We start from the raw sequence: 144,179 nt of genomic DNA, 5'->3' as shown, positions 1-144,179 counted from the left end.
GCAGAACAGTCCACCCCAGACCCTGACCACTTCGACATCACAGCGGGACAGACAAGTGAAGAACCCCAAGCCCAAGGGATCTCACTCGCTCTGAGCACCCCCCTGTCAGCCACCCTGATAGCCCGCCTGACAACCCCCCCACACCCACTGAGGACATACACAAGACACAGATTGTACTCCTTATGGACTCAAATAGGAAAAATATTCAAGAAAATAAACTTATTCCCAAACATAGTGTGTCTAAACTCTGGTGTCCAAACACCCAGCGTGCCCTAGAACTTCTGTCTAAAGACCAACTAGGTTCACCCAGCCACATAATAATACACACAGGCACAAACAACCTGAGAGCAAAGCAGGAAAGGGTGGCCACAGCACTCAAGGGAGTGACTGAAAATGCTTCTTCTACTTTCCCCAATGCACAAGTGGTTATATCCACCCTGCTACCATACATTGGGTAAACGCAAGTATTTCCCGTGACTGTGCCTCAAAACCAAATGTTTACCTGGCCCACCACTCCGCCCTGAACTTGAACACCCTTTATGACCAGATCCACCTATACAAGGCAGCAGTGCCCACCTTCGCCCAGACCCTAAAGGACATCGCTCTCAAACACAGCCCCAACAATTCACACAGGAGCAACAGATCAATAGACATCCCACCCAGACCAGCAAGACACTCTCCCAGACCTGCGGGACCCCCCCCGACCTATACATAGAGGACCCACACCAAGAAGACCTACATCCAGACCACAACACCACCAGCCACATACACACCCCCATCCCAATCAATCAACACTCCTCCAAGTCAACCATGCCCACACCCCATTTCGGCCCCCTCAGATCAGACCTATGCCCCTCCTGCCCACCCCATGCACCCCACCCCCACAAAGAGGGCATAAACATGGAAGTCACACATGCGCCCAGGCCGTGAGCATGCAAACAGGCCCAACCCTCACTCTTTCTAGCCCAAGCCAATGGCATGTACCAGATGCTCAGCAGGCTCTGCTCACACTTACTGGCCTGAGGCCAAACCACACAACCAACAACATTGGACACTTTATGGAACACAAAGCCTTCACTATCTCATCCTGGAATATCCCAGGCCTGAGGTCATCTGCCTTTGGCCTAAAGAGCAGGAACCTGGACTTCATCAAATAAATTGTAAGTTGAGACATTGTCATCCTACAAGAAACATGGTATAGAGGAGACGGACCCACTGGTTGCCCTCTAGGTTTCAGAGAGCTGGTTGTCCCATCCACCAAACTACCAGGTGTGAAAAAGGGAAGAGACTCAGGGGGTATGCTAATTGGGTATAGAGCAGACCTAACTCACTCCATTAAATTAATCAAAATAAGAACATTTTACATTTGGCTAGAAATTCTAAAGGAAATGATTTAACAGAGAAAAATGTCCTCCTGTGTGCTCCCTACATCCCCCCACTAGAATCCCCATACTTTAATGAAGACAGCTTCTCCTTCCTGGAGGGGGAAATCAATCATTTCCAGGGCCAGGGACAGGTACTAGTCTGTGGCGACCTAAATGCCAGAACGGGACAAGAACCCTCAGCACACAGGGGGACAAACACCTGCCTGGAGGTGACAGCATTTCCTCCCCCATATGCCTCCCTAGACACAACTATGCCAATATAACCAACAAAAACGGGTCACAACTCCTGCAGCTCTGTCACACGCAGGGTATGTACATAGTCAATGATAGGCTTCGAGTGGACTCCTATGGCAGGTACACCTATAGCTCATCTCTTGGCAGTAGTACTGTAGACTACTTTATCACTGCCCTCAATCCAGAGTCTCTCCTATCAGACCACAGCAAAATCACAGTCTACTTGAACAGAGCAATAATCAATCATGAGGCATCAAAGCCAAAGGAACTGAGTAATATTAAGAAATGCTATAGATGAAAGGAATATAGTGAGGAAACCTAGCAAAAAAACAATTAGGCAACAACAAATTCAATCCCTTCGAGACAACTTCCTGGACAAAGAATTCCACTGTAATAGTGAAGGTGTAAATTTGGCAGTAGAAAAACTTAACAGTATACTTGACCTCTCAGCTTCTCTATCTAATCTAAAAATGTCGAGCAGACAACCAAAGAAAATGAACAACAATGACAAATGGTTCTACGATTAAAGCAAAAACCTAAGAAAGAAATTGAGAAACCTGTCCAACCAAAAACATAGAGACCCAGAAAACCTGAGTCTACGCCTTCACTATGGTGGATCACTAAAACAATACAGAAATACACTACGGAAAAAGAAGGAACAGCACATCAGAAATCAGCTCAATGTAATTGAAGAATCCATAGACTCTAACCACTTCTGGGAAAATTGGAAAACACTAAACAAACAACAACACAAAGAATTATCTATCCAAAATGGAGATGTATGAGTAAACCACTTCTCCAATCTTTTTGGCTCTATAACAAAGAACAAACAGCAAAAACATATACATGATCAAATACAAATCTTAAAGACTACCAGAACACACTGGATTCTCAAATCACCTTGAATTAACTACAGGACAAAATAAAAACCCTCCAACCCAAAAAGGCCTGTGGTGTTGATGGTATCCTACATGAAATGATAAAATATACAGACAACAAATTCCAATTGGTGTTACAAAAACTCTTTAACATTATCCTTAGCTCTGGCATCTTCCCCAATATTTGGAACCAAGGACTGATCGCCCCAATCCACAAAAGTGGAGACAAATTTGACCCCAATAACTACTGTTGGATACACGTCAACAGCAACCTTGGGAAAATCCTCTGCATTATCATTAACAGCAGGCTCAGACATTTCCTCAGAGAAAACTGAGCAAATGTCTTAATTGGCTTTTTACCAAATTATCATACGACAGACCACGTATTCACCCTGCACACCCTAATTGACAAACAAACAAACCAAAACAAAGGCAAAGTGTTCTCATGATTTGTTGATTTAAAAAAAAGCCTTTGACTCAATTTGGCATGAGGGTCTGCTAGCTGCTATACAAATTGATGGAAAGTGGTGTTGGGGGAAAAACATGACATTATAAAATCCATGTACACAAATAACAAGTGTGCGGTTAAAATAGGGAAAAAACACACGTTTTTTCACACAGGGCCGTGGGATGAGACAAGGATGCAGCTTAAGCCCCACCCTCTTCAACATATATATCAACGAATTGGTGAGGGCACTAGAACAGTCTGCAGCACCCAGACTAACCCTACTAGAAGCTGAAGTCAAATGTCTACTGTTTGCTGATGATTGATGGAAAGTGTCTGGTGATCTGATCTGGTTCTTCTGTCCCCAACCAAGGAGGGCCTACAGTAGCACCTAGATCTCCTGCATAGATTCTGCCAGACCTGGGACCAAAATAATGGTGTTACAAAAAAGGTCCAGTCGCTAGGACCACAAATACAAATTCTATCTTAACATCAGCGCCACAGGTAACTTCCACAAAGCTGTGAACAATCTGAGAGACAAGGCATGAAGGGCCTTCCATGCCATCAAAAGGAACATAAAATTTGACATTTCAATTTGGATCTGGCTAAAAATACTTCAATCAGTTATAGAACCCATTTTTTTCACCTTTATTTAACCAGGTAGGCCAGTTGCGAACAAGTTCTCAGTTACAACTGCGACCTGGCCAAGATAAAGCAAAGCAGTGCGACAAAAACAATACACAGAGTTAGATAAAGATACGTACAGTCAATAACCTAATAGAAAATCTGTATATAGTGTGTGCAAATGAAGTAAGAAGGTAAGGCAATAAACATTTAACATTAACATTTACATTTACATTTACGTCATTTAGCAGACGCTCTTATCCAGAGCGACTTACAAATTGGTGCATTCACCTTATGATATCCAGTGGAACAACCACTTTACAATAGTACATCTATATCTTTTTGGGGGGGAGGGTGGGGGGGGTTGGGGTTAGAAGGATTACTTAATCCTATCCCAGGTATTCCTTAAAGATATGGGGTTTCAGGTGTAACACTGGAGGTGTAACACTGGAGTGATAGATGTGCAGATGAGGATGTGCAAGTAGAAATACTGGAGTGCAAAAGAGCAGAAAAAGACAAAAACAAATATGGGGATGAGGGTGGGTGGTTGGTTGGATGGGCTATTTACATATGGGCTGTGTACAGCTGCAGCGATCGGTAAGCTGCTCTAACAGCCGATGCTTGAAGTCAGTGAGGGAGATATAAGTCTCCAACTTCAGTGATTTTTGCAATTCGCTCCAGTCATTGGCAGCCAAAGCAGGTGTTAGCTTTGGGGATGACCAGTGAAATATACCTTCTGGAGCGTGTGCTACGGGTGGGTGTTGCTATGGTGACCAGTGAGCTGAGATAAGGCGGAGCTTTACCTAGCAAAGACTTACACATAACCTGGAGCCAGTGGGTTTGGCGATGAATATATAGTGAGGACCAGCCAACGAGAGCATACAGGTCGCAATGTTGGGTAGTATATGGGGCTTTGGTGACAAAACGAATGGCACTGTGATAGAATGCATCCAATTTACTGAGTAGAGTGTTGGAGGCTATTTTGTAAATGACATCGCCGAAGTCAAGGATCGGCATTTCCCTTTATGGTTGTGAGGTCTGGGTTCATCTCACCAATCAAGAATTCACAAAATGAGACAAACACCAAATTGAGACTCTGCATGCAGAATTCTGCAAAAATATCCTCAGTGTACAATGTAAAACACCAAACAATGCTTGCAGAGCAGAATTAGGCCGATACCAGCTAATTATCAAAATCCAGAAAAGAGACGTTCAATTCTAGAACCACCTAAAAGGAAGCAATTCCCAAACCTTCCTTAACAAAGCCATCACCTACAGAGATATGAGCCTGGAGAAGTGTCCCCTTAGCAAGCTGGTCCTGGGGCTCAGTTCACAAACACAAACAGACCCCACAGAGCCCCAAGACAGCAACACAATTAGACCAAACCAAATCATGAGAAAGCAAAAAGATAATTACTTGACACATTGGAAAGAATTCACAAAAAAAACAGAGCAAACTAGAATGCTATTTGGCCCTTAATAGAGAGTACCCAGTGACAGAATACCTGACCACTGTGACTGACCCAAAATTAAGGAAAGCTTTGATTATGTACAGACTCAGTGAGCATAGCCTTGCTATTGAGAAAGGCCGCCATAGGCAGACCTGGCTCTCAAGAGAAGACAGGCTATGTGCACACTGCCCACAAAATGAGGTGGAAACTGAGCTGCACTTCCTAACCTCCTGCCAAATGTATGACTGTATTAGAGACACATCTTTCCCTCAGATTACACAGATCCACAAAGAATTCGAAAACAAAAGCGATTTGATAAACTCCCATATCTACTGGGTGAAATACCACAGTGTGCCATCACAGCAGCAAGATTTGTGACCTGTTGCCACAAGAAAAGGGCAATCAGTGAAGAACAAACACCATTGTAAATACAACCCATATTTATGTTTATTTATTTTCCCTTTTGTACTTTAACCATTTGCACATTGTTACAACACTGTATATATACGTAATATGACATTTGTAATGTCTTTATTCTTTTGGAACTTCTGTGCGTAATGTTTACTGTTCATTTTATTGTTTAACCTCTATGGGCTAGGTGGGACGCTAGCGTGCCACCCGTGGTGCACTCCATCAACAGCAGGTGCATTTCAAGAGCGGCAAATTTGAATCCAAATAAATGTCAAAATTCAAATTTTTCAAAGATACAACTATTTTACACCCTTTGAAAGATAAACATCTCCTTAATCTAACCACGTTTTACGATTTCAAAAAGGTTTTACGGCGAAAGCATAAATTTAGAGTATGTTAGGACAGTACATTTACAAGAGTTGTGTGTAATGTTTTGTCAATTCAAAGACAGGGTCACCAAAACCATAAAACCAGCTAAAATGATGCACTAACCTTTTACAATCTCCATCAGATGACACTCCTAGGACATTATGTTAGACAATGCATGCATTTTTAGTTCTATCAAGTTCATATTTATATCCAAAAACAGCGTTTTACTATGGCATTGATGTTGAGGAAATCGTTTCCCTCCAATAACCGGCAGTCAAGTCAGCGTCACAAATTAAATAATTAAAATTAGAAAACATTGGTAAAATATTATATTGTCATTTAAAGAATTATAGATTTACATCTCTTGAACGCAATCAACTTGCCAGATTTAAAAATAACCTTACTGGGAAATCACACTTTGCAATAATCTGAGCACTGCGCCCAGAAAAATACGCGTTGCGATACAGACTAGACGTCATGTTGGGGAGATCTAAAATCGAAAATACTATGTAAATAATCCATTACCTTTGATTCTCTTCATCAGATGTCACTTCCAGGTATCACAGGTCCATAACGAATGTAGTTTTGTTCAAAAAAGCTCATCATTTATGTCCAAAAATCTCTGTCTTGTTAGCACATGATCTAAGCCAGCCGGACTTCTCGTCATGAAAGAGGGGAAAAAATATATTTACGTTCGTTCAAACATGTCAAACGTTGTATAGCATAAATCATTAGGGCCTTTTTAACCAGAACATGAATAATATTCAAGGTGGACGAATGCATACTCTTTTATAACGTATTGGAACGAGGGTACCCAACATGAACTCGCGCGCCAGGTGTCTAATGGGACATCATCGTTCCATGGCTCTTGTTCGGTCAGATCTCCCTCCAGAAGACTCAAAACACTTTGTAAAGGCTGGTGACATCTAGTGGAAGCAATAGGAAGTGCCAAAATATTCCTCAGCCCCTGTGTTTTTCAATGGGATAGGTTTAAAGGCAATACAACACATCAGGTATCCACTTCCTGTCAGAAAATGTCTCAGGGTTTTGCCTGCCAAATGAGTTCTGTTATACTCACAGACACCATTCAAACAGTTTTAGAAAATTTAGGGTGTTTTCTATCCATATGTTATAAGTATATGCATATTCTAGTTACTGGGTAGGAGTGGTAACCAGATTAAATCGGGTATGTTTTTTTATCCAGCCGTGTCAATACTGCCCCCTAGCCCTAACAGGTTAATTCACTTTTGTATATTTTCTACTTCACTTGCTTTAGCAATGTTAACATATGTTTCCCATGCCAATAAAGGCCCTTGAATTGAATTGAAACTGAATTGAGAGAGAGAGAGAGAGAGAGAGAGAGAGAGAAGGCTGGCTAGAGAGAGAGAGATGACTGGGTAGAGAGAGAGAGACAGATGGCTGGCTAGAGAGAGAGAGAGAGAGAGAGAGAGAGAGAGAGAGAGAGAGAGAGAGAGAGAGAGAGAGAGAGAGATGGCTGACTATAGAGAGAGCGAGAAAGAGAGAGAGAGAGAGAGATGGCTGGGTAGAGAGAGAGAGAGAGATGGCTGGCTAGAAAGAGAGAGATTGCTGGCTAGAGAGTGAGAGAGACATGGCTGGCTAGAGAGAGACATGGCTGGCTAGAGAGATGGCTTGCGAGAGAGAGAGATGGCAGGCTAGAGAGAGAGCAGGATGGCTGGCTAGAGAGAGAGAGAGATTTCTGGCTAGAGAGAGAGAGCAGGATGGCTGGCAAGAGAGAGAGAGAGAGAGAGATGGCTGGCTACAGAGAGAGAGACTGACTGACTAGAGAGAGAGAGAGAGAGAGAGAGATAGCTACCTGGAGTGAGAGAGATGGCTGGCTAGAGAGACATCATCTGACTGACCTTTCTGACTCACACTGGACCACAGTGGACCGACCGTGACCACACCATGAACTGACCATCAATGGAACCACTTGGTTGTTGCCTTGTTTTAGGGTCAAACTGTGAGTCAACCAGATCAGGTTGCTAGGCACACTAACATTAGATGGATCCATACACAACCTTATGAGGTCCTCAAAGCACAGAGGAGAATGATGAAATAGTTTAAACAGAGATGACTGGAGGACAGCACACTACTCATGTATGGCTGGCTAGAGAGATGGCTAGAGAGAGACATGGCTGGCTAGAGAGATGGCTAGTGAGATAGAGAGAGATGGCTAGTTGGATGGCTAGTTGGAGAGAGAGATGGCTAGCGAGAGAGAGATGGCTAGAGAGGGAGATGGCTTGCAAGAGAGATGGCTGGAGAGAGGGAGAGATGGCTAGAGAGAGAGAGATGGCGAGAGAGAGATGGCTAGAGACAGATGGCTAGAGAGAGCGAAAGAGAGAGATGGCTAGAGAGAGAGATGGCTAGAGATATATAGAGAGATTGCTAGAGAGAGCTATAAAGAGATAGCGAGTAATATATAGAGATGGCGAGAGATATATGTAGAGAGAGAGAGATGGCTTGCAAGAGAGATGGCTAGAGAGAGGGAGAGATGGCTAGAGAGAGCAAGAGAGAGAGATGGTTAGAGAGAGAGATGGCTAGAGATATATAGAGAGATTGCTAGAGAGAGATATAGAGAGATAGCGAGTAATATATAGAGATGGCGAGAGATATATGTAGAGAGAGAGAGAGATGGCTAGATATATATAGTGATCAAAAAAATAAAGGGAACACTTAAACAACACATCCTAGATCTGAATGAAAGAAATAATCGTATTAAATACTTTTTTCTTTACATAGTTGAATGTGCTGACAACAAAATCACACAAAAAGACAACAAAATCACACAAAAATAATCAATGGAAATCCAATTTATCAACCCATGGAGGTCTGGATTTGGAGTCACACTCAAAATTAAAGTGGAAAACCACACTACAGGCTGATCCAACTTTGATGTAATGTCCTTAAAACAAGTCAAAAGGAGGCTCAGTAGTGTGTGTGGCCTCCACGTGCCTGTATGACCTCCCTACAACGCCTGGGCATGCTCCTGATGAGGTGGCGGATGGTCTCCTGAGGGATCTCCTCCCAGACCTGGACTAAAGCATCCGCCAACTCCTGGACAGTCTGTGGTGCAACGTGGCGTTGGTGGATGGAGCGAGACATGATGTCCCAGATGTGCTCAATTGGATTCAGGTCTGGGGAACGGGCGGGCCAGTCCATAGCATCAATTCCTTCCTCTTGCAGGAACTGCTGACACACTCCAGCCACATGAGGTCCAGCATTGTCTTGCATTAGGAGGAACCCAGGGCCAACCACACCAGCATATGGTCTCACAAGGGGTCTGAGGATCTCATCTCGGTACCTAATGGCAGTCAGGCTACCTCTGGCGAGCACATGGAGGGCTGTGCGGCCCCACTAAGAAATGCCACCCCACACCATGACTGACCCACCGCCAAACCCTTCATGCTGGAGGATGTTGCAGGCAGCAGAACGTTCTCCACGGCGTATCCAGACTCTGTCACGTCTGTCACGTGCTCAGTGTGAACCTGCTTTCATCTGTGAAGAGCACAGGGCGCCAGTGGCGAATTTTCCAATCATGGTGTTCTCTGGCAAATGCCAAATGTCCTGCATGGTGTTGGGCTGTAAGCACAACCCCCACCTGTGGGCGTCGGGCCCTCATACCACCCTCATGGAGTCTGTTTCTGACCGTTTGAGCAGACACATGCACATTTGTGGCCTGCTGGAGGTCATTTTGCAGGGCTCTGGCAGTGCTTCTCCTGCTCCTCCTTGCACAAAGGCGGAGGTAGCGGTCCTGCTGCTGGGTTGTTGTCCTCCTACGGCCTCCTCCATGTCTCCTGATGTACTGGCCTATCTCCTGGTAGCGCCTCCATGCTCTGGACAGTACGCTGACAGACACAGCAAACCTTCTTGCCACAGCTCGCATTGATGTGCCATCCTGGATGAGCTGCACTACCTGAGCCACTTGTGTGGGTTGTAGACTCCGTCTCATGCTACCACTAGAGTGAAAGCACCGCCAGCATTCAAATGTGACCAACACATCAGCCAGGAAGCATAGGAACTGAGAAGTGGTCTGTGGTCCCCACCTGCAGAACCACTCCTTTATTGGGGGTGTCTTGCTAATTGCCTATAATTTCCACCTGTTGTCTATTCCATTTGCACAACAGCATGTGAAATGTATTGTCAATCAGTGTTGCTTCCTAAGTGGACAGTTTGATTTCACAGAAGTGTGATTGACTTGGAGTTACATTGTGTTGTTTAAGTGTTCCCTTTATTTTTTTGAGCAGTGTATATATATATATATATTTTATTTATTTATTTATTTATTTCACCTTTATTTAACCAGGTAGGCAAGTTGAGAACAAGTTCTCATTTACAATTGCGACCTGGCCAAGATAAAGCAAAGCAGTTCGACAACATACAAAAACACAGAGTTACACATGGAGTAAAACAACATACAATCAATGATGCAGTAGAATAAAAAAAATAATAAAAAAAAAATAAGACTATATACAATGTGAGCAAATGATGTGAGATAAGGGAGGTAAAGGCAAAAAAATGCCATGGTAGCAAAGTAAATAAAGTATAGCAAGAAAAACACTGGAATGGTAGATTTGTAGTTTGAAGAAAGTTCAAAGATAAAATATAAATAATATGGTGCAAAGGAGCAAAATAAATAAAATAAATAAATACAGTAGGGGAAGAGGTAGTAGTTTGGGCTAAATTATAGATGGGCTATGTACAGGTGCAGTGATCTGTGAGCTGCTCTGACAGCTGGTGCTTAAAGCTAGTGAGGGAGATAAGTGTTTCCAGTTTCAGAGATTTTTGTAGTTCGTTCCAGTCATTGGCAGCAGAGAACTGGAATATACACAGACGTGCTCAAGTTTGTTGGTACACCTCCACAAAAAAACTAAGAATGCACAATTTTCTCTGAAATTACTTGAAACTGACTAAATTAATTGGCATCCACAATTGTTTATTCCATATTTATTATAAATCAGACTTTGCTTTTGCTTTTTTATTCAACATAATACTGTAAATAATAAAACAAATGAAAATGGCATGGAGAAAAATAATGAGATTAACGTAATATTTTGTTGCTCAACCTATATAGGCAATCACTGCAATCAAACGTTTTCTGTAGCTCTCCATGAGACTTCTGCACCTGTTAATAGGTAGTTTGGCCCACTCTTCCTGAGAAAACTGCTCCATCTGTCTCAGGTTTGATGGGTGCCTTCTCCAGACTGCAAGTTTCAGCTCTTTCCATAGATGTTCGATAGGATTCAGATCAGGACTCATAGTAGGCCAGTTCAGAATAGTCCAATGTTTTGTTCTTATCCATTCTTGGGTGCTTTTAGCTGTGTGTTTTGGTTCATTATTGGAGGACCCGTAACCTGCGACTGAGACAGAGCTTTCTGACACTGGGCAGTACATTTCGCTCCAGAATGCCTTGATAGTTTTGAGATTTCATTGTGCCCTGCACAAGTTCAAAGCACCCTGTGCCAGGTGCAGCATAGCAGCCCCAAAACATAACCGAGCTTCCTCCATGTTTCACTGTAGGTATGATGTTCTTTTCTTTGAAGGCTTCATTTTTTAGTCTGTGAACATAGAGCGGATGTGACTTGCCAAAAAGCTCCAGTTTTGACTCATCTGTCCAAAGGACATTCTCCCAGGAATATTGTGGCTTGTCAATATGCATTTTAGCAAATTCCGGTCTGGCTTTTGATGTTTTTCTTCCAAAAGTGGAGTCCTCCTGGATTTTCTTGCATGGAGCCCACTTTCACTCAAACAATTGACGGATGGTGCGATCAGAAACTGACGTTCCTTCAGCTTGGAGTTCAGCTTGTATCTCTTTGGCAGTTATCCTTGGTTCTTTTTCTACCATTCACACTATCCTTCTGGTCAATCTGGGGTCGATTTTCCTCTTACAGTCGCGCTAAGGGAGGTTGGCTACAGTTCCATGGACCTTAAACTTCTTAATAATATTTGCAACTGTTGTCACAGGAACATCAATCTGCTTGGAGATTGTCTTGTAGCCTTTACTTTTACCATGCTTGTCTATTATTTTCTTTCTGATCTCCTCAGACAAATCTCTCCTTTGCTCTCTCTGGTCCGTGTTCAGTGTGGTGCACACAATGATACCAAACTGCACAGTAACAGCACTACCTTTCTCCATTTAAATAGGCTGAATGACTGATGACAAGATTGGAGACGTGTGATACTAATTAAAGAAACGAATTAGTTTGAAATATCACTATAATCCAATTATTTATTATTGTTTCTAAGGGGTACCAACAAAAGTGTACAGGCCATTTTAGAATATTTTTGTAGAATAAGCAATAATTAATCTCTTTTCACAGCTTCTTTGCTTTATTCTATGACATACCAAAGTATACATGATAAAATAGCTTTTAATTTCATCACTTTTCAGGAGGAATGAAGCATTATTTCAATGAGCTGTAAGGGTAACAATACATTTCAGCACGTCTGTATATAGAGATGGCTAGAGAAAGAGTGAGATTGAGATGGAGCGAATGAGGGAGGAATGTAGAGAGAGAGTGTGGTAATTAAAAGGTACGGCTGACTGAAAAGTCTGAACAGTCTTAAACCCTCTCCTGTAGTTAGTGTGTGTGTGTGTGTGTGTGTGTGTGTGTGTGTGTGTGTGTGTGTGTGTGTGTGTGTGTGTGTGTGTGTGTGTGTGTGTGTGTGTGTGTGTGTATGTGTACTCTAACATTCTCTCCTATAAATCCAGGGTATTATGAGTCCCTTGAAGCAGCACATTTCAAACCCAAGTGCTGCTAGGGTACACAGTAAAGCCCAATGTGCTGTCATTACTCAAAACCTTTGAGGAATCCCATTGATAGATAGATGGATAGATTTGTGTATTGTTAGTTTAACAGCACAGGGTCGCAGACGTTATCGCAGGGTAGAGTGAAATGATTATGCTCCAAGCTCCAACAGTGAAGGTCCAAAAAAAGATTGAATGAGATAATAATACAAATAAAAAACACTATAATAATAATGATAATAATATAATACAACATAAATATACACATTATACCCAAACTATATGTATTAAGATACAAAAACACAGTCATGAGAAGCGCAAATAAATCAGCACAAATCACCCAGAAGAACAGTTACATTCCTCCACAAATAAGTCCTTAATCAATACTTTAAATCGCCAGAACAGCACCAGAACATCAATATGAAATGTATTCTGAATTTTGTTCCAGCAATACGGTACATTAAATCTAAAAGCAGATTTACCTAGCTCGGTGGAGACCGGTTAGGCAACTCAGGTGTCTATACTTCAATAACAAAGTTAGATAAGATGGAAGTTTATGAAGTAGGGCCTTGTAAACAAAAATGTAGTAATGTAGAGATCCAGGGTCTTTAGTGAAGTCCAGCCAACCTTTTGATACAGGATGCAGTGATGAGTATCAAAACTGTCACTTGTAATACAACGAAGGGCACTATGGTAGATGGCAAAGGTTTAAGATTAATAGCAGCTGCACTTTGATGAATAACATCACCATAATCAAGAACAGATAAAAAAAGGTTGACTGAATAATTTGCTTCCTGCTGCTTAGAGAAAGGCACTATCTGTTTCTGTAGAAATAGCCAACTTTAAGTCTTAGCTTCTCGTTTTTTAAACGTCAAATCCATATCAATCCAAATGCCTAAGTATTTATATGCGGGAACACGTTTGATTGGAGAACCATCTAATAAGTGAACACATAGTTCATCTGAAACATTCTTACGAGAAATTGAAAGCAACATGTATTTTGTTTTGCCTGTATTAAGCACAAGTTCTAAATCAGCATGGGATTCCTGCATAGCAATAAAATCTGACTGTAGTTTTGACACAGTTGTTAAATGTTAATTGGGAGGGAAAAATCAATATATTGTTGATCATTAAAGACTGTTAAAACACCAGAAAAACAGCCTGACTAACCGGTGTGTGTATGTAGCCTCACTACTTTTATAGCCTCGCTACTGTATATAGCCTGTCTTTTTACTGTTGTTTTATTTCTTTACCTACCTATTGTTCACCTAATACCTTTTTTGCACTATTGGTTAGAGCCTGTAAGTAAGCATTTCACTGTGAGGTCTACACCTGTTGTATTCGGCGCACGTGACAAATAAACTTTTGATTTGATCCAAGTGATTTTAATTTTGGAAATCTGTTCCAAAGTATTCCCACACATATAGAGAGATATGTGGTCGTATTCAAATGTAAGCAAGGTTTGAAATTATGTTTCTGTCAAATATTATACCCGTTTGGGCTTCTTGTGGTCAATTTGCAATCTACAAATTACTTGTAATTATGTTCCAGCCCCCGACCATCCGCTCAAGAAGAAAACGGTCCGCGGCTGATTCTAGCTGATGATCCCTGAGGGTTACAGTGACGCTCTCAGTTTGAGAATACATGTTTTTTAGTGACAGAGACATGGTGCTTGAATTCGGCAATTTTCTGTTCTGTTGCTTTCACCAAGTGAGTTCCTAGGGCGAATGCTATCATTATAATTACTCATTGTGACATTACATTACATATCTAATAAGGCCTTATTTTAAGGCCGAGCTTTACCCTAACACAGTGGCCTGAAACTCATGGTTTACCGGCCACATCAGGCCTACAAGTAGGGTTGTACATTTCCAGAAACTTTCCCAAAAGTCCCATATTTAAAAAAAAAAATCCTGGTTGAAGGATTTCCAGGAATCTTCCAACCAGGACTTCTGGAAAACCTAGGATATTTACCAGAATTTTGCAACCCTACCTGCAATTCACATTTTTCTGGCTTGCAAAGTGATGTGTAATTCCTATTGGAATCCAACAGTTGATATGTTTATTCACCCGCAACCTGCATTCATAATGACTGCCAGAGTCAGAATTAAGGTTTTTATATGTACTCTCAATGTATATGCAAAAACACAGATATTAAAAACAATTCCAAAATATTAACCTGCAGTAGAGCATGCTGGGAAAAAAGTGAATTTGTTATCCTAAGTTAAAAAAAATTGAGTTGATGTGACTTCTCATTTAGTTTTGAGTCTGTACCACATAAATATTTAAAGTAAAAATGACTTTTCATTGACTGAGTTCAATTTACTAGAATTTTGGGGGGTTTACAGTGTATCGTATGCCACGTACACCCACCGGTGTTGTGTACTAGAGCCTACCTGTGTGTATGTGTGATACTAGAGACTTCAGCTCAACAAACCCCCATCACGCCAACGCATGCGCACACACACACACACACACACACACACACACACACACACACACACACACACACACACACACACACACACAAAAATGTTGATTCTCAATTATACCCCAGCTACAGCTAGAATTCTGGAATCTCACAGTACTGTTAAGACTTGGTTCTTCCAACTCCAGGGAGCGTCGATCATTACATGAAGTGTGAAGAATATGCAATACCAGTCAAAAGTTTGGACACACCTACTCATTCCAGGATTTTTCTTGATTTTTACAATTTTCTACATTGTAGAATAATAGTTAAGACATCAACACCATGAAATAACACACATGGAATCATGTAGTAACCAAAAAAGTGTTAAACTAGTCAAAATTATATTTCTATTTGAGATTCTTCAAAGTAACCACCCTTTACCTTGATGACAGCTTTGCACACTCTTGGCATTCTCTCAGCCAGCTTTACGAGGTAGTCACCTGGAATGCATTTCAATTAACTGGGGTTAATTTGTTTAAAGTTCATTTGTGGAATTTCTTTCCTCCTTATTGCATTTGAGTTAATCAGTTGTGTTGTGAAAATGTAGGGGGAAATATACAGAAAATAGCCCTATTCGGTAAAATATCATGTCCATTTAATGGCATGAACAGCTCAAAAAAGCAAAAAGAATTGACAGTCCATTATTACTTTAAGATATGAAGGTCAGTCAGTTCGGAAAATTTCAAGAACTATTGAAAGTTTTTTTTCAAGTTCAGTCGCAAAAACCATTAAGCACTATGATGAAACTGGCTCTCATGAGGACCGCCACAGGAAAGGAAGACCCAGAGTTACCTCTGCTGCAGAGGATAAGTTCATTACAGTTAACTGCACTTCAGATTGCAGCCCAAATAAATACTTCACAGAGTTCAATTAACAGACACAGCTCAAAATCAACTGTTCAGAGGAGACTGCATGAATCAGGCCTACATGGCCTAATTGCTGCAAAGAAACCACTACTAAAGGACACCAATAAGAAGAAGAGACTTGCTTGGGCCAAGAAATACGAGAAATGGACATGAGACCGGTGGAAATCTGTAATTTGGTTTGATGAGTCCAAAATTGAGATTTTTGATCCAACCGCCGTGTCTTTGTGAGACGCAGAGTTGGTGAACGGATTATCTCCCCATGTGTAGTTCCCACCATGAAGCATGGAAGAGGAGGTGTGATGTTGTGGGGTGCTTTGCTGGTGACATTGTCTGTGATTTATTTAGAATTCAAGGCACACTTATACCTCTTAAGGATCTGACCCTTTTTTTAAATTTTTGCCTAAAATGACATACCCAAATCTGACTGCCTGTAGCTCAGAACCTGAAGCAAGGATATGCATATTCTTGATACCATTTGAAAGGAAACACCTTGTAGTTTGTGGAAATGTGGAAGGAATATAGGAGAATATAACACATTAGCTCTGGTAAAAGATAATACAAAGAAAAAAACAAGTGTTTTTTTTCAACAACAAAAAATTCTCCATCATCTTTGAAATGCAAGAGAAAGGCCATAATATATTATTCCAGGTAAAAAAATATAAAAAAATAAAAATAAAGAAAAACCCTGGAATGAGTAGGTGTGTTCAAACTTTTGACTGTTACTGTGGTACTGGTCACTGTGGGGACGATGTCGTCGATGCGCTTATTGATGAAACCGATGACTGAGGTGGTATACTCCTCAATGCCATTGGATGAATCCCGGAACATATTCCAGTCTTTGCTAGCAAAACAGTCCTGTAGTTTAGCATCCGTGTCATCTGACCACTTCCGTATTGAGTGACTCACTGGTACTTCCTGCTTTAGTTTTTGCTTGTAAGCAGGAATCGGGAGAATATAATTATGGTCCAATTTTCCAAAGTGAGGGCGAGAGTAAAGGTGTTGTACAGTTTTTTTCTTCCTCTGGTTGCACGTGACATGCTGGTAGAAATTAAGTAAAACGGATTTAAGTTTGCCTGCATTAAAGTACCCGGCCTCTAGGAGCGGCGCTTCTGGATGAGCATTTTCTTGTTTGCTTTCCACTGGTATTCTCTGCCTCTACCCCTATTACGGGGGCTGAGTCACTGGCTTACTGGTGTTCTTCCATGCCGTCCCTGGGAGGGGTGCGTCACTTGAGTGGGTTGAGTCACTGACGTGGTCTTCCTGTCTGGGTTGGCGCCCCCCCTTGGGCTGTGCCGTGGCGGAGATCTTTGTGGGCTATACTCGGCCTTATCCCGGGATGGTATGTTGGTGGTTGGAGATATCCCTCCAGTGGTGTGGAGGCTGTGCTTTGGCAAAGTGGGTGGGGTTATATCCTACCTGTTTGGCCCTGTCCCGGGGTTTCATCGGATGGGGCCACAGTGTGTCCTGACCCCTCCTGTCTCAGCCTCCAGTATTTATGCTGCAGTAGTTTATGTGTCGGAGGGCTAGGGTCAGTCTGTCACATCTGGAGTATTTCTCTTGTCTTTTCCGGTGTCCTGTGTGAATTTAAATATGCTCTCTCTAATTCTCTCTTTCTCTCTTTCTTTCTTTCTCTCTCTCGGAGGACCTGGGCCCTAGGACCATGCCTCAGGACTACCTGGCTTGATGACTCCTTGCTGTCCCCAGTTCACCTGGCCGTGCTGCTGCTCCAGTTCCAACTGTTCTGCCTGCAGCTATGGAACCCTGACCTGTTCACCGGACGTGCTACCTGTCCCAGACCTGCTGTCCCAGACCTGCTGGAACCCTGACCTATTCACCGGACGTGCTACCTGTCCCAGACCTGCTGTTTTCAACTCTCTAGAGACAGCAGGAGCGGTAGAGATACTCTCAAAGATCGGCTATGAAAAAGCCAACTGACACTTACTCTTGTGTTACTGACTTGTTGCACCCTCGACAACTACTATGATTATTATTATTTGACCATGCTGGTCATTTATGAACATTTGAACATCTAGGCCATGTGCTGTTATAATCTCCACCCGGCACAGCCAGAAGAGGACTGGCCACCCCTCATAGCCTGGTTCCTCTCTAGGTTTATTCCTATGTTTTGGCCTTTCTAGGGAGTTTTTCCTAGCCACCGTGCTTCTACACCTGCATTGCTTGCTGTTTGGGGTTTTAGGCTGGGTTTCTGTACAGCACTTTGAGATATCAGCTGATGTAAGAAGGGCTATTTAAATACATTTGATTTGATTTTGATTTGATTTATGGCCTTATACAGATCGATGAGTGCGGTCTTAGTGTCAGCATCGGTTTGTGGTGGTAAATAGAAGGCTACGAATAATATAGATGAGAACTCTTTTGGTAGATAGTGTGGTCTACAGCTTATCATAAGGTACTCTACCTCAGGCACGAAATACACCAGGCGCAAATAGACACACACTCCCGCCCCTCGTCTTACCAGAAGTAGCTGGTCTGTCCTGCCGATGCATGGAAAACCCAGCCAACTCTATATTATCCATGTCGTTGTTCAGCCACGTCTTGGTGAAACATAAGATATTACAGTTTTTAATGTCCCGTTGGTTGGATAGACTTGGCCAATAATACGGAGGGTAATGGTGGTTTACCTACTGGCCAGCGAATTCTCACAGGGCACCCTGCCCTCCTCCCACTTTTTCTCCATCTTTTCTTCACGCGGATGACGTGGATTTTAGGCCTGGTCTCAACAAAGTAGTATATCCTTCGCGCCTGACTCATTAAAGAAAAATCTTCGACCAGTTCAAGGTAAGTAATCGCTGTTCTGATATCCAGAAGCTCTTTTCGGTCATAAGAGATGGAAGCAGCAACATTATGTACAAAATGCAAAAAAATGAACAAAATAGCACAGTTGGTTAGAAGCCCGTAAAACGTAAGCCATCCCCTCTGGCACCATTATATCACTCTACAGTCTGAAGCAGTGTGCATATAGCCCCCATGTAAAACAAATAACAAAATACAGTCTTATTCATGACAGGAACCTAATTTCACATAAGTCAATCGAGGACTGCCTGAGGGGGGAAATGCAACTTTTCCCATTGAGTAAGTAACTTAGTGGCCGATATGACTGTATTTAGTAAATACTAACATTATTGTGAGTGCTTATCCAGGGATATTTAGATCTCAAGCTGACAGTATTTTCTGTTTGTTCTGTTATTACAGGAGCAGGCCTGAGACTCTGGATAGGCTACATACATTCAGACACAGACATTGCCTTTTTTTATTTAAATGATTGTTTTATGTAGGATGCTACATTTTTGGCCAGCTGCAATTGTAAGTAGGCCTAATAAAAAAAGTCCCATGTCTATTAGGCCATATATTTTTGTATTGTGAAAGATGCTTTTAAGCCTCATAGCCTACCTCAGCCAGTTAACTTATTTTATATAGGCCTAGGCTCAGATGAAATAGACTCTCCTCATGAATGAAGTTAAAATGTAACTTTTGAATTATTTAAGTAGAGTAACTTCCTTCTTGTGACATTGCATCTCAGACCCAAGATGCTTCTTTAAATAGTATCTGCAAAACACCAGTCTCAACATCAACAGTGAAGAGGCAACTCTGGGATGCTGGCCTTCTAGGCAGAGTTGCAAAGAAAAAGCCATATCTCAGACTGGCCAATAAAAATAAAAGATTAAGATGGGCAAAATAACACACACACTGGACAGAGGAACTCTGCCTAGAAGGCCATCATCCTGGAGTCGCCTCTTCATTGTTGACGTTGAGACCAGTGATTTGTGTGTACTATTTAATGAAGCTGCCAGTTGAGGACTTGTGAGGTGTCTGTTTCTCAAACTAAACACTCTAATGTACTTGTCCTCTTGCTCAGTTGGGCACCGGGGCCTCCCACTCTTTCTATTCTGGTTCGGGCCAGTTGGCGCTGTTCTGTGAAGGGAGTAGTACACAGCATTGTACCAGATCTTCAGTTTCTTGGCAGTTTCTTGCATAGAATAGCCTTAATTTCTCAGAACAAGAATAGACTGACGAGTTTCAGAAGAAAGTGCTTTGTTTCTGGCCATTTTGAACCTGTAATCGAAACCACAAATGCTGATGCTCCAGATATTCAACTAATCTAAAGAAGGCCAGTTTTATTGCTTCTTTAATCAGGACAACAGTTTTCAGCTGTGCTAACATAATTTCAAAAGGGTTTTCTAATTGATCTTTTAAAATTATAAACTTGTATTAGCTAACACAACGTGCCATTGGAACACAGGGGTGATGGTTGCTGATAATGGGCCTCTGTACACCTATGTAGATATTCCATAAAAAAATCTGCCGTTTCCAGCTACAATAGTCATTTACAACATTAACACTGTATTTCTGATCAATTTGATGTTATTTAATGGACAAAGATTTTGGTTTTCTTTCAAAAACAATGACATCTCCAAGTGACCAAAACTTTTGAACGGTAGTGTGTATATATATATATTTTTATTTATTTATTTAACCTATATTTAACTAGGCAAGTCAGTGTAATCCATAGCAGGGTTTTGCAACCTCTTACCCTGACAATTTGACTGTTAATCTTATGGGTACACTAGCAGTGGATGCCAGTCCTGACTTGAATTGGAATTGCCATCTATTGATTATATTTATATGGTTGGATGCTGCTGTCGGTTTGCCTATTGCAGATCTTTAAATACAATTACGGAAAAAACGTACAGTTTGGAAACCAAATGCCTACTGCTGAAAAGAGAAGACTAATCTGTCTGTAGAACCAATATCAAAAAAATTATTCTCAACAACGCCCAATTTGTCCATAACAGCAGCACTGTTTTTCAAAGTAGCTCATGGTGAGATAGGCTATTGTCATGACAAGAGCATCGGCCATCACCGTGAGCAGCCTATGGCTTCATCTTCATCATTAGGTGAGTCAATGTGCCACCGGAAATTGTATTTAGTAGCCTTTTTTATTTTATTATATTTAACAGTTATTTTACCAGGTAAGTTGACTGAGAACACGTTCTCATTTACAGCAACAACCTGGGGAATAGTTACAGGGGAGAGGAGGGGGATGAATGAGCCAATTGTAAGCTGGGGATGATTAGGTGACCATGATGGTATGAGGGACAGCTTGGGAATTTAGCCAGGACACCCGGGGTTAACACCCATACTTTTACAATAAGTGACATTGGCTCTTTAATGACCTCAGAGAGTCAGGACACCTGTTTAACATCCCAGCCAAAAGACAGCACCCTACACAGGGCAATGTCCCCAATCACTGCCCTGGGGCATTGGGATATTTTTTTTAGACCAGAGGAAAGAGTGCCTTCTGCTGGCCCTCCAAAACCACTTCCAGCAGCATGTGGTCTCCCATCCAGGGACTGACCAGGACCAACCTTGCTTAGCTTCAGAAGCAAGCCAGCAGTGGGATGCAGGGTGGTATGCTGCTGGCTTAGTAGCCTAATGTAGCCTACGAGATTATTGATACTGTATATACTGTATATATATTACCTCCTAATATTGTACAATCTGTGTCGCTTTTTTTATTTCACCTTTATTTAACCAGGTAGGGCAGTTGAGAACAAGTTCTCATTAACAACTGCGACCTGGCCAAGATAAAGCAAAGCAGTGTGACAAAAACAACAACACAGAGTTACACATGGGATAAACAAACGTACAGTCAATAACACCATAGAAAAATCTGTATACAGTGTGTGCAAATGAAGTAAGGCAATAAATAGGCCATAGTGGCGAAGTAATTACAATTTAGCAATTAACACTGGAGTGATACATGTGCAGATGAGGAAGTGCAAGTATAAATACTGGTGTGCAAAAGAGGGGAAAAACAAAAACAAATATGAGGATGAAATAGGTAGTTGGATGGACTATTTACAGATGGGCTGTGTACATTTGCAGTGATGGGTAAGCTGCTCTGACAGCCGATGCTTGAAGTTAGTGAGGGAGATATAAGTCTCCAACTTCAGTGATTTTTGCAATTCGTTCCAGTCATTGGCTGCAGAGAACTGGAAGGAAAGGCGGCCAAAGGGGGTGTTGGCTTTGGGGATGACCAATGAAATATACCTGCTGGAGCGCGTGGTACATGTGGGTGTTGCTATGGTGACCAGTGAGCTGAGATAAGGCGGAGCTTTACGTAGCTTCATTGGCTTGGGCTACTGTTTGTTTGAATTCAAGTCCAGATTGATCTCAGTTTGTCAGAGTAGCCAGTCATTCTTGTTATTTGAGGGCAGAGCTATAATTTAAAAAACAAGCCCGGGCCCTATGTTTTTATTTGATTTATTTTTTAATTCAAGAGCACATAAAGAACATGTACCATTCATACACAACATATCATTGCTGTATTTACAAAGTAGGTCATTACATTCACATGTTAAGGGTACATTTTGGCTGTATAGTGCAAGTATTTCAAGAGTCTGAATAAGAATACAATTTGGATGAAGCCACAGAAAAACAACAGAAACAAAAAAAAATGAAATGACAGAATAAGATCAGTACGATATGTCAGGAACTCTGACCAGACACCTTCACAACTATACTGTCTATGTTGCAAGATTGATGTACAGTACCAGTCAAAAGTTTAGACAACATACTGCAATGAGTAGCTGTGTCCAAACTTTTGACTGGTAGAAATAGGGTCTGCTATAAAGAGAAGACAATGTAAAGGCATATCACAATATTGACTCTCAATTTCAAGCCATGACAAATCCTTCGGTTGTTGAATCCATGAGGCTATGTGATTAAGTTGCGCCACCCAGCATTATGATTTAATACGGTTTGGGAGGCCAAGCCCACCCAATTCTTTGAACAGCTGTAGTTTTTTATAACTAATACAAGTCCTATTTTGCCATAAAAATTGGCCTATTGCTGCATTTAGGCGAGTAAAGGATTTGGCAGGGATTTTAACAGGAAGCATTGAAAACAGATAAAGCAGTCTTGGTAATGCATTCATTTTCACTGAAGCAACCAGACCTGCTAGAGATATAGGGAGGGGCATCCAACGGTCTAGTTCTTCAGTGATTTTACTAGTCACTGGAGTAGTTCAAAGCATATAGTTTCCCATAGTCTGACAAAATATGAACACCCAAGTAACGCATGCTTGTATCAGTCCACTAATGCGTAGTTGCCTTTGATACTTGAGGGTGCATCACCAAATGTCATCATTGCAATAGTTTTACCAACGCTAATTTTATAGCCTTATTTAGCACCATATTCACCTATTCATTTGAATATATTTGGAATCATTGTCGCTGCCTCTTTTATGTACAGGATGACATCGTCTGCATATAGAGATATCTTGTGTTCATTTTGCCCCACCTGCAGACCATGAATGTTTATGGCACTTCTAATAGCTTCCGCCAGAGGTTCTATACTAAAGGCAAATAACAGTGGTGAGAGACAACCTCCTTGACGATTTCCTTGTTGTAGTGAAAAGGAATGCAACATATTCCCATTCGTTCTAACAGATGATTTTGGACTTGAATATATCAACTCTATCCATTTCAAAAAGTGCTCCTCAAAACCAAACTTCTTTAATGTTGTGATGGGTTCTGACTTAAAATCTTGAAATATCTTTAATCAAGTCACTAAGGGAGAGAGGGGAATGCAGAACATTTACATTCTTTCAGAACATATTATTGTTAGACATCAGGCAACCTATGGAAAGGAGAAGGGCCACAGTCTGGTACAAGTCAACAGGACAGCCGTGAATTGGGGAGGAGTGAGGAATTTGTGCTGAGGTCAGGTCAGATGAAGTTAGAAGAACATGCATCACTAAAGTGCTGTCTAGCAACAGAGATATATTGGCTGTCCAGATGTGTAAGGAGGAGACTCAGTATAGGAGAAAGGTTTAAATACCAGTGCTTGTGTAAATATGTTTTTGTCTGTTCAGCTGTCTGACCCATTGGGTGAATAAACTTGGTTTGAGCTTTTCTTAGTTGTCCGTTGGGTTCTAAATAAACAGAGTAAAAACTAACAGTTGCTAAAAGAAAGACACAGTCGACGCGGTAAAATGCCTTTTCAGCATCGAGAGAGAGTAAAACTGTTTGTTTGAGTTGGGTCTTAGAGTAATTGATAATATTCAGAACTTGTCTTATATTCAATGTTGAGTGACATCCTTTAATTAAACCAGTTTGATCTGAATTTATGCATTTTGTTACTACCTCGTCAAATATTTTTGTTAAAATCTTAGAAAGGATTTTAGAGTCACAATTTAATAAACTTATTGGTCTAGTGGGTCCTTAATTGGCTTCTTTAACAGGGTGACGGTTGCTTCACACCAAGTATCTGGGTATTTATTGCACTCTATAACCTCATGAAGAACACCTCAGATCAGCAGTATTAATTATTTACTGAAAGTTTTATAGAACTCACATGGGAACCCATCAGGACTCAGACACTTGCCATTTTGCATGCTTCTGATGGCTGCTTCTATCTTTGAGTCATCTATCATTTCCTTATCTTCACGTGATAGCTCTGGCAGTTTCAAATGTGTGAGAAAGTCCTCCAGAGAGGAAACATCTTTAGGTTTCTTATATAGGGTCTCGTAGTACCCAGCACATTTTTATTTAACTAGGCCAGTCAGTTAATAACAAATTCTTATTTTCAATGACGGCCTAGGAACAGTGGGTTAACTGCCTGTTCAGGGGCAGAATGACAGATTTGTACCTTGTCAGCTCGGGGATTTGAAATTGCAACCTTTCGGTTACTAGTCCAACGCTCTAACCACTAGGTTACCCTGCCGCCCCAATGTTTAATTTATTTCTTTGGGACTTTTCCCTGCACAGATCTGATATTTGGAATACATCGTTCAGCTGCATCCTTTTAAGTTGCAATGCAAGAAGTGCCCCTATCCCCTTGTTTCTTATGTCTTTCCTTTAATTGGGAGATTTCTCTCTCAATCTTCTCTTGTTTTTGTATACATACTTTTTTGAGCAGAGATGAATAGGCTATGATTTGACCCCTAAGATGAGCCTTAGCACTCTCCCATAAAAGGGTTGGGATGATACCTTCAGTTAAATTGCAAAAACGTAAGTTCAGATTGAATAATCAATCAATCAAAAGTATTTATAAAGCCCTTTTTACATTCTCCGATGTCACAAAGTGCTGTACAGAAACCCAGCCTAAAACCCCAAACAGCAAGCAATGCAGGTGTAGAAGCACGTTGGCTAGGAAAACCTCCCTAGAAAGGCCAGAACCTATGAAGAAACCTAGAAAGGAACCAGGCTATGGTGGCCAGTCCTCTTCTGGCTGTGCCGGGTGGAGATTATAACAGCACATGGCCAAGATGTTCAAATGTTCATAGATGATCAGCGGGTTCAAATAATAATAATCACAGTGGTTGTCGAGGGTGCAACAGGTCAGCACCTCAGGAGTAAATGTCAGTTGGCTTTTCATAGCCGATCATTCAGAGTATCTCTACCGCTCCTGCTGTTGCTAGAGAGTTGAAAACAGCAGGTCTGGGACAGGTAGGACGTCCGGTGAACAGGTCAGGGTTCCATAGCAGTAGGCAGAACAGATGAAACTGGAGCAGCAGCATGACCAGGTGGACTGGGGACAGCAAGGAGTCATCAGGCAAGGTAGTCCTGAGGCATGGTCCTAGGGCTCAGGTCCTCCGAGAGATAGAAAGAGAGAAAAATAGAGAATTAGAGAGAGCATACTTAAATTCACATAGGACACTGGATAAGACAGGAGAAATACTCCAGATATAACAGACTGACCCTAGCCCCCTGACACATAAGCTACTGCAGCATAAATACTGGAGGCTGAGACAGAAGGGATCAGGAGACACTGTGGCCCCGTCCAATGATACCCCGGACAGGGCCAAACAGGCAGCATATAACCCCACCCACTTTGCCAAAGCACAGCCCCCACACCACTGTAACCACCTTACTATCCTGAGACAAGGCCGAGTATAGCCCATAAAGATCTCCCCGACGACACGAACCTAAAGGGGGGGCACCAACCCGGAAAGGAAGATCACGTCGGTGACTCAACCCACTCAAGTGGCGTACCCCTCCTAGGGACGTCATGGAAGAGCACCAGTAAGCCTGTGACTCGGCCCCTGTAATAGGGTTTGAGGCAGAGAATCCCAGTGGAGAGAGGGGAACCGGCCAGGCAGAGACAGCAAGGGAGGTTCGTTGCTCCAGTGCCATTCTGTTCACCTTCACACTCCTGGGCTAGACTACACTCAATCATAGGACCTACTGAAGAGATGAGTCTTCAATAAAGACTTAAAGGTCGAGACCAAGTCTGCGTCTCTCACATGGATAGGCAGACCATTCCATAAAAATTGAGCTCTACAGGAGAAAGCCCTGCCTCCAGCTGTTTGCTTAGAAATTCTAGGGAGAGTAAGGAGGCCTGCGTCTTGTGAACGTAACGTACGTGCAGGTTTTTACAGCAGGACCAAATCGGAAAGACAGGTAGGAGTCAAGCCCATGTAATGCTTAGCAGGTTAGCAGTAAAACCTTGAAATCAGCCCTAGCCTTAACAGGAAGCCAGTGTAGAGAGGCTAGCACTGGAGGAATATGATCACATTTTTTGGTTCTAGTCAAGATTCTAGCAGCCGTGTTTAGCACTAACTGAAGTTTATTTAGTGCTTTACCGGGTAGCCGGAAAGTAGAGCATTGCAGTAGTCAAATCTAGAAGTGACAAAAGCATGGATTATCTTTTCTGCATCATTTTTGGAAAGAAAGATTCAGATTTTGGCAATGTTACATGGATGGAAGAAATCTGCTCTTGAAACAGTCTTGATATGTTCATCAAATGAGAGATCAGGGTCCAGAGTAACGCCGAGGTCCTTCACAGTTTTATTTGAGACGACTGTACAACCAAGATTAATTGTCAGATTCAAGAGAAGATCTATTTGTTTCATGGGACCTAGAACTAGCATCTCTGTTTTGTCCGAGTTTAAAAGTAGAACATTCATCGCCATCCACTTCCTTATGTCTGAAACACATGCTTCCAGGAAGGGCAATTTGTGAATACCAAACCAAAAATGTGAATATTATCTGCCACGACTACAAGGTCTGATAGGAATTCAGGGAACTCAGTGAGGAACGCTGTATATGGCTCAGGAGGCCTGTGAACAGTAGCTATAAAAAGTGATTGAGTAGGCTGCATACATTTCATGACTAGAAGCTCAAAAGATGAAAAAGCGGTCTTTTTTTTGGTCGATTGAAATTTGCTATCGTGAATGTTAGTAACACCTCAGCCTTTGCGGGATGCGCAGGGGATATGGTCACTAGTGTAACCAGGGGGTGAGGCCTCATTTAACACAGTAAATTCATCAGGCCAATCACATCAAGATTATGATCAGTGATTGGTTAATTGACTATAACTGCCTTGGAAGTGAGGGATCTAACATTAAGTAGCCCTGTTTTGAGATGTGACATATCATAATCTCTTTCAATAATGACAGGAATGGAGGAGGTCTTTATTCCAGTGAGATTGCTAAGGTGAACACCGCCATGTAAAGTTTTTCCCAACGTAGATCGAGGCACAGACACGGTCTCAATGGGGATAGCTGAACTGACTACACTGACTGTGCTAGTGGCAGACTCCACTAAGCTGGCAGGCTGGCTAACAGCCTGATTCCTGGCCTGCACCCTATCTCAATGTGGAGCTAGGGGAGTTAGAGCCCTGTCTATGCTCGTAGATGAGATGAGAGCACCCCTCCAGCTAGGATGGAGTCACTCCTCGTCACTCCTCAGCAGGCCAGGCTTTGTCCTGTTTGTGGGTGAGTCCCAGAAAGAGGGCCGATTATCTACAAATTCCATCTTTTGGGAGGGGCAGAAAACAGTTTTCAACCAGCGATTGAGTTGTGAGACTCTGCTGTAGAGCTCATCACTCCCCCTAACTAGGACGTGGCCAGAGACAATTACTCGATGCCGACACATCTTTCTAGCTGATTTACATGCTGAAGCTGTTGCGCTTGGTGACCTCTGACTGTTTCATCCTAACATCGTTGGTGCTGACATGTATAACAATATCCCTACACGCTCTACACTCGTCAGTTTTAGCCTTAGCCAGCACCATCTTCAGATTAGCTTTAATGTCGGTAGCCCTACTCTCTGTAATATCACTACTCTTTGTAATATCACTAGTCTCTGTAATATCACCAGTCTCTGTAATATCACCAGTCTCTGTAATATCACTAGTCTCTGTAATATCACTAGTCTCTGTAACCACTCCTCCCCACTGTCTATCCCTGTGTGTTGCTGGTCAGCACTAGACACACACACACACACACACACACACACTGAAAGTCCTTCCATTTCCAGCATCCCAGACAGAGGCCGGTATTCAGCACTTTATCCTTGAGGCCGAAATACACAGCGTTTACCATGAATGCGATTTCCATTAATATCTGAGAGGATGCCTTTTTAAAAGGCACATTATCATCAATCTAGAATACTGCTCTATAGCCTAGTGGAGAGTAGAGGAGAGTAGTGGAGTGGTGGAGGGTGGTGTTGTAGTGGAGGGTAGTAGTGTAGTCTAGGGTTGTAGAGGGTAGTGGTGTAATGGTGTAGTAGAGGGTGGTGGTGTAGTGAAGGGTGGTGTTGTAGGGGAGTGGAGGGTAGTGGTGTGGTGGAGGGTAGGAGTGTGGAGGGTAGTGGTGTTATGGAGGGTAGTAGTGTGGAGGGTAGTAATGGATGGTAGCGGTGTAGTGGAGGGTAGAGGTGTAGTGGAGGGTAGAGGTGTAGTGGAGAGTAGGGTAGCGGTGTAGTGGAGGGTAGAGGTGTAGTGGAGGGTAGAGGTGTAGTGGAGGGTAGTAGTGTGGAGGGTAGTGGTGTTGTGGAGGGTAGTAGTGGAGGGTAGTAGTGGAGGGTAGTCTACAGTAAGGGGATGAGGTAGATAGATGGGCTGTTTACATATGGGCTATGTATAGGTGCAGTGATCTGTGAGCTGCTCTGACAGCTGGTGCTTAAAGCTAGTGAGGGAGATATGAGTCTCCAGCTAAAGTGATTTTTGCAGTTCATTCCAGTCATTGGCAGCAGAGAATAAATAAATGTATATATAAATAAATGTGATTTGATTAGTGGAGTAGTGGATTGGTGGAGGGTTGTGGTGTCGTGGAGGGCTGTGGTGTAGTGGAGGGTAGTGGTGAAGTGGAGTGTAGTGGTGTAGTGGAGGGCAGTGGTGGAGGGCAGTGGTGTAGTGGAGGGCAGTGGTGTAGTGGAGGGCAGTGATATAGTGTGGGGGGGTAGTGATGTAGTGGAGGGCAGTGGTGTAGTGGAGGGCAGTGGTGTAGTGGAGGGCAGTGATATAATGTGGGGGTAGTGATGTAGTAGTGTGGAGGGCCGTGGTGTAGGGTAGTGGAGGGTAGGGGTGTTAGAGGGTAGTGGCGTAGTGGAGGGCTGGTGGAGGGTAGTAGTGTGGAGGGCAGTGGAGGGTAGTTGAGGGTAGTATAGTGTAGTAGAGTGGAGGGAAGTGGCATAGTGGAGGGTAGTGGAAACTAGTGGAGGGAAGTGGAGGGTAGTAGTGTGTAGTTAGTGATATAGTGGACGGTAGTGGAGGGTAGTAGTGTGGAGGGAAGTGGTGTAGTGGAGGCTAGTGGAGGGTAATAGTTTGGAGGGTAGTGGTGTAGTGGACGGTAGTGGAGGGTAGTGGTGTAGTGGACGGTAGTGGAGGGTAGTGGTGTAGTGGACGGTAGTGGAGGGTGGTGGTGTAGTGGAGGTTAGTGGTGTAGTGGAGGTTAGCGGTGTAGTGGAGGGTGGCGGTGTAGTGGAGGGTGGCGGTGTAGTGGAGGGTGGCGGTGTAGTGGAGGGTAGCGGTGTAGTGGAGGGTAGCGGTGTAGTGGAGTAGTGGAAGGTAGCGGTGTAGTGGAGTAGTGGAGGGCAGCGGTGTAGTGGAGTAGTGGAGGGTGGTTGTGTAGTGGAGTAGTGGAGGGTAGTGGTGTAGTGGAGGGTAGTAGTATGGAGGGTGGCGGTGTAGTGGAGGGTGGCAGTGTAGTGGAGGGTAGCGGTGTAGTGGAGGGTAGCAGTGTAGTGGAGGGTAGCGGTGTAGTGGAGGGTAGCAGTGTAGTGGAGTAGTGGAGGGTAGCGGTGTAGTGGAGGGTGGCGGTGTAGTGGAGGGTGGCGGTGTAGTGGAGGGTGGCAGTGTAGTGGAGGGTGGCGGTGTAGTGGAGGGTAGCTGTGTAGTGGAGTAGTGGAAGGTAGCGGTGTAGTGGAGTAGTGGAGGGTGGTTGTGTAGTGGAGTAGTGGAGGGTAGTGGTGTAGTGGAGGGTAGTAGTATGGAGGGTGGTGGTGTAGTGGAGGGTGGCAGTGTAGTGGAGGGTAGCGGTGTAGTGGAGGGTAGCAGTGTAGTGGAGGGTAGCGGTGTAGTGGAGGGTAGCGGTGTAGTGGAGGGTAGCGGTGTAGTGGAGGGTAGCAGTGTAGTGGAGTAGTGGAGGGTAGCGGTGTAGTGGAGGGTAGCGGTGTAGTGGAGTAGTGGAGGGTAGTGGTGTAGTGGAGGGTAGTAGTATGGAGGGTGGTGGTGTAGTGGAGGGTGGCGGTGTAGTGGAGGGTAGCGGTGTAGTGGAGTAGTGGAAGGTAGCGGTGTAGTGGAGTAGTGGAGGGCAGCGGTGTAGTGGAGGGTGGTTGTGTAGTGGAGTAGTGGAGGGTAGTGGTGTAGTGGAGGGTAGTAGTATGGAGGGTGGTGGTGTAGTGGAGGGTGGCAGTGTAGTGGAGGGTAGCGGTGTAGTGGAGGGTAGCAGTGTAGTGGAGGGTAGCGGTGTAGTGGAGGGTAGCGGTGTAGTGGAGGGTAGCGGTGTAGTGGAGTAGTGGAGGGTAGCGGTGTAGTGGAGGGTAGCGGTGTAGTGGAGGGTAGCAGTGTAGTGGAGTAGTGGAGGGTAGCGGTGTAGTGGTGTAGTGGAGGGTAGTAGTATGGAGGGTAGCAGTGTAGTGGAGGGTAGCGGTGTAGTGGAGTAGTGGAGGGTAGCGGTGTAGTGGTGTAGTGGAGGGTAGTAGTATGGAGGGTGGCGGTGTAGTGGATGGTGGCAGTGTAGTGGAGTAGTGGAGGGTAGTGGAGGGTAGTGGTGTAGTGGAGGGTAGTGGTGTAGTGGAGGGTAGTGGAGGGTAGTGGTGTAGTGGAGGGTAGTGGTGTAGTGGAGGGTAGTGGAGGGTAGTGGTGTAGTGGAGTAGTGGAGGGTAGTGGTGTAGTGGAGGGTGGTTGTGTAGTGGAGTAGTGGAGGGTAGTGGTGTAGTGGAGAGTAGTGGAGTATTGGAGGGTAGTGGAGTGTTGGAGGGTAGTGGGGGGTAGTGGTGTAGTGGAGTGTAGTGGTGTGGTAGAGGGTACTGGTGTAGTGGAGGGTTGTGGTATAGTGGATTGTAGTGGTAGTGGAGGGTAGTGGTGGAGGGTAGTGGTGTAGTTGTGTTGTGGTAGTTAGCAGAGAGTAGTGGAGGGTAGTGGTGTTGTGGAGGGTAGTGGTGTTGTGGAGGGTAGTGTTGTAGTGTATTGGAGCGTTGTGTAGTAGTGGAGTACTGTATGTGACTGTTTGGTCAACATTATATCACTGGAATCACATTTTAAGAGTGACCGGGTTAGGCCTATATCGAAGGCAAGGAAATGGTTTTATTCTCACTGGGCAACTTTGGATGCTCAATATTATCTTGACACAATATGTCTGCCAGCTCAGTCAACACTGCTGCTGTTGATTGGTTTGCGTGTTTTAAATTTAAACAGCGACAGAATACCCAGATGTTTTTCTTTCATCCCGTGTGCCTCTTCCTCCCTCTTCCCAATTCAACTCCAGCAATAATCTGTCATCCAGCATCATCAGAGTTCATTTCCCTTGGTGACACTTCATCTTAAAGTATCTGTGACTGTCAGACAGACGTGTCTTAGGGAGAAGGGAGGAAACATTAATTTGTGTTCTCAATAGTTTTGCTATCGTGTCTACAGGGATCGTTATTGTGGTGGGGGAAAACACGACAGTACATCAGCTTGTCTGTCTCACACTTCAATGGAGATCCAAATATAGGGCTCTGGTCTGTCTCCCAACAAACTGACTGACATTGCATCTCTGTAAAACAGAGACACATTGCTATTGTGAAGAATCAGGAGATCACCGTACAGCAGAGTAAAATCAGCAGCTGAATTATTTTCCATGTACTGACACAGTTTAATCCTCACTAAGACAATTACAACACACACACACACACACACACACACACACACACACACACACACACACACACACACACACACACACACACACACACACACACACACACACACACACACACACACACACACACACACACACGAGTGCATACAGGGTGTTAAGTGAGCAGCTGAATTATTGTTTAGCTACACATACAGCGCCATGCAAAAGTATTCATCCCCCTTGGCATTTTTCCTATTTTGTTGCATTACAACCTGTAATTTAAATTGATTTTTATTAGGATTTCATGTAATGGACATAAACAAAATAGTCCAAATTGATGAACTGAAATTATAAAAAATTACTTTAAAATAAGTATTCTAAAAAATAAAAACTGGAAAAGTGGTGCGTGCATATGTATTCATCAACTTTGCTATGAGGCCCCTAAATAAGATCTTGTCATGAAGTTGGCCTGTTGGGGGAGGTTTATGACCCCCATAAATACCTTTCCCCCTTTCTCTCTGTCTCTACTTTATAGAGTTGACTCCTGTAAAGCCTTTGTAACATAGAGAGTCTGGTAACATCAAAAGGTGGAAAACGGAACCATATTTCGGTAATCCAACCAATTAAAAATATGCGTTGGTACTTATTGAATATGATCTCAGATCAGTTGTTGTCTGAGACATTACTACTAATGATAGTATGACATAAACTGTATCTTGGAAAGTCTACACATTCTAGTTATCAGATTTACATGGGATTGGTCTTCGCCAAAAGGCATGTGGGAGACTCCCCAAACATATGGTAGAAGGCACTCTGGTCAGATGAGACTAAAATTTAGCTTTTTGGCCATCAAGGAAAACGCTACGTCTGGCACAAACAACACCTCTCATCACCCCAAAGACAACATGTTTTTCATCAGCAGGGACTGGGAAACTGGTCAGAATTGAAGGAATGATGGATGGCGCTAAATACAGGGAGATATAAGGGAAACCTGTTTCAGTCTTCCAGAGATTTGAAACTGGGACAGAGGTTCACCTTCCAGCAGGACAATGACCCTCAGCATAATGCTAAAGCAACCCATGAGTGGTTTAAGGGGAAACATTTAAATGTCTTGGAATGGCCTAATAAAAGCCCAGACCTCAATCCAATTGAGAATCTGTGGTATGACTTAAAGATTGTTGTACACCAGCGGAACCCATCCAACTTGACGGAGATGGAGCCGTTTTGCCTTGAAGAATGGGAAAAAATCCCAGTGGCTAGATGTGCCAAGCTTATGGAGACATACCCCAAGAGACTTGCAGCTGTAATTGCTGCAAAAGGTGGCTCTACAAAGTATTTACTTTGGGGGGTGAATAGTTATGCACGCTCAAGTTCTGTTTTTTGTCTTATTTCTTGTTTGTTTCAAAATAAAAAATATTTTATATCTAAGTGGTAGGCATGTTGTGCTAATTACATGATACAACCACCCCAAAAATCTATTTTAATTCCAGGTTCTAACGCAACAAAATAGGAAAAATGCCAAGGGGGGTGAATACTTTCACAAGCCACTTTATAGCTACAACAAACACAATTACACTGCAGGACCACACCATTACACCCCCCCCCCACACACACACACACACACACAAAAAACAAATATAAAATCCACTTTACTTTTGATAGGATTTTCATGTCACTTGTTAATAATATCTAAACAAATGTATTTATAAAGCCTTTTCACATCAGCAGATGTCACAAAGTGCTTATACAGAAACAAAGTCTACAACACCAAACAGCAAGCAATGCAGATGCTTGCAGGAACTAGGGTTCAATGATGGGATACTGAGATATACCGGGATTTACCGCCCAAAACCACTCCCTTTTCCCAGGATAAATAACTGCGAGAAACCGGTATATTATAATACATTATATGAACAGCATGGCGTGAAATGGACCTGTTAAATGATATGTGATGTCTAAATCTGGCTTTTCTACGGCCTCTGCATGATGAATCTACCCTCAGCGTGGGCACAGACAGCCCGTCACAGTATGGAACGCAGTTCACCATGCATGTAGATCTACATATCATCTCATCATGGGAACTTTTTGTCTTGTGACAGGTAGGCCTACGTTTGCTGCAGCATAGCCTATGCTACTGTAATATAAAGACAAACAAACTTAAAACCGCTTTACTTAATTTCTACCAGCATGTCACATGTGCAACCAGATGAAAAAAACTCCACACCACCTTTACTCCACACACAGAGACGTGTACAAACCTCTCCCTCGCCCTCCATTTGACAAATCTGACCATAATAATATGCGGATTCCTACTTAAAATGAAAAACTAAAGTATGAAGTACCAGTGACTCGCTCAATACGGAAGTGGTCAGATGCCATGCTACAGGACTGTTTTGCTAGGACAGACTGGAATATGTTCCGGGATTCATTCATCCAATGCCATTGAGGAGTATACCACATCAGTCATCGGCTTCATCAATAAATGCATTGATGACATTGTCCCCACATTGACCGTACGTACATATCCCAACTAGAAGCCATGGATTACAGGCAACATCCGCACCGAGCTAAAGGCTAGAGCTGCCGCTTTCAAGGAGAGGAGACGCTAATCTGGAATTTATAAGAAATCCCGCTGTGCTCTCAGACGAACCATCAAACAGGCAAAGCGTCAATACAGGACTAAGATTGAATCCTACTACGCCGGCTGTGACGCTCGTCGGATGTGGCAGGGCTTGCAAACTATTACAGACAACAAAGGGAAACCCAGCTGCGAGCTGCCCAGTGATGCGAACCTACCAGACAGGCTAAATGCCTTTTTTTCTCGCTTTGAGGTAAGCAACACTGAAGCATGCATGAGAACACCAGCTGTTCGGTAAGACTGTGGGATCACGCTCTCCGTAGCCGATTTGAGCAAGACCTTTTAAACAGGTCAACATTCACAAGGCCGCGTGGCCAGACAGATTACCAGGACGTGTACTCAGAGCATGCGCGGACCAACATAACATCTTATCATGGTAACTTTTTTTCTTGTGACAGGTAGGCCTACATTTGCTGCAGCATAGCCTATGCTACAGTAATAAAAAGACAGGCAAACTGAAATCCATTTTACCTCATTTCTACCAAATCAAATCAAATTTATTTTTATATAGCCCTTCGTACATCAGCTGATATCTCAAAGTGCTGTACAGAAACCCAGCCTAAAACCCCAAACAGCAAGCAAAGCATGTGAAAGAAGCACGGTGGCTAGGAAAAACTCCCTAGGAAAAACTCCCTAGAAAGGCCAAAAACCTAGGAAGAAACCTAGAGAGGAACCAGGCTATGAGGGGTGGCCAGTCCTCTTCTGGCTGTGCAGGGTGGATATTATAACAGAACATGGTCAAGATGTTAAAATGTTAAAATGTTCATAAATGACCAGCATGGTCAAATAATAATAATCATAGTAGTTGTCGAGGGTGCAACAAGCACGTCCGGTGAACAGGTCAGGGTTCCATAGCCGCAGGCAGAACAGTTGAAACTGGAGCAGCAGCACGGCCAGGTGGACTGGGGACAGCAAGGAGTCATCATACCAGGTAGTCCTGAGGCATGGTCCTAGGGCTCAGGGCCTCCGAGAGAAAGACAGAAAGAGAGAAAGAGAGAATTAGAGAGAGCATATTTAAATTCACACAGGACACCGATAAGACAAGAGAAATACTCCAGATGTAACAGACTGACCCTAGCCCCCCGACACATAAACTACTGCAGCATAAATACTGGAGGCTGAGACAGGAGGGATCAGAAGACACTGTGGCCCCATCCGATGATACCCCCGGACAGGGCCAAACAGGCAGGATATAACCCCACCCACTTTGCCAAAGCACAGCCCCCACACCACTAGATGGATGTCTCCAACCACCAACTTACCGTCCTAAGACAAGGCCGAGTATAGCCCACAACGATCTCCGCCAAGGCACAACCCAAGGGGGGGCGCCAACCCAGACAGGAAGACCACGTCAGTGACTCAACCCACTCAAGTGACGCACACCTCCCATGGACGGCATGGAAGAACACCAGTAAGCCAGTGACTCAGCCCCTGTAAAAGGGTTAGAGGCAGAGAATCCCAGTGGAAAGAGGGGAACCGGCAAGGCAGAGACAGCAAGGGCGGTTCGTTGCTCCAGCCTTTCCGTTCACCTTCACACTCCTGGGCCAGACTATACTTAATCATAGGACCTACTGAAGAGATAAGTCTTCAGTAAAGACTTAAAGGTTGAGACTGAGTCTGCGTCTCTCACATTGGTAGGCAGTCCATTCCATAAAAATGGAGCTCTATAGGAGAAAGCCCTACCTCCAGCCGTTTGCTTAGAAATTCCAGCATGTCACACTGCACAACGCCTCTCCCCTATTTGACCTAGATAGTTTGTGTGTATGCATTGATATGTAGGCTACGTGTGCCTACCTCAACTGGTTGCACATGTGACATGCTGGTAGAAATGAGGTAAAATGGATTTCAGTTTGCCTGTCTTTTTATTACTGTAGCATAGGCTATGCTGCAGCAAATGTAGGCCTACCTGTCACAAGAAAAAAATTATATTCCACCTTTACTCCACACACAGAGACGCGTACAAACCTCAGCCTAATACCCCTGTGCTCAAATAAACAGCAAACCTGGTTTAAAAAACAGTTAAAGCAACATGTCACTGCACAACGCCTCTCCCCTATTTGACCTAGATAGTTTGTGTGTATGCATTGATATGTAGGCTACGTGTGCCTTACATTTTTTTTATGTAGTTCAGTCCATGAGCTGTTCTTGTCAATTAGATGTTCTGTTTTGTGTCATGTTTCATGTTTTGTGTGGACCCCAGGAAGAGTAGCTGCTGCTTTTGCAACAGCTAATGGGGATCGTAATAAAATACCAAATACCAAAACTGGCGAGTGTCTTCACTGACATTTTCAACCTCTCCCTGACCGAGTCTGTAATACCTACATGTTTCAAGCAGACCACCATAGTCCATGTGCCCAAGAAAGCAAAGGTAACCTGCCTAAATGACTACCGCCCCGTAGCACTCACGTCGGTAGCCATGAAGTGCTTTGAAAGGCTGGCCATGGTTCACATCAACAACATCATCCAGGAAACCCTAGACCCACTCCAATTCGCATCCCGCCCAATCAGATTCCCAGATGATGCAATCTCAACAAACTCTCCCTCAATGTGAGCATGACAAAGGAGATGATGGTGGACTACAGGAAAGGATGGCCGAACATGCCCCCATTCACATCGACAGGGCTGTAGTGGAGCAGGTCGAGAGTTTCAAGTTCCTTGGCGCCCACATCACCAACGAACTATCATGTACCAAACATACACGACAAAACATTTTCCCCCTCAGGAGACTGAAAAGATTTGGCATAGGTCCCCAGATCCTCAAAAAGTTCTACAGCGGCACCATCGAGAGCATCCTGATCAGTTGCATCACCGCCTGGTATGGTAACTGCTCGGCATCTGACCATAAGGCGCTACAGAGGGTAGTGCGTACGGCTCAGTACATCAATGGGGCCAAGCTTCCTGTCATCCAGGACCTATACTAGGCGGTTTCAGAGGAATCCCCCCCAAATTGTCAAAGACTCCTAGCACCCAAGTCATAGACTGTTCTCTCTGCTACCGCACGGCAAGCGGTACCGGAATGCCAAGTCTAGGTCCAAAAGGCTCCTTAACAGCTTCTACCCCCAAGTCATAAGACTGCTGAACAAGTAATCAAACTGCCACCTGGACCATTTACATTGGATTTATGATGCTTTCAATACAACTGGGAACTTTCCCAGTTCTGAGTTTCCAGTTGATTTGAGCACGGCAGAAGTCATGCTGGATTGACAGCATGACCAATGTTGAATGTTTATCGTTTTAAACTTGGGAAAGAGACCCTTAAGCCCAGACTTGGACCTCACATCCACTCCACTGAATAGCAGGGTAGGGATTGTTTTGCAATGCTTGCAGTTAGCCGCTGATTCCTTCCAAACCACTCATTGTTGAGTTTGCGATTTTCAACTTGTTGTGTAATGTTTGTGTCCAATCGGCGATGAGCACCGATACATTTTATCTATAATTTCTCTTCATATCACAAGTTTTGAAAAGGATTTGCCAGTAGATTGTCGACTTGATTCATGATGATGACTGCTAGCTTGCTAGCTAAGATTTTGAAAGTATAATGTTGACATGATCAGGCCAATCAAAGTTACTGTAGCTATACCGTGAATTGACATAATTTTATCTGTGGCCAATGACCTTGAGCCTTCTTGGATGGGAAATTTTAATGTAAATCTATAGCAGCACCTAAGGGGCTTACATTTTTTAGCTCTACCCATAGATTTTGTGGTGACGTAGTGCCCCCATGAGTGACAGAACTCTGAGCTACTGGTACTGTTCACTAGAGAACATTACCAACCCCTACGCTCCGTATTTTCAGCTGGCTGCCCCGCGACCACAGAAAGCACTGAGCTAGGCTTCCTTACTCAAGAAAGGAAGAAAGAGGCCAAGTTTGTATGCGGCTTTATCAACTCAATGAATTATTAATATTTTTTACATTGTTTGCAAACTGATATGTCACACGTATTAATGCCCAAATAACATGCAAAACAGGTGGGGCTCAAAACCCCCACCTGCCCTGAATGATGAGTCGACACTGGTTATGCATAATAAGCTTCTAACTTGTAGCCTCTGTCTCTTGCTCAATATGCAAGCACCTGTGCTCCGCTGGCCTCTCTCCTTAAAAATGCGTCTTAGCTCTTGGTGTCCCATGCTGGAAAAGCTACACTAGAATAATTTGCTGGTCATACATTTTTTTGGAATATCTTATACCAATTGACTATTTGAAGAGGGACACAAGATAATTTTTGCTGAACGTTAAATGTAGCAGCCAATAGAACTCAGGTAGTTAGACAGAAAAGCGAACGCGTGATGTAGGCTATTAGCAGTTATTTATTCAGGCCCATAACTAACCATTCAGTCTTTGTGAAGAAAAGTGAAAGCCTTCTGCATCTAATTTTAATAATATATTATTCAAGGATGTCATTAGAATGATGAAGATAAGGAACGTATTTCATTTAACTGTTGAAAGCAAGGAAGGAATGAAGCAACAATAGAGAGAGGAGGAAGGCTAATAACATTAGGTTAAATATAATGAAATCTGTGAAGGGATGTGTCAGCCTACTAATTATACATATTGGCCCTATTATATTTCAAAATTAAAATCAAATTCGCTAGCCTATACTTGTAACTTTGTAGGCCGATGTGCTGCACCAGAATCGCATGTTCTCTCCTGCTTTATTATGTCTAGAATGGTGTGTGTAATTCCAGTCCATATAATACAGTATAATACTAAGACAATACAGTACCGTAATACAGTTCACACTCAAAAGGATTGGCCTACCAAAGCTAGTTTTATGTATTTACGCAAGAGTGCGTACAGCTAGCTACAGCTATGGGCTTTTATGCTTTATAATGCTTTTGCATGATACTTCCGGTTTTGGCGGGAAATACTGGGTTATCCGGGAGAAAAGTGATTTATTCTCAGGATGGAACATTTGTAAAATACTAAGAAAATATTTAACTCCAGCAGGAACCTGGCTGTGCAGGGTGGAGATTATAAGAGTACCTGGCCATTAAGTCCAGATTGTTCGTCAAGATGTTCAAACATTCACAGATGACCAGCAGGGTCAAATAATAATCACAGTGGTTGTAGAGGGTGCAACAGGTCAGCACCTCAGGAGTAAATGTCAGTTGGCTTTTCATAGCCCAGCATTCAGAGGTCGAGGGAAAGAGAGAGAGAGCGAGGAAGAGGGAGAGAGGCTCAACAACAGCAGGTCCGGAAAAGGTAGCATGTCCGGTGAACAGGTCAGGGTTCCATAGCCACAGGCAGAACAGCAGAAACTGGATACGCAGAACAACCAGGTGGACTGGGGACGGGGACAGCCAGGAGTCATCAGGTAGTCCTGAGACATGGTCCGACCTGGACAGGGCCAACCAGGCAGGATATAACCCCACCCACTTTGCCAAAGCACAGCCACCACACCACTAGAGGGATATCAACAGACCACCAACTTACTACCCTGAGACAAGGCTGAGTATAGCCCACAAAGATCTCCTCCACCACATGAGCCCGAGGGGATGTAAAACTGGACAGGAAGATCACGTCAGTGACTCAATTCACTCAAGTTGAGTATAGCGAAAAAAAAGCCTGGCACAACCTGATGCACCCCTCCTAGGGACAGCATGGAAGAGCACTAGTAAGCCAGTGACTCAGCCCCCGTAGTAGGGTCAGAGGCAGAAAATCCCAGTGGAGAGAGGGGAGCCGGCCAGGCAGAGACAGCAAGGGTGGTTCGTTGCTCCAGTGCCTTGCTGTTCACCTTCGCACCCCTGGGCCAGACTACACTCAATCATAGGACCTACTGAAAAGATGAGTCTTCAATAAAGACTTAAAAGGTTGAGACCGAGTCTGCGTCTCTCAGATCGATAGGCAGACCATTCCAAAAAAATTTAGCACAATTGGAGAAAACCCTGCCTCCAGCTGTTTGCTTAGAAATTCTAGGGACAATAAGGGGCCTGTGTCTTGTGACCGTAGCATACGTGTAGTTATGTACAGCAGAACCAAATACAATTAACTATCACTTAATCAAACTGCTCAAAACTGATAACTACTTAGCGGTCCCACCCGCAGTACACACTATTCAACAGCCAGTGAAATAGCAGGGCGGCAAATTCAAAACAACAAAAATCTCATAATTCAAATTTCTCAAGCATACAACTATTATATCCCATTTTAAAGATAATCTTCTCATTAATCCAACCACATTGTCCGATTTCAAAAAGGCTTCACGGCGAAAGCATAACATTAGATTATGTTAGGACAGCGCCTAAACAAGAAAAAACACACAGCCATTTTCCAAGCAAGGAGAGGCGTCACAAAAAACAGAAATACAACTAAAATGAATCCCTAACCTTTGATGATCTTCATCAGATGACACTCCCAGGACTCAATGTTACACAATACATGTATGTTTTGTTCGATAAAGTTATTATTTATATCCATAAACCCCATTTTACATTGGCGCGTGAAGTTCAGAGAATGTATTGCCTCCAAAACGTCCGGTGAATGAGCACATAAATTTACAAAAATACTCATCATAAACATTGATAAAATTTACAACAGTTATTGAAAGAATTCTAGATACACTTCTCCTTAATGCAACCGCTATGTCAGATTTCAAAATAGCTTTACGGCGAAAGCACATTGTTCAATATTCTGAGTACAGAGCTCAGCCATCAAAGCAAGCTATACAGTTACCCGCCAAGTTCTGGAGTCAACTAAACTCAGAAATAGTATTATAAATCTTCACTTACCTTTGCTGATCTTCATCGGAATGCACTCCCAGGACTCCCACTTCCACAAGAAATGTTCGTTTTGTTCGATAAACTCCATATTTATGTCCAAATACCTACGTTTTGTTTGCGCGTTCAGATCACTAATCCAAAGGAATAATGCATGAGCGCAAAACCCGAGATGAAAAGTCAAATAGTTCCATTACCGCTCGTAGAAACATGCCAAATGATGTTTACACTCAATCCTTAGGTTCTTTTTAACATAAATCTTCGATAATATTCCAACTGGACAATAGCGTATTCATTACAGAGGAAAAAGAAGGAGCGGCGCACCTGCGTGAGCCCGCAGTAAACAACTCACTGGTCCCAGGCTTGAGACAGCTCTTATTCTCTGCCCAGTAACAGTAGAAGCATGAAACAAGGTTTTAAAGAATGTTGACATCTAGTGGAAGCCTTAGGAAGTGCAAAATGACCCCACAGACACTAGTTTGGAAAGGCAATAAGTTGAAAAACTACAACCCACTTCCTGGTTGGATTGTTTCTCAGGTTTTTGCCTGCCATATGAGTTCTGTTATACTCACAGACATCATTCAAACACTTTTAGAAACTTCAGAGTGTTCCTGAGTTCCTCTGTGGAGATTGGAGAATCTTCCAGAAGGACAACCATCTCTGCAGCACTCCACCAATCAGGCCTTTATGGTAGAGTGGCCAGGCTGAAGCCAATCTTCAATAAAAGGCACAAGACAGCCCACTTGGAGTTTCCCAAAAGGCACCTAAAGACTCTCTGACCATGAGAAACATGATTCTCTGGTCTGATGCAATCAAGATTGAACTCTTTGGCCTGAATGCCAAGCATCACGTCTGGAGGAAATCTCGCACCATCCCTACGGTAAAGCAAGGTGGTGGCGGTTAAAGCGATAGTTCCCTAAAATGACAAACACACGATATCCTATGGATAACTAGTAACATTGCTAAAGCTTAGCTCTGGTTGAGTAAACTGATATATTTTTCTGGTCAACTACTTGCTAGTAATCGATACAATTGTCAGTATACTCCCTCTCCAGCCTCTGCTGATTATCCCGCACACCTGTCACCATCGTCTCGCTCACCTGCGCCTCATAACACTCACCTGGACTCCATCACCTCCTTGAATATCTTCCCTATATCTGTCACTCCCCTTGGTTCTTTCCTCAGGTGTTATTGACTCTGTTTTCATGTCTGTGCGTTGTTTGTGCTTTGTGTTCATTGTTTGTGTTTCGTGTTCATTGTTTGTGTTTCGTGTTCATTGTTTCTTTTATTTATTAAAACACTCATTCCCTGAACTTGCTTCCCGACTCTCAGCGCACTCGTTACAAAAATGGGGTGTGTTTGTAATTGTAGTGAAATAGCCATTCTATGGAGGATTTGTATTGATATAGAGTAAGACAAAAAAACGACTGAATTTATTTGTTTTTACCATCAAGAGCCATTCTTCTGAAAAAAGTATGGGGAAAAATCTAGGTAATTGAAAAAGAGGACAGAACCTATGATATGAATAATCAAGGACTTGGAACTATAAGGTTCCATGTGCAAAATATGTAGTTTTGAGATGATTAGCATTTTTCAAGTTTCAGATCTCAGAACTGTTGTGTGATGTCTTCCTCTTTCAGGTACAAGGTATATCACCTTATATATAATTATAGCACCAAATTGATAGGCGTTTGCACAGGTACAACTTTCAGATTTGTTATTTTCATCGTAAATTAACTTTTTACAAAATCTGACATACCTCACATGTAAAGAGCAACTTTATGTGAGTAACTCACTATGACGAAAATGCCAGATAAACTTAGTCCCAAAGCCACAAACTACAGTGATCTCCTCTTACCTGTAGTAGCACTTCTCCAAATCTCTACCTGAATTTTACAAACAATGAGGGGATCAGAATTATTTTCAAAGTCAATCATAAGCATTGATAATGATTGAAATGTCTATAGTTTACTATAATTGTGGACCTTTGCATTTACACTGAGTGGACAAAACATTAAGAACTCTTTCCATGACATAGACCGACCAGGTGAATCCAGGTGAAAGCTATGATCCTTTATTGAATCCACTTCAGTTAGTGTAGATTAAGGGGAGGAGATAATCTTTCTTTAACCTTTAAACCTTGAAACAATTGAAATATGGATTGTGTATGTGCTATTCAGAGGGTGAAGATTTAAGTGCCTTTGAACGGGGTATGGTAGTAGGTGCCAGGCACACTGGTTTGTGTCAAGAACTGCAATGCTGCTGCGTTTTTCATGCTCAACATTTAACGATGTGTATCAAGAATGGTCCACCCAAAGGACATCCAGTCAACTTGACATTGGAGTTAAGATGGGCCAGCACCCCTGTGGAAAGCTTTCGACACCTTGTAGAATCCATTCCTTGACGAATTGAGGTTGTTCTGGGGGCAAAAGGGGTTCAACTCAATATTATTAAGGTGTTCCTAATGTTTTGTACACTCAGTGTATGAAGCTTTGGACACAGTATATCAATAGTATTTCAGTCACCTGTGCTATGGCTTGTGCTTCATGCAGACACACACTCAATGCATGCACATGCCTCTGTATGTCTTTGTGTGTGTGAATGTGTCTGTGTCTGTGTGTGGATAAACAATGTTGCATTGTTGAGAGGTGATACTGCAGTCAACATTAATTGTACTGTGTACCACGTGTTTCTTGTCCATATGATAAACACAGGGACTCCGTGTGTGTGTGTGTGTGTGTGTGTGTGTGTGTGTGTGTGTGTGTGTGTGTGTGTGTGTGTGTGTGTGTGTGTGTGTGTGTGTGTGTGTGTGTGTGTGTGTGTGTGTGTGTATTCGAATGTGCATGCATGCATGTTCCTATGTCAGATCAACGTCTAGTTATGATTTACATTTGGTTGACTTGTCAACTAACATGAATTCAAAGTGAAATCAACAAAAAAGGTTACCACGTCATTGGATTTAGGTTAAAAGTTTGAATTTTTTCAATTCCAATCAGTTTTCCACATTGATTCAACATCATCACATTGAATGGTCTGATACTGTATGTTAATTCTCATCATTCTCAACATTATACACTCTAGTAAAAAGAGGGCATTTCCGTCATGCTGATACGCTCTCTGAGCTCCCTCGGGCATGGCTACTTACTGGGCAAAGTATCATCAACACTATGATCTCGTAACAAAACTAAAATCACATTCCTATCTTAACACAAATATTCTCTTCATCCTTGATATTTCCTACACAACGTAAAGGATGTAAACCTGACATACATAGTGTGAAAGCTCTTCACATTACAATATTTTCGTTATATCACTTTTATTTAAAAAATTATGACATCACAAAATAGACAGAGTATTTACCCAATTAAATTACTGGGAGATTACACATGGAGTGTGCAACTTTCTTTATTTTGATAGTTTATAGTTTATTCGCCATTAGTCAGCACCTCCACACAAACTAGTATTATGGGTGTGCACCAGCTCATGTTTTTTTGAATCACAAAATAGATATTCATTTCCCATATTCCATCTCTCATCATTCCCCACATTCGGATGTTAAAAATATTGTCCCAATGTTCACTTTTGGGCGGCAAAACATCTCTGTAACAAAGAGATTAGAATCACCACTACTGAAGACCAAAAAGCGTCCTCTGCTGCATACAATTTACGATTGGCATGAGTTGTCATAAAACCCCCACATCAATCCCTCCTTCCCTCTGCGGGTGAGAGGGGTCTGGTAGATGTTGATCCATTGTAACCTGATTTTTGGATTCTCACAGGAAAGTCATGACACAGTTTACAATCCAGGGTTGCTCCAAGCAGTTTAGTCACCTCAACTTGCTCAATTTACACATTATTTATTAAAGATATAGTTGAGGTTTAGGGTTGGTGAATGATTTGTCCCAAATACAATGCTTATAGTTGTAGAAATATGTAGGACTAACTTATTGCTTGTGACCCACTCTGAAACTAACTGCAGCTCTTTGTTAAGTGTTGCAGTCATTTCAGTCGCTGTAGTAGCTGATTTGTATAGTGTTGAGTCATCCGTATACAAGACACACTAGCTTTACTCAAAGCCAGTGGCATGTCATTAATAAAGATTGAAAAAAGTAAGGTGCCAAGACAGCTGCCCTGGGGAATTCCTGATTCTACCTGGATTATGTTAAAGAACACCCTCTGTGTTCTGTTAGACAGGTAACTCTTTATCCACAATATAGCAGGGGTTGTAAAGCCATACCACATATGTTTTTCCAGCAGCAGACCATGACTGACAGTCATTTTCTTAATTGGTGCATGCTTATTAGTAATTGGAATAAGCAATTTTATAAATGTGTCAAGTGCAACATCTGTTTGCTCCCCATTACACACCACGGACCAACAAATTATCTTTACATCAACATAAGAATCACTAAAAAACGTATTGTATGACCTCTTATATACTATTTTAGGCCCAGCCTTTGGACATAGTTTTTTCCAGATATGGCTACTATATTGTGATCACTACATACGATGGATCTGGATACTGCTTTCAAGCAAATTTATGCAGCATTAGTAAAGATTTGATCAATATATGTTGATGATTTCATTCCTGTTGTAACCACCCTGGTAGGTTGACTGATCACCTGAACCAGGTTGCAGGCACTGGTTACAGTTTGAAGCTTTTTCTTGAGTGGGTAGCTTGATGAAAGCCAGTCAATATTTAAATCACCCAGAAAATATACCTCTCTGTTGATATCATATACATTATCAAGCATTTCACACGTTATCCAGATACTGACTGTTAGCACTTAGTGGTCTATGGCATCTTCCCACAAGAATGGGCTTTGGGTAAGGCAGATGAACCTGTAGCCATATTACTTCAACAGTATTTAACATGAGATCCTCTCTAAGCTTTACAGGAATGTGTTTCTGAATATAAACAGCAACACCTCCACCATTAGCACCATTTCTGTAAATGTTTTAACCTTGTATTTCTACCACTGTATCGTCAAAGGTATTAGCTAAGTGAGTTTCAGAGAATATGAATGTCATCTGTTACTAGCAAATTATTGATTTCATGAACTTTGTTCCTTAAGCTACAGGCAGTTGAAGTCGGAAGTTTACATACACTTAGGTTGGAGTCATTAAAACTTGTTTTTAAACCACTCCACAAATTTCTTGTTAAAACCTCTTTGGGATAGGGGGCAGTATTATCACGTCCGGATGAAAAGCGTGCCCAAAGTAAACTGCCTGCTACTCAGACCCAGAAGCTTGGATATGAAACACTCTAAAGTTTCTAAAATTGTTAAAATAATGTCTGTGAGAATAACAGAACTTATTTGGCAGGCGAAACCCCAAGGACAAACCATCCAGGAAAAGCACATTTTAAGTTCACTGTGTTTTCTATTAGTTTTCTATGTGAAACTAGATATCTGAAGCACCTGGTTGCAGTTCCTATGGCTTCCACTAGATGTCAACAGTCTTTAGAAATTGGTTTATGTTTTTCCTTTGATAAATGAAGAAATACAGCTATTCAGTATGAGAATCAAGCCAAGTGGACTCTTTTGTTTGGTGCGCGTGACCTGTAGCTCGCTCCACTTTGATTTTATCCGCTTTTGAACACAGTATATTCCATCTAAAATGTTATTGATTTTTTACGTTTTAGGATACCTAAAGTTGGATTAAGAAAGTTGTTTGAAATGTTTGGATCAAGTTTACAGGTAACTTATTAGATAAATTGTAGACATGTTGGGCGAGTTGGAACGGGTGTTTTTCTGAATCAAATGCGCCAAATAAAGAAGCAATTTATCGAACAAAAAGACCATTTGTGATGTTTCTGGGACATTTTGGAGTGCCAACAGAAGAAGATCTTCAAAGGTAAGGCATGAATTCTATCGTTATTTCTGACTTTCGTGTTGCACCTCCCTGGTTGAAAAATGTTTGCCATGCATTTGTATGATGGGGCGCTGTCCAGATAATCGCTTGGTTTGCTTTCGCCGTAAAGCCTTTTTGAAATCTTACATTGTGGCTGGATTAACAAGAAGATAAACCTTTATTTTTATGAATTACACTTGAGATTTCATGAAAGTTAAATATTTATAGTAATTCAATTTCTATTTGGTGCTCTGCCATTTCACCAGATGTTGTCAAATCGATCGCGCTAAAGGGATTTGATCCCTAAGAAGTTTACAAACTATAGTTTTGGCAAGTCGGTTAGGACATCTACTTTATGCATGAAACAACACATTTTTCCAACAATTGTTTACAGACAGATTATTTCACTGATAATTCACTGTATCACAATTCCAGTGGGTCAGAAGTTTACATACACTAAATTGACTGTGCCTTTAAACAGCTTGGAATATTCCAGAAAATTATATCATGGCTTTAGAAGCTTCTGGTAATTGACATAATTTGAGTCAATTGGAGGTGTACCTGTGGATGTATTTCAAGGCCTAACTTCAAACTCAGTGCCTCTTTGCTTGACATCATGGGAAAATCAAAAGATATCAGCGAAGACCTCTGAAAAAAAATTGTAGACCTCCACAAGTCTGGTTCATCCTTGGGAGCAATTTCCAAACGCCTGAAAGTACCACGTTCATCTGTACAAACAATAGTACGCAAGTATAAACACCATGGGACCACGCAGCCATCATACCGCTCAGGAAGGAGACGCGTTCTGTCTCCTAGAGATGAACATACTTTGGTGCGAAAAGTGCAAATCAATCCCAGAACAACAGCAAAGGACCTTGTGAAGATGCTGGAGGAAACGGGTACAAAAAATATCTATATCCACAGTAAAACGAGTCCTATATCAACATAACCTGAAAGGCCACTCAGGAAGGAAGAAGCCACTGCTCCAAAACCGCCATAAAAAAGCCAGACTCCAGTTTGCAACTGCACATGGGGACAAAATGGGAGAAGCTTGCAAGCCGAAGAACACCATCCCAACCGTGAAGCATGGGGGTGGCAGCATCATGTTGTGGGGGTGCTTTGCTGCAAGAGGGATTCGTGCACTTCACAAAATAGATGCCATCATGAGGAAGTGAAATGATCTGGATATATTGAAGCAACATCTCAAGACATCAGTAAGGAAGTTAAAGCTTGGTCGCAAATGGGTCTTCCAAATGGACAATGACACCAAGCATACTTCCAAAGTTGTGGCAAAATGGCTTAAGGACAACAAAGTCATGGTATTGGAGTGGCCATCACAAAGCCCTGACCTCAATCCCATAGAACATTTGTGGGCAGAACTGAAAAAGGTGTGTGCGAGCAAGGAGGCCTTCAAACCTGACTCAGTTACACCAGCTCTGTCAGGAGGAATGGGCCAAAATTCACCCAACTTATTGTGGGAAGCTTGTGGAAGGCTACCCGAAACGTTTGACCCAAGTTAAACAATTTAAAGGCAATGCTACCAAATACTAATTGAGTGTATGTAAACTTCTGACCCACTGGGAATGTGATGAAAGAAATAAAAGCTGAAATAAATCAATATCTCTGCTATTATTCTGACATTTCACATTCTTAAAATATAGTGATGATCCTAACTGACCTAAAACATGGAATTTTTACTGGGATTAAATGTCACGAATTGTGAAACTGAGTTTAAATGTATTTGGCTTACGTGTATGTAAACTTCCGACTTCAACTGTATGTTAACATGGGCTATTTTGAGCACTTTTCTTCTGGGATGCTTACTTGTTTTCATTGCTTTACTGGGATGCTTAGCAGAAGTAGATATGCTCATGCTATTTATGTTAGTGCAGGGTGAGCTGCACACAGTGGACTTCCTACTAGGGCACACCGCCTCAGGGCTAACAGTATAAATCTGGTTCATAGGCACATGATTACTGCATAAAATAGCTGTAGGATCAGTAGAGGCATTCAGGGTAGTTAAAGGGACATAAATTAGGTTACTTATATTGTGTCTACTGACGCCCTTGGTGTAATGTACATTTGCTGAAGCATTATAACAACTGGTAGGGATTAACTGAGCTGGGCTTGGGTCATTGATAAGTAATTGTCTCAATGCAGCCTTATAATGCTGTGAAAGGATACAGGAACCCAAATGATTTGGTTGGATCCCATCCTCCTTATAAACCGTGTTTTGTTTCCCAAAAGGTATCGAAATCGTCAACAAAAGTTTCTCCCATTGAGCTGCAATAATAGTAGCCAGTTGTGAAGAGAAAGAATCTTACTAAACCTTTCAATGCCACGATTCAGAGAGGGCTCAGGGCCAGATATGAGGGGTCTTTTATTAGTGTTTAGCAGAGTCAATCAGCTCTTTAAAATCCAGTTTCAGCTGTTCAGAGCTGCCATTCATAATGTCATTAAAACCCACATGGACTACGATAGAATCAATGTCCATGTCCTGACTTAGTACATTCTGGAGCAGCTTAGTATGGTAATTTACTCGAGCTCTGGGATAAGACATTGTTTTTGCACCAGGAATGGTCACATTTCTTACCATGGAGCTGCACAAAATCACGGCTGGCGAGAAGGACGAGGAAATCTGCCCACTCCCACGCTTCACAGGATTCAGACAACCCTTTATGGCGAGAAGCAGCATAACTTGAGCCCGTTGCTCACGGCGCATGGTGCAGGCCTCCAACAGATGGAGAAGCTCCACTCGATCCAGAGCAGGGACGGAAGGTTGCCGACATCGACTTCAACATTGTAGGAGTAGGCACTGCACCCGCTTACACAGGTATCCCCAGCGACGAAAGTGCAGGAAGATCAGGCTCCAGGGCGGCGAAACTATTCGCTGTTTGTAACCGCTCCGGGCCTCTCGTTGGGAGTGTAGACTGCTTTCTGTAAGGCCACTGGCTTCCACAGCTCGTGACATGCGACCATTGTTGATTATCATGCTCCTCTTGCTGTGCTATGTGGTCCTTTGTGGTCCTGTTGGGTCCTGTGTGGTCATGTGTGGTTCAATTGGAAACAACATGGCACCAGTAACGCCAAGGTCATGGGTTCATTCTTGCAGGGATCACATATACAGTAAGTATGTGCATGTATGGTTAATGTATTGATAGAGGTGCATAATTGCTTGTGGGCCGTATTCACAAAGCATCCCAGATTAGGAGTGCTGATCTAGGATCAGGTCCCCCTATTCATATACATTTACTCATTATGACCTAAAATGCTAAACTGATCCTAGATGAGCACTCCTACAGTAGGACTCTGTGACTACAGGCCCCAAACTACACCCTGAACATCATCAATATCTTAGCAGCTAAACAGCGTGCTGCTCTCTTCTACGTGGTGCTTTTTTAAACTGCAGCCACCAATGTTCCTGTTCCTGTTGTGAATGTGCTGCTGCTATACTGCTATCACTACCAGCCTGTCTCTGGCTGTAGCTCGTCATATTCAATTTATAATGTCATTCATTATGTAAGCAGCACTCTCACTGGCAGTGACAAAAGACCAGAACGATGGGCTCAATGTTTCCGCCGTACCAAAACCGATGCAAGATAATGATTGTGCCCTTGTCCATCCATTATTCCTCCCCTCCGGATTTTGCCCTCTCTCTCTGTATCTCTCTTGCTTTTTCCCCCTCTGTCTCTTTCCCTCTCTCCCCATCACTCCCGCTCTCTTTCTCCCCCTGACTTGGCCTTCCTTTCTCTCTATCTATCTCCCTCTTTCTCCGCCCTCCCTCTTTCTCTTTCTCTTTCCCTCTCTCCCCCTCCGCTCTCGATCCCCCTCTCCCCCTCTTTCTCCCCTCCCATCCCCCCTTCTCTCTCTGACTCTGGTTTCCCCTTTCCCTGTCAGTAATCCTTGTCATAACAAGGGGATTGGGTAACTTGTTTGTCATAACAAGGGGATTGGATAACTTTCATAGCAAATTGGCCTGTGTTGATTTTTAAGTGTAACGTTTCTAGTATTGATTCAGGAGTTAAAGCGGCAATCAGCAGTAGAAAAAATAATAAAACGCTGTCCCTGTCCCATATACCTAGCATGCAATGACTACATAAAACATGCAGTTCAATGTCTATGTACAGTGAGCTCCAAAAGTATTGGGACAGTGACACTTTTTTTGTTATTTTGGCTCTGTACTCCTGCACTTTGGATTTGAAATTATACGATGAAGTGGCGATTTTTTTCATCCGGATCGGGTGAACCCTTTAGAAATTTAGAACACTTTTTGTACATAGTCCCCCCATTTTAGGGGACCAAAAGTATTTGAACAAATTCACTTATGTGTATCAAAAGTTGATTCTTTGGTTACATATTCCTAGCACTCTATGATTAAATCAAGCTTGTGTTGGATGCATTTGCTGTAATTTTTTTTGTATTTTTTTGGGAGGGGGGGGGTGATATTTATGCCTTCGTAAGTTTACCACTACAATATACTCAAAAGATAAGATACCCTGGGAAATATGCAAATTAGGCTTTATACGATAGTGTTAAAACAACACCCAAAAATGATTTACTGTAACCCTACAGCTGTTAATTTCTTACACTGAGAAAGTGTAACAGTGTCAGCACTATGCAAAGTGAGTCCACTTTACTCTAAATCGAGTGTTATGATTTACAATGTAGGTGTTGGGTATTACTCTACAGTAGAGCTATGCAAACACCACAACTAATGGGGAACACTGCAACAGAGTTAAACCTTTAACACTTTCAAAAGTGTTATTTTAACACCAGTTCAGTGTTTTTCTGTGTTTATTTCATTACAAGGGCATTGGCCCAATCCGATTAGGTAACTTGTTTGTCATAACAAGAGGATTGGGTAACTTGTATTTCTTTTCACCTCTCACCAGATTGATAGAGTAATGGATGTGAATCCAGAAGGGCTCTGAAAAGGCACTAACCCATGACATAGTCAAACAAGCTGTAGCATCTCCTCTGCCTTGGGATGTGTCGCAAAGGGCACCCTATTCCCTATATAGTTCACTATTACAAAAGTAGTGCAGTATACAGGAAATAGGGTGCCATTTGGGACACTGTCATGGTTTCTCTCATCTATGCAGTTTATTATTCATATGAATTGGTAGTGGGTCTATGAAATATATTTTTACTATGCTGATGTTATTGTGTGTGTGTGTGTTTGTGTGTTTGTGTGTGTGTGTGTGTGTGTGTGTGTGTGTGTGTGTGTGTGTGTGTGTGTGTGTGTGTGTGTGTGTGTGTGTGTGTGTCAACTGTGAATAACTCAAGGTTGCTTGGGGCCCTGAACCATATTCCTATGCGGATCCAGGAATATCGAGTATTACTGTTTCAGCAAAGGTCTTTACTGTAATACAATATTTTCTTAGGGGTCTAGCTGTAGTGGTTGCTTTGCAACTCCTTCTGTTATAATGAGAGAGTTATATAGCCTCAACCAGAGCATGGGTCAGCTGTCACAGTATATAAAAGACCACTTATGTTTCAGGAATATTCACTTGCATAAAATACTATTCCAGCAATAATTGAATGCACTGTTGGTTTATGTCGTTTTTCTGTTCCAGATCATGGTTTGGTTCCAATAAGATCACACAACTGTCATCAAGTCAAGAAAGAGGTCATGAAAGCTTAATCCCTGTATCTATAGTGCTAGTTATTAGGAGCTAAACAGTTAGGCCAAAGTCTTTGCGGCATTATTAGGAGCTAAACAGATAGGCCAAAGTCTTTGCTGCATTATTAGGAGCTAAACAGATAGACCTAAGTCAAGAGCACAGGTCCATTTGAGCGGTGTCATTGAGGAGACTATTTTAAAGATATCACTTGGATGATTAGATGCCAGTCATATACTCAGCATTTCTTAGCCACAAGTTCAGCTTTTATCTTCATCTTATTCAATCATTCTCCCTCCAACAAGTATCTGCTGTACCTACCCATTCATCATCCTCCTTTCAACAAGTATCTTCTGTACCTACCCATCAATCATCCTCCCTTCAACAAGTATCTACTGTACCTACCAATCAATCATCCTCTCTTCAACAAGTATCTTCTGTACCTACCCATTCATCATCCTCCCTTCAACAAGTATCTTCTGTACCTACCCATTCATCATCCTCCCTTCAACAAGTATCTGTTGTACCTACCCATTCATCATCCTCCCTTCAACAAGTATCTGCTGTACCTACCCATTCATAATCCTCCTTTCAACAAGTATCTACTGTACCTACCAATCAATCATCCTCTCTTCAACAAGTATCTTCTGTACCTACCCATTCATCATCCTCCCTTCAACAAGTATCTTCTGTACCTACCCATTCATCATCCTCCCTTCAACAAGTATCTGCTGTACCTACCCATTCATCATCCTCCTTTCAACAAGTATCTGCTGTACCTACCCATTCATCATCCTCCTTTCAACAAGTATCTGCTGTACCTACCCATTCATCATCCTCCTTTCAACAAGTATCTGCTGTACCTACCCATTCATCATCCTCCTTTCAACAAGTATCTGCTGTACCTACCCATTCATCATCCTCCTTTCAACAAGTATCTGCTGTACCTACCCATTCATCATCCTCCCTTCAACAAGTATCTGCTGTACCTACCCATTCATCATCCTCCTTTCAACAAGTATCTGCTGTACCTACCCATTCATCATCCTCCTTTCAACAAGTATCTGCTGTACCTACCCAGCAATCATCCTCCCTCTGTTTTGTCTGTATATAGGTGGTGATTACATTAGATAGCTTTTTATGGTGGGTGGTAAAAGTTGGAATTGGGATAAGGGCCAGCTTGTTCAGGAAGAATTGATATTGGGAAAAGGGTCAGCTTGCTCAGGAAGAATGGGTATTGGGATAAGGGCCAACCGTTCAGTCAGGTGACGATGCTTCAAGACTAGATACTGTTATGTGGAGTGTGTGTGTGATACACACTCTCTGTTGTCCGATTGTCATTACGTATTGTTTATCACTGCAGAGGCCAGGTATGAAAAATGCATATTTTTCTCGGCCGTGACCATGTTGCCAACCAACGCCTGTGCCAATTTCTGGAAACAGAGAACATATGAGGTGAGCTCTCATTGATCATTTAGGTTCTCAGATGGTGTGGGTTACAGTCTGTTACCTAGGTGAAGAGGAGGTCAGGGAAAAAGTGATAGGAAGGACAGCGGTGTGTGTGCAACCATTCTTTTCATCATTATACTCTACCACTGCTCCAGCCTATAAGATCGCAGGGAATGGTCAGGAACTTTTCAATGTATGTTGACATAGAGTGTTGTCAGGTAACGTACGACGTCTCCTGGCAGCCATTTTGGAAGACCACCACCATCAATTCTTCCGACAAAAACAGTGGAGTGCCTAGTTTCAGTGCCTAAAAGAAAGATGCCCAGGGTCCCTGCTCATCTGCGTGAACGTGCCTTAGGCATGCAGGAGGCATGAGGACTGCAGATGTGGCCAGGGCAATAAATTGCAATGTCCGTATTGTGAGGCACCTAAGACATTGCTACAGGGAGACAGGACGGACAGGTGACCGCCCTTGCGGTGGCAGACCACGTTTAACAACACCTGCACAGGATCGGTACATCCGAACATCACACTTGCGGGACAGGTACAGGATGGCAACAACAACTGCCCAAGTTACACCAGGCACGCACAATCCCTCCATCAGTGCTAAGACTGTCCGCAATAGGCTGAGAGAGGCTGGACTGAGGGCTTGTGGGCCTGTTGTAAGGCAGGTCCTCACCAGACATCACCGGCAACAACGTCGCCTATGGGCACAAACCCACCGTCGCTGGACCAGACAGGACTGGCAAAAAGTGCTCTTCACTGACGAGTCACGTTTCTTGGGGGGTCGGATTCGCGTTTATCGTCGAAGGAATGAGCGTTACACTGAGGCCTGTATTCTGGAGCGGAATTGATTTGGAGGTGGAGGGTCCGTCATGATGTGTCACAGCATCATCGGACAGAGCTTGTTGATATTGGAGGCAATCTCAACGCTATGCGTTACAGGGAAGACATCCTCCTCCCTAATGTGGTACCCTTCCTGCAGGCTCATCCTGACATGACCCTCCAGCATGACAATGCCACCAGCCATACTGCTCGTTCTGTGCGTGATTTCCTGCAAGACAGGAATGTCAGTGTTCTGCCATGGCCAGTGAAGAGCCTGGATCTCAATCCCATTGAGCATATCTGGGACCTGTTGGATAGGAGGGTGAGGGATAGGGCCATTCCCCCCAGAAATGTCCGGGAACTTGCAGGTGCCGTGGTGGAAGAGTGGGGCAACATCTCACAGCAAGACCTGGCAAATCTGGTGCAGTTCATGAGGCGGAGATGCACTGCAGTACTTAATGCAGCTGGTGCCCCCCCCCCTTTGTTCAGGGACACATTATTCCATTTATGTTAGTCACATGTCTGTGGAACTTGTTCAGTTTATGTCTCAGTTGTTGAATCTTGTTATGTTCATACAAATATTTACACATGTTAAGTTTGCTGAAAATAAACTCAGTTGACAGTGAGAGGACATTTCTTTTTTTGCTGAGTTTAGTTGATTCATCACAATGGTCAATTTCTATGCAGTATTTGGTTGCTCTAACAAGTCAGGAGGACAACAGGATTTAAAAAAAATTATTACAAATTACCATGCAATCATGAAACACCAAGGAGACAAGACCCAAGAACTCTTAGAGAAGCGAATAAACCATTTTGCCCATCAAGACCTGAACCCAAACAGCTGTCAGTACAGGGTCTGCTCTGTCAAGACCTGAACCCAGACAGCTGTCAGTACAGGGTCTGCTCCCCTTATTTCATCACTGGTGAGTCTGATCGAGCTTAGTTTAGCTGTTAGCTGTTATGCTAACCGGGAGTTAACAACAGCACTAATTTATTAGGCTATTAATAATATAACTCAATCTAATCACTGTGCATGGCTGAGGCGTAGTGGCATACGTCTTTAGGCTATATCAGAGACGTTTCTTTTCTTTCCTTTGCACAGGGAAAATGTGGCCTTTGATAAACACATTTCATGCAATTCTACTACACTTTATGACCAGAGACAACAGCAGAATCTTTTTTAATATGTAAAATCACGGGGTAGCCTACTCTGCTGACACAGTCAAACAGATCAATAAAAAGGACCTTGTCTTGAATGAAACCATCTAATCCAGGCCTATGAAAAGGAGACACAATTTGTACAATATGATGACCATCTAGTCTGGAGGAAGACATTATTTTCCCAAAAAATCCCAGTGGCACTGACCCAATGATAATTTGTTGAAAACTTTATTCATAAGAGGGGGGAAAATGTATGGAAATTACAGCATAGGACAAAGGCCTCAATGGGATAGGACAACCTGCTGTGTTGTCTATTGGTTGTTCCACCCCAACAATAAATGTAATCTTTATATGACACTTAAACACGTAAATGAATTAAACACAACCAAACAATCAAGAGCCCTGATGGTATAGGTGACCTGAAGAAGTGATAGTCTAACATCAGGTGTCCTTTTCATTTGTTTATGTACTGTAGGTTCACCAGCTGACCTCTATCAAGAAACCCATGTGGACTGGATATGTAAACAGTGTGTAAGTTAAGGTGTTCTCTGCTTCAGATGCACAATGACAAGGGGTGCATTGCAAATGCCCATACGGCTAATGCCATCATACTGTAGGCCAGTGGTTCCCAACTCCGGTCTTCGAGTATCGCCAACAGTAGGCATTTGTATTGTAGCCCTGGACAAACACACCTGATTCAACTTGTCAACTAATCGTCAGGCCCACAATGAGTTGAATCAGGTATGTTTGTCCAGGAATCCCTGCTGTAGGCCTATGGCTACATTGCTTTTGCATTCCATTATCTTTAGCTGCAAAATGGGTTCACATGGCTGATATTCTGAGAAATAGTGACAATCAAATAAACCTAATTGGAAGCTTACAACTGAACAAAAAGGCCATGTTCATTTGAGAATACAATACAGGAACACAGACAAATTAGAGATTCCCTTTCCCTCTTTATTGCAGGATTGTGATCTGTGATTAATCAACATTAACAGTAGTTCATCTTGAATACATTTTCATTTAACAATTAAAACAATAAACACTTCACTTCAAATAAGCAACACTTTATTGCATATCATTTCAAAGTGTACAAGTAAGCTAACTCATATGTAAAGGTTAGCCATCTTAATCTTAGCCAAGCATAATTTCAGGTAAACAAAAAAAAGTGTCAATACCAACCTGATCTACTGGGTGAGCAGACTTCTGTTCCAGCCCAGCAATAGCACACTTGATTATTAACTAATGATGTTTGATTTATTGAATCAGGTGTCTTAGTGCTGGGCTGGAACAGAAGCCTGCACACCCAGCAGGGTTGTCCTGCTCCAGCTGTTATAGGTTTATACATTGTGTGACATTTAAATTGTATTTTTTTCACAAAATGTGCTACCATAGGTACACATGTAATCCATGGTATACAAGGATGTACCCTTATTCTGTTGGGACATTTATTGGGACCTCTTCATCTGCAGACAGGGTTTCATAGCTCTTTGTATCTGAGGACAGAAAACAAGAAACAAGCTGCATTATACTCACATTAGACAGCACTGAATATTGTGTTGATATAGTTCTCTGTCCTCAGTTTTCCCCTCTAGGGACTGGAACTGGAGAATATGTTCCTGTCCTCCCACAAAGGTACCTGCCCTATCAAGAGTAGCATACTCTCTCCCTTATCTGACAGCTGGAACTGCTAATCCTTTCACCCTCTTGCATGGTTGTAAGCCTGTGTTTCAGACATAAAGAAGTGGATGACGGCAAACATTTTACTTTTAAACTCGGACAAAACAGAGATGCTAGTTCTAGGTCCCAAGAAACAAAGAGATCTTCTGTTGGATCTGACAATTAATCTTGATGGTTAAACAGTCGTCTGAAATAATACTGTGAAGGACCTCGGCGTTACTCTGGACCCTGATCTCTCTTTTGACGAACATATCAAGAACATTTCAAGGACAGCTTTTTTCCATCTTCGTAACATTGCAAAAATCTGAAACTTTCTGTCCAAACATGATACAGAAAAGCTAATCCATGCTTTTGTCACTTCTAGATTAGACTATTGCAATGCTCTACTTTCCGGCTACCCGGATAAAGCACAAAATAAACTTCAGTTAGTGCTAAACACGGCTGCTAGAATCTTGACTAGAACCCCCAAAAATGTATCATATTACTCTAGTACTAGCCTCTCTACACTGGCTTCCTGTTAAGGCTAGGGCTGATTTCAAGGTTTTACTGCTAACCTACAAAACATTACATGGGCTTGCTCCTACCCATCTCTCCGATTTGGTACTGCCGTACATACCTACACATACGCTACGGTCACAAGACGCAGGCCTCCTTATTGTCCCTAGAATTTCTAAGCAAACAGCTGGAGGCAGGGCTTTCTCCTATAGAGCTCCATTTTTATGGAATGGTCTGCCAATCCATGTGAGAGACGCAGACTCCGTCTCAAACTTTAAGTCTTTATTGAAGACTCATCTCTTCAGTAGGTTCTACAATTGAGTGTAGTCTGGCCCAGGGGTGCAAAGGTGACTGGAGTGACGAACAGCCAACTGCCTGGCTGGTTGGTGGTTTGCGGATATCCCTCTAGTGGTGTGGGGTTCTGTGCTTTGGCAAAGTTATATCCTGCCTGGTTCAAATCAAACTTTATTTGTCACATGCGCCGAATACAACAAGTGTAGACCTTACCGTGAAATGCTTACTTACAAGCCCTTAACCAACAGTGCAATTCAAGAAGAGTTAAGAAAATATTCACCAAGTAGACTGAAGTAAAAAATAATTCTCAAAGTAACACAATAAGACTAACGAGGCTATATACAGGGGGCACCGGTACCGAGTCAGTGTGAAGGGGAACAGGTTAGTTGAGGTAATTTGTACATGTACAGTAGGTAGGGGTGAAGTGACTATGCATAGATAATAAACAGCGAGTAGCAGCAGTGTACAAGGGGGGGGGTAAATGTAAATAGTCCAGGTGGCAATTTTACTAATTGTTCAGCAGTCTTATGGCTTGGGGGTAGAAGCTGTTGAGGAGCCTTTTGGTCCTAGACTTGACGCTCTGGTACCGCTTGCCGTGCGGTAGCAGAGAAAACAGTCTATAACTTGTGTGACTGGAGTCTCTGACAATTTTATGGGCTTTCCTCTGACATCGCCTATTATATAGGTCCTGGATGGCAGGAAGCTTGGCCCCAGTGATGTACTGGGCCGTTCGCACTTCCCAATGTAGCGCCTTATGGTCAGATGCAGAGCAGTTACCATACCAGGCGGTGATGCAACTGATCAGGATGCTCTCGATGGTGCAGCTGTAGAACCTTTTGAGGATCTGGGGACCTATGCCAAATCTTTTCAGTCTCCTGAGGGGGAAAATGTTTTGTTGTGTATGTTTGGTACATGATAGTTCGTTGGTGATTTGGACGCCAAGGAACTTGAAACTCTCAACCCGCTCCACTACAGCCCCGTTGATGTATATGGCCTGTTCGGCCCCCCTTTTCCTGTAGTCCACGATCAGCTTCTTAGTCTTTTTCACATTGAGGGAGAGGTTGTTGTCCTTGCACCACACTGCCAGGTCTCTGACCTCCACCCTATAGGCCGTCCAGGTGACAGCCTCTCTTACCACCTAGGGGCTACCCATCAAGAAGTCCAGGATCCAGTTGCTGAGGGAGGTGTTTAGTCCCAGGGTCCTTAGCTAAGTGATGAGTTTCGAGGGCACTATGGAGTTGAACGGTGAGCTGTAGTCAATGAACAGCATTCTCACACAGGTGTTCCTTTTGTCCAGGTGAGAAAGGGCAGTTTGGAGTGCGATTGAGATTGCGTCATCTGTGGATCTGTTGGGGCGGTATGCGAATTGGACTGGGTCTAGGGTGATGATGTGAGCATTGATCAGCCTTTCAAAGCACTTCATGGCTACCGATGTGAGTGCCAAGGGGTGGTAATCATTTAGGCAGGTTACCTTCACTTCCTTGGGCACAGGGACTATGATGGTCTGCTTGAAACATATAGGTATAACAGACTCGGTCAGGAAGATGTTGAAAATGTCAGTGAAGACACTTGACAGTTGGTCTGCGCATGCTATGTACACATCCTGGAAATCCGTCTGGCCCAACGGCTTTGTGAACGTTGACCTGTTTAAAGGTTTTGTTCACATCGGCTACCGAGAGTGTTATCACACAGTCATCCAGAACAGCTGGTGCTCTCGACCATGCATCAGTGTTGCTTGCCTCGAAGCGAGCATAGAAGGCATTTAGCTCATCTGGTAGGCTCGCGTCACTGGGCAGCTCGCATCTGGGTTTCCCTTTGTAGTCCGTAATAGTTTTCAAGCCCTGCCACATCCGACGAGCGCCAGAGTCATTGTAGTAAAAACATAACAAAACATGAGTTTTGTCACCAAAGCCCCACATTATACCCACCACTCCGACCTGTATGCTCTTGTTGGCTGGTCCTCGCTACATATTCGTCGTCAAACTCACTGGCGGGTCATCTATAAGTTTTTGCTTGGTAAAGCTCCGCATTGTCTCACCCGTAGCACGCGCTCCAGCGCGTTTCACTGGTCATCCCCAAAACCAACACTTCTTTTCGCCACCTTTCACTGAAGTTGAAGACTAATATCTCCCTCACGATCTTTAAGTGTCAGCTTTTAGAGCAGCTTACCGATCCCTGAAGCTGTACAAAGCCCATCTGCAAATAGCCCATCCAACCAACTACCTACCTCATCCCCATAGGTTTTTGTTTTTTTATTTCTACTTGCACATCCTCATCTGCACGTACATCACTCCAGTGTACATTGCTAAATTGTAATTACTTTGTCACTATGGCCTATTTATTTCTTTACCTCCTTACTTCATTTGCACACACTGTATACATATTTACTATTGTGTTATTGACTGTACGTATGTTTATCCCATGTGTAACTCTGTGTTGATGTTTGTGTCACACTGCTTTGCTTTATCTTGGCCAGGTCGCAGTTGTAAATGAGAACTTGTTCTCAACTGGCCTACCTACAGTGAGGGGGAAAAGTATTTGATCCCCTACTGATTTTGTACGTTTGCCCACTGACAAAGAAATTACCAGTTTATAATTTTAATGGTAGGTTTATTTGAACAGTGAGAGACAGAATAACAACAAAAAAATCTAGAAAAACGCATGTCAAAAATGTTATAAATTGATTTGCATTTTAATGAGGGAAATAACAATTTGACCCCCTCTCAAGCTGAGGGAAAAAAGTATTTGATCCCCTGCTGATTTTGTATGTTTGAAATTATCAGTCTATAATTTTAATGGTAGGTTTATTTGAACAGTGAGAGACAGAATAACAACAAAAAAATCTAGAAAAACGCATGTCAAAAATGTTATAAATTGATTTGCATTTTAATGAGGGAAATAACAATTTGACCCCCTCTCAAGCTGTCACGATTCCCACCGACGGTGGCGCCCCCTCTTGCTCGGGTGGCGCTCGGCGGTCGTCGTCACCGGCCTATTAGCTGCCACCGATTCCCTTTTGCTTTTCCCTTTTTTTATTTTGTGACACCTGTGGTCAATTAGCCATTAGAGGGGCTATTTAGTTTAGCTGGCCCGCTCCTGTTCGTGCGGGATTAATGATTGTTTCTTGTGAGACGGCTTGTGTTCATGTCGACGTTGTTGTACGCCGTATGTATTTTCTCCCCTGTGTGTGGGAACATTTGTTTTTTTGTGAGTGTATATTAAAAACACCACTACCCTGTGTTCGCTGCTTCCTGCGCCTCATTCCTCCTCCACAATTACCAAGCCGTAACAGAATCCCGCACCCTGATAGAAGGCATGGAATCAGCGGGAGCAGCGGCCACTCCTCTGCCCTCGATGGAGGAACGCGTACTCCACCACACGACAGTCCTCCATCGCATCGGATCGGCAATGGACCAGATGATGGAGAGGATGGACAGATGGGAGAGAAGTGGTATCCTCTCTCCACCTCCACCTCCCCCGATACAGCCACCTTCGCCTCCCATGACGTCTGGCTCTGGCGCGCTTCGTCTGGCGCTCCCGAGGGAGTACGATGGGGCGGCGGCTGGGTGCCAGGGGTTTTTGCTCCAGCTTGAGCTGTACCTGGCCACCGTCAGACCTGCTCCCACGGGGGAGGAGAGCGTGAGTGCCCTCGTTTCCTGCCTGACGGGCCGAGCTCTGGAGTGGGCTAATGCGGTCTGGAACGGTCCAGACTCGGCGAGGGACCACTACCCGGAGTTCACCCGCCGCTTTCGGGCCGTGTTCGACCACCCTCTGGAAGGAAGAGCGGCGGGTGAACGGCTGTAGACGAGGAGTGCCCAGGACTTCGCGCTGGACTTCAGGACCTTGGCTGCTGGGGCGGGGTGGAACGACAGGGCCCTCATAGACCACTACCGCTGCAGTCTCCGGGCGGACGTCCGCAGGGAGCTGGCCTGTCGGGACACAGCTCTGTCCCTGGACGAACTGATAGATATGTCCATACAACTGGACAACTTGCTGGCTGCCCGCGGGCGTTCGGAGAGGGTCCTGCCCGTTCCACCCCCGTGCACCCCCGCCCCTACCCCTATGGAGGTAGGGGGGGCCGTGCCAAGGGGCACCGGAGGAGGTGGCTCCTCCTGCACCAGCTGTGGTCGGAGAGGACACATGGCCGACCGGTGCCGGAGGAGCCAGTCTGGGAGTCGAGATGGTTGGCAGAACACTTCTCGGTTACCTCAGGTGAGTCAGCACCAGATTCACCCAGAACCCCCTGTTGGTCATGTGTTTTTACCTGTTTTGTTTACAAAATTTTTTCCCTCTTCCCAGCATAGGGCGCTAGTCGATTCAGGCGCAGCTGGGAATTTTATGGACCGTGGACTTGCCATTAAGCTGGGCATTCCGCGGGTGCCGATAGATTCCCCTTTCCCCATGCACTCCCTAGATAGCCGACCATTAGGGTCAGGGCTAGTCAGGGAGTCTACGGTGCCACTGGACATGGTAACGCTGGGGAATCATAAGGAACGCATTAGTTTTTTCCTTATTGACTCGCCTGCGTTTCCGGTGGTGCTGGGGGTCCCCTGGCTGGCTGGTCACAATCCCCGTATTTCGTGGAAACAGGGGGTTCTCCAGGGGTGGTCAGAGGAGTGTTCAGGTAGGTGTCTAGGAATTTCCATAGGTGCCACGTCGGTGGAGAGTCCAGACCAGGTGTCCACCGTGCGCATTCCCCCTGAATACGTCGATTTGGCGATCGCTTTTTGTAAAAAGAGGGCGACTAAATTACCACCTCATCGACAGGGGGATTGTGCGATAGATCTCCAGGTTAACGCTGCGCTTCCCAGGAGTCACGTGTACCCCTTGTCACAGGAGGAGACGGCGGCTATGAAGACATATGTCACGGAATCCCTGGGACAGGGGTACATTCGGCCCTCCATCTCACCCGCTTCCTCAAGTTTTTTTTTTGTGAAGAAAAAGGAGGGAGGTCTGCGTCCGTGCATTGATTACCGAGGTCTAAACGCTATTACGGTGGGGTTTAGTTACCCACTACCTCTCATCGCTACGGCGGTGGAATCATTTGACGGAGCGCAGTTCTTCACAAAACTAGATCTCAGGAGCGCGTATAACCTGGTGCGTATCAAGAAGGGAGACGAGTGGAAAACCGCCTTTAGTACCACATCGGGCCATTATGAGTACCTCGTCATGCCGTATGGGTTGAAAAATGCTCCAGCCGTCTTTCAATCCTTTGTTGACGAGATTCTCAGGGACCTGCACGGGCAGGGCATGATTGTATATATCGATGACATTCTGATATATTCCGCCACCCGCTCCGCGCATGTGTCCCTGGTGCGCAAGGTGCTTGGTGGACTGCTGAAGCATGAACTATACGTTAAGGCTGAGAAGTGTGAGTTTTCCAAACGAGCCGTCTCCTTTCTGGGTTATCGCATTTCCACCACGGGGGTGGTGATGGAGTGTGACCGCGTTAAGGCCGTGCGTAATTGGCCGACTCCAACCACGGTGAAGGAGGTGCAGCGGTTTTTAGGCTTTGCCAATTACTACCGGAGGTTTATCCGGGGTTTTGGCCAGGTAGCGGCTCCCATTACCTCACTGCTGAAGGGGGGGCCGGTGCGTTTGCGATGGTCGACGGAGGCGGACGGAGCCTTCAAGAAATTGAAGACGCTGTTCACCTGACGCACCCGTGTTGGCGCACCCGGACCCGTCTTTAGCGTTCGTAGTGGAGGTGGACGCATCCGAGGCTGGGGTGGGTGCCATGCTATCACAGCGCTCGGGTGCGCCATTGAAACTCCGCCCCTGCGCTTTCTTTTCGAAGAAGCTCAGTTCGGCGGAGCGTAACTACGATGTGCGGGACAGGGAGTTGCTAGCAGTGGTTAAAGCTTTGAGGGTGTGGCGGCACTGGCTTGAGGGGGCTAAACACCCCTTTCTCATCTGGACCGACCACCGAAACCTGGAGTACATCCAGGCAGCGAGGAGACTGAATCCACGTCAGGCGAGGTGGGCCATGTGCTTCGCCCGGTTTAGGTTTACCATCTCCTATAGACCGGGTTCCCTAAATACTAAGGCCGACGCGCTGTCCCGTCTCTATGACACGGAGGACCGGCCCATCGATCCAACTCCCATCATTCCAGCGTCTAGGCTGGTGGCACCTGTGGTATGGGAGGTGGACGCGGACATCGAGCGGGCATTGGTGTTGGAACCTGCGCCTGTGCAGGTGCCCGTGGGGCGCATGTATGTGCCGCTCGGTGTTCGTGATCGTTTGATTCGGTGGGTGCACACGCTACCTACTGCGGGTCATCCTGGTGAGGCGAGGACAGTGGGGAGTCTAAGGGGGAAGTACTGGTGGCCCACCTTAGCTAAGGACGTGAGGTCCTATGTCTCTTCCTGTTCGGTGTGTGCCCAGAGTAAGGCTCCTAGGCATCTACCAAGAGGGAAGTTACAGCCCCTCCCCGTTCCACAACGACCATGGTCGCACCTGTCCATTGACTTCCTGACAGATCTTCCCCCCTCTCAGGGGAACACGGCGATTCTGGTGGTTGTGGATCGGTTCTCTAAGTCCTGCTGTCTCCTCCCATTGCCCGGTCTCCCTACGGCCCTGCAGACTGCGGAGGCCCTATTTACCCACGTCTTCCGGCACTACGGGGTGCCGGAGGACATTGTCTCTGATCGAGGTTCCCAGTTCACATCCAGGGTCTGGAGAGCGTTTATGGAGCGGCTGGGGGTCTCGGTCAGTTTGACCTCCGGTTATCACCCCGAGAGCAATGGGCAGGCGGAGAGGGTGAACCAGGAGGTGGGCAGGTTCCTGAGGTCGTATTGCCAAGACCGGCCAGGGGAGTGGGCGAGGTATATTCCCTGGGCTGAGTTAGCCCAGAACTCACTTCGCCACTGCTCTACTAACATATCACCCTTTCAGTGTGTGTTAGGTTACCAGCCGGTCCTGGCACCATGGCACCGGAGTCAGACCGAGGCTCCTGCGGTGGAGGACTGGGTCCAGCACTCCAAGGAGACCTGGAGAGCCGTCCAGGACTCACTAAAGGAGGCCAGTGCACGGCAGAAGAGGAGTGCTGACCGCCACCGCAGTGAGGCGCCCATGTTCGCACCGGGAGACAGGGTCTGGCTCTCGACCCGGAACCTGCCCCTCCGCGTGCCCTGCCGGAAGCTGGGGCCGCAGTGTGTGGGGCCCTTCAAAGTCCTGAGGAGGATAAACGAGGTGTGTTATCGGTTGCAACTCCCTTCCTATTACCGTATTAACCCCTTGTTTCATGTGTCTCTCCTCAGGCCGGTGGTAGCTGGTCCCCTTCACGAAGATGAGGTGCCGGAGGTCCCTCCGCCCCCTCTGGACATCGGGGGGTCCCCGGCGTACAGCGTACGGTCCATTCTGGACTCGCGACGCCGGGCGAGGGGCCTACAGTACCTCGTGGACTGGGAGGGGTACGGCCCGGAGGAGAGGTGCTGGGTGCCGGCGGCGGACGTCCTGGACCCATCTATGTTGAGGGAGTTCCACCACCTCCGTCCGGATCGCCCTGCCCCTCGCCCTCCGGGTCGACCTCGAGGCCGGTGTCGGCGCGCTGCGGGAGCCGCGCGTCAGGAGGGGGGTACTGTCACGATTCCCACCGACGGTGGCGCCCCCTCCTGCTCGGGTGGCGCTCGGCAGTCATCGTCACCGGCCTATTAGCTGCCACCGATTCCCTTTTGCTTTTCCCTTTTTTTATTTTGTGACACCTGTGGTCAATTAGCCATTAGAGGGGCTATTTAGTTTAGCTGGCCCGCTCCTGTTCGTGCGGGATTAATGATTGTTTCTTGTGAGACGGCTTGTGTTCATGTCGACGTTGTTGTACGCCGTATGTATTTTCTCCCCTGTGTGTGGGAACATTTGTTTTTTTGTGAGTGTATATTAAAAACACCACTACCCTGTGTTCGCTGCTTCCTGCGCCTCATTCCTCCTCCACAATTACCAAGCCGTAACACAAGCAGAAAGATTTCTGGCTCCCAGGCATCTTTTATACATATAACGTGCTGAGATTATGAGCAGACTCTTAAACTGAGTGCTCCTAATCTCAGCTTGTTACCTGAATAAAAGACACCTTTCCACAGAAGCATTCAATCAATCAGATTCCAAACTCTCCACCATGTGTCACGGCTGTCGATGAGAGGGGACCAAAGCGCAGCGTGTTGATAGTTCCACATTTTATTTACTCTGTGAAACTCATGCAATACATAAAAATAACTGAATAGACAAAAAACAACAAACTGTGATGCAGTTATGTGGACTGCAAATGCAGTACACATAACCTTAACCTCCTGCAGAGGAGGTGGCTCCGGTTCGGGGCATAACCCCCGCTCCACCTGCTGATCCTTCTGCTTAGGTACCACCAGACCGTGGATCGTTGTCGAAAGAACCGGACTGTAGATCATCGCCGGAGGTTCTGGGCTACAGGCCACCACTGGAGGTTCTGGGCCGCAGGCCGCCGCTGGAGGCTCTGGGCTGCAGGCCGTCGCTGAAGATTCTGGGCTGCAGGCCGTCGCTGGAAGTGTCGGACTGGAGAGCGTCGCTGGAGGCTCCGGACTGGGGAGCGTCGCTGGAGGCCTGATGCGTGGGGCTGGCACAGGTGACGCCAGACTAGTAACACACACCTCAGGGCGAGTGCGGGGAGCAGGAACAGGACACCCCAGATTGGGCAGGCGCACTGGAGGCCTGATGCGTGGGGCTGGCATAGGTGGCGCAATGGCTGGCACAACCCGTCCTGGCTGGATAACCTCCGTAGCCCGACAAGCGCAAGGCGTTGTGACAGGTTGCACAGGTTTGTGTTGGCGAACTGGGGGTACCATGCGTAGAGCTGGCGCAGGATAACCTGGGCCGAGAAGACGCACCGGAGACCAGGAACACTGAGCAGGCATACTCCTTCCTGGCTGAATGCCAACTTTAGCATGGCAACGGTGGGGAGCTTGCACCGAGTGCACCGGGCTGTATCTACGCACTGGCGACACAGTGCGCATCTCCGCATAACATGGTACTTGCTCGATCACTCGCCCCCCCACAGTAAGCACGGGGAGTTGGCCCAGGTCTCCAACCTGACTCCAACCTGTGCCTCCCCCCCAAAAATGTTGGGGCTGTCTCTCGAACTTGCCTAGTGGTTTGTACAGCGCCTCCGCTTTAGCTGCCTCAATCTCCTCCCACGGATGGCGATACTCCCCAGCCTGCCTCCATGGACCTTTTCCATCCAGAATTTCCTCCCAGGTCCATCTCTGTTGCTCCTGGGCACGCTGCTTGGTCCTTTGATGGTGGGTGATTCTGTCACGGCTGTTGATGAGAGGGGACCAAAGTGCAGCATGTTGATAGTTCCACCTTTTATTTACTCTGTGAACTCATGCAATACATAAAAATAACTGAATAGACAAAAAACAACAAACTGTGATGCTGAGGAGAACAAACACTACTCACAAATATAATCACCCACAAAAACCCAGGAAGAAAAACCCCTACTTAAATATGATCTCCAATTAGAGACAACAAGGACCAGCTGCCTCCAATTGGAGATCATCCCAAACAAGCCAACATAGAAATATAAAAACTATAACCTAAGAACATAGAAATAGAAAACATCGAAAAACACAAAACACCCCCTGTCACGCCCTGACCTACTCTACCATAGAAAATCACATCTTACTATGGTCAGGACGTAACACCATGGCCAAAACCAAAGAGCTCTCCAAAGATGTCAAGGACAAGATTGTAGACCTACACAAGGCTGGAATGGGCTACAAGACCATCGCCAAGCAGCTTGGTGAGAAGGTAACAACAGTTGGTGCGATTATTCGCAAATGGAAGAAACACAAAAGAACTGTCAATCTCCCTCGGCCTGGGGCTCCATGCAAGATCTCACCTCGTGGAGTTGCAATGATCATGAGAACGGTGAGGAATCAGCCCAGAACTACACGGGAGGATCTTGTCAATGATCTCAAGGCAGCTGGGACCATAGTCACCAAGAAAACAATTGGTAACACACTACGCTGTGAAGGACTGAAATCCTGCAGCACCCGCAAGGTCCCCCTGCTCAAGAAAGCACATATACATGCCCGTCTGAAGTTTGCCAATGAACATCTGAATGATTCAGAGGACAACTGGTCAGATGAGACCAAAATGGAGCTCTTTGGCATCAACTCAACTCGCCGTGTTTGGAGGAGGAGGAATGCTGCCTATGACCCCAAGAACACCATCCCCACCATCAAACATGGAGGTGGAAACATTATGCTTTGGGGGTGTTTTTCTGCTAAGGGGACAGGACAACTTCACCGCATCAAAGGGACGATGGACGGGGCCATGTACCGTCAAATCTTGGGTGAGAACCTCCTTCCCTCAGCCAGGGCATTGAAAATGGATCGTGGATGGGTATTCCAGCATGACAATGACCCAAAACACACGGCCAAGGCAACAAAGGAGTGGCTCAAGAAGAAGCACATTAAGGTCCTGGAGTGGCCTAGCCAGTCTCCAGACCTTAATCCCATAGAAAATCTGTGGAGGGAGCTGAAGGTTCGAGTTGCCAAACATCAGCCTCAAAACCTTAATGACTTGGAGAAGATCTGCAAAGAGGAGTGGGACAAAATCCCTCCTGAGATGTGTGCAAACCTGGTGGTCAACTACAAGAAACGTCTGACCTCTGTGATCGCCAACAAGGGTTTTGCCACCAAGTACTAAGTCATGTTTTGCAGAGGGGTCAAATACTTATTTCCCTCATTAAAATGCAAATCATTTTATAACATTTTTGACATGCGTTTTTCTGGATTTTTTGTTGTTATTCTGTCTCTCACTGATCAAATAAACCTACCATTAAAATTATAGACTGATCATTTCAAACATACAAAATCAGCAGGGGATCAAATACTTTTTTCCCTCACTGTACCTGGTTAAATAAAGGTGAAATAAAAAATATAAGTAGGATTCAATCTTAATCCTGTATTGACGCTTTGCCTGTTTGATTGTTCATCAGAGGGCATAGCTGGATCTCTTATAAGTGTCTGGATTAGTCTCCCGCTCCTTGAAAGCGACAGCTCTAGCCTTTAGCTCAGGGCGGATGCTGCCTGTAATCCATGGCTTCTGGTTGGGCTATGTACGCACCGTCACTGTGGGGATGACGTCGTTGATGCACTTATTGATGAAGTGAGGTGGTGTACTCCTCAATGCCATTGGATGAATCCTGGAACATATTCCAGTCTGTGCTAGCAAAACAGTCCTGTAGTGTAGCATCCGCGTCATCTGACCACTTCCGTATTGAGTGAGTCACTGGTACTTCCTGCTTTGGTTTTTGCTTGTAAGCAGGAAACAGGAGGATAGAATTATGGTCAGATTTGCCAAATGGAGCTTTTTATGCATCTCTGTGTGCGGAATAAAGATGGTCTTTTTTTCCCCTCTGGTTGCACATTTGGTAAAAATTTGGTAAAACTGATTTAAGTTTGCCTGCATTAACATCCCCGGCCACTATGATTGCCACTATGATTGCATTTTCTTCTTTGCTTATGGCCTTATAGAGTTGGTTGAGAGCAGTCTTAGTACCAGCTTCGTTTTGTGGTGGTATATAGACGGCTACGAATAATATAGATGAGAACTCTCTTGGTAGATAGTGTGGTCTACAGTTCTCTCTCTCTCTACCGCACCTGCTGTCTAGAGCTCGGCTATGAAAAGCCAACTGACAACCACTGTGATTATTATTATTATTTGACCCTGCTGGTGATCTATGAACATTTGAACATCTTGACCATGTACTGTTTTAATCTCCACCCGGCACAGCCACCGCTCAGAGCCTTGTTCCTCTCTAGGTTTCTACCTAGGTTCCTGCCTTTCTAGGGAATTTTTCCTAGCCACCGTGCTTCTACGTCTGCATTGCTTGCTATTTGGTGTTTTAGGATGGGTTTCTGTATAGCACTTAGTGACATCGGCTGTAAAAAGGGCTTTATAAATACATTTGATTGATTGAGCTAGCAACCTACCAAACTACAAATGCGTTTTCTTTTATTTATTTTTTTATAACAAAAAACACAAGGAAGGGGTAACATTAAAGTATTAGAACATGAAGGACAAACAATACAGCATCAAGACACTATCAAACATGTATCAGTCTTTCCGCAACAGAGCCATCCTTATGTGTGAGGGTGCGTGTGCATGAAAGCGATTTAAAATATATGTCATAGTTTCCTTTTTCATGATGACAATCTTGTGAAACCTGAACCCTCCAAGATCCCCCCCACAGTTCCCCAATAGCTGTCCCTCAACCATACGAGACCCCTCCCACAGTCCCCCCGGAAACAAAAATAAAAATACAATTAATTCCATTCCCCATCCCCAAGAACCCCCCAATGCACCAACAACCAAGAGAATGAACTAAAGAGAAAAAAGGAAAAGACAGAAGAAAACAGCAAACAACAATGCAAAAAAAATATTAAAAAATGTATACATTTAAAACAGAGGACGTCAAGGACAACTGAAATCATAACAGCAATGCCTACTGTATATGTTTGTGTGCATGTCTGGCACTATTACATGTATGTGTGTGTTCTTGTATGTGTTTATTTGAATGAGAGTGTGTGTATATGCATGTGTACAAACACCTGCACGGCATCAGCCTAAGGCAAACCGACATTAGTTGATTAAACACTGCCACCTACTGTCATTCAAATGTACTTTTATAATGTTTTATTTAGACTTTTTTTCCTTTAACTTTTGACCATCATTCTCTCTCTCACACAGCAACTCCACTCCCACTTGTCTCCAATTCCACATACCAACCTTCACCTTCCCTCAGCCCATCCCATCTATCTCTGCTGGCCACCCACTTCGTGTTTCTACGCAACACATATCTTTCAACTATGCTATGATGTTTAACGTACAATTGCAATCTATCTAATCGAATAGAATCTACAGATTGCGTGTTGAAGTTAAATACTTTTACCAATAGTATTAGTATATTAGTAATTGACTGACCCGGTCTCTCCAGATCTCCTAACAGTACTATTTCTACGGTCAATTTTAAATTACTTCCGGTGAATTTACTAAATTACTCACGATAAACGTTCACAAAAAACATAACAATTATTTTAAGAATTATAGATACAGAACTCCTTTATGCAATCGCTATGTCCGATTTTAAAATAGCTTTTCGGTGAAAGCACATTTTGCAATATTCTGAGTAGATAGCCCGGCCATCACAGGCTAGCTATTTTGACACCCACCAAGTGTGGTACTCACCAAACTCAGAATTACTATTAGAAAAATTTGATTACCTTTGCTGTTCTTCATCAGAATGCACTCCCAGGACTTCTACTTCAATAACAAATGTTGGTTTGGTTCCAAATAATCCATAGTTATATCCAAATAGCGGCGTTTTGTTCGTGCGTTCAAGACACTATCCGAAGGGTAAAGAAGGGTGACGCGCCCGACGCGTTTCGTGACAAAATTTTTCAAAATATTCCATTACCGTACTTCGAAGCATGTCAAACGCTGTTTAAAATCAATTTTTATGCGATTTTTCTCGTAAAAAAGCGATAATATTCTGACCGGAAACCCTGTTTTCGTTCAAAGACGAAAAAAAAAAACATGGTGTCGGCTCGTGCACGCGCCCCAGTCTCATTGTTCTCAGATCGACCACTATCCAAATGCGCTACTGTTTTTCAGCCATGGCCTGCAAAGTCACCATTCAACGTTCTGGCGCCTTCTGAGAGCCTATGGAAGCGTTAGAAAATGTCACGTTATGCCAGAGATCCCCTGTTTTGGTTAGAGATGACCAATAAGGCCAAGAAATAGTCAGAGAGAGCGCTTCCTGTTTGGAATCTTCTCAGGTTTTGGCCTGCCAAATGAGTTCTGTTATACTCACAGACACCATTCAAACAGTTTTAGAAACTTTAGCATGTTTTCCATCCAAATCAAACAATTATATGCATATTCTAGTTACTGGGCAGGAGTAGTAACCAGATTAAATCAGGTACGTTTTTTATCCGGCCGTGCAAATACTGCCCCCTATCCCCAACAGGTTAATGAGAGTCTTATCTTTCAAATGGTGTAAAATAGTCGTATGGTTGAAAAATTGAAAATATTGCATTTTTTAGATATTTGTATTTCGCGCCACGTTCTTCCATTGGATATTTGGCGAGGCGTTCCGCTAGCGGAATGTCTAGATGCAAGAGGTTTTAACACCTCTTGACAATTCAAAACTCTCTGAGAAGTAGCTGTTATTTACTATTTTACACCTGGGGTTGCTATACATTATTTTTACCCATTTTATAAGAGAATTACCGAAATGTAAAAAATCCAGGCATTAATTAATAAAATCCAGTCTTACTTTATCAAATGCCTTTTCAAAATCTGCTATAAATACCATTCCTGGCTTCTTACATGACAGACTACGATTTCTATAGTAGTAGTTAAAACAATCTAACAATGGAGCTTTTAGTATATCAAAAAATACTTGATATAGCTCTACTGGTATGCCATCAAGACCTGGTGTTTTTCCAGACTGAAAGGATTTAATAGCCTCAAAAAGTTATTCCTCTGTAATTTGGCCTTCACACTGATCTTTCTGTCCATTTGTTAATTTTCCATTTTTTATATTATTTGGAAAGAATTCCTTACCGTAATCTTCATTCAGTGGGAGAGGATACGACGGAAAAATGAACATCTGCCTAAAATAATTAGCTTCCACTTTTAGAATATAATTCAGAGAATCATAGATGACTCCTTCTTCAGTAACGGTTTTCTGCAAATTCCTTTTGTTAGCGTTAGCGAAGAATTTTGTGCATTTTTCTTCATATTCCATCCAGTTTGCTTTTTTTTGTAATAGATTACATTAGATCGTTCTTGAATAAGTTCCTCAAGTTCTTTTTGTTTTTCCTCTAACTTATTTTGTATCTCTGTAGTATCGTTTTTATTGCTATCTACCTGTACTATCAGTTCATGGATTTCCCTTGTTAGTCTTGTTTCTTTAGCCAGAAACTGCTTTTTTATTATTGATGAATATTGAATTGAATGACCCCTGAAGGTACATTTAAAGGTATCCCAAACAATAAGGGGATTTGCTGAACCTATATTATTTAGGAAAAATTCAGTTTTAAATTCTTTTGTCTTAGTTAAAAATAAGTTGTCCTCCAGTAAACTTTGATTCAATTTCCAATATCCCCGTCCACGTGGAAAACCTATAAGAGTTATGTGAATGCCAATTAGATGATGATCCGATCGCATTCTGTCTCCTATTAAAACATTTTTAACCTTTGATGCAAGAGAGAAAGAGACAAGATAGTAGTCAAGACGACTAGCTTGATTAAGTCTCCTCCATGTATATCTCACTAGGTCGGGGTTTTTTAGTCTCCAAATATCCACTATTTCTAATGTGTCCATAATATTTGTGATTTCCTTAAGGGCACGGTGATGATAGTTTATAGAGTGATTACCTTTACGGTCCATTGAGGTACTTAACACTGTGTTATAGTCTCCTACCATAATGATTAGATCATTTGTTGCCTGTAAGTTCAATAAATTGGTATAAATGTTTTCGAAGAAGTGTGGATCATCCTGATTTGTACCATATAGATTAATGAGCCAAATCAATTTTTTGTCCACATTCATATTCAAAAGGATCCACCTTCCTTGCGAATCATTCCTGATTATTTGCACATTCAGATCGACATTTTTGTTAATTAATATCATCACACCCTTTGAATTCCTTTGTTCATGACAGAAAATTATTTCACCACCCCATTCCTTTTTCCACGCAAGTTCATCTAAGGATGTAGAGTGAGTTTCCTGTAAACAGTATATGTTATATTCCTTTTCTTTTAGCCATGTAAAGACTGATCTTCTTTTTTTATAATCTGCCAAACCGTTACAATTATAACTAGCTATACTTATTTCATCCCTTACCATACCTAGATACTATTCTCTGCCTAAATTGTCCATAATCAATGCTTGTAAAGTTACTGCCATCAGAGGTATTATGAAGGTCAAAACTAGAGCTTTCAAATGTCTGATATTTCGAATTCAAGAAATAGGTTCTAGCAATATTTTTTTTATTCCCTTGCCTGTTTGCCTGTGAGCCAATGCCACAGATGTTAGAAAATTGAGACAAATGATGTGTGTAACAAATCTGAGTATGTTGATGTGTATGATATTGGATATGATATAATGAGAGTGTGTATGATGTCTGTATAAGAGTAAGACTATAATGTGTGATGTCCAAATAAATAATAACTCTGCCAATTTGCATGTTTTGAGTGTCTATGTGTGTAACATGTAGTGCGTATAACCTTAATATTCATAATTGTAATCCATATTGTATCACCATCATAGCTGCATCAGAATTACCTTTAAATTGTGTTTTCTAGTTTGTGTTTTAGCCTAGTGGTTAGAGCATTGGGCCAGTAACCGAAAGGTTGGTGGACCGAATCCCCGAGCTGGCAAGGTCAAAAGCTGTTGTTCTGCCCCTGAACAAGGCAGTTAACCCACTGTTCCTAGGCTATTATTGTAAATAAGAATTTGTTCTTAACTGACTTGCCTAGTTAAATAAAGGTTAAATAAAAATTTAAAATAAAATTGTAGTGGTGAGAGGTTAGCATGTCTTGGGTGTATGATCTGTGTGTCTAACTTTCCAATCATCATTATTCACAATTGATTCAGGACTATTTGTAATTGCGGTAGCATCCACATGAATGTATACGTTTTTAGAAACATATTCTAGTTTATTTACAATAAAAAAGTGACTACAAATTGACGCAATACATTATTTACCATTTATTTCTATTGAGCACAAAATATTCTGAAACACAACCAAAACAAACAGCAACCACATCCAACAAGTTGGTAGACAAGTGTCATGTAATCAATGTGTGCTAGGAATATGGGACCAAATATTCAACGTTTGACTACTTTAATACACAAGTGAATTTGTCCCAATACTTTTGGTCCACTAAAATGGGAGGACTATGTACAAAACGTGCTGTAATTTCTAAACGGTTCACCTGATATTGATATTTGATTTTCATACCCTCAAATTAAATCTGACAGTCTGCACTTTAACCTCATTGTATTATTTAAAAGTGCTGGAGTACAGAGCCAAAACAACAACAATTTCACTGTCCTAATACTTTTGGAGCTCACAGTGTATAGTTATCATCATTTAAGAAAAATATATACTTAGTTGAATAGGTTCTCCCTGCCTCCGTTTTCTGGGTCCTTAAAAAATGAAATAATGTTTTTATTGGAAAATAATGATATTTCCGGTGTTAGTAAAATGCAGCCAGCCATGTGGACGATTGTAGGTCTTCCACCAGACTGACTCTGGTCTTCCAAAATGGCACCTAGATTGGTTGGTAGGTGATAAAAGTGCAACCACTCTATGGTCTAGAAGAGGAGGACGTGAATAACCTACAGCCTCATCTCTCAGCACTAAACTCTTTGCTTTCTTTTCTCTTCACCGTTTTATCTTCCTTCAATGTGATTAAAGGCTGACTCAGTGTTTCCACTGTCTGAAAACAGACTCACTGTTAGTTGCTGATCTATAGAAGTGTTATGAAAACTCACTTTTTATATGGAGGGGGGAAGAAGGGTGGGGTGAGAAAGATGGCTGTCTCCTGAATCTCTGTCCCAGTGGAAATAGACCAAAATGCTGCAGACACACAAATAGGATTCTGGGCAGAATTATTGACAGGCTCAGCACTGTTGTGACAGAGAGCGAGAGAGGCTGGGAGAGGGAGGGAGAGGTAGAGAGAAGGTGTGGGGCAGAGATGGAAAGATACAGGGAGTAACAGAGAGGGAGAGAGATGGGGGTGGCAGAGAGGGAGAGAGAAAGAAGACACCCTGTAGCTCAACCCCCAGTGGAAAGAAATATCACAACTATAATTGACATTTTCCCCCATTTCACTAATGCCTCTCACAACTCGTCTAGGGCTTCGCGCCTGGGCTAGGTGTGCGTGGGCCGCGGGTGAAGGAGAGGAGGATGGGAAGAGAGATGGCTGGGTAATGCTACAGGAGTGTGTGGAAGAGAGAGAGCCTGGGGTTGAGGACGAGAAGAGCGATGGGTGCGTAATGCCAGTATGATGGAGACCCCCATTTGCCCTTCGGCACAGTGCCAGGTTCACCCCCGACACACAGCGGCTGTGGAAGAGACTGCATGCCCTAAGTCATTCAGCAGAGTGAAAGTGAATGGTTGGATGATTGGAGTTTTACCTCCTCCTTCTGTGTGTGTGTGTGTGTGTGTGTGTGTGTGTGTGTGTGTGTGTGTGTGTGTGTGTGTGTGTGTGTGTGTGTGTGTGTGTGTGTGTGTGTGTGTGTGTGTGTGTGTGTGTGTGTGTGTGTGTGTGTGATAAGCATCACTACCTGACTAACAACGTTCCCTGTTAACGGGGAGGAGGACACCAGTAACAAAGGCCTTTTATAGCCAACTTTGAGGAGAGCTTTACAGTTTGACCCCAGGAAGACTAGGCATCAGCTAACAGGGAATCCACTAACTCCATGACTGTCACTCAAGTTATTTATTTCATGGTCACCCAACTTTTAGTTGTTTTGGTATGCTGCCATGCTAAGAAACACTTTCAGCCAGTACCTGCGTAGCTTGCTGTTGACTGATGTAGGTGAGGAAATAAAACAACAACAGCACAAAGGAGAGATGGGACCTGTCATAATAAAATAACAACAGCACAAAGGAGAGATGGAACCTGTCACAAAGTAACAACAGCACAAAGGAGAGATGGAACCTGTCACAATAAAATAACAACAGCACAAAGGAGAGATGGAACCTGTCACAAAGTAACAACAGCACAAAGGAGAGATGGAACCTGTCACAAAGTAACAACAGCACAAAGGAGAGATGGAACCTGTCACAATAAAATAACAACAGCACAAAGGAGAGATGGAACCTGTCACAATAAAATAACAACAGCACAAAGGTGAGATGGAACCTGTCACAATAAAATAACAACAGCACAAAGGAGAGATGGAACCTGTCACAATTGTCACGATTTACCAGGAGCAGTAGAGAGGCAGAGTCAATTGCAGGAGACAGAGGTCCGGTAGTGCGATAGCGTTTAATAACAACCCGAAAACAACACAAGAAGCCGAAAGGCACAGGGTGCACACAATACTCAAAGAGGGAACACGTTCCCAAAACAAATGATGCACGGGGCGCAGCCCGGCTAAACTAGAATAGGGAGCAGCGCTTACTAACGTCTGTCCTGAATAGACATAAAACAATCCCACACAAAATCCTGAACTGAAAAGACACACTAAATACCCCCCCCCCCACCACCACCACTATGACAGACAAGGAACAGGTGCGGATCAGACAGACAAAACCAAAAGACACAGAAACATGGATCGGTGGCAGCTAGTAGGCCGGCGACGACGACCGCCGAGCGCCGCCCAACCGAGGAGGGGCGCCACCTTCTGTGGATACTGTGACAACAATAAAATAACAACATCACAAAGGAGAGATGGAACCTGTCATAGATAAAATAACAGCACAAAGGAGAGATGGAACCTGTCACAATAAAATAACAGCACAACGGAGAGATGAATATTTTGTCACAATAAAATAAAAGCAGCCAAAGGAGAGACGGAACCTGTCACAACAACACAAAACAGAAACAGCACTACCACGCTGAGCAAACACTAATGGATTGTCGTGGACGAATCAGAATTAGTTGGGTAACATAGATAATTAAGATGTTTTATTAGTATAATATGCTTATTTGAGGTACTTGTCATTAGAAAGTGTCCATTGGACTCTGGTGTCTTTTCAGTTGCATGTCTACCTTAGCTGGGGCTCAGACACTTGGGGCCCAGAGAGGGGAGAGGTCAGACTTGTCTGTGAGCAAGTCACACCCTCCTTTTCCTTATTGTGGGGAGGTTTATGGCAGTGTCTGGGACCATGGTCTCTTAGATCTCACACTTATCCTGTGATAATATATGGCCTAGAGGCTCACTCCCTCCAGTGAGCCTGTCCAGGAGTGGGGTCAAGAGGGGGTTTGCTTGAGATGGGAGTATCTAGAGTTGACAATTGATATATGCCATTGGATGAAATGGTGTTTTTGTTCAATACCGTACCAGGGAGGTACAGTTCTAAGGAGACCAGATACTGGGCTATACCATTAATCCTGTTGACATAGCAGTTACTGTCTGATGTGTTTTATTGATATCTGTCATACAAAACGTAACCTTTGTGAACTGTTACTAAGTATCTGTGGTTTGTCAATGTACGTTGAAGGGGCTGTATCGTTGCTATAAAAGATCCCTGAGCCATTCTGCAATCACCTCATTAAATGGTTCATTCGAGAGAATGCATTAGTGGGGTCAAGAACTTTTGCAAAAGTATCTTAAGTATTAAAGATGTAGTTTTAACTCGGACTGGTGTGTTTGTAAATCCTCATTTGGTAATGCGGAAATTAGCCACCACATTTGGCGACGAGGATGTGATGTGAATCTTCACTTGGTGATCGCTACTGACGACCTAGGTAAATCGTGCACGAGTGATCCCTCAAACTTGGGATCTCAGGGAAACCACACTTCGGGAACGAAGCAGATGGACCCACCTTTGATCTGAGGCAGCGAGCCGAGTGGATACCACATTTCGATCTTAGTTTTTTTTAAAGAAAGAGGTGAGCAAAACACACTTGAAGTCGAGTTTTTAGAAAAAAGCCTCTGTTACGTGAACTCTGAGTGTGTATTCCTTTGTGAGGGGGGCACCTTGGAGGCGTAAACAGGGCCGAGTCAGAGGAGAGCAATCTGAGAGTTTGCGGACTCAATGATACTCTGCCACTGGTCGGTTGCGGGCGACCTAGAGCTGTGTTGACACTGAATTGATCACAGTGGGGATTGGTGCGGTCTGTGGGGGTGAGGGGCCAGGGTTACTGTGTGTTCTGTGTGAAACATGGTACTTGGTGTAGCCGCATTGGAATAAGGACCTAGTTCTGAGAATGTCTGTGTGACTGTCTAAGTGACCCTCAGAGGTGGTGAATTCCAATTATTTTAAATGTGCTAGCCAGGTATGCCCTGGGTTACTCTGTGTGAGTATTTTGTTAAAGTTACCACTAGGTAATCTTTGTAGGAGCGTTCTGTGTGAGCATGAGTAGGTTTACTCTGTGTGAGTAACCTTTCAATTATGTTCTGATGTTCTGTGTGAACATCGGACCAGTTCTGTGTGAGTATCGGGCCAATCCTGTGTGGGTGATCCTTAAAGTTCTGTGTGAGTACCTAAAAGTTTCTAACGTTTTATATGGATTCTGTGAAAATATGATAAATTGTATGTGTGTGTATAATCGATTACTAGAGATTTGATAAAGAAAGTAATGCTGAGAATATAATTAGATACAATTTAAACCATCCATTCGTAGACGTAAGTAGGTTTTGAGTTGGTATCTTTAATGGATAATTTGATAAAGATGAGGTTTTAAGCGTTATTAAACTGTCTACAATGTTTGGGAAATTGTGCTCTAGAAACTGATTGGAGTGTGTCCACTTTTGGTTATCTTACCCTAACGATGTAACTATAAATGCTTATTGTATTATCCCCATCTGGGTACAACAGTTGAAAAAAAAAATGCCCTTAAGGTCTAAGGTGTGAAACTGTTTTATTTTTCCTCACAGTATGAGAGGAGTTGTTGGATACACCGTTTTCCATAAAGTTAGAGCGAATTAAGATGGAATCTCGACGTAATTGATAAAGTCGGACAAAGCCTAGGGTATCCATCAAACTAATTATCATTGGCTGATTTTAATATGATGAAGTAAAGTAATTGAAATACGTTGAGAAAACATAATCTACTTTTATTAAAAGGCGCAAGATCTGTTTCCTAGTCTATGAATGTTGATTTTACTCTTTGACTGCTAATCTATTCATTTGGCATGTGAGAATCATCGCTGGTGTAAATCTTGGATTTTTTTAATAAGAGGGCTATTTTCTGGGAATTGTCTCGGTAATACGTGCCTGATTTTACGACTACAGACAATTCTGAATGGGTTTATTTGCTGGGAGTCTTGTTCAATTAAATAGCATTGGTGGTACAGGGGTAGAATTGTCGCCTGCCACGCAGGAGGCCAGGGTTATCGTAGCCCATGCACCAGGGGACTGATTATAATTCTACTATTGAAATGTTTTGCCTGGAGAGATACGGTTCCTAGCGTTTGTTTAAGATATAAATGTAACGTTTTGATAGCTTGATTAGTTTAAATTGAAAGACTAATTCATTAGAAAATAATAGCGAGGGAATTTTGATATGATACTGTAACGACCCTGGGTTTGTAATCGCGGAAATCGACCCTGCCGGGCGAGCATGCTTTTGCGGCACAGTCGATAGCGCGCCGGACTTCGGGCTTGAAGGTCGAGGGTTCGAGACCTGCTCCCTGCTGTTTCATTACGATACGTTGTCTGTTGCTGGAACTGACATACAGAGAAAGAGTTGAATGATGTTATTGTTATAAGTATGGCGATTTACATGTTACTTTTAAAGTCTTGGATATTTCATAAGTGTAAAGCTGAAAGAGAAGAGGAAGTTGTGAAGTTTGGGTTTAATCTTACTATAGAGGTAAGGCAGAACGTTGGTTGAGTAGTGGGTTATATTTTTTTGGCTTACGGGTAAAACAAAATATGAGAAGAGAATTGGTTATGTGCGCTGAGCTATGCTTGGGCTATGTTTGGCTGGAAGGAAGCATTTTGTGATGTGAAAGCTGGTTATTGATTCTTGGTTTGAATGTTTAGGTAACACCAGTGAATTAGAAAAGGAAGTTTATGTATTTAAACATTATACTCTGTTTCCATTACGTGGAACAATGTCAGGACAGTACAGTGAATTGCAGGTTGAGTTAATTTTATTTTACGGGGACAGTGCGAATTCATCACAGTTGTGCGTGTGCTTGGCCGGCGTGCGCATTCCTGTAAGACGTAGAGTCGCAAGATAGCGCGAGGACGCGCTTTGTGAGGGGGGTGAGTGTAACCGAGGTGGTGCGCGCTAATAGCGTTTCAATCAGTGACGTTACTCGCTCTGAGACCTTGAAGCATAGTTTTGTTACTTATGTAGTAAAACAATTTCATATGTTTTGGAAATTAGCTAGGTTGCATTTGGTTATTTGAATTACCTTTTTCATTTGCTTTTAAAAGAGAGGTTGGAATCAAGTATGATGCCGTGGAACGTAAAATCAGATATCACGTGGAACTTTTCTCCTGATACATTGACATCTGTCTCAGGGGCATCAGTGTTTTCTTTGTGAGGAACATGCAGACTGTGTTTGGTGTTTTATTTTAATTTTATTGAGATGCAAACATGAGTTTCTGAGCAACTTTGTCATCTGAACCATTACAGTAGTGAGTTCTTGTGTAGGTTGTTTGTTAATAGCATGCATTTATCACTGTATCATCTGCATACATTGGAACTTCAGACTCTGTACAGACAGAAGGAAGATCATTCATGTATGAGCTGAACAGTATTGACCTTTGGGGAATTAAAACATTGTGTATTATGAGTGGAAAAAAGTTAGTTTTGATTCTTATGCTGATGAGACGGCACACTTTTTTAAGGTTTTAGATTTGTTAAACAACAAGGATTGTTTTACTAAATTTATGCTACAGGTTGAAATGATTTGATTGCTGGAAAGAGGTTATGGGTTTGTTTATTGTTTACTGTTTATTGTTTATTTTTGGTGTTGTTTTCACTTAATTAAATATTGTATTATCTGATGTGTTTGTGTAGGATTCTTTCCTCCAGGACGGATGAAAGTCAACTGAAGTATGTATGTTAAAGGCGACATGAGAGAACACGTCTCAAATTACATTTTATTAAATGCCTGGGATTAAATATTGCTGAACAATCCAAAGGTGAAAAAAGCTATCACATATTTGTTGGACATTGGTCTAGTAATGATACCAGGATAATTGTATCTAAGGGTCATTTAAGCATGCATATACATTGATGCAGATTAAAACTAATGATGAGGGAGTACAGTGGAATTTTCATTAGGTTTTGTTTGTAGTTAACTTTTGGGTTTCTGAATTGGTGTAGTATAATGACTGCTAAAGAAGTGTTTGTGTTTTTCTTTGGGAAAATGGGGATTTCATTGTCTCTCTTTGGAATGTTTCCTGGGGCTATAATCTTGGGTGAGTGAGATTGAGGCTGTCTAAATTAAGCCCGCCCAGAGACTTCAGACTGAACCACCGTGGAGATACTGTGGAACCATGAACCTTTCAAGAAAGCCCGGAGTAGTGCCTGAAAGTGTGTGGAAGTGGAAAATCGAGGCATGCAGAGCTGATTTGATGCCAAGTAAAGCCAATGCTTCGTATTCGCTTATTCTCACTGAGAAAGCCGCCTTCGCTGCAAAGGAAGGAGAAAAAGCTGCAGATGCACAATTTAGCTGTCCATGATGAACTTTGAAGCCAGCCATCAAAGAACAAATGTACATCCAGATATCCTTTGGATCCAGTTTACTCGGCTGGTCTGCAGGAGTGATTTTGGACACTGGCCAGAGGAGACATCTCCTCCTGATGGATTATACGGCATTGATCAGAATAATCTGGGAGGAGTTTTTGTCTACAAGGAACCCATCAGGGTTGGAATCTACAGTGGCTTGTGAAAGTATTCACCCCCCATGGCATTTTTTCTATTTTGTTACCTTACAACCTGGAATTAAAATAGATTTTGGGGGGTTTGTATCATTTGATTTACACAACATGCCTACCAATTTGAAGATGCAAAATATTTTTTATTGTGAAACAAACAAGAAATAAGACAAAAAAAAAGAAAACTTGAACGTGCATAACTATTTACCCCCAAAGTCAATACTTTGCACAGCCACCTATTGCAGCAATTACAGCTGCAGGTCTCTTGGGGTATGTCTCTATAAGCTTGGCACATCTAGCCACTGGGATTTTTGCCCATTCTTCAAGGCAAAACTTCTCCAGCTCCTTCAAGTTGGATGTGTTCCGCTGGTGTACAGTAATCTTTAAGTCATACCACAGATTCTCAATTGGATTGAGGTCTGGGATTTGACTAGGCCATTTCAAGACATTTAAATGTTTCCCCTTAAACCACTCGAGTGTTGCTTTAGCAGTATGCTTAGGGTCATTGTCCTACTGGAAGGGGAACCTCCGTCCCAGTCTCAAATCTTTAGAAGACTGAAACAGGTTTCCCTCAAGAATTTCCCTGTATTTAGCACCATCCATCATTCCTTCAATTCTGACCAGTTTCCTAGTCCCTGCCGATGAAAAACATCCCCACAGCATGATGCTGCCACCACCATGCTTCACTGTGGGGATGGTTATCTCGGGGTGATGAGGTGTTGGGTTTGAAATGTTGGGTTTGCGCCAGACATAGCGTTTTCCTTGATGGCCAAAAAGCTCCATTTTAGTCTCATCTGACCAGAGTACCTTCTTCCATATGTTTGGGGAGTCTCCCACATGCCTTTTGGCAAACACCAAACGTGTTTGCTTATTTTTTTATTTAAGCAATGGCCACTCTTCCGTAAAGCCCAGCTCTGTGGAGTGCACGGCTTAAAATGGTCCTAAGGACAGATACCACAATCTCCGCTGTGGAGCTTTGCAGCTCCTTCAGGGTTATCTTTAGTCTCTTTGTTGCCTCTCAGATTAATGCCCTCCTTGCCTGGTCCGTGAGTTTTGGTGGGCGGCACTCTCTTGGCAGGTTTGTTGTGGTGCCATATTCTTTCCATTTTTTTAATAATGGTGCTCTGTGGGATGTTCAAAGTTTCGGATATTTTTGATAACCCATCCCTGATCTGTACCCTGATCTGTACTTCTCCACAACTTTGTTGCAGACTGGGGCCTTTTCAGAACAGGTGTATATATACTGAGATCATCTGACACTTAAATAAAGTCCACCTGTGCACAATCTAACTAATTTAACTAATGTGACTTCTGAAGGTAATTGGTTGCACCAGATCTTATTTATGGGCTTCATAGCAAAGGGGGGAATACATGTGCACGCACCACTTTTCCATTTTTTATTTATTTGAAACAAGTAATTTTTTTCATTTCACCAATTTGGACTATTTTGTGTATGTCCATTACATGAATTCCAAATAAAAATCAATTTAAATTACCGTTTGTAATGCAACAAAATAGGAAAATCTCCAAGGGGGAGGAAAACTTTTGCAAGGCACTCTATGTCAAATCAAATCAAATCAAATCAAATGTATTTATATAGCCCTTCGTACATCAGCTGATATCTCAAAGTGCTGTACAGAAACCCAGCCTAAAACCCCAAACAGCAAGCAATGCATGTGAAAGAAGCATGGTGGCTAGGAAAAACTCCCTAGGAAAAACTCCCTAGAAAGGCCAAAAACCTAGGAAGAAACCTAGAGAGGAACCAGGCTATGAGGGGTGGCCAGTCCTCTTCTGGCTGTGCAGGGTGGATATTATAACAGAACATGGTCAAGATGTTAAAATGTTAAATGACCAGCATGGTCAAATAATAATAATCATAGTAGTTGTCGAGGGTGCAACAAGCACGTCCGGTGAACAGGTCAGGGTTCCATAGCCGCAGGCAGAACAGTTCAAACTGGAGCAGCAGCACGGCCAGGTGGACTGGGGACAGCAAGGAGTCATCATGCCAGGTAGTCCTAAGGCATGGTCCTAGGGCTCAGGTCCTCCGAGAGAAAGACAGAAAGAGAGAAAGAGAGAATTAGAGAGAGCATATTTAAATTCACACAGGACACCGGATAAGACAAGAGAAATACTCCAGAAATTAGTTTTACTGTGCTTGCCATAGCTTAATATTGGGCTCGTTTGAATGGTAATCAAAGCAACCGACTAAAATAAATAAAATCAAATAAAAACGTATAGACGAAAGTTGAAGAGTGAAGTCAGGGAGGTGCATCTGTGACACCCGAAAGTTGGACACTGATGTGGTTTTCCAACAGCAAGGCTCAATGGAACATTGCAGTGTTACAAAGAAAAATATTTACAAACAATGATAGTTTCGAAATATACATGTCTCCAACCCCCATATTACACAGTCACAAACTGCAAATGCACTACCGTTCAAAAGTGTGGGGTCACTTAGAAATGTCCTTGTTTTTTAAAGAAAAGCAAATGTTTTGTCCATTAAAACATCAGATTAATCAGAAATACAGTGTAGACATTGTTAATGTTGTAAATGATTATTGTTGCTGGAAACAGCCATTTTTTTAAACGTAATATCTACAAAGGCGTACAGAGGCCCATTATCAGCAACCATCACTCCTGTGTTCCAATGGCACGTTATGTTAGCTTATCCAAGTTTATAATTTTAAAAGGCTAATTGATCATTAGAAAATCCTTTTGCAATTATTTTTGCACAGCTGGAAACTGTTGTTCTGATTAAAGCAATAAAACGGGCCTTCTTTAGACTAGTTGAGTATCTGGAGCATCAGCATTTGTGGGTTTGATTACAGGCTCAAAATGGCCAGAAACAAATCACTTTCTTCTGAAACTCGTCAGTCTATTCTTGTTCTGAGAAATAATGGCTATGCCATGTGAGAAATTGCCAAAAAACTGAAGATCTCATACAATGCTGTGTACTACTCCCTGGGAGTCTCTGGTGCACAACTGAGCAAGAGGACATGTACATTAGTGTGTCTAGTTTGAGAAACAGACGCCCTACAAGTCCTCAACTGGAAGCTTCATTAAATAGTACCCGCAAAACACCAGTCTCAACGTCAACAGTGAAGAGATGACTCTAGGATGCTGGCCTTCTAGGCAGAGTTGCAAAGAAAAAGACATATCTCAGTCTGGCCAATAAAAATTAAAAATTAAGATGGGTAAAAGAACACAGACACTGGACAGAGGAACTCTGCTTAGAAGGCCAGCATCCCAGAGTCGCCTCTTCACTGTTGACGTTGAGACTGGTGTTTTGTCTCTACCTTCTTGCCCTTTGTTTTTTAAATGTGACCTTCATTTAACTAGGCAAGTCAATACTGTAACAAAAGCAGCCACAACTGTAACTAACTCAAGATAGACCAGAGCCTTTCGTTTCCAATGTGAGCAAATTAATCATAGTGGGCAGAATAAGCATGGAGGTGGAAGAACAAAGCACAGATAGTGAGATCCTATTGGCGCATTCTAGCATGTATTTGCATATGTTAGGTAACGCCTACTCTGTAAAGTCCTAAACAACGCAATTTATTTAAACTTCGGAAAAGAGTAAAGTGTACAAAACACAGTCCATTTTATTTTTTTGTAGATTCTAATTTTGTAAACAAAAACTGTACGGAGATCAAATGTCTTATCGATGACAAAATGTGCAGAATGTTGGCCAAAATCAATCCAATTCCAGCTTCTCCGAGTTGAAGCTGGGCGAAACCCTGGGTTTCCTTTCATCACCATATTTGGTAGTGAGTGGAAAGCCAACCGGATGCTTCACATTTATCCAGTGAAATATCTGGCACGTTGTTCTATCAATTCAATAAACTTTGCTTTAACGGCATGAAGTAACAATGTACATATTTCCAAAGCGTACTTTGGAGATTATTAAGTGATACATTTACAATATTAACAATTAAAATAATAATTAATATATCTGTGACGGTCACTCGGTTGCTAATTTTGCTCCACGTCGGCTGCACATGCGCACTAGTCACCTGCAAGAGATGAAAGACTAGCGACCAGTAAGATTGCTGGATGCAGGAATTACATTTTTAAACAATACATTTCGCTTGGAAGTACAGAATCTGGGTGAAAATATGTTTATGAAACTAAAGCAAAAGATAAACGAGGAGCAATCGGCGCAAAGGAATGCGCAGTCACTGCAACAAGCCCAGCAGGTTGGTTCAGCTATCGTTACCTGGTTGTCAGGCTCAGCTGGTCGAGCTTCAGCGTTAGCATGCTAACTAACGTTAGCGCAGAAGAAAGTATTTTGATTTGCGAAGCTAGTTAGATAACTAGAACCCTAGTCTAGGCTTGCTTGCTACCTTATAGTTTTCGGTTAAACACAACATGTATAACCGCACTCATGTCTATCTAGTATCTCCCTACTACTAGTACTATTCTGTAAAACGAAACGAATGTCTAGCTAGTTACTGCTTATAATCGATAGTCTCAGAACTAGTCTCACGTTAGTTTTATTTAATTTATTTATTTAACCTTTATTTAACCAGGTAGGGCAGTTGAGAACAAGTTCTCATTTACAACTGCGACCTGGCCAAGATAAAGCAAAATAGTGCGACACAAACAACAACACAGAGTTACTCATGGAATAAATAAACATACAGTCTATATCACAATAGAGAAAACAGTATATATACAGTGTGTGCAAATGAGGTGAGATAAGGGAGGTAAGGCAGTAAATGGGCCATAGTTGCGAAATAATTACAATTTAGCAATTAAACACTGGAGTGATAGATGTGCAAAAGATGAATGTGCAAGTAGAGATACTGGGGTGTAAAGGAGAAGAAAAAAAACAGTATGGGGATGAGGTAATTGGATGAGCTATTTACAGATGGGCTATGTACAGGTGCAATGATCTGTGAGCCGCTCTGGCAGCTGGTGCTTAAAAGTTAGTGAGGGAGATATGGGTCTCCAGCTTCAGTGATTTTTGTAATTAGTTCCAGTCATTCTCTGGCGGGAGAAATCAATAGGCGAATATCAAAGCCAATCACAACACTAGCGGGTAAGTATGTAATACTGCGAAACACTATCATTCTACTATTAGCGCCAGATATTATGGAAATTTTCTGAAATTACAGTGCAAAAATAAAAAATACATCCTGTGTGTAGCATCTTTTTTTTAATGCGGTCCGGCACTCTATCGGAAACATTAACACGCGTCGCTTGCTGTACGGTTTTGGAAGCATAAGGACCTTGTTGCAGTCCAAGCACTTAGAGTTACCCTCGCCTTATGTCTTTGGGGGAATCCCCGTCGCCATCTTGGGGGGCGGTCCAAATGATTAGCCAAGCAAAGGAAGTTTGCAATGTAAGCCCTCCAACCCTCGTATTTAGTCGAGTTTGCAATTATGTTCACTTCGGGTCTGAATCTCCCCATAATTCATTTCGCGACGATTGTACAGCCGCTAAGAAAATTCAGCCAAAAATTAAAACCTCAACATACAAGTGTAAGTAAAAATGAATGTAAATAAGTTAGAAATTGTGCTACTAATGTACATGAGGGCACAAACACGTATCGTAAAAGTAATGTTTTTGTTTGGTTAGCTTTTGGAAATTGTAGATTTTTTTTTTGTTCTTTTCTTCATAAGTTCCATTTAGGCAGACTAATGCTATTTAGCTAGCTATTATACAGTAGGCTTATATTAATAATTATATACACTGCTCAAAAAATAAAGGGAACACTTAAACAACACAATGTAACTCCAAGTCAATCACACTTCTGTGAAATCAAACTGTCCACTTAGGAAGCAACACTGATTGACAATAAATTTCACATGCTGTTGTGCAAATGGAATAGACAACAGGTGGAAATTATAGGCAATTAGCAAGACACCCCCAATAAAGGAGTGGTTCTGCAGGTGGGGACCACAGACCACTTCTCAGTTCCTATGCTTCCTGGCTGATGTTTTGGTCACTTTTGAATGCTGGCGGTGCTTTCACTCTAGTGGTAGCATGAGACGGAGTCTACAACCCACACAAGTGGCTCAGGTAGTGCAGCTCATCCAGGATGGCACATCAATGCGAGCTGTGGCAAAAAGGTTTGCTGTGTCTGTCAGCGTAGTGTCCAGAGCATGGAGGCGCTACCAGGAGACAGGCCAGTACATCAGGAGATGTGGAGGAGGCCGTAGGAGGGCAACAACCCAGCAGCAGGACCGCTACCTCCGCCTTTGTGCAAGGAGGAGCAGGAGAAGCACTGCCAGAGCCCTGCAAAGTGACCTCCAGCAGGCCACAAATGTGCATGTGTCTGCTCAAACGGTCAGAAACAGACTCCATGAGGGTGGTATGAGGGCCCGACGTCCACAGGTGGGGATTGTGCTTACAGCCAACACCGTGCAGGACGTTTGGCATTTGCCAGAGAACACCAAGATTGGCAAATTCGCCACTGGCGCCCTGTGCTCTTCACAGATGAAAGCAGGTTCACACTGAGCACGTGACAGATGTGACAGAGTCTGGAGACGCCGTGGAGAACGTTCTGCTGCCTGCAACATCCTCCAGCATGACCGGTTTGGCGGTGGGTCAGTCATGGTGTGGGGTGGCATTTCTTTGGGGGGCCGCACAGCCCTCCATGTGCTCGCCAGAGGTAGCCTGACTGCCATTAGGTACCGAGATGAGATCCTCAGACCCCTTGTGAGACCATATGCTGGTGCGGTTGGCCCTGGGTTCCTCCTAATGCAAGACAATGCTAGACCTCATGTGGCTGGAGTGTGTCAGCAGTTCCTGCAAGAGGAAGGCATTGATGCTATGGACTGGCCCGCCTGTTCCCCAGACCTGAATCCAATTGAGCACATCTGGGACATCATGTCTCGCTCCATCCACCAACGCCACGTTGCACCACAGACTGTCCAGGAGTTGGCGGATGCTTTAGTCCAGGTCTGGGAGGAGATCCCTCAGTAGACCATCCGCCACCTCATCAGGAGCATGCCCAGGCGTTGTAGGGAGGTCATACAGGCACGTGGAGGCCACACACACACACACTACTGAGCCTCATTTTGACTTGTTTTAAGGACATTACATCAAAGTTGGATCAGCCTGTAGTGTGGTTTTCTACTTTAATTTTGAGTGCGACTCCAAATCCAGACCTCCATGGGTTGATAAATTGGATTTCCATTGATTATTTTTGTGTGATTTTGTTGTCAGCACATTCAACTATGTAAAGAAAAAAGTATTTAATAAGATTATTTCATTCATTCAGATCTAGGATGTGTTATTTTAGTGTTACCTTTATTTTTTTGAGCAGTGTATATTAGATGGCTCTGCTAATATTGCTTGGCCCTATACAGAGTAATCAGGGCGTAGCAGTACAGTGCTGGCTGGGTGTGGGACATATGGAAGACTAACAGGTCCAGGTACCAGGGCTGCGTCTGACATGGCACCCATTTTTATTCCCTGTTCTACGTGGCCCCTATATAGTGCACTACTCTTTCAACAGGGTCTATATATTAAAAAGTACTGCACTTTATAGGGAATAGGCTGCTTGGGCCTGGTCCAAGTAGTTCACTATCTATGTTATAGAGTGCCATTTCAGAGACACCCCTGGCTAACCCCTGGCTACGTTTGTTCTAACCTCTCTCTCCTGCCATAGAGAGGCACCACAGGATCCCCCAGAGGAAGCATCAATGGAGATGGGAGGGCTTCTCCTCAGGTAAGTTCATACCCATCCTCCTAACATCTTCCTCTAGCTTGTTCAACCTTTTTACCTTCTCCTTTAAATGTGGCTGTTATGTCCTGATTTCAGAACAGGTAAAGCAACTAAGAATGAAGGTTAAGATGCTATGACAGTGAATCATCTGCAGAGATAATGGAAGATACGTTCTGATAAACATCTGGATGTAGATAGTTTAACAGAAGGAGTGGATTTGTTCTTTAACCCTCATTTTTATCCCATGTCTCTAGCAAAGGCTATGTACATTTATATGCATTTCAGTTCAGTGTAGTTGGCTGTCATGGAAATTAATGAAGTAATACACTCCACTGTCCTGTCAGTAATACACTCCACTGGCCTGTCCTTCCCCACGCAGAGAGAGGAGTCCCAGTCGCTTACCCAGAAGCTCCGTGTCCCCTCTGTGGAGTCTCTCCTCCGCGGTGCCAGCCGGGCCGAGGGCCTCTTCCGTTCCCCGCCCAAAGAGGGCTTGAACCGCAGCCCCTCTCTCAACTCCCTCACCCCCCTGGGGGAGAATGAGGCCCTGGCCTCCCCCTCTGCCACCCCTCCCACCCCAGCCTACGACCCTCCGTCCCCAGCTTACGACCCTCCTTCAGACATTGAGAGCGAGGCAGAGGAGTCATATGGTAGCCCTGAGGTCCTGTCTGCTCTGTCTAGAGAACAGCTGATCCATCGGCTACACAGGGTGGAGAAGAGCCTGGGGAACTACAGAGGGAAATACTCTGAGGTGGGGGTTTCCAAATGCTCTGAGGTGGGGGTTTCCAAATGCTCTGAGGTGGGGGTTTCCAAATGCTCTGAGGTGGGGGTTTCCAAATGCTCTGAGGTGGGGGTTTCCAAATGCTCTGAGGTGGGGGTTTCCAAATGCTCTGAGGTGGGGGTTTCCAAATGCTCTGAGGTGGGGGTTTCCAAATGCTCTGAGGTGGGGGTTTCCAAATGCTCTGAGGTGGGGGTTTCCAAATGCTCTGAGGTGGGGGTTTCCAAATGCTCTGAGGTGGGGGTTTCCAAATGCTCTGAGGTGGCTTGTAGAAATTAGTCTCAAAAGAAATCAAAGTGTAATAACTATGCGATCAATAGGTGATTACTGTTTCAGCAAGTAATGATGTACCAGTCACTATGATCTAGAGCAGGAAGTTAGGCTGCTGTATGTCTGTATCACACCTCAATGATGTACCAGTCACTATGATCAGTCCTCTCTCTCTCATCCAGTCAGTCTCTAATACAGATGACTAGAGTAGGGACTTGGCCTGCTATGCATACATGTCCATGTTTGATTTACCTTTCTAACCATTGTCTTCATCTCTCCATCGGCTTCTCTCTTTCTGTCTCCGTCTGTCTGTGTCCATCGTCTGTCTGTCTCTCTCCCTCGCTCTGTGTTCACTCCCCCGCCCAGTTGGTCAATACCTACAGAACGGTACAGAGAGAGAAAGAGAAAAGCCAGGTAATTTTCCTAAACCACCTCAATACCAGATTACATATAGATATGCTGTGTACTATTGGAGGATGGAAACCACTTCTATCCACACTCACTGAATGCTTCTCATTAACTACACTGATGTGGTCTCTTCTGCTTTTCTCCTCAGGCCATTCTAAGCCAGAGTCAAGACAAAGCCCTCCGTAGGATAGGGGAGTTGAGAGAGGTACGAGTAGGACCAGCATCTCTCTCTGATAAATACCTATAAAATGTTGAACTCTATCAAAGTACTGTTTATGGGGTCATATTTTAGTCCAAAAGCACTCTGTTATTAGCCGTTACTCTCTCTGATTGAACTTAAAAGCTTTTAAGACGCAGACCATCCCTGAGTCACAGCAGTAGAGTTGGAACTCATGAATTCTTTATCGGTCATGACAAAAAAAACAGGCTGAGCTAAAGGAAAGAAGATGGAGCAGGAGGTCAGCTAAGCCAAGGAAGAGAGGAAGGAGCAGGAGGTCAGCTAAGCCAAGGAAGAGAGGAAGGAGCAGGAGGTCAGCTAAGCCAAGGAAGAGAGGAAGGAGCAGGAGGTCAGCTAAGCCAAGGAAGAGAGGAAGGAGCAGGAGGTCAGCTAAGCCAAGGAAGAGAGGAAGGAGCAGGAGGTCAGCTAAGCCAAGGAAGAGAGGAAGGAGCAGGAGGTCAGCTAAGCCAAGGAAGAGAGGAAGGAGCAGGAGGTCAGCTAAGCCAAGGAAGAGAGGAAGGAGCAGGAGGTCAGCTAAGCCAAGGAAGAGAGGAAGGAGCAGGAGGTCAGCTAAGCCAAGGAAGAGAGGAAGGAGCAGGAGGTCAGCTAAGCCAAGGAAGAGAGGAAGGAGCAGGAGGTCAGCTAAGCCAAGGAAGAGAGGAAGGAGCAGGAGGTCAGCTAAGCCAAGGAAGGAGAAGATGGAGCAGGAGGTCAGCTAAGCCAAGGAAGGAGAAGATGGAGCAGGAGGTCAGCTAAGCCAAGGAAGGAGAAGATGGAGCAGGAGGTCAGCTAAGCCAAGGAAGGAGAAGATGGAGCAGGAGGTCAGCTAAGCGAAGGAAAGAGGGGAAGGAGCAGGAGGTCAGCTAAGCGAAGGAAAGAGGGGAAGGAGCAGGAGGTCAGCTAAGCCAAGGAATAGAGGATGGAGCAGGAGGTCAGCTAAGCCAAGGAAGGAGAAGATGGAGCAGGAGGTCAGCTAAGCCAAGGAAGGAGAAGATGGAGCAGGAGGTCAGCTAAGCCAAGGAAGAGAGGAAGGAGCAGGAGGTCAGCTAAGCCAAGGAAGAGAGGAAGGAGCAGGAGGTCAGCTAAGCCAAGGAAAGAGAGGATGTAGCAGGAGGTCAGCTAAGCCAAGGAAAGAGAGGATGGAGCAGGAGGTCAGCTAAGACAAGGAAAGAGAGGAAGGAGTGGTAGTGAGGGGAGAAAACGGCATGCTTTCGTTATCAGAACAAGATAAGGCATTGTGACTTGTGTGATGTGTTCAGGATGTAATTTACTGAGACTCAAACCTGCATTTGTAGAAAATTAACCCTGCCCTGGTTGAAATGGTGTAGTGTGTCCTACATGTAGGAAGTTTAGCAACACTAGTCTTCTCTGGCTCTGAACCATGATGGTGTTTGATAAGCAACACTAGTCTTCTCTGGCTCTGAACCATGATGGTGTTTGATAAGCAACACTAGTCTTCTCTGGCTCTGAACCAAGATGGTGTTTGATAAGGAACACTAGTCTTCTCTGGCTCTGAACCATGATGGTGTTTGATAAGGCCATCAGTGTGAGCAAGGCAATGCACATAACAACTTACAGTGAGGGAAAAAAGTATTTGATCCCCTGCTGATTTTGTACGTTTGCCCACTGACAAAGAAATGATCAGTTTATAATTTTAATCTGTTTGTTACCTGTATAAAAGACACCTGTCCACAGAAGCAATCAATCAGATTCCAAACTCTCCACCATGGCCAAGACCAAAGAGCTCTCCAAGGATGTCAGGGACAAGATTGTAGACCTACACAACGCTGGTATGGGCTACAAGACCATCGCCAAGCAGCTTTGTGAGAAGGTGACAACAGTTGGTGCGATTATTCGCAAATGGAAGAAACACAAAAGAACTGTCAATCTCCCTCGGCCTTGGGCTCCATGCAAGGTCTCGCCTCATGGAGTTGCAATGATCATGAAAACGGTGAGGAATCAGCCCAGAACTACACGGGAGGATCTTGTCAATGATCTAAAGGCAGCTGGGACCATAGTCACCAAGAAAACAATTGGTAACACACTACGCCGTGAAAGACTGAAATCCTGCAGCGCACGCAAGGTCCCCCTGCTCAAGAAAGCACATATACATGCCCGTCTGAAGTTTGCCAATAAACATCTGAATGATTCAGAGGACAACTGGGTGAAAGTGTTGTGGTCAGATGAGACCAAAATGGAGCTCTTTGGCATCAACTCAACTCGCTGTGTTTGGAGGAAGAGGAATGCTGCCTATAACCCCAAGAAAACCATCCCCAACGTCAAACATGGAGGTGGAAACATTATGCTTTGGGGGTGTTTTTCTGCTAAGGGGACAGGACAACTTCACCGCATCAAAGGGACGATGGACGGGGCCATGTACCGTCAAATCTTGGGTGAGAACCTCCTTCCCACAGCCAGGGCATTGAAAATGGGTCGTGGATGGGTATTCCAGCATGACAATGACCCAAAACACACTGCCAAGGCAACAAAGGAGTGGCTCAAGAAGAAGCACATTAAGGTCCTGGAGTGGCCTAGCCACTCTCCAGACCTTAATCCCATAGAAAATCTGTGGAGGGAGCTGAAGGTTCGAGTTGCCAAACATCACCCTCAACCTTAATGACTTGGAGAAGATCTGCAAAGAGGAGTGGGACAAAATCCCTCCTGAGATGTGTGCAAACCTGGTGGCCAACTACAATAAACGTCTGACCTCTGTGATTGCCAACAAGGGTTTTGCCACCAAGTACTAAGTCATGTTTTGCATAGGGGTCAAATACTTATTTCCCTCATTAAAATGCAAATCATTTTATAACATTTTTGACATGTGTTTTTCTGGATTTTTTTGTTGTTATTCTGTCTCTCACTGTTCAAATAAACCTACCATTAAAATTATAGACTGATCATTTCTTTGTCAGTGGGCAAATGTACAAAATCAGCAGGGGATCAAATACTTTTTTCCCTCACTGTATCTTGATCACATAATGAGTAGTTATTTGGGATGTAAGGTGTTATTGTAGATCAGTGAGCAGTACGACGGCCATGTAGTCAATCCCAAAATATCTCACTCGAAGCAGTGTTCCCTATACAGTATGTAGAAAGTATATGTCATCGATGTGAAATGGCTAGTTAGTTAGCGGTGGTGCGCGCTAATAGCGTTTCAATCGGGTGATGTCACTTGCTCTGAGACCTGAAGTAGTTGTTCCCCTTGCTCTGCGAGGGCCGCGGCTTTTGTGGCGCGATGGGTAACAATGCTTAGTGGGGTGTCAGTTGTTGATCTGTGATTGCTGTGGTTCAAGCCCAGGTTGGGGCAAGGAGAGGGACGGAACCTAAACTGTTACATATAGAAACACGATTCTCTGCTGAGTGCTGTGAACCTTGAGTATGATCTGTTCCTCCCCAGGAGCTGCAGGTGGACCAGCAGACTAAGAAGCACCTTCAGGAGGAGTTTGATGCTGCCCTGGAGGAGAAGGACCAGATGATTACTGTGCTTCAGACACAGGTGGGTGTTTATATACACAAACTCTACCAAACATGAAGAACACCTGCTCTTTCCATGACAGACTGACCAGGTGAATCCAGGTGAAAGCTATGATCCCTTATTGATGTAATTTGTTAAATCCATTTCAGTCAGTGTAGATGAAGGGGAGGAGGATTTTGAAGGATCGAGACAACTGAGACATACTAAACTTTTGACTACTTTAATACACATATAAGTGAATTTATCCCAATACTTTTGTTCCCCTAAAATGGAGAGACTATGTACAAAAAGTGCTGTAATTTCTAAACGGTTCACCCGATATGGATGAAAATACCCTCAAATTAAATCTGACAGTCTGCACTTTAACCTCATTGTATTATTTCAAAGTCCTGGAGTACAGAGCCAAAATAAACAAAACATGTCACTGTCCCAATACTTTTAGAGCTCATTTTATTTCTACAGTTGATATGAAATAAAATATCAATTTTATGTTTCAATGTGTGGTAAACACTGTCAGTATAATGTTGACTGTTGAATAATGTGTGGTCACTAGCCTGTGTTGCTCTATGTTTTAACTGGGCCCCCCCCCTCCTCCTCTGCCAGGTGGCCCTGATGAAGAAGCGTCTGAAGGGGGTCCCTGGTGGAACTGTGGCCCCTGAGGTTGAACACCCTCTCCAGACTGAAGATGACTCCGGGTCTGCCCCACAGAGCCCCTTCACAGACACAGGTGCTATACAGTACAGACACTATGCTGAACCACAACCCTAATGATGATGATGATGATTATGATGATGGACAGTAGCAGACCTGGGTTCTAATAATGTCTGCTGCAATGGAACCAATCGAATAGTGCCTAAGGAGCCAACCCTGCCCATCTGGTACTACCAACCAAACACTCAAATTTTTTGGATTTCAAATACTATTTGGACCCAGGTCCGAGTGATGTATTGTTGAAATGTTTGTCACAGAGCCATTTGTCATTTATCGAGTTTATAAAACCACCACAACAACACCAATCGTTAGCGCCTCCGTCATAGTTAGTCCTCCCTTTTCTGACTGACCCACTTTACCTGCTCTAAACAGCAGGGGGCAGCGCCGACCCATCTAAAAGCATTGAGGTACTGCAGAAGAGGGTGATGCACCAGGAGAATCTGCTCCAGAAGTGTAAGGAGCTGCTGAGGACATACAAGGACCGCAACACCCAGTTGACCAGCGAGAACGACACTTTACAAGAGAGACTACAGGAGCTGGAGAAAACCAAGGTGTGTTAACCAATGTCAGTGGAGGCTGGTGGAGGGAGAAATGGAGAGGATGTACTATGATAGTACTTCATGAAATGAAACATGAAAATAAAAGTTGTGTGATCATAAATTAGCATTATTGCGTTCCAGCCATTACAGTTAGCCACTAGGTTTAACCTGCGTTCCAGTCAGCACAGTGAGCCACTAGGTTTAACCTGCGTTCCAGTCAGTATAGTGAGCCACTAGGTTTAACCTGCGTTCCAGTCAGTATAGTGAGCCACTAGGTTTAACCTGCGTTCCAGTCATTACAGTGAGCCACTAAGTTTAACCATCACATCCATCTTCTGATCAACTTTTTCTGTAAAGATAGTCTTAAGCTTCACCCAATTTTAGAAGACCATTCCACATATAGCCACCACAGAAATGTCCGTCTGTAATTTAGTGCGCTGTAGTTATGAAGGGACTTCAATACACGGGTCTGAAGATGAGACGGTCTACTGAGTGTCTGATACCCAGAATCCAACAGAACACTGTTGTATGGTCTGAAGGGTAACACCATGTACACTGTTCTACATCATCCATAGGAGTCTTCATGGTTTAGTGGTGATGTGCCTGGTCTGTGGGATCACTAGATATCTCTGACACATGCACACATGCTCTACACACACAAACTCTATCTCTAGGACAGAGTGCGTCCCAAATGGCACCATTTTCCCTATTTAGTGCACTACTTTTCGACCCGAGTCCTGTGATGTAATGTGTTGGATTTGCCTCAAACATAACACTTTGTATTCAGGATGCATGTTTTGCAGTATTACTTTAGTGCCTGGTTGTTATTCTGTCATTTAGATTAGTGTTGTGGAGTAACTACAATATTGTATATCCATCCTCAGTGTTCTCCTATCATAGCCATTCAACTCTGTTTTAATGTCACCATTGGCCTCATGGTGAAATCCCTGAGCGGTTTCCTTCCTCTCTGGTAACTGAGTTATGAAGGACGCCTGTATCTTTGTAGTGACTGGGTGTATTGATACTCCATTGAAAGTGTAATTAATAACTTCACTATTCTCAAAGGGATATTCAATGTCTACTTTTTATTTTATTTTTACCCATCTACCAATAGGTGCCCTTCTTTGCGAGGCATTGGAAAACCTACCTGGTCTTTGTGGATGATTCTGTGTTGGAAATGTGCTGCTTGAGTGAGGGACCTTAAAGATAATTGTATGTGAGGGGTACAGAGAGGACACACACACACACACACAGACAGAAGCTGTCTCCCAGGCCACCCTCTGACCTTCAGGAACTGGTATTTCCTTGGCGCTGATGTCTGTTTCCTATTTGTCTTATTGTATGTTCTCACACAGTAGTGTCAGAGAGCTACACGCCACTGCTGCTAAACCAACCTAACCTTGTCTGTAATTTAGGTCTGTGTGTTGGTTTAGTTGGCTTCGTATGCAGCCCCTGTTAACGACTGCCTTGTGGCTGTGGTGGCCAGGCCTCATGGGTGGTGAAGGGAGCCTAGGGAGCAGCTTGGGGAGCGGTGTGGTGCTGCATTGGTGTCTGATGAGCTCTCTGCCTGCCTGCCATGTGCAAACACTTTGGAACCTATCTGGGTACTTCCTTGATTTTATTTAACCTTTATCGAACCAGGAAAGTAGCCTGGTCCCAGAGCTGTTCGTGCAGTAGGGCCAACGACCATAGGAGTTGGCTATACAACACAAAATCATATTGGACCAAGCTACCAAGAAAGAGCCTTGAGGTTCATAACCTCTTGCAAGGGCAACCTGTGCAATAACCTGCGCACGGTCCTGATGCTTTAAACAAAATGTTGTTCTCAGATAATCGCATGGTATGCTTTCGTCGTAAAGCCTTTTTGAAATCTGACACCGTGGTTGGATTAACAAGAAGTTTATCTTTAAACCCATGTATAACACGTGTGTGTTTCATGAATTTTTATAATGACTATTTTTGTTTTTGAATTTGGCGCGCTGCATTTTCACTGGATGTTGGCCAGGTGGGACGCTAATGTCCCACAGACCCTAGTGAGGTTAAATTGGAGGACAGACACATTGTAATGGAATTTTATAACACCTGGAAACCATTATAATCACCCCTTCCTCCCTCTACCAGCCTCGACTGTTCTGCTCCTAACTTTGTCTGCCCCTGAAATGTCCTTCTCACTCCTGCAGGGATGCTTAGTGTGAATCCGTGAAATATAGACATGTTTGTGCTCTGCCACTGAGCGCAGAGACGTCAGAGACACTCCATCCACGTTTGTTGCGCATGACCCTTAACCTCTAGCTCTGCAGGAGAGATGTGTGTGTGTTTGACCCCCAGCTCGGCTGGAGTATAGACGGTCGTTCGTGAGGTCACTGAGGAATGTGGGTTAGAGTTAGAGGCACAGCGTAACAGTCAGAACAATTTAGGGCCTGGGGTTTGATTAAGACAGTACGTAGGAGACAACAGCAATCAGTGGAGTACTGGCAGACATCTTAAGTTATTTAGTTAAATTCATGCCAACATTGAAAGGAAAGAGTTTGACGCACATCCCAAAAAGTCTCAAATATATGTCCTGTCTGCTTCCTTGTCTTGGTTAGAAATGAAACCTGTCTGATTGTGTGCTTCCAATCATAACAGATCAAAACTGAATGAATGCTTCACATGAAGGCTTTCACTTTGGAAATAAGTGTTTTCATGAATGTGCTATCCTCTGAGATCACATCTGGTTGATATACAGCACGTATTATTATAACACCAAAAGTCAAATTCAATCTAATCCTGGCTCTACCTTCAGGGCATGGTGATTGCAGAGACGAAGCGTCAGATGCATGAGACTCTGGAGATGAAGGAGGAGGAGATTGCCCAGCTCCGCTCCAGAAGCAAGATGGCCGTCGCCCAGACAGAAGAATTGCAGGACCAGAAGGAGAAGTCTGAGAAAGCTGGTCAGTGTGTCTCCTCCTTATCTCCTCTTCCTCTATAACAGTGTGTATGTACGGCATCTAACTGAGGATGTGTGTTTGCACCTCCTTCCCCCAGCGTTCAAGGAGCTGGAGAAGGCTCTGGCTGTGGGGGCGCGGAGGCTGCTCCAGCTACAGGAGCAGGTGGAGAGGGCTGGGGAGGAGGAGAAGAGGAGTCTGCAGCAGGAGCTCACCAGGGTCAAGCAGGAGGTGGTCACCATCATGAAGGTGAGGCACATCTACAGTACATCTAAATACTAATGAAATACTCCTTCAGTACTTATGGAGTAAATGATCACTACTCACCCAGTACCAAGAGCAGGGTTGTGTCAATTCCATTTCAGTAGTCAATTCACAAAGTAAACTCATTCCCAATGTCCTTATTGAAAGCATAGAATTGGAATTTCGGTGTACTTCCTGAATTAACTTGAATTTAAATGGAATTGACCACAACCCTGACCAAGAGCTCTTTAGAACAGAGGAAAGCCATTAGTCGGTGAGTTATATTAGAACAGAGGAAAGCCATTTAGTCAGTGAGTTATATTGTAATCAAACAATAAAAATTGTATTGTGCCAGTTTGTTTCATATTGCCTATTAGCTAGTTTATTTCAATTTTGATGATTTATTTCAGGTTTGCCTCTTTTGCAACCATTTACTGCTCTGGTTTGTTGTCCTGTTACACTCCATTTCACCTTCAAGACTTAGACTACGGAAACCACATACAGCTTCTTTTTTACTTGGGTATTTGGACTTGAAAAGTATTTTAATTACCATAGTGTGCACAAAGCATTTTAGTTTCCATTTTGACAGGTTTTTGTAACTCCCTCTCTGACACCAACTTTTCCTGAATCACCTCTGCTCCTAAACTTCAATGTGGAAGAACAATTATTTCCCCAGATTTTCTCATTCCTCTGGCTTTTTGTCAGGTATCAGGATACAGATTGCCATGTTCTTGGTAGTCCCACTGTATGTATTATCATGCATCACAGCACATTTAGATTGAATAGATTCACCTCTGTGGATAACAATATGATTCATACACATTGCGGTAACCGTAAATCAAGAATAACCGAACACACATTTGACCGGGACATTAACGTTCTCATGCATTCTGGATATTCTCCAGGTAAAGTAAAATTTTCTGCACACAAATAACTGTTTCTGCTCATGTCATGGGATTCCCTAGCCCCAACTCAAACAAAGACTAGTGTTTCCCTGTAGAGTTAGCATGGGCCAAGTAGCACCCAGGCTAGCAATTCATAGCAGATCAGTATAATACCTGTTTTCAACTCTGTAGCCATGTCAACGAAGGGGTTCCTAAGGCATGAAGGCATATAATCTCTTCAGCACAAACACTTTAGCAACATTTTTACAAACAAATGATAAATACTGATCTGATTTACTACTACATATCAGCATGATATTCAGAGGATCCCTATAGGAGTGTTTTTGGGGACCCATGATGTTGCTAGAGCGATGCTCTTACCAACTACCTACCTCTATGACTCCTACATTGCAGTCATATGAAGGACTACTGTTGTGCTACATTGTGTGTTGTAGAAATCCTCAGAGGAGAAAATGGCAGAGATGGACAAGCTACATAGTGAAGCACTGGCAAGTAAAGAACAGGAGCTTAGCGCTCGAATCAACCAGGCTGTGGTAAGTTCATATCGCCCTCTCCACTTTCAAGTTGTCACATACTGTAAAAAAAAGCGTAGTTCTACTATTGCACAAAGTGTTTGAGCTGTACGTTTATATCAGGGTTCGAGACTGCGTCCAAAACATCCTTATTTGTGACCCTTTGACTTGACAGTGCAACACCAATTTTTTTATTGGTCGCTAGGGTGCCAGTGAAAATGATTTCGCTGGTCACGTTAGTTTAGTTTTGCATGGTATACTGAAACTTCTGTACTTTTTTGATACTAGAACATGAAAAATGGTTCGGTACTCGAATTTGAGGTTCTTTCGGTACTTCTGTCATTGAGAGAGGATAACGTCTATCAACACAGCCGCAATCCTTATAGCACAAGTTCCGTGCCTGCTCCCTCACTCACTGCTGGCTCTAACCTGTCTTGAGGAACCACTGGACTAACTGGGAGTCTAGGCTGCATCATGTTAGAGCCCCAATCATGCTGCGCATAAGTTAATACACTTGAATAATGCAACACGGCATGGAGAAATTTTGCAACTGTTAGTTACTAGGGTAGGAACAATACCAGTATAGCGATATTCATTAGTTTACCGTAAATTCCGGACTATAAGCCGCAACTTTTTTCCCACGCTTTGAACCCCGCGCCTTAAACAATGACGCGGCAAATATATGCATTTTTCCCGCTTTCAATTTTTTGTTTTTTTTTAAAAACACATTCTGTGACGTGCTCAGTTTTTTGGCGGCATGAAGCTTTCAATAGACCAATGAAATTGCCGAACGGGTTAAGGTCAAACAACTTTTTTGTTTACTGTTTAGATAAAATTTAGCGCTCTCAAACTTCCCATCATTCTGATTACGGTAGTCATTTTGTCACCCTCCTCATGGCAAAGACACGGAGAAATGCATATGATGCAGCTTTCAAGTTGAAGGGGATTGATCTGGCTGTTGGAAAAGGAAATAGAGCTGCTGCATGGGAGCTTGGTCTTAATGAGTCGATAAGACGTTGGAAACAGCAGCGTGAGGAATTGACTCAGTGCAAAAAGACAACTAAAGCTTACTGCTAATTGAATTTTTTTTGTTACAAGCCGTGTTTCGTTAAAGCCTGTGTAAAGTTCATTTGTTTCAATGTACCGGTAGGCACCTGCGGCTTATAGACATGTGCGGCTTATTTATGTTCAAAATAATATATATATTTTTTTAATTCAGTGGGTGCGGCTTATATTCAGGTGCGCTTAATAGTCCGGAAATTACGGTAGTTGAAAGCAAAGAAAACACGAAGCGGATTTTTAACTTGTTTATGAAAGCAGCTGTAATGTTGGAAACAAATATCATTATGTTGTCATCCAGAGTCACATTTATTTATTTTCCAAGCTATATCACACAATATTTTACATAATGCAGGTTTTTAAACCAAAGAGTTTGATCTGCTTTGTGTTTTCATTTCTGCCATGGAAAAAACATTGCGATACTGGTATTGTCCCGGTCTTGTTTTTACTGTTTGCAAAACAATGTCTATTACAGGCTAGAACACTGCAAGAAAATACCAGTAGCTTCCAGCTTTGAAGGTTAACTTTCCTTGCTAGCTTACAGCAATGCACTACCCATAATGCAAAATATGCTGATTTCAAAGCTGATTGTCACCAAAAACCATAGTCATTCCATAAAAAACTTGATTAATTCACTTCGTCTCCCTGGCCTCACGTCTCTTCTGTCTTTCTCACTGTGTGAATGAAGTCATTAGGTCTTAGAGACAGCATGCACTTTTATGAAACAAGAGATTTCTTCTTTTATGCAAATGTTGATCAGTACAATAAAATATGTCCCAAATGGAAGGGAAATGTATTGTTTTTCATCTGTAGCCCCATACATTCACCTGTATTGTGAATAGGCCTAGGCTACATCTTGATTTGCCCAGTTTATTAATAGAGATTTACCATTCAAATAAATTAGTACCATTGTGTTGTTATGTAGTTAGATTGGTAAAAAGCTCATTCAAACTGATTGTCATTATCAGCGCACAGCCACGAAAAATTGGTCTGACCAAATCATGTGCTGGTGCCATTAACTGAAAAAGTTAGTTGCACCAGTTGAAACAGTTAGTCTAGAACTCTGGATATGTATATTTTGTGCATATTTCTACTTGTTGTTTCTAGTTCTGTTTTATTGTGAGAGCTCTGAGTAATATTTCCAGTGTATTTATTACATATGGCAAATTAAACTTTAAACTTCAATTGTGTGTGTTTTGTTTAGGAGCAGTGCAAAGCAGAACTGTCCCAGGCTGCCAAGGATAAGGCTCAGCAGTCAGCTCTGGCCCTGGAAGACTCAGAGCTGCAGAAGGCTGCCATAGAGACCGAGTCAGAGACCAAGGCTAATGAGATAAGGCTGGAGCTCGAGACCGCCAGAACTGTGAGTCCTCCTGTTGAACGTTTAGCTACTTTATCTCCAAAAATGCTACACATTGTTGATTCTACAGCTAATTATATACTCTACTGTATCTACAAGCTTTACATTATTGGTTGATTCTATGGCAAACACACAATAAATACTGCACATCTCATTACAGAGAATACTGGAACTCGAGAGCTCTCTGGAAAAGTACTCCCAACCTGGATCAGTTCCATCAACAGATGATCTCTCTACTCCGATGGAGGAGCTAAGGAAGAAACACAAGGACGAGGTGACTGCACTAGAGGAGAAGCACTGTGAGGAGATGGAGAAGCACAAGCTAGAGCTGCATCAGGAGGCCTTAGCCCAACACAATGCTGCTATGGAGGAGCTCAGGGCAAAACACAGAGCTGAAGTGGAGACCATCTTGAAGGAGAAAGAGGTCCAGTTACAAGCCCATGAAGAGGACATGAACCAGAGGACAATGGAGAAGCTGGATGTGAAACAGACTCAGCTGGAAGCCCTTTCCTTTGAGCTCCAGGAGGTGTTGAGGATCAAACAGGTTCTTGAGGAGAGACTAGATGCAGTTGAAAATGCTGGTGGGTCAGCCAGGCAGGAGTCGGAGATGAGGCTGCAGGAGGTGCTGACCAAGCACAGTACAGATATCGAGGAGATCAAGCTGCAGCATGAGCAGTCCCTGGGAGGAATGGAGAAGATGCTAAAAGACGAACTCCACAAGTTGACGATAGTGCTGAAGGAGAAAGCTAAAGAGCTTGAGGCTCAACTTGTCTGTGAGAAAAGCCTGAAAGAAGAGTCCAAGATGGTTCTTCAAGACAGGAATGATAAGGTTAAAGAATTGGAGGAGCTTAGAAAGAGTTTAAAGCAGACCCAATCAGAAAAGAAGGGCCTTGAGAAATCTAACGCCCAACTCAGTAAGATTAGAGATGAACTCTCAGAGTGCAGGACTCAATTAAAAGATTTTGTGCATAAACTGGAAACAACTCAAAGTGACTGCCAGCAGAAAGAGGACTCTCTTCAACAAAAGGTACAGGAGCTTGAAGTGCTAGAGAAGCAGTTGCAGCAGGCTAAGAAGGAGCTCTCTGAACAGGATAAATCTTACACTGACGAACTGAACACTAAGCAAGAGGAAGAAAAACGACTAAAGAAACACCTAGAGGACCAGAAGGCTGTTCATGAGAAGAAGGTGGACAACATTAAGAAAGACATGGAGGCCAAGTGGAAATCACAGGAGACAAAGATGGAGAATTTTAAAACTAAGACCAAAGAGATGCAGGATAAATTTAAGAAGAAGCTTCGGGAGCAAGACGAATCTTTGAAAAAGCAACTGTCGAAGAAGGAGTCAGAGCTACAGCAGAAAGAACAAAAACTTAAAGAAAAAATCCTGGAGTCTCAGACAAGTTCAGAAGGCCTGAGCAGTGCTATGTACCAGCTTGAGTCCTATCACAAGGAAGAACTAGAGAAGATGTGTGAAGTCCATAAGCAAGAGAAGGAAAAGCTTGAGAATCATTGGCAGGAAAAGATGGGACAACAGGAAGAGGAAATGCAGGATAAACACACACAAATACTACAGAAGAAGATACAGGAAGTGGAGGAGGTCAACCAGCAGCTTGGAACCACCATGGAAGAAAAAGAGCAAGTTGTGCAGGAAGTGATGGACTTGAAGGAAGAGTTGGTGATGAGACAGACCACTGTGCAGAAACTGCAAGCCGAACTGAAGGAAGCCGCAGTCAAGATGGGGAGTTTATCTCAAGCTGAGGCAATGTTCAAAAAGCAAATGGAGGCGGTCGAGAGGAATCTAAACACTGCTCTTAATGAGAGGAACTCCTTCCAGGATCAACTGAACAAGACTGAGAATAAGGCAAGAGAGAAGCTCAAGTCTCTGTCTGAGAGGTTTGTAGACACTGAGAAGCAGCTTCAAGCTCTTGAGGCTTGTAAGGGTAAGGAAGGGGAGGCAGTTCAGAGGAGACTTGAACAACATTCTCTTCAACTAGAAGTCAAGGAAAACGAAATGCAGAAGCAGTTCGCTGGGATCAGCAAGGTATTAATGCGTTACTGCCGGGACATTGAGGCCAGCATCGAAGATGGTACGAAGCAGCTCTCTGAACGAGTTGAGAGCAGAGTGAGCGAGCTGAAAGACCGGGTTCTGGGTAATCAGAAGAAGATATCACATCTTAAAAACGTTATCCTTACAAAGGTTGACAGGATACACACTTTGGAGAAGCAACTCCAGCAGAGTACAGAGGGGAAGAAGAACCTATGCAGTTCACTAGAGCAGATGACTGTTCAACTAAATGTACACAAAGATGATATCAAAGCCTTAACTGCTGAGAGGGAGTCTCTACAGAGGGAGGCTGAAAATCACTCTCAAGCTCTCTCAGAAAAAGTCATTTCCATCGAACAGCTCAGTGAGGAAAACCAAACAATCTCAGAGAATGTCAAAACAAATGTGGTGTATATCAGCAACTTGCAGAGTATCATAAACGACTTGAAGACCCAGTTAGCAGGTAGCCTTACGGGGAAGGATGAAGCCATATCACTGCTTGATCAGCAGCACAAGGAGGAGCGAGAGAGGCTTGTTTGCCGAATGGCGGAGACCATTGACAGACTAGAGAAAGAGAAGAAATATGTAGTGGAGCAAGCCGACGCCTTCAAGAACAACCTCACGGAGTTCAAGAGGAAAGCAGAGTCCAAGTTCTCTCAGAACCACAATACTGTAAAGTCATTGCAGACCAGACTTGATGATATGGAGAAACAGATCTCTGAGAAGGACGAGGCCTTACAGAGGCTGATGGCCAGCATTGACAATCAGTCCATTAGCAAGTCAGAGATGGACCAAGTCTTGAGTGAAAAGGAGCAGAAAGTCAGTGCCCTTACTTTGGAGGTGGAGAGCTGCAACAGCCGACTAATTGAGCTGAAGGAGCAGTTGGTCCTCAAGACAAAGGAGAGCGAGCAGCTAACTGCTGACCTGACGCAGCAGCACAGTATCAGGGAGCGTGAGAAACGAGAGCTCATAGAGCGTCTACAACAGACTCAGGAGCAGTTCAGAATCCAGAATGGAAATCTAGTCCAGGCAACAGAGGAGAAATTGCAGTCCATGGAGAGAGAGAACCAAACTTTGAAAAAAGAGCTGGAGCGGCAGAGGGAAGCCTTTGACAAGACGAAGGCTGAGATTCTCGAGACCAAAGATGAGAGTCAGAAGGTGGCTGAAGAGAAGTTGTCAAAAGACAATGCTGGGAAAGTGGCTGAGCTGAAGAAGAAAGCTGAGCAGAAAATCAGTCAGATTCGGAAACAGTTGACCTCACAACTCGAGGAGAAGGAAAAGACTGTCAAAGCCCTTCGGACACAGTTGGAAGAGGCCAAGGTAGACGAAGCGACAAAAAAGCAGGGGGTGGAAACCCTGGAGGAGAAAGGAAAATCCCTCGAGAAAGCCATGGCCAAGATGAAGGAAGAACAGGAGAAACACATTCAGCAAATTCATAGTGATGAGAGACTGGAAAAAGAGAGCTCTTTACAGAGTTTGAAGGACATGTACGAGGAAAAGCTATTGTTGCTTCAGAAAGACATTTTGAACCAGGAGAAAGCCCTAGCCAAGTGTAAGGAAGAACAAGAAAAGCATCTTGAGCAGCTTCGGAATGACGAGAGACTTGCGAAAGAGAGCTCGAAGAACATGTACGAGGGAACGTTATTGTCGTATCGGAGAGATGATTCGAACCAGGAGGAGACCAAAGCAGATGAGACTGTCTCAAGGCTTGAGGAGGTTGAGATGAAGCTCAAGGAAGTGGAGGAGGAGAAAGTCAACCTTCTGGCTGAAATCAGCCACCTCAAGGAAGATCTGCTTGAGAAGACTGCACTGATTGAACAGCAAAATACAGAATTGCCTCGCTTAGAAACACAGGGTCAGAATGCAGTGGAGGTAGTGGCACATTGCACTGCAGAGCAAACCAAGAGTCTTACAGCATACAAAGAGAGGGAGAACCACTCTCTGACGCAGGAAGATGGGGATGCTGAATCTCTATCGTCCATGCAGAATAAGCTTACGAAGGCGGTGCAGGAGAAGCAGAAGCTACAGAAATACCTGCGAACCCTGAGGAAGGAACACCAGCAAGACCTGGAGTATGTGAAGCAAGAGTTGACCCAAGAGAACGAGAAGAAACTCATGTAAGTTTGACCTAATGTTCTGCCTTAGTGTAGTCAAACAACCAATCAAACAAATACAATTGTTTAGAAAGCCCTTTGTCAGTTGAGTTCAGAAAATAATTGCATTCATTTCCCTTTCTATTATTCCTGTTTTTACTTTCAAATTCTGTCTTTGTGGTACTTCCTCTGTTTTCTCTCCATCCATACTGTATTTTGTTATTCTCCTCCATTGAACAGGCTTGAGGTTGAAGATCTGGAGATGAAGCACAACTCGTCCCTGAAGCAGCTGATGAGGGAGTTCAACACACAGATGGCTTTGAAAGAACAGGAGCTGACTGCTGCAGTGAAGGAGACCATTGGTGAGAGGGAATCAGAGTTTTCTGACATGCCGTTGCATGATGAGACACTGTATTACCATTGAAACTTCAGATAAATAAACTCTCAGCTTTCTTTTTCTACAGTTCACTTTCTATTAGTCAGCACCTCACCAAGTTTATTTGGTTTATGCTTCTAGCTACTTATGTTACTATTACCATTGAGACTGTCACTGCCCAAAACACTTAAAAATGAATATACAATTTTAATCATTATGTTTCAAAAGTACATTTGTCTTGTGTGACCAATGGTTTAAGTTGTTTGTTTATAGTCTAACAATACTCTCAAACTTCACCAATACAAATTCTTAATTGTTTTATCATTTGTCATGAATGTGTGGAGTTGAGTAAAATCCACGTACATGAAAGTGTAATTGGTGTTGGTGTCCTTGTAGGACTCATTTGAATATTTTTTTCTAAATGAAATTAAGTTGAAAGATGAGTGACTTTTCAGACAGAACAATAGGGGTGAAATAGCGGTTAAGAAACGGTCTCTTTCTGAATGAATCACCATATGTTTTCACTGTAGTCCAGTCATTCACACTGCATTCCAATAGCGGAAGTGAGTGACTGGTTTGGAATATGTGAGTTTCAAGGTCTACTTCGTGCTTAGATTCTGGGCCCGTATTCAAAAGCCGCCTCAGAGTAGGAACGTTAAATCTGATTGCGCATCAGGTCCCTCCTGTTCATTTCATCCTTTTCAGTATGATCAAAAAATGTGGTCAGATGAAGAGATGCTAAGCTACAGGACTCTTTTGCTAGCACAGACTGGAATATGTTCCGGGATTCCTCCAATGGCATTGAGGAGTACACCTCATCTGTCATTGGCTTCATCAATACCTGCATCGACGACGTTGTCCCCACAGTGACCGTACGTACATACCCCAACCAGAAGCCATGGATTACAGGCAGCATCCGTACTGAACTAAAGGCTAGAGCTGCCGCTTTCAAGGAGCAGGGCTCTAACCCGGAAGCTTATAAGAAATCCCGCTATGCCCTCCGACGAACCCATCAAACAGGCAAAGCATCAACACAGGACTAAGATCGAATCGTACTACACTGGCTCTGACAGTCGTCGAATGTGGCATGGCCTGCAAACCATTACAGACTACAAAGGGAAGCACAGCATAGAGCTGCCCAGTGACACAAGCCTACCGGACGAGCTAAACTACTTCTGTGCTCGCTTCGAGGCAAATAACACTTAAGCGGGCATGATAGCACCAGCTGTACCGGAAGACTGCGTGATCACGCTCTCCGCAGCCGATGTGAGTAATTCACAAGGCCGCAGGGCCTGAAGGATTACCAGGACGTGTACTGCGAGCATGCGCTGAACAACTAGCAAGTGTCTTCACTGACATCTTCAACTTCTCCCTGTCAGTGTCAGTAATACCAACATGTTTTAGGCAGACCACCATAATGCTTGTGCCCAAGAACACTAAGGTAACCTACCTAAATGACTACCGACCCGTAGCACTCACGTCTGTAGCCATGAAGTGCTTTGAAAGGCTGGTCATGGCTCACATCAACACCATCATCCCAGAAACCCGAGACCCACTCCAATTTGCATTCCGCCCCAACAGATCCACAGATGATGCAGTCTTTATTGCACTCCACCTGGACAAAAGGAACACCTATGTGAGAATGCTATTCATTGACTACAGCTCAGCGTTCAACATCATAGTACCGTCAAAGCTTATCAATAAGCTAAGGATCCTGGGACTAAACACCTCCCTCTGCAACTGGATCCTGGACTTCCTGACAGGCCGCCCCCAGGTGGTAAGGGTAGGTAACAACACATCCGCCACACTGATCCTCAACACAGGGGCCACTCAGGGGTGCGTGCTCAGCCCCCTCCTGTACTCCCTGTTCACCCACGACCGCACGGCCAGACACGACTACAACACTATCATTAAATTTGCCGAAGACACAACAGTGGTAGGCCTGATCATCGACAACAACGAGACAGCCTATAGGGAGGAGGTCAGAGACCTAGCCGTGTGGTTCCAGGACAACAACCTCTCCCTCAACGTGATCAAGGCAAAGGAGATGATTGTGGACTACAGGAAAAAGAGGACCGAGCACACCCCCATTATCAGTGACGCAGCTGCAGTGGAGCAGGTTGAGAGCTTCAAGTTCCTTGGTGTCCACATCACCAACAAACTATCATGGTCCAAGCACAACATGACAGTCATGAAGCGGGCACGACAAACCCTATTCCCACTCAGGAGACTGAAAAGATTTGGCATGCAGATCCTCAAAAGGTTCTACAGCTGCACCATTGAGAGCATCCTAACTGGTTGCATCACTGCCTGGTATGGCAACTTCTCAGCCTTCGACCGTAAGGCACTACAGAGGGTAGTGCGATGGCCCAGTACTTCACTGGGGCCAAGCTTCCAGCCATCCAGGACTTCTATACCAGGCGGTGTCAGAGGAAGGCCCTGAAAATTGTCAGACTCCAGCCACCCTAGTCATAGACTGTTCTCCCTGCTACCACATGGCAAGCGGTGCTGGAGCGCCAAGTCTAGGTCCAAGAGGCTTCTAAACAGCTTATTCTATCCTCCAAGCCATAAGACTCCTGAACAGCTAGTCAAATGGCTACCCAGACTTTGCATTGCGCCCCCTCCCCTCTCCATACCACTGCCACTCTCTGTTGTCATCTGTGCATAGTCTCTTTAATTAACTCTACCTACATGTACATACTACCTCAACTAACCGGTTCCCCCGCACATTGACTCTGTACCGGCACCCCCCTGTGTGTGTGTGTGTGTGTGTGTGTTTTTTACTGCTGCTCTTTAAGTACTTGTTACTTTTATCTCTTTTCTTTATCTCTTTTTCTTATCTGTATTTTTTTTTCAACTGCACTGTTGGTTAGGGGCTTGTAAGTAAGCATTTCACTGTAAGGTTAGATCAAATGATCAAACCTGTTGTATTCGGCGCATGTAACTAATACAATTTCATTTGATTTAGAAGGCCAAACTGATCCTATATCAGCACTCCTCCTCATACTCCTCCTTCTCTTTCCTCACTCCTCTCTTCTCCTCCAACCAGAGAAGGCCCAGAGTGTGGAGGTGGAGCTTATGGACAGCCATCGGGAGGAGACCAATCAGCTCCAGAAGGTGATCGCCCAGAAAGATGATGACTTAAACAGAACGGTCCAACGATATGAGCAGGTCCTCCAGGTACAGTACGAATGAATAACACATGAATGTCAAGGTAATTATATTGTAGTTCCTATGTAACTACAGCTATTACTGTGTAGCTACGTAGACCGTGCAATTTAACGTATAGGGTTAGATTAGACTATTGACTATTGATATTAATCATTATACACAGACTAACTGGTTTGGTTTAAGAAAGTAGATTATAAGTAGGAGTTACTGGCCCAACATTAGGATGGTTTTCCTCAGAATAATCTGGCCTCTTCCTGTTATTTCCATGCCATGATTCTCAGAGTATTATGATACAAGTATCGTGAAAACACTAGTACGCACTATCATACGGAAACTCCTATCAGTTCCTGACATTTTTCAGCTTTGAACTTTAAAGGAAAAGTACATGTACTCCACCCATCCTCATGAAACTATTACTGACATGGAGCCACCTCCCTCCTGTCAGTCTCTAGCAGTCTTCATTTTGGCAGCTAGTTTAGATTTAGTCTTAAATACTTTTTAGTCTTCGTCACATTTTAGTAATGTCATCCTTCGTTAGTTTTAGTTATTATCAGTCGACTAAAACTCTGGACAATTTTAGCCTAGTTTTAAGTCATTCACATAGCCTTGTCCAGCTATGCCCTCGTAAAGCTGGCAACATTGATATTGTTACCAATGCCAGCCATAGTTAACCATAAAGGCTATAAAGCCTTGGCTACAGGTTAAACAATTTACAGCTCTGATTTTCTCCCCATCATAACTGTCAAGGGGGGTAAATCAGTGGTTTCCTTTAAAAGCAGAGAATTTGAGCTTTCCAAAAATCTATTACTGTAGTCCAAATATTTAACAAATAGCATAAGAAAAATCCCATAAGAAAAAAGCAACCGCAACTCTCATTTGCAGACCACGGCATGATAGTGGCAACACAGATGAATGAATAACTGCACACATGGGGAAAGTAGAGCTTCTGATGTAATCAAAGCTAAAATTGCCTAAATGAAATTAAGAGAGAGTAAACATTGTTTCTAGTTGAGGTTAGCTACAAGTCCAATGTCCTGGCTTCACATTAGTTCAAAAGATTGACGAGTGACTGAAGAGACCGCCTGGGAGCTGTGTGGGAGAGCCGGGCAGATCAGCTCAGTCAGACCGCACAACTGAAAGATGTCAATTCTGCCAGTGAGAGGATTGCTTGAAATATTCTGCATAATAGTTGTTTTTTTTCCTCATAGTTTTCCTCATAGATTTACCCTAGTAAAACTGACTATCCTACCGATCCTCGACTTCGGCGATGTCATCTACAAAATAGCTTCCATTACTCTACTCAGCGAACTGGATGCAGTCTATCACAGTGCCATCCGTTTTGTTACCAAATCACCTTATACCACCCACCACTGCGACCTGTATGCTCTAGTCGGCTGGCCCTCGCTACATATTCGTCACCAGACCCACTGGCTCCAGTTCATCTATAAGTCTATGCTAGGTAAAGCTCCGCCTTATCTCAGTTCACTGGTCACGATAACAACACCCACCCGTAGCACACGTTCCAGCAGGTATATCTCACTGATCATCCCCAAAGCCAACACCTCATTTGTCCGCCTTTCCTTCCAGTTCTCTGCTGCCAGTGACTGGAACGAATTGCAAAAATCGCTGAAGTTGGAGACTTTTATTTCCCTCACCAACTTGAAACATCAGCTACCTGAGCTGCTAACCGATCGCTGCAGCTGTGCATAGTCCATCTGTAAATTGCCCACCCAATCTACCTACCTCATCCCCATACTGTTTTTCTTTTATTTACTTTTCTGCTCCTTTGCACACCAGTATTTCTACTTGCACATCATCATATGCTCATTTATCACTCCAGTGTTAATCTGCTAAATTGTAATTATTCGCTCCTATGGCCTATTTCTTTCCCACCTCCTCATGCCTTTTGCACACACTGTATATAGACTTTCTTTCTTTTCTACTGTGTCATTGACTTTTTTATTGTGTTATTCCATGTGTAACTCTGTGTTGTTGTCTGTGTCACACTGCTTTGCTTTATCTTGGCCAGGTGGCAGTTGTAAATGAGAACTTGTTCTCAACTAGCCTACCTGGTTAAATAAAGGTGAAATAAAAATTTAATCAGGAAAAATAGGTTGAGGTTTGACTTTGCTCAGCTAAGTCAACTTTTACTTTAGTTGTCTTCTCCCACGCATCACCAGACATAATTAAAGTAGGGAGGCCTGAAGCAGAGTAACACACGGACTGACAATACTGTGATATCAGACTATACTGATCCACACGGAAGGGCTTTTAGCTGAAATATTTGGGACAAAATAAATGGAAATACAACAAAATGTGCAGACAAAGAACTTTATTAAAAAAAATGACAAAAAGAAGAAAAGGGGGACGTTTTTGAGTATTTTGTAAGAGATGAAACACTGTAGGAAATGACTAGCTGTGATTTTCCTGTTCTTCCCGTCAGAGTCGAGAGGAGGAGATGGGGGACAGAGTGTGTCAGGTACAGAAAAAGCTGGAGGACCTGCAGGCAAGGACCCACAGCGCCAGTGGAGAGGTACAGTATCTCAGTTCATCCATGTTTACAGGGTGAAGCTAGCAGCACAGCTAGCAAAATACAGTAGCATTAGCCGCAGAGCAGTTTGGGGGTTAACTACCACTGCCCACTGGTTGCTTGGGTCACTTCTGCCAGATTCAAATCGGCAACCCTCTGGTTACTGGCCTGCCTATCTTAACTTTGAGGCTATCGCCACCCCCGTCACTACAGGTTAACCGGTTTACACAGACTGTATTTAATTTACCCCCGCAGACAGGATGTCAAGAGGTTGCCATATCTGTGGTATTTTCCCACTGACTGTGTGTCCCAAATGATTCCCTATTTAGTGCACTACTTTGGACCAGGACCCATAGATCTCTGGCCGAAAGTAGTGCACTATAAAGGGAATAGGGTGTTATTTGGGACACAGCCACCGACTGCGCAGATGCTAGAAACTAATGGTACGAGTCCCAAATGGCACCATTTTCTCTATATAGACTGGAGCCTGTGTTTCAATACGGTGTGTTTAAGTAGGCTTGGATTGGATAGATGACATTTACAATGGGTTTCTGTTGAAGCAATACAGTAATACAGTTTCCTGCTCGCCCCCCTCACAAAGGACACACACACAGACAGACAGACAGACACACCTCCACACCAACTGAAACTGTGTTGATCCAACCTCTCTGTGGACCTGTATTTGAAACAGCCATGTGTCTGACGGAAGAAAGATTACCGGTTCAGTGTGGAAAGTTAAGCCAGTCGATGTAGGCCTACCCTCAGGTCCTTTATAAGTTATAGTTCTAACAGAGATGAACAGTTAGTTTCACTAATCTTCTGCTTAGTTGTGGAGTAAAACGTCTGTGTGGGTCTGTGTGCGTCTGTATGTGCGTCTGTCTGTGTATGTGCGTCTGTCTGTGTGTGTGCGTCTGTCTGTGTGTGTGCGTCTGTCTGTGTGTGTGCGTCTGTCTGTGTGTGTGCGTCTGTCTGTGTGTGTGCGTCTGTCTGTGTGTGTGCGTCTGTCTGTGTGTGTGCGTCTGTCTGTGTGTGTGCGTCTGTCTGTGTGTGTGCGTCTGTCTGTGTGTGTGCGTCTGTCTGTGTGTGTGCGTCTGTCTGTGTGTGTGCGTCTGTCTGTGCGTGTGCGCGTGCGCCCGTCTGTGTGTGTGCGCGTGCGCCCGTCTGTGTGTGTGCGCCCGTCTGTGTGTGTGCGCGTGCGTCCGTGTGTGTGCTCGTGCGCCCGTGTGTGTGCTCGTGCGCCCGTCTGTGCTCGTGCGCCCGTCTGTGCTCGTGCGCCCGTCTGTGCGTGTGCGCCCGTCTGTGCGTGTGCGCCCGTCTGTGTGTGTGCGCCCGTCTGTGTGTGTGCGCCCGTCTGTGTGTGTGTGCGCCCGTCTGTGTGTGTGTGCGCCCGTCTGTGTGTGTGCGCCCGTCTGTGTGTGTGTGCGCCGTCTGTGTGTGTGTGCGCCCGTCTGTGTGTGTGTGCGCCCGTCTGTGTGTGTGTGCGCCCGTCTGTGTGTGTGTGCGCCCGTCTGTGTGTGTGTGCGCCCGTCTGTGTGTGTGTGCGCCGTCTGTGTGTGTGCGGCCGTCTGTGTGTGTGTGCGCCCGTCTGTGTGTGTGTGCGCCCGTCTGTGTGTGTGTGCGCCCGTCTGTGTGTGTGTGCGCCCGTCTGTGTGTGTGTGCGCCCGTCTGTGTGTGTGTGCGCCCGTCTGTGTGTGTGTGCGCCCGTCTGTGTGTGTGTGCGCCCGTCTGTGTGTGTGTGCGCCCGTCTGTGTGCGTGTGCGCCCGCCTGTGTGTGTGCGCGCGCGCCTGCCTGTGTGTGTGTGTGTGCGCGCGCGCCTGCCTGTGTGTGTGTGTGTGCGCGATCGCCTGCCTGTGTGTGTGTGTGCGCGCGCGCCTGCCTGCCTGTCTGTGCGCGCGCGCCTGCCTGCCTGTCTGTGCGCGCGCGCCTGCCTGCCTGTCTGTGCGCGCGCGTGCGCCTGTCTGTGTGTGTGCGTGCGCCTGTCTGTGTGTGTGCGTGCGCCTGTCTGTGTGTGTGCGTGCGCCTGTCTGTGTGTGCGCCCGTCTGTGTGTGTGTGTGTGTGCGCGCCCGTCTGTGTGTGTGTGTGTGTGCGCGCCCGTCTGTGTGTGTGTGTGTGCGCCCGTCTGTGTGTGTGTGTGCGCCCGTCTGTGTGTGTGTGTGCGCCCGTGTGTGTGTGTGCGCCCGTCTGTGTGTGTGTGTGTGTGCGCCCGTCTGTGTGTGCCCGCGCCCGTCTGTGTGTGCGTGCGCCCGTCTGTGTGTGCGTGCGCCCGTCTGTGTGTGCGTGCGCCCGTCTGTGTGTGCGTGCGCCCGTCTGTGTGTGCGTGCGCCCGTCTGTGTGTGCGTGCGCCCGTCTGTGTGCGTGCGCCCGTCTGTGTGTGCGTGCGCCCGTCTGTGTGTGCGTGCGCCCGTCTGTGTGCGTGCGCCCGTCTGTGTGCGTGCGCCCGTCTGTGTGTGTGTGCGCCCGTGTGTGTGTGTGTGTGCGCCCGTGTGTGTGTGTGTGTGCGCCCGTGTGTGTGTGTGTGTGCGCCCGTGTGTGTGTGTGCCCGTCTGTGTGTGTGTGTGTGCGCCCGTCTGTGTGTGTGTGTGTGCGCCCGTCTGTGTGTGTGTGTGTGCGCCCGTCTGTGTGTGTGCGCCCGTCTGTGTGTGTGCGCCCGTCTGTGTGTGTGCGCCCGTCTGTGTGTGTGCGCCCGTCTGTGTGTGTGCGCCCGTCTGTGTGTGTGCGCCCGTCTGTGTGTGTGCGCCCGTCTGTGTGTGTGTGTGCGCCCGTCTGTGTGTGTGTGTGTGTGCGCCCGTCTGTGTGTGTGTGTGCGCCCGTCTGTGTGTGTGTGTGCGCCCGTGTGTGTGTGTGTGTGCGCCCGTCTGTGTGTGTGTGTGTGCGCCCGTCTGTGTGTGTGTGTGTGCGCCCGTCTGTGTGTGTGTGTGCGCCCGTCTGTGTGTGTGTGTGCGCCCGTCTGTGTGTGTGTGTGCGCCCGTCTGTGTGTGTGTGTGTGTGCGCCCGTCTGTGTGTGCGCCCGTCTGTGTGTGTGTGTGCGCCCGTCTGTGTGTGTGTGTGCGCCCGTCTGTGTGTGTGTGTGTGCGCCCGTCTGTGTGTGTGTGTGTGTGCGCCCGTCTGTGTGTGTGTGTGTGCGCCCGTCTGTGTGTGTGTGTGTGCGCCCGCGCCCGTCTGTGTGTGTGTGCGCCCGTCTGTGTGTGCGTGCGCCCGTCTGTGTGTGCGTGCGCCCGTCTGTGTGTGTGTGCGCCCGTCTGTGGCGTGCGCCCGTCTGTGTGCGTGCGCCCGTCTGTGTGTGCGTGCGCCCGTCTGTGTGTGCGTGCGCCCGTCTGTGTGTGCGTGCGCCCGCCTGTGTGTGCGTGTGCGCCCGCCTGTGTGTGTGCGCGATCGCCTGCCTGTGTGTGTGCGCGATCGCCTGCCTGTGTGTGTGCGCGATCGCCTGCCTGTGTGTGTGCGCGCGCGCCTGTGTGTGCGTGCGCTTGCGCCTGTCTGTGCGTGCGCTTGCGCCTGTCTATGTGTGTGCGTGCGCCTGTCTGTGTGTGTGCGTGCGCCTGTCTGTGTGTGTGCGTGCTCCTGTCTGTGTGTGTGCGTGCGCCCGTCTGTGTGTGTGTGTGTGTGTGTGTGTGTGTGCGTGCGCGCGCCTGCCTGTGTGTGTGTGTGTGTGCGCGCGCGCCTGCCTGTGTGTGTGTGCGCGCGCCGCCTGCCTGTGTGTGTGTGTGTGCGCGCGCCTGCCTGTGTGTGTGTGTGCGCGCGCGCCTGTCTGTGTGTGTGTGTGTGTGTGTGCGCGCGCGCGCCTGTCTGTGTGTGTGTGTGTGTGCGCACGCGCGCCTGTCTGTGTGTGCGCACGCGCGCCTGTCTGTGTGTGCGCGCGCGCGCCTGTCTGTGTGTGTGCGTGCGCCTGTCTGTGTGTGTGCGTGCGCCTGTCTGTGTGTGTGCGTGCGCCTGTCTGTGTGTGTGCGTGCGCCTGTCTGTGTGTGTGCGTGCGCCTGTCTGTGTGTGTGCCCGTCTGTGTGTGTGTGTGTGTGCCCGTCTGTGTGTGTGTGTGTGCGCCCGTCTGTGTGTGTGTGTGTGCGCCCGTCTGTGTGTGTGTGTGTGTGCGCCCGTCTGTGTGTGTGTGTGCGCCCGTCTGTGTGTGTGTGTGCGCCCGTGTGTGTGTGTGTGCGCCCGTGTGTGTGTGTGTGTGTGTGCGCCCGTCTGTGTGTGTGTGTGTGCGCCCGTCTGTGTGTGTGTGCCCGCGCCCGTCTGTGTGTGCGTGCGCCCGTCTGTGTGTGCGTGCGCCCGTCTGTGTGTGCGTGCGCCCGTCTGTGTGTGCGTGCGCCCGTCTGTGTGTGCGTGCGCCCGTCTGTGTGTGCGTGCGCCCGTCTGTGTGTGTGTGCGCCCGTCTGTGTGTGTGTGCGCCCGTGTGTGTGTGTGTGCGCCCGTGTGTGTGTGTGTGTGTGTGCGCCCGTCTGTGTGTGTGTGTGTGTGCGCCCGTCTGTGTGTGTGTGTGCGCCCGTCTGTGTGTGTGTGTGTGCGCCCGTCTGTGTGTGTGTGTGTGCGCCCGTCTGTGTGTGTGCGCCCGTCTGTGTGTGTGCGCCCGTCTGTGTGTGTGCGCCCGTCTGTGTGTGTGCGCCCGTCTATGTGTGTGCGCCCGTCTGTGTGTGTGTGTGTGCGCCCGTCTGTGTGTGTGTGTGCGCCCGTCTGTGTGTGTGTGTGCGCCCGTCTGTGTGTGTGTGTGCGCCCGTGTGTGTGTGTGTGTGCGCCCGTGTGTGTGTGTGTGTGTGCGCCCGTCTGTGTGTGTGTGGCGCCCGCGCCCGTCTGTGTGTGTGTGTGCGCCCGCGCCCGTCTGTGTGTGTGCGCCCGCGCCCGTCTGTGTGTGCGCCCGCGCCCGTCTGTGTGTGCGCCCGCGCCCGTCTGTGTGTGCGCCCGCGCCCGTCTGTGTGGCGCCCGCGCCCGTCTGTGTGCGCCCGCGCCCGTCTGTGTGCGCCCGCGCCCGTCTGTGTGCGCCCGCGCCCGTCTGTGTGTGCGCCCGCGCCCGTCTGTGTGTGCGCCCCGTCTGTGTGCGTGCGCCCGTCTGTGTGCGTGCGCCCGTCTGTGTGTGCGTGCGCCCGTCTGTGTGCGTGCGCCCGTCTGTGGCGTGCGCCCGTCTGTGTGTGCGTGCGCCCGTCTGTGTGTGCGTGCGCCCGTCTGTGTGCGTCGCCCGTCTGTGTGTGCGTGCGCCCGTCTGTGTGTGCGTGCGCCCGTCTGTGTGTGCGTGCGCCCGTCTGTGTGTGTGCGCCCGTCTGTGTGTGTGTGTGTGTGTGCGCCCGTCTGTGTGTGTGTGTGCGCCCGTCTGTGTGTGTGTGTGCGCCCGTCTGTGTGTGTGTGTGTGCGCCCGTCTGTGTGTGTGTGTGTGCGCCCGTCTGTGTGTGTGTGTGTGCGCCCGTCTGTGTGTGTGTGTGCGCCCGTCTGTGTGTGTGTGTGCGCCCGTCTGTGTGTGTGTGTGTGCGCCCGTCTGTGTGTGTGTGTGTGCGCCCGTCTGTGTGTGTGTGCGCCCGTCTGTGTGTGTGTGCGCCCGTCTGTGTGTGTGTGCGCCCGTCTGTGTGTGTGTGCGCCCCGTCTGTGTGTGTGTGCGCCCGTCTGTGTGTGTGTGCGCCCGTCTGTGTGTGTGTGCGCCCGTCTGTGTGTGTGTGCGCGCCCGTCTGTGTGTGTGTGCGCGCCCGTCTGTGTGTGTGTGTGTGCGCCCGTCTGTGTGTGTGTGTGTGCGCCCGTCTGTGTGTGTGTGTGTGCGCCCGTCTGTGTGTGTGTGTGCGCCCGTCTGTGTGTGTGTGCGCGCCCGTCTGTGTGTGCGCCCGCGCCCGTCTGTGTGTGCGCCCGCCCGTCTGTGTGCGTGCGCCCGTCTGTGTGTGCGTGCGCCCGCCTGTGTGTGCGTGCGCCCGCCTGTGTGTGCGTGCGCCCGCCTGTGTGTGCGTGCGCCCGCCTGTGTGTCGCCGTGGTGTGCGCCCGCCTGTGTGTGCGCGATCGCCTGCCTGTGTGTGTGCTTGCGCCTGTCTGTGTGTGTGCGTGCGCCTGTCTGTGTGTGTGCGTGCGCCTGTCTGTGTGTGTGCGTGCGCCCGTCTGTGTGTGTGTGTGCGCCCGTCTGTGTGTGTGTGTGTGCGCGCGCGCCTGCCTGTGTGTGTGTGTGCGCGCGCGCGTGCCTGTCTGTGTGTGTGTGTGTGTGTGTGTGTGTGTGTGCGCGCGCCTGCCTGCCTGCCTGCCTGTGTGTGCGCGCGCCTGCCTGTCTGTGTGTGTGTGTGTGCGCGCGCGCGCCTGTCTGTGTGTGTGTGTGTGTGCGCGCGCCTGTCTGTGCGGTGCGCGCGCCTGTCTGTGTGTGCGCGCGCGCGCCTGTCTGTGTGTGCGCGCGCCGCCTGTCTGTGTGTGTGTGTGCGCGGCGCCTGTCTGTGTGTGTGCGCCTGTCTGTGTGTGTGCGCCTGTCTGTGTGTGTGTGTGTGTGCGCCTGTCTGTGTGTGTGCGCCTGTCTGTGTGTGTGCGCCTGTGTGTGTGTGTGCGCCTGTCTGTGTGTGTGTGTGTGTGTGTGTGCCTGTGTGTGTGTGTGTGTGTATGTGCGCCTGTCTGTGTGTGTGTGTGCGCCTGTCTGTGTGTGTGTGCGCCTGTCTGTGTGTGTGTGCGCCTGTCTGTGTGTGTGTGCGCCTGTCTGTGTGTGTGTGCGCACCTGTCTGTGTGTGTGTATGTGTGTGCGCGCCTGTCTGTGTGTGTGTGTGTGCGCGCCTGTCTGTGTGTGCGCGCCTGTCTGTGTGTGCGTGCGCCCGTCTGTGTGTGCGTGCGCCCGTCTGTGTGTGCGTGCGCCCGTCTGTGTGTGTGTGCGCCCGTGTGTGTGTGTGTGCGCCCGTGTGTGTGTGCGCCCGTGTGTGTGTGCGCCCGTGTGTGTGTGCGCCCGTCTGTGTGTGTGTGTGTGCGCCCGTCTGTGTGTGTGTGTGTGTGCCCGTCTGTGTGTGTGTGTGTGCGCCGTCTGTGTGTGTGTGCGCCGTCTGTGTGTGTGGCGCCCGTCTGTGTGTGTGCGCGCCCGTCTCTGTGTGTGCGCGCGCCTGTCTGTGTGCGGCGCGCTGGCTGTGCTGTGTGTGCGCGCCTGTCTGTGTGTGCGCGCGCGCTGTGTCTGTGTGCGCGCGCGCGCCTGTCTGTGTGTGTGCGCCTGTCTGTGTGTGTGCGCCTGTGCGCCTGTCTGTGTGTGTGCGCCTGTGTGTGTGTGTGCGCCTGTCTGTGTGTGTGTGTGTGCGCCTGTGTGTGTGTGTGTATGTGCGCGCCCGTCTCTGTGTGTGCGCGCGCGCCTGTCTGTGTGCGCGCGCGCCTGTCTGTGTGCGGGCGCGCGCCTGTCTGTGTGTGTGTGTGTGCGCGGCGCCTGTCTGTGTGTGTGCGCCTGTCTGTGTGTGTGCGCCTGTGCGCCTGTCTGTGTGTGTGCGCCTGTGTGTGTGTGTGCGCCTGTCTGTGTGTGTGTGTGTGCGCCTGTCTGTGTGTGTGTGTGTGTGTATGTGCGCCTGTCTGTGTGTGTGTGTGCGCCTGTCTGTGTGTGTGTGTGCGCCTGTCTGTGTGTGTGTGCGCCTGTCTGTGTGTGTGTGTGTGCGCGCCTGTCTGTGTGTGTGTGTGCGCGCCTGTCTGTGTGTGTGTGTGTGCGCGCCTGTCTGTGTGTGTGTGTGTGCGCGCCTGTCTGTGTGTGTGTGTGTGCGCGCCTGTCTGTGTGTGTGTGTGTGCGCGCCCGTCTGTGTGTGCGTGCGCCCGTCTGTGTGTGCGTGCGCCCGTCTGTGTGTGCGTGCGCCCGTCTGTGTGTGTGTGCGCCCGTCTGTGTGTGTGTGCGCCCGTCTGTGTGTGTGTGCGCCCGTCTGTGTGTGTGTGCGCCCGTCTGTGTGTGTGTGCGCCCGTCTGTGTGTGTGTGCGCCCGTCTGTGTGTGTGTGCGCCCGTGTGTGTGTGTGCGCCCGTGTGTGTGTGCGCCCGTCTGTGTGTGTGTGTGCGCCCGTCTGTGTGTGTGTGTGTGCGCCCGTCTGTGTGTGTGTGTGCGCCCGTCTGTGTGTGTGTGTGCGCCCGTCTGTGTGTGTGTGCGCCCGTCTGTGTGTGTGTGTGCGCCCGTCTGTGTGTGTGTGTGCGCCCGTCTGTGTGTGTGTGTGCGCCCGTCTGTGTGTGTGTGTGCGCCCGTCTGTGTGTGTGTGTGTGCGCCCGTCTGTGTGTGTGTGTGTGCGCCCGTCTGTGTGTGTGTGTGTGCCCCCGTCTGTGTGTGTGTGTGCGCCCGTCTGTGTGTGTGTGTGTGCGCCCGTCTGTGTGTGTGTGTGCGCCCGTCTGTGTGTGTGCGCCCGCGCCCGTCTGTGTGTGCGTGCGCCCGTCTGTGTGTGCGTGCGCCCGTCTGTGTGTGCGTGCGCCCGTCTGTGTGTGCGTGCGCCCGTCTGTGTGTGCGTGCGCCCGTCTGTGTGCGCGATCGCCTGCCTGTGTGTGTGCGCGATCGCCTGCCTGTGTGTGTGCGCCCGTCTGTGTGTGTGTGTGCGCCCGTCTGTGTGTGCGCGCATGTCTGTGTGTGTGTGCGCCTGTCTGTGTGTGTGTGCGCCTGTCTGTGTGTGTGTGCGCACCTGTCTGTGTGTGTGTATGTGTGTGCGCGCCTGTGTGTGTGTGTGTGCGCGCCTGTCTGTGTGTGTGTGTGTGCGCGCCTGTCTGTGTGCGCGCCTGTCTGTGTGTGTGTGTGTGTGTGCGCGCCTGTGTGTGTGTGCGCGCCTGTGTGTGTGTGTGTGTGTGTGTGTGCGCGCCTGTGTGTGTGCGCGCCTGTCTGTGTGTGTGCGCGCCTGTCTGTGTGTGTGCGCGCCTGTCTGTGTGTGTGTGTGTGCGCCCCTCTGTGTGTGTGTGTGTGCGCCCGTCTGTGTGTGTGTGTGCGCCCGTCTGTGTGTGTGTGTGCGCCCGTCTGTGTGTGTGTGTGCGCCCGTCTGTGTGTGTGTGTGCGCCCGTCTGTGTGTGTGTGTGTGTGCGCCTGTCTGTGTGTGTGTGTGTGTGCGCCTGTCTGTGTGTGTGTGTGTGTGCGCCTGTCTGTGTGTGTGTGTGTGTGCGCCTGTCTGTGTGCGTGTGTGTGCGCGTGTGTGTGTGCGCCTGTCTGTGCGTGTGTGCGCCTGTCTGTGCGTGTGTGTGCCTGTGTGTGTGCGCGCCTGTGTGTGTGCGCGCCTGTGTGTGTGCGCGCCTGTGTGTGTCTGTGTGTATGTGTGCGCGCCTGTCTGTGTGTATGTGTGCGCGCCTGTCTGTGTCTGTGTGTATGTGTGCGCATCTGTGTCTGTGTGTATGTGTGCGCATCTGTGTCTGTGTGTATGTGTGCACCTGTCTGTGTGTGTGTACATGTCTGTGCGTGCCTGTGTGTGCCTGTCTGTGCGTGCGTGCCAGCCTTTCTGTCTGCCTTTCTGTCTGCCTTTCTGTCTGCCTTTCTGTCTGCCTTTCTGTCTGCGCGTGCCTGCCTGTCTGCGCGTGCCTGCCTGTCTGCGCGTGCCTGCCTGTCTGCGCGTGCCTGCCTGTCTGTGCGTGTGTATGTATGTGTGTGTGTGTGTGTGTTAACAACAGACCCCCACTTTAGACTTGAGTTTCGTTCAAAGTAATTGTCAAAGCATGTTGTGTACATACTATGCTGTGGTCAGGGTTCTTTGAGTTAGGTGGCTGGTCTCCAGAGCTTGCTGGATGCTGTCAGGATCTCTCGAATCAGACTGGAATGTTCTCTTTTGGAAAACAGGAGTTTTAAAGAGGCAGTACACCTCTTCCATCCTCCATCCATACATGGGTTCAATTACTATTCAAAATTACTATCCAAAATCGTTCTAGCGGTTCCATTGCACCAGGCATGCTCCATTAAGCCCAGATAAAATATCTGAATATTATCTGACCCCAGGTCTGGAACACACCTCTTCCATCCCTGTTCCCAATTAACCCCCTCAGAGATATTGTCTGCGTCCTAAATAGCACTCTATTTACTATAAGTATTGCACTATATGTCCATGATTTACTCACATGATTATCCTAGTTAAGTCACATGTATTTTATTGATACATTGTCCAGGTGAATCCCATTGAGATTGGAATATCTTTTCAAGGGAGCTCTGAAACCATTCAAAAACCTTTTCCCCATTCATTTAGGAGGAAGGTCTAAAACAAGACCTAAATGTCTGTATTGATTTGTTACTCATGTGTTTTATTGATGATTGTGTTGTTTCAGATGGGTGTGGAGGAGCTGCAGGCCCAGCTAGCTGAGAAGACCACCCTGCTGAGTGAGGCCAGGCTGAAGGAACAGCACTTTGTCGACAGGGTGAGTGTCAAGGGGTGATCACAGTACGATACCAAGCCGAACCATACTCTGCTGGCTTGAAGTGTTCTTTTCACATTGACCTTTCCATTGTGGTTCCAGCAATTGTGGCGGTATTATCAGGTTAGCCCAGTACAGCTTGGTTCATTAGTGGCGGTGTTATCAGGTTAGCCCAGTACAGCTTGGTTCATTAGTGGCGGTGTTATCAGGTTAGCCCAGTACAGCTTGGTTCAGTAGTGGCGGTGTTATCAGGTTAGCCCAGTACAGCTTGGTTCAGTAGTAGGAAAAGGGCATCAGTTGGTCATGGTTTGTCTTTCTTCACAGTACATCCCTCATTCCGCACCACTGTATTCCTCTCTTCCTTCCAGAACTGTTTCACCCTCCAGCCATCCTTAATGACTGCTGGTCTCTTTCTAGATTAACTTAATTACATAGAACATTGTTTACTCTCGCTGTAACCTTAGAAGCAATTACCCTGCTCCTTCCCACACACACACTTTCTCTCACACACTTTCTCTCACACACGTTGTCGACAGATCGTTCTCACTCACTAACCCCTGGATGACCATACAGTAAGGGGAAAAAAGTATTTGATCCCCTGCTGATTTTGTACGTTTGCCCACTGACAAAGAAATGATCAGTCTATAATTTTAATGGTAGGTTTATTTGAACAGTGAGAGACAGAATAACAACAAAAAAATCCAGAAAAACGCATGTCAAAAATGTTATAAATTGACTTGCATTTTAATGAGGGAAATAAGTATTTGACCCCCTCTCAATCAGAAAGATTTCTGGCTCCCAGGTGTCTTTTATACAGGTAATGAGCTGAGATTAGAAGAACACTCTTAAAAGGAGTGCTCCTAATCTCAGCTTGATTCCTGTATAACAGACACCTGTCCACAGAAGCAATCAATCAATCAGATTCCAAACTCTCCACCATGGCCAAGACCAAAGAGCTCTCCAAGAATGTCAGGGACAAGATTGTAGACCTACACAACGCTGGTATGGGCTACAAGACCATCGCCAAGCAGCTTGGTGAGAAGGTGACAACAGTTGGTGCGATTATTCGCAAATGGAAGAAACACAAAAGAACTGTCAATCTCCCTCGGCCTGGGGCTCCATGCAAGATCTCACCTCGTGGAGTTGCAATGATCATGAGAACGGTGAGGAATCAGCCCAGAACTACACGGGAGGATCTTGTCAATGATCTCAAGGCAGCTGGGACCATAGTCACCAAGAAAACAATTGGTAACACATTACGCCGTAAAGGACTGAAATCCTGCAGCACCCGCAAGGTCCCCCTGCTCAAGAAAGCACATGTACATGCCCGTCTGAAGTTTTCCAATGAACATCTGAATGATTCAGAGGACAACTGGTCAGATGAGACCAAAATGGAGCTCTTTGGCATCAACTCAACTCGCCGTGTTTGGAGGAGGAGGAATGCTGCCTATGACCCCAAGAACACCATCCCCACCGTCAAACATGGAGGTGGAAACATTATGCTTTGGGGGTGTTTTTCTGCTAAGGGGACAGGACAACTTCACCGCATCAAAGAGACGATGGACGGGGCCATGTACTGTCAAATCTTGGGTGAGAACCTCCTTCCCTCAGCCAGGGCATTGAAAATGGGTCGTGGATGGGTATTCCAGCATGACAATGACCCAAAACACACGGCCAAGGCAACAAAGGAGTGGCTCAAGAAGAAGCACATTAAGGTCCTGGAGTGGCCTAGCCAGTCTCCAGACCTTAATCCCATAGAAAATCTGTGGAGGGAGCTGAAGGTTCGAGTTGCCAAACATCAGCCTCAAAACCTTAATGACTTGGAGAAGATCTGCAAAGAGGAGTGGGACAAAATCCCTCCTGAGATGTGTGCAAACCTGGTGGCCAACTACAAGAAACGTCTGACCTGTGTGATTGCCAACAAGGATTTTGCCACTAAGTCATGTTTTGCAGAGGGGTCAAATACTTATTTCCCTCATCAAAATGCAAATCAATTTTATAACATTTTTGACATGTGTTTTTCTGGATTTTTTTGTTGTTATTCTGTCTCTCACTGTTCAAATAAACCTACCATTAAAATTATAGACTGATCATTTTGATCGTTTGCCCACTTTGTCATTGGGCAAACGTACAAAATCAGCAGGGGATCAAATACTTTTTTCCCTCACTGTAGCAGGCCAGTATTCATCTCCCACAGACTGTCAGTACTGGTCATTTTAAAGGAACAGAACCACTTGAATAAAAATGGTAACACTTTCTAAGCCTGTATGTATAACACATCAAAGTTATTTTAAGCATGTTAACACAATTAGTGTTACCAGAAAAGGAATGCCTTTACTGATTCAGTGCTTTTTTAGTCTTCTACTGTTCTCTCTCTCCTAGATCCATTCACTAGAGGACAAGATGAAATTAGTCCACAAGAATTCAGTGGTGACTCATCTGGGGACCACGTTCAAAGGTAATGTGAACATCTATATTAAACATCTATACTACTTTAAATATAAACATACATTCAAAGGGTAACGTTAACATCTATACAAGGTAACGTTAACATCTTACAGGGGAAGTTTTCTGAAAAATATAAACTTTTCAATCGTCTTCTTAGCTCAGAAGGACCATGGAAAATGAGTCAGAATATTCTGTCAACCATTTAGTGTGATAGGACATTGCTGCTGTTAGTTCAACATCACTAAGATGAAGCCCCCACAGTAGTGTGATAGTTCAACATCACTAAGATGTAGCCCCACAGTTGTGTGATAGGACATTGCTGCTGTTAGTTCAACATCACTAAGATGAAGCCCCCACAGTAGTGTGATAGTTCAACATCACTAAGATGAAGCCCCCACAGTAGTGTCTCAATCATATCAATCTCAACCCTATTATGAATGATATCTTCTCTGTATGGAGGACAGGGTAGAGGGGGAGGGCTGTCAAACTAAATTCTAGCCTCTTATGGACTTTCCCTGCTGGCATAATAAAGAGAATCGTCTGTCGGATGGGAAAGGGGGGTGAGGAGGTAGGGGTGAAAATTCATCCCAGGACATAATGTCTTTTCCAGGCTGCAGTCTTGTTTCCCATGTGAAAACCTCTAACGCAGCACACTGCACCCCTGGCCTTTCCCCTGGCCTGAAGTTACACTACTCTTTTTCTAACACTCTCCAACCCAAGACTTTAGTAGTCCACTCTTTTTGGCCTCGGTGTCTGAACAACCCTCTGGGCGTCTGAACAACCCTCTGGGCGTCTGAACAACCCTCTGGGCGTCTGAACAACCCTCTGGGCGTCTGAACAACCCTCTGGGCGTCTGAACAACCCTCTCAGCCAGGTCACATCCTAACCTTTCCCCCTTATGAACCCTAACTACAATGTAAAAACAATTTAAACTGAGCCATGTTGGTTTAAAAAGCTGACTCTTACAAATGAAAAATTGATTACAAATACACCATGACAGCGCAACACAAGGGGTGGAACAGTGGCAATGGTACCCACAGGACAAACAGAATAATATTAGTCTGAGGAGAGATTAAATAGCATTAATACAACAAAAATTCAAACACTCCACTCTAGTTCATATTAGAGCTGGAACGATAAACTGAAAACGATCGATACCAACCAAGCTGACCATATGTCGAGGACATTTTATTGATTATAACAATAAGTTGCCTTTACTAGAGGAATGTGAAGTTTAACATTTAAGTCTGCTAATATGGACTATTGCTAACGGGACAATTGATAGCTACAACATTAGCAGCAGCAGCACAATAAAAAGTAACTGGTGCACATTGTTATCAACGTATCGTTCAATTGATGGTTATGGTGATAATTCTGTCAATTGATTGTGACATGGACTTTGGTCCATATCACCCAGCTGTACTCCATAGCTTGTCTACTCTAGCTGAAGAGAAGCCTGCTGGCCCAGTGATCTGACTCACACCACTGTTGACAGCCTCAGTATATATTAACATCTCAATGTGGCTTCTGCTGTCTTGACCACTGTGGACCTCTAATAACACTGCTGAGCTGAGCTGTACTCCACCATAGTGGTTGGAACTGTGCTACAAAGGACAATGTGAAAACATTTCCAAGCCAGCACAGATGGTGTTTAAACCACTGTATTGGCTCCTGGTCAAGAGGCCAATGAGTAGTGGTTCCAGGTAGAGGTGCTTTCTGCTGTGTTGTGTAGTGTGGGTCCTCACGCCCCAGTGTGAGTGTTACTCTACTGTGGGTTCATCTAAGCTACTCTTCCTGGGGTCCGGGGCCTGGAGGTCAGGAGGACATAAAGCCGAAAGGATTTATTAGCCAGGCCATTTCTCCACGCCTGATGATCAAAGACTAGTTTGGCCTCTACCGTCACCTCTTCCCTTTCTCTTTATCACCCCTTCATTTTCCCAGCTTTCCTAACCCAAACCCTTTTCCTTTCAACATCAAGCTGCTTTTCTCTGCTGGCACAGCCAGGGGCCTACAGTGTCATCGTCTATCTGATGAATGCACTAATGCAAGTCGCTCTGGATAAGAGCATCTGTTAAATGACTTAAATGTAAATGTCTATTCCAGAGAAATGGGAGGGTGTTTTTCAGTTGCAACCCCCTTCACTGGCCTGAACATCTCCATGGGATGGACTTTGATTTGTTTTGATGATTACATTTCTTGTCCTTCTAGAGGAACTTCTTTCCACAGCTACAAGTTACATACAAAATAAGAACAAGTCGCATAGAATCATAACAAGAAACAAACAACTAAGAATTAAACTCACAAGTCAGAAAATAGCAGACCTAAATGAAATAGAAAAGCAATAAGGTATAGACTACGTGGAGTTAATCCTTCACCCACGTCACACCTGACAGTGTTTCCCTTGAAGAGGATGGGGAAGTATTAACATGATTGCTATTTTGAAGTGTGACCGGTTGGGATTTCACACCGTGGTACTTGAGACAGAGTTATGTCTCCCTAGGTACAGGGATGATGGAGCAATACATCTGAATGGGCCTGTTTTGGAATTTTCTTGCAGTGTACAAGTGCTAATGTAGGGCCATGTGCCATTCTTTCTAGTTTTGGTCGTTTTTGTACTTGGTTTGAATCTACCCCTGTTCACTGCTGTCAGGGTTTCAATGTTCAGAACTGTTGCTAATTGAAACATAATGTCATGTCAGCTAAACAGTATTGCCGACAGAATCAGGGTGGAACATTAGATGATTCCGTGCCAAATTTAGAAGTGGCGTTTACATAGAGCCGATGAATGGAATACATGTTTAGAACTGAGAACTACACGTAACTGCCAACATAAAGGAAACACTTGAGTGAATGAGGGATACAAAGTAAAGTAAGCAAAAAAAGAAACGTCCTCTCACTGTCAACTGCGTTTATTTTCAGCAAACTTAACATGTGTAAATATTTGTATGAACGTAACAAGATTCAACAACCGACATAAACTGAACAAGTTCCACAGACGTGTGACTAACAGAAATGGAATAATGTGTCTCTGAACAAGGGGGGGGGCACCAGCTGCATTAAGTACTGCAGTGCATTTCCTCCTAATGGACTGCACCAGATTTGCCAGTTCTTGCTGTGAGATGTTACCCCACTCTTCCACCAAGGCACCTGCGAATGGCTCTAGCCCTCACCCTCCGTTCCAACAGGTCCCAAACATGCACAATGGGATTGAGATCCAGGCTCTTCGCTGGCCATGGCAGAACACTGACATTCCTGTCTTGCAGGAAATCACGCACAGAACGAGCATTATGGATGGTGGCATTGTCATGCTGGAGGGTCATGTCAGGATGAGCCTGCAGGAAGGTTACCACATGAGGGAGGAGGATGTCTTCCCTGTAATGCACAGCATTGAGATTGCCTGCAATGACAACAAGCTCAGTCCGATGATGCTGTGACACACCGCCCCAGACCATGACGGACCCTCCACCTCCAAATCGATTCCGTTCCAGAGTACAGGCCTCAGTGTAACGCTCATTCCTTCGATGATAAACGCGAATCCGACCATCACCCTTGGTGAGACAAAACCGTGACTCATCAGTGAAGAGCACTTTTTGCCAGTCCTGTCTGGTCCAGCGACGTTGTTGTCGGTGACATCTGGTGAAGACCTGCCTTACAACAGGCCTACAAGCCCTCAGTCCAGCCTCTCTCAGCATATTGCGGACAGTCTGAGCACTGATGGAGGGATTGTGCGTTCCTGGTGTAACTCGGGCAGTTCTTGTTGCCATCTTGTACCTGTCCCGCAGGTGTGATGTTCGGATCCTGTGCAGGTGTCGTTACAGGTGGTCTGCCACTGCGAGGACGATCAGCTGTCCGTCCTGTCTCCGTAGCGCTGTCTTAGGCGTCTCACAGTACAGACATTGCAATTTATTGCCCTGGCCACATCTGCAGTCCTCATGCCTCTTTGCAGCATGCCTAAGGCACATTCACGCAGATAAGCAGGGACCATGGGCATCTTTCTTTTGGTGTTTTTCAGAGTCAGTAGAAAGGCCTCTTAAGTGTCCTAAGTTTTCATAACTGTGACCTTTAACTGCCCACTGTCTGTAAGCTGTTAGTGTCTTAACAACCATTCCACAAGTGCCTGTTCATGAATTGTTTATGGTTCATTGAACAAGCATGGGAAACTGTGTTTTAAACCCTTTACAATGAAGATACTGTGAAGTTATTCAGATTTTTTTTAATTATCTTTGAAAGTCAGGGTCCTGAAAGAGGGCCGTTTTCTTTTTTGCTGAGTTTATATTGAAAGCAGTTGCTTACACACAGGTTTGGTTCCTGTGTTAATTATGCAATTAACATCCCATCATGCTTAGGTTCATGTATAAAAATGCTGGTCAGGTCAATGCCCCCATCCACAGGGCACGAGTGGTCACTGAGTGGTTTGATGAGCAAGAAAATGATGTAAACCATATACCATGGCCATCTGTCACCAGATCTCAACCCAATTGAACACTTATGAGATTCTGGAGCGGCGGCGAGGACAGCGTTCACCACCACCATCAACCACATTATGGAATTTCTCTTGGAAGAATGGTGTCGCATCCCTCCAATAGAGTTCCAGACACTTGTAGAATCTTTGCCACGGTGCATTGAAGCTGTTCTGGCTCGTAGTGGCCCTATTAAGACACTTGATGTTGGTGTTTCCTTTATTTTGACAGTTACCTGTACATCGCAATGTAAATTGTTGTGTGTGTGCGTGTATCTACAGTTGACATACACTTAGGTTGAAGTCATTAACTTGTTTTTCAACCACTCCACAAATGTATTGTTAACAATCTATAGTTATGCAAGTCGTTTAGGACATCTACTTTGTGCATGACACGAGTAATTTTTCCAACAATTATTTACAGACAGATTACTTAACTTATAATTCACTGTATCACAATTCCAGTGGGTCAGAAGTTTACATACACTAAGTTGACTGTGCCATAAAACAGCTTGGAAAATTCCAGAAAAAATTATGTCATGACTTTAGAAGCTTCTGATAGGCTAATTGACATAATTTGAGTCAATTGGAGGTGTACCTGTGGATGTATTTCAAGACCTACCTTCAAACTCAGTGCATCTTTGCTTGACATCATGGGAAAATCAAAATAAATCAGCAAGACCTCAGAAAAAAATTGTAGACCTCCACAACTCTGGTTCATCCTTGGGAGCAATTTCCAAACGCCTGAAGGTACCACGTTCATCTGTACAAACAATAGTACGCAAGTATAAACACCATGGGACCACGCAGCCGTCATACCACTCAGGAAGGAGATGCGTTCTGTCTCCTAGAGATTAATGTAATTTGGTGCGAAAAGTTTAAATCAATCCCAGAACAACAGCAAAGGACCTTTTTAAGATGCTGTAGGAAACAGGTACAAAAGTATCTATATCCACAGTAAAACAAGTCCTATATCGACATAACCTGAAAGGCCGCTCAGCAAGGAAGAAGCCACCGCTACAAAACCGCCATAAAAAAAAATCCAGACTACAGTTTGCAACTGCACATGGGGACAAAGATTGTACTTTTTGGAAAAATGTCCTCTGGTCTGATGAAACAAAAATAGAACTGTTTGGCCATATTGACCATCGTTATGTTTGGAGGAAAAGGGGGGAGGCTTGCAAGCCGAAGAACACCATCCCAACCGTGAAGCACGGGGGTGGCAGCATCATGTTGTGGGGGTGCTTTGCTGCAGGAGGGACTGGTGAACTTCACAAAATAGATTGCCTCATGAGGAAGGACAATTATGTGGATATATGGAAGCAACATCTCAAGACATCAGTCAGGAAGTTAAAGCTTGGTTGCAAATGGGTCTTTCAAATGGACAGTGATCCCAAGCATACTTCCAAAGTTGTGACAAAATGGCTTAAGGACAACAAAGTCAAGGTATTGGAGTGGCCATCGCAAAGCCCCGACCTCAATCCTATAGAAAATTTGTGGGCAGAACTGAAAAAGCGTATGCGAGCAAGGAGGTCTACAAACCTGACTCAGTTACACCAGCTCTGTCAGGAGGAATGGACCAAAATTCACCCAACTTATTGTGGGAAGCTTGTGGAAGGCTACGTTTGACCCAAGTTGAACAATTTAAATGCAGTGCTACCAAATAGTAATTGAGTGTATGTAAACTTCTGACCCACTGGGAATGTGATGAAAGAAATAAAAGCTGAAATAAATAATTCTCTCTACTATTATTCTGACATTTAACATTCTAAAAAATAAAGTGGTGATCCTAACTGACCTAAGACAGGGAATTTTTACTAGGATTAAATGTCAGGAATTGTGAAAAACTGAGTTTAAATGTAATTGGCTAAGGTGTATGTAAACCTCCGACTTCAACTTCAACACAGACACACCATGAGAGACACACCATTATATAGACACACACATCATTACATAGACACACCATTATATAGATACACATGCCATTTTTACTTATTTATATATACACACATATAATATTGTGTGTGTGTGTGTATATATTTATAATGGTGTGTGTGTGTGTGTATAATGACGTGTGTATTGGAATGGTGTGTGTGTGTGTATATAAATAAAAAATGGCATGTGTATCTATATAATGGTGTGTGTCTATATAATGGTGTGTGTGTGTGTGTGTGTCTATATAATGGTGTGTGTGTCTATATAATGGTGTGTGTGTGTGTGTTTGTCTATATAATGGTGTGTGTGTTTGTCTATATAATGGTGTGTGTGTTTGTCTATATAATGGTGTGTGTGTGTTTGTCTATATAATGGTGTGTGTGTTTGTCTATATAATGGTGTGTGTGTTTGTCTATATAATGGTGTGTGTATTGGTTGAATTCATTCAGATGTGCAATTGACTAGGTTTCCCATTTCCCCAGTATGGACAGTATATGAATAGAAAAGGTTATTAATGAGCTCTGAAGTTGAGAAATGAGCATCCAATACTTCTCCATCATAGATGTGAATTAGTCACATTGTCAAATGTCAGTATCTATCTGTTATGTTATCCTACATTAACCTGACCTTTGTTTTGTGTGTTCCAGATCCTGGCCATTACAGTGCTGAGTCCTTCTCAGAACTCACAGAGTTTGAGTACCTGAGGAAGGTCCTGTTTGAGTACATGATGGGGCGGGAAACTAAGGTCATTTAATCAATATGCACCTTTAGCATTCATTCTTAAAAGTCTAAGCCATTAGGCTGGGGTGGGGTGGGTCCTAAGCTGACATAAGGAATTGTTTTAAGATTATTATACTATGGATCATTTAGCAATTTGAGTTTGAATTATAGAACCCCTTACGGTTTCAAAAACATTTATATTAATGATTTGTTAAAATATAGATTTTGGTATTTAATACTACAGCTCAGAGAAACACATTAAACAACACATTCATAAATGGAAAAAAAGACAGCCAAAAAAGAACTGATAAGAAACAAGGTTTTGAAGTGTTTGTCCTATATCACTGAGAGATAAGAAAGCTCAGGATATATATATATATATATATATATATATATATATATATATATATATATATATATATACAATTTTTATTTATTATTATTATTATTATTATTAATTAATATTAATATTAATATTAATTATATATATATCATTTTTTTTTTTTTACATATTTTTAATACATATTTCCCTCATTAAAATGCAAATCAATTTATAGCATTTTTGACATGCGTTTTTCTGGATTTTTTTGTTGTTATTTTGTCTCTCACTGTTCAAATAAACCTACCATTAAAATTATAGACTGATCATTTCTTTGTCAGTGGGCAAACGTACAAAATCAGCAGGCGATCAAATACTTTTCCCCCTCACTGTATGCCCGGAGGCCTCTTGCCTAAACACTCCCAAGGTGTGTTCCCCTTCCCCCCTGAGATCTAATGAAACAGAATAATTTACCAATACTTTAAGTTACAAATTAAAGTCATATTGTCATACACATACCTCTGAAGGAGCGGCTACAAAATAATATCAACAAAAACTTCACTGACCAACAAAAGACTTAAAAAGAAGCTCTCTTCTGACTAACAAACACTGGCTTATATCAAGCTGGAGAAGGAGTTTGTAATTGAAGAGACGGCTGTATCCCCTGACGAGAGGGAGGGGGTCATAGCTCCAATCAGTGATGGGGCCGACCAATCAGGTGCTTTAGGAGTCCAGGAAGCCACTTCTTGAAATACGCATACAAACCCACAACAACACAACCTGGGGAACGTAAAACCATGCCATTGAGAGCACTGCCTCCAAAAATTCAGTTATGAAACTGTTATCAGTTTCCCAACATGTATCATTAACCTCCACAGCCCCACTTTAAAGTTTAAGGATTTTTCACTTGAAAAAAAAAGGTTAAAAAAAACAGCCTATTTGAATGTATCCTACTTTTCTTTGTCAGATGGCTAAGTAATTTCTGTGTTTTCTCTTCCCTCCCACAGACGATGGCTAAAGTCATAACCTCCATGCTCAAGTTCCCACCAGACCAAGCTCAGCAGGTTCTGGAGGAAGAGGATACAAAAGCATTTGTAAGCATCTGTTCTTCCTTGTTGTAAAGCTACTAACGATGAGCCATATGCAACCACACACAGACACTCTCACACACAGTCCATGCTTTGTCAGCAATTGCTTACAGACATTACCTTGGCCTATAGTGCATTCGGAAAGTATTCAGACCCCTTGACTTTTTCCACATTTTGTTCTGTTACAGCCTTATTATAAAATGTATTTAAATTGTTTTCATTACTCATCAATTTACACACAATACCCCATAATGACAAAGCAAAAACAGGTTTGTAGAATTTTTTTTTTTTTTACATTTTATAAAAATAAACTGAAATATCAAATTTACATATGTTTTCAGACCCTGTACTCAGTACTTTATTGAAGCACCTTTGGCAGCGATTACAGCGTCGAGTCTTCTTCGGTATGACGCTACAAGCTTAGCATACCTGAATGTGAGGATTTTCTCCCATTCTTCTCAAGCTCTGTCAGGTTGGATGGGGAGTGTTGCTGCACAGCTATTTTCAGGTCTCTCCAGAAATGTTCGATTGGGTTCAAGTCTGGGCCTAGCTGGGCCACTCAAGGACATTCAGAGACTTGTCCCAAAACCACTCATGCATTGTCTTGGCTGTGTGCTCAAGGTCGTTGTCCTGTTAGAAGGTGAACCTTCGCTCCAGTCTGAAGTCCTGAGCACTCTGGAGCAGGTTTTCATGAAGGATCTCTCTGTACTTTGCTCCGTTAATCTTTCCCTCGATCCTGACTAGGCTCCCAGTCCCTGCCACTGAAAATCATCCCCACAGCATGATGCTGCCATCACCATGCTTCACTGTAGGGATGGTGCCAGGTTTCCTCCTGACGTGACGCTTGGCATTCAGGCCAAAGAGTTCAATCTTGCTTTCATCAGACCAGAGAATCTTGTTTCTTATGGTCTGAGAGTCTTTAGGTGCATTTTGGCAAACTCCAAGCAGGCTGTCATGTGCCTTTTACTAAGGAGTGGCTTCTGTCTGGCCACTACCACAATGTCCTGATTGGTGGAGTGCTGCAGAGATGGTTGTCCTTCTGGAATGTTCTCCCATCTCCACAGAGGAACTTTGGAGCTCTGTCAGAGTGCCCATTGGGTTCTTGGTCACATGCCTGACCAAGGCCCTTCTCCCTCGATTGCTCAATTTGGCCGGGCATCCAGCTCTAGGAAGAGTCTTGCTGGTTACAAACTTCTTCCATTTAAGAATGATGAATGCTGCTGTGTTCTTGGGGACCTTCAATGCTGCAGAAATGTTTTGCTACCTTTCCCCAGATCTGTGACTCGACACAGTCCTGTCGCTGAGCTCTACGGACAATTCCTTCGGCCTTATGGCTTGGTTTTTGCTCCGACATGTACTGTCAACTGTGGGGCCTTATGGACAGGTGTGTGTCTTTCCAAATCATGTCCAATCAGTTGAATTTACCACAGGTGGATTCCAATCCAGTTGTAGAAACATCTCAAGGATAATCAATGGAAACAGGATGCACCTAAGCTCAATTTCGAGTCTCATAGAAAAGGGTCTGAATTCTTACATAAGGTATGTTTTTTTGTTTTTATTACATTTGCAAAACAAAATCTAAACTTGTTTTCGCTTTTGTCATTATGGGGTATTGTTTCTAGATTGATGAGGAAAAAATGTATTTCATCACTTTTAGAATAACGCTGTAATGTGGAAAAGGGAAGGGGTCTGAATACTTTCCAAATGCACTGTATATTGATAATCTCTTCCAGATCATCAGCATCTTAAACAATAACCATGTAGACCACTTTGTCCTGACTACAGTATCAGTTACAGCAATGGGAACGTGGAGGGGGAAGACATGTCTTGCCTCTTGTCTTTTACAGTATTGAGGCATATTGGTAAGCACCGTGTACAAGCATACAGTATATTAGATCTGGCTTTAGTTGAGTCAAAACAGTGTTTTAGGTCAGATGGGGGTTGATATTTGTGCTTCTGTTCTTTAAGCAATTTACAAGTCAAAGTAGTAAACTCAGCAAAAAAAGAAACGTCCTCTCACTGTCAACTGAGTTTATTTTCAGCAAACTTAACGTGTAAATATTTTTATGAACATAACAAGATTCAAATCTGAGACAAACTGAACAAGTTCCACAGACATATGACTAACAAATTGAATAATGTGTCCCTGAACAAAGGGGGGGGGGGTCAAAATCAAAAGTAACAGGTGTGGCTACCAGCTGCATTAAGTACTGCAGTGCATCTCCTCCTCATGGACTGCACCAGATTTGCCAGTTTTTGCTGTGAGATGTTACCCCCACTCTTCCACCAAGGCACCTGCAAGTTCCTGGACATTTCTGGGGGGAATGGCCCTAGCCCTCACCCTCCGATCCAACAAGTCGCAGACATGCTCACTGGGATTGAGATCCAAGCTCTTCGCTGGCCATGGCAGAACACTGACATTCCTGTCTTGCAGGAAATCACACACAGAACGAGCAGTATGGCTGGTGGCATTGTCATGCTGGAGGGTCATGTCAGGATGAGCCTGCAGGAAGGGTACCACATGAGGGAGGAGGATGTCTTCCCTGTAACGCACAGCATTGAGATTGCCTGCAATAACAACAGGCTCAGTCCGATGATGCTGGGACACATCACCCTAGACCATGACGGACCCCTCACCTCTAAATCGATCCCGCTCCAGAGTACAGGCCTCTAACGCTCATTCCTTCGACGATAAACGCGAATCCGACCATCACCCCTGGTGAGACAAAACCGCGACTCGTCAGAGAAGAACACTTTTTGCCAGTCCTGTCTGGTCCAGCGACGATGGATTTGTGCCCATAGGTGACATTGTTGCCGGTGATGTCTGGTGAGGACCTGCCTTACAACAGGCCTACAAGCCCTCAGTCCAGCCTCTCTCAGCCTATTGCGGACAGTCTGAGCAATGATGTAGGGATTGTGCGTTCCTGGTGTAACTCAGGCAGTTGTTGCCATCCTGTACCTGTCCTGCATGTGTGATGTTCGGATATACCGATCCTGTGCAGGTGTTGTTACACGTGGTCTGCCACTGTGAGGACGATCAGTTGTCCGTCCTGTCTCTCTGTAGCGCTGTTTTAGGCGTCTTACAGTACGGACATTGCAATTTATTGCCCTGGCCACATCTGCAGTCCTCATGCCTCCTTGCAGCATGCCTAAGGCACGTTCACGCAGATGAGCAGGAACCCTGGGCATTTTTCTTTTGGTGTTTTTCAGAGTCAGTAGAAAGGCCTCTTTAGTGTCCTAAGTTTTCATGACGTGACCTTTAATTGCCTACCATCTGTAAGCGGTTAGTGTCTTAACGACCGTTCCACAGGTGCATGTTCATTAATTGTTTATGGTTCAGTGAACAAGCATGGGAAACGGTGTTTAAACCCTTTACAATGAAGATCTGTGAAGTTATTTGGATTTTTACGAATTATCTTTGAAAGACAGGGTCCTTAAAGAGGGACGTTTCTTTTTTGCTGAGTTTATATTACTGTTTGTGCAGTTAATGTAATCCTGTATCGTTCTTCTCCCTATTGTTTCAGCCCTGGCTACGATGAGGGTCAGGTATCAAGATGATGCTGGTACTTTAAGGATGGAGATGGACTTAACGGCTGCTGAAGGACTGCAGACTGCTGCACCACTGTGGACTAGATCTAGCCCTTCTACTTTTCTTTCCTTTCTTTAGCTTGTGTGTGTGTGTGTGTGTGTGTGTGTGAGAAAGGCCTCTGTGTGTATGCATATGGTACGAGGGAAGTAGAAAATAGACCATGTAAGGATCATCATAGTTGCTATTTCTTCCAATCTAATTTCACACAATGAAATTACGGATTTTAAATAATGAATTATACAATTGTTTTCTTTTTTTGTCCAGGGTTAATTATATATCTATTTTACGGATGGCTTGTGCAATACGTTTTTGTTGATCATTGGGTTGATTGTGATTGTTTTTGAGTTGATTCTTTGGTTGTGTTTTTTTGGTTGAATGTTGTTTTTCAGTTGATCAATGGTTTTAGTTGTTTATCAGTAGAGTTTTGGTTGTATTTCTACTGTGTATCACTTCTTCCTTATGACTGTGATGGAATCGTAGAAATAGAATACCTAGACTATTTCTAGGGATTCTAAATATGAATCTACTTTCTAGTTATATGGATGAGATGACCCTTTGACTGTACCTTCCTGTCCCTTAGCTCTACCTTCCCGTCCCTTAGTTCTACCTTCCTGTCCCTGAACTGTCTCTTCCTGTCCCTGAACTGTACCACTTAAAGACACCCTGGCTTGTTGGTTTCCCACAGCTTTTCTACTTTATATTTTGTGGAGACAATAAAAGAACAACTCAACATAATGTAAAGTGTAAATACACAAAGTGACTCTGTACTATAGGGCACAATGAGACTGTTGGCTATGTTAATACATTTTGAGACGAGCTAATACAATTTTATTTACACAGATATTCTGTCTTCCTCTGCTCATTATTCACTTTGTTGAAATGTGAATATTGTAAATGTTGTAAACTGAATGTATATAACATTAGGATCACCTGCTCTTTCCATGACAGACTGACCAGGTGAGTCCAGTTGAAAGCTATGATCCCTTATTGATGTCTCTTGTTAAATCCACTTCAATCAGTGTAGATGAAGGGGAGGAGACCAGTTCAAAAAAAAATGTACACCTTGAGACAATTGAGACATGGATTGTGTATGTGTGCCCATTTAGAGGGTGAATGGGCAAGACAAAAGACTTAAGTGCCTTTGAACGGGGTATGGTAGTAGGAGCCAGGCTCACCGGTTTGTGTCAAGAACTGCAATGCTGCTGGGTTTTTCATGCTCAACAGTTTCCCATGTGTATCAAGAATGATCCACCCAAAGGACATCCAGCCAACTTGACACAACTGGGAAGAATTGGAGTCATCATGGACCAGCATGTGGAATGCTTTCGACACCTTGTAGAGTCCATGCCCCGCCGAATTGAGGCTGTTCTGAGGGCAAAAGGGGGTGTAACTCCATATGATTAGGATGGTGTTCTTAATGGGGTTTTTTCCACTCAGTGAATATACAGTATGTATGCTGTGTTTACAGTATGTACATGTGCAACTTTCATACATTTTATTTCGGTAGGACATTTTGTAAATTTTTCCTGGATAGTCACCTATTGGGGTGTTTCCACCTTTTCGATCTGTATGATAAGATGAAAGGTTCTGAGGATGATGAAGTGATCACCTGGTTGTTTTCTAACTGTAAGGAGTGAACAGAATAACACCAGCTCTAATCAAAACAGGACATTTCACATCAGGAAGTGTATAAGTATTAATAGAACTGTTTCGCAAACTGACAGAGGAAATTAGGGAAATCTGTTTCATAACACATTTTCAGGTTTGGAAATGAATAACATCTGTATTAGAAATGGGTAAGATTTAAAAAGAGCCTTTTTACTTACTCACTCATTACTTTGGCAGCCACAATAGCAGTAATCTATGTTGTCTGTTCCATTTAATTTAACTCAAGGAATTAGGTCCTTGTTAAAACCTCTTGGGGCTAGGTGGGACGCTAGCGTGCCACCCGTGGTGCACTCCATCAACAGCAGGTGCATTTCAAGAGCGGCAAATTTGAATCCAAATAAATGTCAAAATTCAAATTTTTCAAAAATACAACTATGTTACACCATTTGAAAGATAAACATCTCCTTAATCTAACCACGTTTTACGATTTCAAAAAGGTTTTACGGCGAAAGCATAAATTTAGAGTATGTTAGGACAGTACATTTACAAGAGTTGTGTGTAATGTTTTGTCAAGTCAAAGACAGGGTCACCAAAACCATAAAACCAGCTAAAATGATGCACTAACCTTTTACAATCTCCATCAGATGACACTCCTAGGACATTATGTTAGACAATGCATGCATTTTTAGTTCTATCAAGTTCATATTTATATCGAAAAACAGCGTTTTACTATGGCATTGATGTTGAGGAAATCGTTTCCCTCCAATAACCGGCAGTCAAGTCAGCGTCAGAAATTAAATAATTAAAATTAGAAAACATTGGTAAAATATTATATTGTCATTTAAAGAATTATAGATTTACATCTCTTGAACGCAATCAACTTGCCAGATTTAAAAATAACCTTACTGGGAAATCACACTTTGCAATAATCTGAGCACTGCGCCCAGAAAAATACGCGTTGCGATACAGACTAGACGTCATGTTGGGGAGATCTAAAATCGAAAATACTATGTAAATAATCCATTACCTTTGATTCTCTTCATCAGATGTCACTTCCAGGTATCACAGGTCCATAACGAATGTAGTTTTGTTCAAAAAAGCTCATCATTTATGTCCAAAAATCTCCGTCTCGTTAGCACATGATGTAAGCCAGCCGGACTTCTCGTCATGAACGAGGGGAAAAAATATATTTCCGTTCGTTCAAACATGTCAAACGTTGTATAGCATAAATCATTAGGGCCTTTTTTAACCAGAACATGAATAATATTCAAGGTGGACGAATGCATACTCTTTTATAACGTATTGGAACGAGGGTACCCAACATGAACTAGCGCGCCAGGTGTCTAATGGGACATCACCGTTCCATGGCTCTTGTTCGGTCAGATCTCCCTCCAGAAGACTCAAAACACTTTGTAAAGGCTGGTGACATCTAGTGGAAGCAATAGGAAGTGCCAAAATATTCCTAAACCCCTGTGTTTTTCAATGGGATAGGTTTAAAGTCAATACAACACATCAGGTATCCACTTCCTGTCAGAAAATGTCTCAGGGTTTTGCCTGCCAAATGAGTTCTGTTATACTCACAGACACCATTCAAACAGTTTTGGAAACTTTAGAGTGTTTTCTATCCATATATAATAAGTATATGCATATTCTAGTTACTGGGTAGGATTAGTAACCAGATTAAATCGGGTACATTTTTTTTATCCAGGCGTGCAAATGCTGCCCCCTAGACCCAACAGGTTTAAAGGGATAGATTTACCCAAAGGACAAATTACTGTAATGAAACAGCAGGGAGCAGGTCTCAAACCCTCGACCTTCTAGCCCGAAGTCCAGCGCGCTATCGACTGTGTCGCAAAAGCATGCTCCAGCGGCAGAGTCGATATCCGCGCTTATAAACCCATGGTCGTTACAATACATATTGGTTTCCTTACCCTATAAGCGTTCTATGGACAAGGTATTACAGCAAACCATGCTTCCCCAACTGCTAACGTTTTAGCATGGGAATGGCCTGGGAAACTGAACCAAGCATTAGTATTTTATTGCAGATTTCAATTTACAAGAAAGACAAGCATTTACAAGAAAGCGATTCCAAAACATTTGAACAAGTAATGAAGACATATATCAAACATCAGCAGCCAATAACAAATTGGATTGGTCAACAACAGGCCATTCGTCTTTGGCAATTGATTCGCTCCCCATACCAAACGGCAGAGGGCATCGTCGTTCGTAAACGTTGGAAGCGCGAGGCGGGTTATTTGGTGAAATGTGACGCTTGAGCCGCGAACCCATTGAGAAATTCTCCTTCTGCCATGACCGCACTTATCACCACCGCAAGCAACTCCGTGCTGGAGACAGCACCAGTTCTTCACATTCAGTCTGCAGAGCAGCTGACGAGATCGTCACTTTTCAACGGACCGTTATTTTTTATTCTCGAGCCCCTACCCCTGTCGTTTTTCTATGTTCATAGTGCTAGACTTCAGAAAGTAGTCGGAACTGTTCGTTTTTGTAACTTTTTCTGTAGCACTGAAACCTTGAAGGGCTTTGTTTTGTTTTATATACTTCTTCCATAGTGTTGTTCCTCTCAAGGATGCGCCAAAGGATGGGTCATGTTCTGAATCAGAAGAGGAGCCTTTTGGATGTTCTCTGCGTGTATTTGTCTGTTTCTGTAGTTCACTCCTACAACATTGACTTAGAACATGCTGTTGTGTTCCGTGGACCTGACTCGAGTTTCTTTGGATACTCTGTTCTGGAGCACTATCATGACAATACGCGCTGGTGAGTCTCAAGCTATCAAGAGGCCTATCAAGGCTGTTAACTATCGTATAGTGACTGTAATTGCAGTCGGGACTGTTTATGCACGTATGTATCCTCCCTTGCTTGACCTTTAATGGCAGCGTTTGGTTGTTGCGCAATTCTTATGGATTGTATTTGAGCCATTCACTTTTGTGCACGCTGTGTAACCTGCTTGCATATGTTGAAGAATAGCCAAATGATTTGAGCTATCGCCTACAAAATCACTAAGTAAATAAGTATAATTTTCGAAATCAATAGACTGTCTCAATTGACTGTGCGTAAACGCCTTTCTCTTGTTTAGAAAAACAGTTGATTTCTATGATGGTGACATATTGTCTTATCTTAATTATGTCAACAGTTCGATTGATGTGCAGTGTTGTTTGGTTTCTTT

General features: G+C 44.6%; 2 protein-coding genes across 6 annotated transcripts in view; both read left to right on the top strand.

The window, feature by feature from the left end:
• The first annotated feature begins 87,266 nt into the window (after positions 1-87,266).
• On the top strand, positions 87,267-140,230 carry LOC106610982 (golgin subfamily A member 4). Of its 4 annotated transcripts, none has more exons than XM_045724820.1 (21): positions 87,268-87,484; positions 90,907-90,966; positions 91,343-91,735; positions 92,375-92,422; positions 92,565-92,621; positions 96,031-96,129; positions 96,712-96,835; positions 97,195-97,370; positions 100,144-100,291; positions 100,386-100,534; positions 101,868-101,966; positions 104,209-104,364; positions 104,522-108,522; positions 108,739-108,860; positions 111,924-112,054; positions 114,489-114,578; positions 124,743-124,832; positions 127,212-127,287; positions 134,319-134,416; positions 135,718-135,804; positions 139,323-140,230. In XM_045724820.1, the coding sequence occupies exons 1-21, from the start codon at positions 87,404-87,406 to the stop codon at positions 139,335-139,337; spliced, it is 6,300 nt and encodes a 2,099-aa protein (XP_045580776.1). In that variant the 5' UTR covers positions 87,268-87,403; the 3' UTR covers positions 139,338-140,230. The 4 variants fall into 4 exon arrangements, with proteins under 4 accessions (XP_045580782.1, XP_045580776.1, XP_045580773.1 ...); XM_045724817.1 differs by having other exon boundaries at positions 97,192-97,370; XM_045724821.1 differs by having other exon boundaries at positions 87,269-87,484; positions 91,343-91,711; positions 97,192-97,370.
• Positions 140,231-143,225: 2,995 nt separating this feature from the next.
• The window catches only part of LOC106610997 (integrin alpha-9), a 150,903-nt gene continuing 149,949 nt past the window's right edge, over positions 143,226-144,179 (top strand). The window contains exon 1 of one of the 2 annotated variants that reach the window (XR_006771232.1): positions 143,226-143,770. Coding sequence is in view for 1 of the 2 variants with exons in the window: in XM_045724815.1 (XP_045580771.1) it covers positions 143,583-143,770 (188 nt within the window). In the remaining variant the exon portion in view is untranslated. The remainder of the gene's footprint in view (positions 143,771-144,179) is intronic. The other variant, XM_045724815.1, reaches the window with a different exon arrangement.

This window comes from Salmo salar, chromosome ssa01, assembly GCF_905237065.1.
Source record: "Salmo salar chromosome ssa01, Ssal_v3.1, whole genome shotgun sequence".
Lineage (NCBI taxonomy): Eukaryota > Metazoa > Chordata > Actinopteri > Salmoniformes > Salmonidae > Salmo > Salmo salar.
The sequence above is the reverse complement of the archived record's forward strand: the minus strand, read 5'-3'. Positions and strand labels throughout refer to the sequence as shown.

Coding starts and splice junctions, on each gene's coding strand:
- LOC106610982 (XM_045724817.1), top strand. CDS start 87,404: ATGTTTATGAAACTAAAGCAAAAGATAAACGAGGAGCAATCGGCGCAA. Junction 87,485..90,906: donor CACTGCAACAAGCCCAGCAG/GTTGGTTCAGCT, acceptor CTCCTGCCATAG/AGAGGCACCACAGGATCCCC. Junction 96,130..96,711: donor TTACTGTGCTTCAGACACAG/GTGGGTGTTTAT, acceptor CTCCTCTGCCAG/GTGGCCCTGATGAAGAAGCG.